Here is a 122151-nt window from a genome sequence, read left to right as displayed (position 1 = left end):
GAAGGACAGCTCTATAATAGAGGCTGAAGGACAGCTTGGATGATGACAGAGAAAACATAGCCTACTTCCCCAAGCCTTCCTGTCCAAGAGGCTCATAAACACTTCTAAGGCAAAACGGAAACTGATAATGGTTGATACTAAATGAGCTGGGAAGACTGGACCAGAGGGGCCGGCATGTGGGGTGGTCAGATGACTAACAGGTTCCAGGAGAAGGTAGGCGATTGGAGTGGCTTAGAGATACCCTTTGGGCAGAGGAGAGAGGTATTGCTGCTGGGGCTAAGTCCACTCCCCAACCCCCAGTAAGCAGAGGGTATCAGAGGGCAGAAGGTGTGTATAAACTGGAAGATCTGGCCCAAGAACAGGCTGCCAGAGGAGTCTGGGGGAATTTGAGTGGTTCCTTTCTTCCTGGAAAGAGAAAAAAAACCTTTAAAATAGTAAACCTATTGAGTACATGAAATCTACTGTTTCGTTGGAAATAGTAGTTGGTACCCTACCCATGTGCATTTTCACCAGACCCACTGCTGTTGGGCTAAACATGTGCGCCACCTGTGTGACTGTGATCCGTAGTTGTAAACATCTCTGAGAATTGGCCCCATTGTGTTTATGTCTGCCTGTGGTTGGTGATGTGGCAGTCTGTACAAGATTTGACTGCCTGCTGGGTAGTGACTCCTAGGGCTGGCTTGGAGTTGAGCACCTGTCAGTGCTCTGGGACCTCCTCTTCTCTGCCACAGTCTCTATATTTCTCTGGCTTTTCAGGGTCTCTGCTTTTGGCTTTTTCACCCACCATCACTGTTGGCAGCTATTTCCTGGTTACCTGCTGCCTGTGGGTTTGGTTGCCATGGTAACCTCCAGTGGTGTAGTTGGACAGGCTTGAATGAAGGCAGTCGGGAGGGTAAGGGTAGAAGAGGCAGGATTCAGGGCCCTGGTATTCTCTTTTGCTCTAAGGCACTCTTCTTTGGCCAGCTCACCTGGGCATTCATGAAGGCCCTTGGGACACCACTTGCAACAGAAGGGCATCCCAGAAGGGGCAGAGATGGATCCTTACTCTTGGACCAGATGCTAGGGAAGGGAGCCACATAGGGCCTGGACAATTTTATTTTAGGCTGGTCTGTGGAAACAGGTAAGGAATAGCTATGGGGTTCGTGATTTCTGTGGCTTTCATTCCCTCCATGTCCAAAGATGCCCTTTGAATGTCATGTTTGCTCGATGGATGGATGGCCAAGCTATCAAGCAATTGATAGCAAACCAGCCTACTCCTGGCAGAGGCTGATGGAGGTTCCTTAGAGTGACTGGGAGAACCTAGGAGAACCTACCCACACCCAGCTCTGTCATCAGCCCTGGAGTAGCCTTTATCTTTTTTTTTTTTTTTTAAGATTTTTATTTATTTATTAGATACAGGGGGAGAGAGAGAGAGAGGCAGAGGGAGAGGCAGTCTCCATGCAGGGAGCCTGACGTGGGACTCGATCCTGGGTCTCCAGGATCTAGGATCACACCCTGGGCCGAAGGCAGCGCCAAACCAGTGAGCCACCGGGGCTGCCCTATCTTTTTTTTTTTTTTTAAGATTTTATTTATTCACCCATGAGAGAGACACAGAGAGAGAGAGAGAGGCAGAGACACAGGCAGAGAGAGGGAGAAGCAGGCTCCACGCAGGGAGCCCAATATGGGACTTGATCCCGGGTCTCCAGGATCACACCCTGGGCTGCATGCGGCGCTAAACTGCTGAGCCACTGGGGCTTCCCACCTTCGTCTATTTTATTTTGTGATTGAGGTCAGAGTCCTAACTGTACAGGCACCTGTCCCCCTTTAAAACATATAAAATCTGAAGAATGAGCAAACTAGGGAGTGGAGTTGTGAATTTGCCTTTCCAAAGGGTCGGTTTGTAGGATTATTTGAAGCAGGTATGGTGGTGCAGTGGGAGTGACATGCAGGTGTTCTGAGTATGGGCTGACTCCTGGAACACTTGGAAGGGTCGATCTACTGAAGAGCAGAGGAGAGTTGACAAACCCTGCCCTGTTAGCCTCTTACTGCCCATCTTAGTGAAGTGTTCATAGGCTGAGATAAAAAAATGCAGCTTTATTTTTTTAAAGTTTTATTTATTCGGGGATCCCTGGGTGGCTCAGCAGAGAGGCAGAGACACAGGCAGAGGGAGAAGCAAGCTCCCTGTGGGGAGCCCAATGTGGGAGTCAATCCCAGGACCTCAGGATCATGACCTGAGCCAAAGGCAGATGCTTAACCACTGAGCCATCCAGGTGTCCAGAAACACAGCGTTAAAGAAAAGGACTCAATCCTGAGACAGGGGTCAGGAGAGCAGTTTCACTGACTCTGCTTCCTGTGTGGAAGCATTCATTTGTTCATTCAGTAAACCTTCCCCAAGAATGTGTAGTAAGGACCCAGCAGGAATCAAGGGACACTGTCCTTCCTCTCACAAAGTAAATTGTGCATGACACCTCCCAGAGGTCAAGGCACTTGTCCAGGGAGACACTGCTGTTTGAAATCACAGTGTCTGGCCTAGAGCATGGATGGTTTCTGTACCAGTGGGGTTTGGTTGTTCCTGTTTCCAGAAACTAAGCTCCCAGCAGCACTGAACTCCTGGGTGTGTGCCAAACCAATATGAGAGGTCTTAGTGCTGATTTTAATTAATAGTGGGTAATTACCAGGTGGAGCTTAACCGTCCCAAATGCCTTGGAGGTTCCCGAGCCTACAGCTCGCCACTTCTGTCTGGGCCCAGCAAGGAGAGGTCGGGTTCTGTCCTGTGCCCACTGGGCCTTTCACCAGCACTCTGACTCAGGACAATCGCCTTTTTCTATTCCCTTCTGATCTGGTCTAGGTGAAGGGAACAACTTGGGAAATGGTCTAGCCTCTCCAGTTCACCTATGCCCACTCCCTAGGGGTAAAGGATAACAGTGCCTTGTGGTCTGCTCACCTCCACCAAACAGTGGGCCCAGGGTGGAGTGTGGGAAGAGAAGAGGTGTGCAGAATCCTGGTGGGAGTGCTCAAAAGCAGGAACAGACTCACAGGTGGTTTCTGCTCTGGGCCTTATACCAGTTTCTCAGGGTACATGTTTGGCCCAGTGACTCTTCCAGGCTTCTTTCTCCGCCTGTGGCTCCCAAATTGCTACATCATTGAAACTCCTACTATCGACCAGGCCTAACCCGTTTGACATATCACAGGCCCCCTGCCAGACTTCTGAGGGTCCTATTGTTCTGCCACCATTCCACCCCGTGACCCCCTGCTCTTGCTGTCCTCTATGGTCAGATGGCTTTCCTCAAGATTTTCCTGTAGTAGCGTCCTGTCCAGGCCTCGGAGTCAGCCTGAATGTCACCCCCTTAAGTGGGCCCTCTCGCTCTCCACCGCAGCCAGAACCGCACTGAGGTTGCAATGTGTGTGCCAGGCGTCCGGCTATCTGGCTCTAGGCTGTGTCCCTGGAGCCTACCCAGTGCTGGCAAACAGGTGGCTCTTAGCGAGTACTGAAATCGGAACAAGTGAAAGGTTTTTGGGACTAGGTGGGAAGCTCTGACGACTCCCTTTAGCGGGGAAAGCACTCACTCCACGACTCGACCCGGGACTGCACGGGGCCTGCGGGCGGCCCGGTGGCGCACGCGCACTGGGGGCCGGCGGTCGGCGGGAGCGCGCACGCCCGCGGTCGCGTGCGTCACAACCCGGGCTCCTGCCCCGCCCGTGCCCGCCTGCCCGCTGGTCGGTCTCCGCGGCGGCGGCGGCGGCGGCGGCGGCGGCGGCGGCGGCTGCCCGGTGACAGCGGCGGCGGCACCAGGCCGGCCGTAGTAGCTTAGGGTCGTGCGGCCCGGAAACGCACACCCGGCGGAAGGGCGGCGCGGCACGAGGAAGGCCAGAGCCGGGTCGCGCGGGAGGAGACCTCGCGGGCGCCGCGCGAGAGGCCGGCGTGAGGGAGCGCGGAGGCAGTGGCCGCCGGCGGCCGGGACCCGCCTGTCCTCGCGGCTGTCGCCGGCATGAGCCACATCCAGATCCCGCCGGGGCTCACGGAGCTGCTGCAGGGCTACACGGTCGAGGTGCTGCGGCAGCAGCCGCCCGACCTGGTCGACTTCGCGGTGGACTACTTCACCCGCCTGCGCGAGGCCCGCCTGCAAGCCTCCAGCCCGCCCGCCGCCCCTCCTTCCGGCTCCCGGGGGCTGGAGCCCAGCCCTGGCCTGGTCGCCGACGCCAAGGCGGACAGCGAGTCGGAGGACGACGAGGACCTGGATGGTAGGCGGCGGGCTGGGTCGACGTTCGCGGTGGGGGGCGGCGGGGGCGGTGCAGGGGTCTCCAGGGGTCTCCAGGGGTCTGGAGGGGCTGCGGGGGCCGACCACACGGGGCCGGGACCTTGGAGCTCTCTGGCGGAGTTCGCCGGGGTTCCCCGAGCCGCAGGCGTGAGCCCCGCGTGCGCCGCTTGCCAGCCGAGCCAGGCGGTCCTCGGAGCCCTGGAGCGCACCGAGGCAGTTGTCAGATTGAGCCCGGGAGAAAACGTGCGCGCCTTCGGCCCGCGTGGTGGCGCGGAGCCCACGTCGGCCTCGCTTCTGCTGGGGACCCTTCGCTCGGTTCGGTTCCGAAGACAAGGACGCGCACATCCACCGACTCGTCTTTAATAACCAGGACGGTAACTTTGTTTGGGAATCGTTCATTCCGTGGGAAGTTGTGGCGAAAACTTTAAGCATAGGCAAAAGTAGAGAGAGAGAAGGTGAACTGAACCCCTCCCTATGCCATCATCCGCATTCAACAGTTGATCCGGCACACATGTTTCATCTCTCCTTTTTTAAATCCTTTGCCTTGCTGAAGTATTTTAAGGCAGATGCCGATCAGTCATTTCACCTCTGCATAACTGGATTTCTTAAAATATTCTTAATATTTCTTAGAATTTCTTAAAACATATATATTTCAGCTTCGCTAAAGCGATTGGATCAAATTTGGTGAGGGTAAACAGTATCTTGTTTGACCCGTAGTTTATCCTGTTTAGGGTGCAGGGAGAAAGACAAGTTAACACTTTCTACATCAGATTTAAGCAAGGTTGTCAAAAACCAATTCCATTTTCCTTGGTTGCTTCAACATAGGCTTTGTCAATTTAACAATAGAATTATCCTACGTTTGAACCTCCGAAATTTAACGAAGAAAACAGAGACGTAGTTAGAGGCTTAGTGTTATTAGAGTATGCTGGGAAAAAAAACAGAGTAGTTCTGAGTTGAATCCACATTCAGGTCACACCAGCAAGGAGTTAATTATTGGTCATTGCTCTTGGAATTTGTAAGCTTCAGCGTTGTGGACACCTTCCCATAGTTTATTTACTATTAAGCGTAGAAATGGTTCTTCAGTGTTTCTTTGACTTTTTACACGTTAAATTACGAGATTTCGCCTTAAGCCTAGAACCAAATCGTTATTTCCCAAATCTCTTCCACAGATTTAATTTCTGGCCTAAGCCAATTGATTAAACCTATTTGATTTCAGATACACTTATCTTTAAAATGGGGACAGTGACAATGATCTCCCAGGGATAAATGCCTTTAAAAGTTTTATTTCGGGAGGGACTCCTACATTCGTTTCGCTGTCATAGCTATAAATCGCAAAGCTGTAACCTGCTTTGTAAAATTTTTATGTACACAGATTAGTATTTTAGAAATTAGTTCCAGATGAGTAAAATGGAGCTTACAGGTTTTGTGTTGTGTCCGCGTTCTTTGTCATCTTTAGTATCTTTTTCAAAATTGAGTTGATTTAAATCTTTGTAACCCTGTGCTTTATTTTATTGGCATGTAAATATTTGTTGTTTATATCTCTAATGTGGCTGTGCTACGTATAATTATAGAAATCAACACAAGGTGAACTTCTATTTGCAGATAATAGACTAAAAATACATTGCACACAGTGAGATACCACTTCACACCCATGAGGATGCCTATTAGCGAGAAACAAATTGCAAGTGTTGGTGAGAATGTAGAGAACTGGGAGCCTTTGTTCATTGCTGGTGGGAATGTAAAATGGTCTGGCTGCTGTGGAAAAACAGTTTGGTGGTTCCTCAAAAAGTTAAACATAGAATTACCATATGATCAAACAATTTCACTGCTATGTGTATATCCCAAAGAATTGAAAGCAGAGAGTCAAACATAGAGTTACATGCAGGTGTTCATTGCAGCATTATTCATAATAGCCAAAAGGTAGAAACAACCCGTATCCCGCTAGCAGATAATGGTTAAATTGTGGCATATACATTCTATGAAATAATTCATCCTTTAAAAGAAATGAAATTTTAATACATGCTACAACATGGATGAGCCACAAACACATTATGCTAGTGCAATATGCCAGACACCAAAACACAAATATTCTCTGATTCTGCTTATATGAGGTATCCAGAATAGGTAAATTCATAGAGATGGAAAGTAGGATAGAGGTTAACTGGAGTTGGTGATGAGATGTTACTGTTTAATGGGTATAGAGTTTCTGTTTGGGATGATAAAAAAGTTCTGAAATTGAATAGGAGGGATGGTTGCACAACACTGTGGATGTACTTAATACCATGAGTTGTACACTTAAATGGTTAAAGTGGCAGGTTTTTTGTTAAGTATATTTTATCACAATTTTTAAAAAGACCAGAAAAGAAATACATTACATATCCGGTGATTAGGAACATTAGGGTAATAAGCCCACAGTACCTAAAATAAGAACTAGCATATGTAGAGTTGGATCTGTGTATAGCAAAGGAGATTTTCTTCAGTATGGCTAACCATCGGTTCAGTTTATAAAGTTGTATGCTATTTGAAACACAAAAAAGTTATTAGCTGTCATTGGTTTGTTCTAATAACAGTGTTTTGATGTCAGACAGCACACCAACTATGAAATATTGTAATGAGTATTTAACTCTTGGGAAAGCCTGAAGACTTCAGACTTACTAATAAGTTACTATAACGGCATCTTCATGAGAACAATAAATTGACATCCAGACTGATTTACTCTGTACTTAACCATAAAACACTTACACTTGTGGGTCTCCCGGTGTGTATATTTACTTGGTTTTATATATATATATATATATATATATATATATATATATATACACCCACACATATGTGTATATATATTCAAGTACTATGTTATCCATTTAGAGTATATAATTCAGTGGTTTTATTCACAAATATGTGCAGCCATCACCACAGTTTTAGAACAATCAATTTTCATCACTCCAAAAAGACTTCATACACTAGCCATCAATGCCAACACCTCCACTCCCCTCTAATGTGTTTTCTGTCTATGGATTTGCCTATTGTGGACATTTCATATAAACAGAATCATAGAGTATATGGTCTTTTGCTCCTGGCTTCTTTTGGTTAGCGTGTTTTCAAAGTTCATCAATATTATAGCATATATTATTAATATGTTTCTTCTTTTTATTGCTGAATACTATTCTGTTGTATGGATATACCAGATTTTGTTTATCCAGTCATTAGTTGATGGGCATTTAGGTTGTTTTTACTTTTTAGCTATTATGAGTAATGTTGCTATGAATATTCATGTATACAAGTTTTCATGTGGACATGTTTTCATTTCTCTTTGGTATATATACCCGGGAGTAGAATTGTTTGGCCATGTGGTTAACCTTAACCTCTGTGTTTAACCTTTTGAAGAATTGCCAGATTGTTTTCCAAAAGTGGCTACACCATTTCACATTCTAACCAACAGTGTGTTAAGGGTTCTAGGGGCACCTAGCTGGCTCAGTTAGTTAAGCATCTGACTCTTTTTTTTTTTTTTTTTTTAAGGATTTTATTTATTTATTTATTCATGAGAGACACAGAGAGAGGGGCAGAAACATAGGCAGAGGGAGAAGCAGACTCTGCGAGGAACCTGATGCAGGACTTGATCCCAGGACTCTGGGACCATGACCTGACTCGAAGGTAGACACTCAACTGCTGAGCCACCCAGGTGTCCCTGGTGGATTCTTTAGGACTTTTCCCTAGCATTTTTTACTGCACAGTGTATACCTCTTAACACAGGAGTTGGTGCAAACAACACTAGCAGAACTTTTTTGAAACTACTTAATAATAATATTCCTGAAGATTTTTAATAAATATCTCTGCATATCTGGATCTCTTAGCAGGATTTGGACACTGTTTGAACCACCCTCTCCTGAAGTTCCTCTCCCTCTTGGTATTTGTGTCTTCATTCCCCTGGCTCTCCATCCACTACTTGGCCTCTTCTCTGCCCTTTAAATGATAGTTCATGATCTCCAGAATTTAGTTTGTTACCATTTCTGCTTCAGTGAGCAACTCTCTTCCTGAGCATTTTTACTGCCTTGAACGAGGACTTTCATAATCAAAATTATAGCTTCAGTATTCTCTGCTGATACACATGCCTGTTCATGCTCATTTTGCTAGCTGGTCATCTCTCATTCATCTCTCAAATTCCTATGCCTAAAATGGATGTAATTAATTTTTTGTTTCACTGCTGTTTCCTCTAATTTTTTAAGCAATAAACCTAGGAATCAGTCTTTCTCTGTCTCGCTCTCTCATTTTATTCTCTGGGCTCTCTTATCTTGTCCTTCCCCACTGTCCCTGTCTTGGGATTGACTTTTATTGCTTCTCAGCCATATGCAGCTGAGCATCTATAGGCCTCCCACTTATATCTCCTCCACCCCATCCATTCTCTACACAATCATCAGAATCACCTTTCTGCCACCACCCCCTTTTTTAAATTGTGGCAAAATATACATAATGTAAAATTTACCATTTTAACCTTATTTTTAAAAAGATTTTATTTTTAAGTAATTTATTATTATTATTTTTATTATTTTTTTAAGTAATTTCTATACACAGTGAGGGGCTCAGACTTTATAACCCTGAGATGCATGCTCCACCAACTGAGCCAGCCAGGTGTCCCCCATTTTAACCATTTCAAGTATACAATTTACTGGCTTTTTTTTTTTTTTTTTTTAAGATTTTATTTATTCATTCATGAGAAACACAGGGAAAGAGAGAAGCAGAGACACAGCCAGAGGGAGGAGGATGTGTCATCCTCCTCCCTCTATACAGGGAGCCCTATGCGGGACTCAATCCCCGGTCTCCAGGATCACACCCTGGGCCAAAGGCGGTGCTAAACCCCTGAGCCACCTGGGCTGCCCCTTCAGTGGCATTTATAACCACTTTGTTTTCTTTCTTTTTAAAATTAAATCTAATTTTTTATTTAAATTCATATTGGCACCTGAGTGGTTCAGCGGTTGGGCATCTGCCTTTGGCTCAGGGCATGGTCATGGTCCCGGGATCAAATCCCACATTGGGCTCCTTGTGAGGTCCCTGCTTCTCCCTCTGCCTGTGTTTCTGCCTCTGTGTATCTCTCATGAATAAATAAAATCTTAAAGATAAATTCATTTGCCAGCACATCATTAGTTTCAGATATAGTTTTCAATAATTCATCAATTGTGTATAACACCCAGTGCTCATCATATCATGTGCCCTTCTGAATGCCAATCACCCAGTTATCCCATCCCCCCATCTTTTTTTCTTTTTTAAAGTAAGCTCTAGGCCCAACATGGGGCTTGAACTCACAACCACAAGATCAAGAGTCAATATGAATTTTGTGATCAGTTTTTTCATTTCTGTAAGAAAGCCTGTTTTCTTAATTTTATCATCAGAGTATTTGTGAACCTATACAACTAATTTGTATACAAACTACAACTAATTTTTGTGTGTTGATCTTATGCCCTGCAACCTGTGGATTATTTAAAGTAATCTGAATAGTTTTATTTGTTCCTTTTCAATCTGATTGCTTTTTATTTATCTTTCTTGCATAATTGCTGTGACTAGGACTTTCAGTACTATGCTGAATAGAGGTGACTCAAGTGGGCATCCTTGGGGCACCTGGATGGCTCACTTGGTTAAATGTCTACTTGCGGCTCAGGTATTAATCCTGGGGTCCTGGGATGGAGCCTCATGTCTGGCTCCCTGCTCAGCAGGAAATCTGCTTCTCCCTTTCCCTCTCCCCTCACTTATGCGTGCATACTTGCCTGTGCCCACTCTCCTTCTCTCTCTCACAAATTAATAAAATCTTCAAAAAGAATAAAGTGTGTATCCTTGTCTTCTTCCTGATCTGGGGGGAAAGTTTTCAGTCATTTATTGTTGAGTAAGATGTTATTTGTGGGTTTTTTAAAAAATGCTCTTTACTATGTTGAGGAAATTCCCTTTTAAGAAATATTTTAAAAATTTTTATTTATTTGAGAGAGCAAGAGAGAGCAAGTGAGCACAAGCAGGGTGGAAAGAGGTAGAAGGAGAAGCAGATACTCCCCACTGAGTGGGGAGCCGGACATGAAGCTCCATCCTAGGACCCTGAGATCCTGAGCTGAAGGCACAGACTTAACCGATTGAGCCATCCACGTGCCCTGAGGAAATTCCCTTTAATTCCTGGTTGTTGAGTGATCTTATCATGAAAGGGTGTTGGATTTTGTCAGATGCTTTTTGTGCATCAATTCAAATGATCATGTGACTTTTTCCCTTCATTCTTTTATTTATTTTTTTTATTTTTTATTTTTTTTAATTTTATTTATTTATGATAGTCATACAGAGAGAAAAAGAGAGAGACAGAGACACAGGCAGAGAGAGAAGCAGGCTCCATGCGCCGGGAGCCTGATGTGGGATTCGATCCTGGGTCTCCAGGATCGCGCCCTGGGCCAAAGGCAGGCGCCAAACCGCTGCGCCACCCAGGGATCCCTCCTTCATTCTTTTAATGTGGCATATTATACCAATTGATTTTTGCATGTTGAACCACTCTTGCATTCTCCTGATAAATCCCACTCAGTCATGGTGTAAGGTATAATCCTTTTAATATGTTGCTGGATATGGTTTGCTGGTATTTTGTTGTCATGAATTTTTGCTGCATTTTGTAAATCAAGTGAGTGTATATGTGTGTATATATATATTTATTTATAAAAGTTTTATATATTTATTCATGAGAGACACACAGAGGAAGAGACATAGGCAGAGGCAGAAGCAGAAGCAGGCTCCCTGTGAGGAGCCTGATGTGGGACTTGATCCCAGGATTCCGGGATCACACCCTGAGCCAAAGGCAGATGCTCAACCACTGAGCCACCCAGGTGCCCCTCAAGTGAATATATTATACTCATTTTCCTTTTGGGTTGTTTCCAGATGTTTGCTTGTATGAACTTTTTTATGTATGTGGGCTTTTAAAAAAACAATTGATTATTTTTGATTTTCTTCTTAAGATTTTATTTTTTTATTTGAGAGAGAAAGAGAGCAAGTGAGAGAGCACAAGTAGTGAGAGCTGCAGAGGGAGAGAGGGAAGTAGGCTCCTTGATGAGCAGGGTACCGGACCTAGAACCCGGGGATCATGATGTGAGTGGAAGGCAGACACTTAGCTGATTGATCCACCCAGGCACCCCAACAATTGATAACATATGAAAGTAGTTAATTTAGGGACACCTGGGTGGCTCAGCGGTTGGGTGGCTGCCTTTGTCTCAGGTCATGATCCTGGGATCTGGGATCGAGTGCTGCATCCAGTTCCTGCAAAGAGCCTGCTTCTTCCTCTGCCTATGTCTCTGCCTCCCTCTGTGTGTGTCTCTCATGAATAAATAAATAAATCTTTTTTTAAAAAAGTCGTTAAAAAAAAAAGTCGTTAATTGAAGTATCTCCAAGTGGTGACTTCAACCTCGATTCCTGGCTCAATGCTGATAGAAGTAATTTGTTCAGCAATCTCAGAACTGAGCAAGTCAGTGAGTTGCTTGTGAATTTTGTCTGAAAAAGATCCCAAGTCTTAGTACCTTCACCAAAAGGAGTTTGTTTGTTTTTGGGGGGATGGGTAGGGGTAGAGGCAGAGGGAAAGAGAAAATTTTAAGCAAGCTCTACACCCATTGTGGAGCCCAGCATGGGGCTTGATCTCACAACCCTGAGGTCATGACCTGAGTCCAAGTCAAGACTTGGACATAACCGACTGAGCCACCCAGGCACCTCAAGGGGTTTTCTAGGTAGTGGTTCTCAGAGTCTTGTTAGGCACCTGAACTAGTCCTTCCATTTTGAGATTCTCTTCCTTTACTTTTATGTTAAGGCCAGTTAGGGTAATTCTAGTTTGGTGAATTGCCACCTCTGGCTCCAGGCATGATTTTCTGTTATATTTAAGAGCCATGGATGCAGTTCAACTCCCTGACAGAATTTGTTCCTCGGAGAGAGCCAGTAGCAGTGAGTCAAGAGTGGGAGCTGGCACCCCAAGCTCCACTGCAGCTGTGACTATGTCTTCCTCAAAGAGTACACAAGGCTTTTTTAAAAATTTAGCTTATTCTCTTGGAATATATTTTTAGAAATAAAATTACTAGGTCAAAATGTACTTTTTTTGTTATTTAATAATATGACTATATAGTCATATACTTTTCAGAAGAATTGTGCTAATCAGTATACACAGTCACCAGCAACATATGTGAATACCAAATTTGTACATTTGAAAGCACAAGGTATTAAAATTCTTTAAAAAGTTCTAGTTTTGGGGGTACCCCCGGTGGCACAGCGGTTTAGTGCCGCCTGCAGCCCGGAGTCTGATCCTGGAGACCCAGGATCGAGTCCCGCGTCAGGCTCCCTGCATGGAGCCTGCTTCTCCCTCTGCCTGTGTCTCTGCCTCTCAGTCTCTCTCTCTCTCTGAATAAATAAATTAAAAAAAAAAAAAACTTATTAAAAAAATAAAAAGTACTAGTTTTTGGAAATTTTCTCAATGTTTTAATTTCAATTTTATTCATTTTAGGAAGGTTGAACCTTTATCTAATGTCTGCTCACATTCAATGTAAGGTTGTATACATGAGATACTTATTTTGGTTGAGTTGATAAGAATTATTGACTCCTTGCCTTTGAAAGGTGCAGGAGAGAGGAAAGCCAGAGTTTACTCCTCACACTCCACCTGGGGTGATCTTGGTATTATACCTGGAATACTAGTTGGATAATGCTGTTAATAAATATACTAGGTAAAGTAAAGCTGTCATTCCTCTGCTCACAGCACTTTTTTTTTTTTTAAAGAGGTTATTTATTTATTCATGAGGGACACAGAGAGCAGAGACACAGGCAGAGGGAGAGGCAGGCTCCCCACAGAGAGCCCTATGTGGGACTTGATCACAGGACCCTAGGATCACACTCTGAGCCGAAGGCAGATGCTCAACCACTGAGCCACCTAGGCGTCCCTCACATAACTTTTTTTTTTTTTTAAGACTTTATTTATTAATTTGAGAGAGAGAGATCATGAGCAGAGGGAGAGAGAGAAACAGACTACCTGCTGAGCAGAGAGCCCAATGTGGGGCTCGATCCCAGGATCCTGGGATCGTGACCTGAACTGAAGGCAGCTGTTTAACTAAGCCACCCAGGCACCCCTGCTCAGAGCACTTCTAACACTACCTGGAGTTAGTGCAGACCACACTGGTTAAGAGCTCAGTCCCACAAGATGCCCCCCCCTACTTCAAAGGCTAATCCCAAATCCCTGGCCTCCTATACTTCCAACTGACCATCTGTAAATTGGAGGTTTCTATACCTGCCTCCTGGAGTTTGATAATTTGCTAGGATGGCTCACACAACTGAGGAAAGTGCTTTACTTACTGTTCTTATTTTATTATAAAGGATACAACTCAGGAACGACCAATGGAAGAGATGCATAGGGCAAGATAAGTTGAAAGGGCACAGAGCTTCTGTGCTCTCTCTGAGTGTACCACTCTCCCAGCACCTCAGTGTGTTCAACCTGGAAGCTCTGAACCCATTTATGTAGAGTTTTTCTGGAACTTCTGTTATGTAGACACAACTGATTAAATCATTGGTCATTGGTAAAGAGCTCAATTCCCAGCTCTTTTCCCCTCCAGGGAACTTTCAAAGGGCTGAAAGTTCCAATTACCTGATTAGTTTCTCTGGTAACCAGCCCCCCATCTCTATTAGCATAAGCTTAGGTATGGTCAAAAGGGGCTTATTATGAATAACAAGACAGTCCTTACAAGAAACTTCAAGGGTTTGGGCAGCCGGGGTGGCTCAGCGGTTTAGTGCCTGCCTTCAGCCCAGGGCGTGATCCTGGAGACCCAGGATCGAGTGCCATGTCATGGAGCCTGCTTCTCCCTCTGCCTGTGTCTCTGCCTTCTCTCTCTGTGTCTCTAGTGAATAAATAAATTAAGTTTTGGGAAAAAAAAGAAATTTCAAGGGTTTTACGAACTCTGTGCCAGGAACCAGGGCCAAGGACCAAACATATATTTCTTATTATATCACAATATCACACTAAGAAATTTTAAAACCAGCCTTTCTTCCTCCCCTTCCTCTCTTCTTCCCCTTCCTCTCCTCCTGTCCCCTCCCCTTCCTTTGCCTACTCTTCCTTCCCCTCCCCTTCCCTTTTTTTAAAAAAAATTAAATTTTTAAATTTTATTAAGGGGATGACAGAGTTGGATCTATTGCATGAATTTGATAGGTTTGCAGGATGGCCAGGTAGAAATAGCCGTGATAATGACAGGCCTGGATCTGGGAGTCAGATCAAGGCTGGAAGGAAGATGTGGTATGGGAGTGGATGAGGCTATCCAGGTTGAAGAGAATAAGGCTATGGGCATGATCCTGGGGACCAATGACATTCTGGGTTTAAAAAGTATGGGTAAATGCCAAGATTTAAGACTTAGGGTGGGGATGAGAGTAATCTCTGACTCTTTTTTGCTCCCTCACTCTTTACATTCATCCTTTAGCAAGTTCTCTCTATGAAATATTGCCTCCAATTATTTACCTCCACTATTCTGGCTTTGATTCCATGTGTTTGATCAGACTGTTTAGTTTTTTCTTTCTCTTTTTGTAATTGAGATACAACACATAAAATTTACCTTTTTAAAGTGTACAATTCAGTGGTTTATAGTACATTCACAAAGTTGTGCCGTCATCACCACTGTATAATTCCAAAACATTTTCAATACCCCAAAAAGAACCCCTGTACCCACTTTATTTATTTATTTATTTATTTATTTATTTATTTATTTATTTTAAATTTTTATTTACTTATGATAGTCACACACACAGAGAGAGAGAGAGGCAGAGACACAGGCAGAGGGAGAAGCAGGCTCCATGCACCGGGAGCCTGACGTGGGATTTGATCCTGGGTCTCCAGGATCGCGCCCTGGGCCAAAGGCAGGCGCCAAACTGCTGCGCCACCCAGGGATCCCCCTGTACCCATTAAAAAAAAATTTTTTTTAAATTTATTCGAGAGAGAGAGAGAGAGAGGCAGAGACACAGACAGAAGGAGAAGCAGGCTCTGTGCAGAGAACCTGACGTGGGACTTGATCCCAGGACTCAAGGATCACGCCCTGGGCCAAAGGCAGGCGCTAAACCGCTGAGCCACCCAGGGATCCCCGCCCTTTTTTTTTTTAAATTATTTTTTTCCTGTACCCATTTTTGTCACACCTCATCCCTCCCTCCCTCTCTGGCAACCAGCAATCTATTTTCTGTATATGGAGTTTCTTATTCTGGACATTTCATATACACAGAATCACATGTGTTCTTTTGCTCCTGGTTTCTTTTACTTAGCATGATGTTTTCAAGGTTTATCCATATTGTACTATCAGTGCTTCATTCCCTTTTATGGCCAAGTGCTGTTCTATTATAGGAATATATTTGCTTCTGTTTATTCATCAAATTATTTATTTTGAGTTGCTTTAACTTTTTGACTGTGACAAATAATGCTACTGTGAACATTTGTGTTAAAATCTGTGTTAAAAAATTTGTGTTAAAATTTCACATTAACTTATTTCCTTCTCCAGTTTTATTGAGATTCCTTTGATATATAACATTGTATTACTTTAAAGTATACAATGTAATGATTTGATACGTGAGGTATTTTTTTAAAAGATTATTTATTTATTCATAGACACACACACACACACACACACACAGAGGCAGAGACACAGGCAGAGAGAGAAGCAGGCACCATGCAGGGAGCATGACGTGGGACTAGGTCCAGGGTCTCCAGGATCACCTCCTAGGTTGCAGGTGGTGCTAAACCGTTGTGCCACCAGGGCTGCCCAATACATGATGTATTGTGAAATGATTACCACAGTAAGTTTAGTTTACATCTATCAATCATCTCATAGTTAAAAGTTTTTTTACTTATGATGAGAACTTTTGAGATTTACTCTTTTAGCAACTTTCAGATATATAGTATTGTAAACTGTTGTTACCATAATGTACATTACATACCCAAATTACATCACATAAAATTCTTAAAATCTTAAAAAAAAAAAAAAAAAAAGCAAGTGAATGAAATCCACATATCTTCCATGGTCTACACAATCCTACAGGATTTGGATCCTATCTTTCTGCCTTCTCTCTCTAGCCCTTCCCCTCCTCACTTGCTAAGCTTATTTCTACACTAACCTTACTGTCTCCCCAAGTATTTGATGATTGCTGCTGGCCCTTCTGAATCTTTCTCCCCTGGCTTTGACCAGCTGGCTCCTCTTCTTTTAGGACTCAGCTTCAGAGAAGATTATCAGATTGTTCTGCTTAAGGTGGGTCTCTCTGTTGAGGTTCTATGGCACCCTGGGTGGTTACTTAGAGCTCTGGTATGATCTGGAATTCTCATTTGCCTTTTGTTGTTTTTCTTTCAGTAGTATAGATGCTCCTTGAGGATGGGAAGCTTTCTGTCTTCTTTGTCTCTAGTCCTTAGCTTACACCTGGCCCATCGTGGATACTTAAGCTCTTGTTGAGTAAATGAGTGAGTGTGTGATGGGGAGCTGATTTTGGAGATTGATACAGAGTACGTGTGAGAGGGAGCACAGAGATGGGAGCTACAGAAGGGACTGGTCAGTCCGTGGTGTTGGAAGCAGTGAAGAGGTTGGCAGTGCCAAAGCTGGCGTTGAAGTGGTTGCATTCAGCTATAATTCTCAGGATGTTGTGTGCTGGTCTCAGCCTGGCATGGTGGTTAGACTGGCCCTATGCTTCTTTATTGCAATTGCAGGATACCCTTCAGCAATAACCATCAAGAAACTTTGAAAGAATAAAGGTTTAAGAAAAAAAAAAAAGAATAAAGGTTTATTATTTATAGGACCTGGAAATTACATAGCACACATGGAACTACAGAAAGAGAATGTTGTATAGGGTTGGGGGAGAGTGCGCAGCTCAAGCCAGGGAACAAGAGAACACAAAGACACAGGCCTGGGGTTCTACTTTTATTGGAGTTGAAGGTGGAGGCCTAGGGTGTGGGGAGGCTCGCTCTATAGGTGAATTTAAAATATAAGAGGGCAATTTAAAACATGGAAAGAGAAAAAAATAAGCAGCCCAAATAATCATTTATCAAAAATCAACCAAGATCTCTAAAACAAAGGAGCCTCAGTGAGGGGAGGCAGCCTGGCTCTTTATCTAATCAAGTGACTAGCAATGTGTTTATTCAAGATAGCCCTCTTTAAAGTAGATGCCTTTTTGAAATGAATGCCTCCGTAATCACTTGCATTACAAAAAAGAAAAAAAAAACTGCTTAGACACCATTTACACTGGATACAGGCCCCAGTGGGATTGTGGTGAAGGAGGTCAGGAGGCAGTAGGGTAGGAAAAGTGTGTGTGAGGGAGGGTGGCTGTATAGGATATGAATAAGGAATGGGGACTACATTTTGAAGAAGAGAGGACCTAGTGATAGATTGAAGGAGAGGTGGGTGTGAGGAAGAGTTTTTGTTAAGATACAGTCACCCTTAGCATGGGCCCATGAGGGAGGAAGAGAAACCAGAGGAGAGGTAGCAGCTAATGCAGCAAGGCCCTAAGGCTGGGTGGGTTAGAACAGGGAAAAAGTGGGGATACCTCATATTCAGAGAGTGGAAAGGAGTGTTATTTGCCTTCCCTGTTATTTAATTTAAAGGATAATTTAAGGTTTCACTTCAAGGCCTTGTCTTTTATGAGTTGAATCTCAGAGGTAAATGTTTAAGCTAAGGGAAAATAACCCTCTTTGAAGTGGGTTATTGATTCTTCTAGCTTATCTGTCTGTTGGCTACTTTGAATGCCATGGATCCATGAGAAAGAAACAAATGCATTTGTTTAAAGGTTTTTATAACACAGACCTTTTTGGGGAAGGGTTCTTTTTAAAAAAATTAACTTCTTAGGGTGCCTGGTGACTTGGTTGGGCATCTGCCTGTGGCTTGGGTAATAATCTGGGGTCCTGATAAAGCCTCCCATTGGGCTTCCTGCTCAGTAGGAAGTCTGCTTCTCCCTCTTCCCCTCTCCCCAGCTTGTGCTTTCTTTCTCTCTCTCAAATAAATAAATAAAATCTTTAAAAAACTCAACTTCTTTTTATAAAATCTTTTATCTAGAAATTAATGAAAAGGCAGCTTATTGGAACCTCTTGCAAGTCTCAAAACTTCCCTATCTGATAAGAGATGATGAGCTATTTCTGGATGACTGTTTGTTCTAATTTTCCATTTGTTTCTCTTATAAACTTACTGCTGAAAAAAAATGAAAGAAAACAAGAGGTCACTATTATGATGAAAATATTTGGGAAGCAATTATGATAATGAGGGAATCACTAACTTTTACATTTCTAGAAATAGCCAGGGGGCGCCTGGGTGGTGTATTGGATTAAGCATCCAACTCTTGGTTTCAGCTCAGGTCATGATCTCAGGGTCATGAGATGGAGCCTGGCATCAGCTCCACACTCAGTGTGAGTCTGCTTGAGATTCTCTCTCCCTGTCCCCCTGCCTCTCCTGTCCTGCTGTCTCTCTCTAAAATAATAAATAAATAAATAAATAGAAAGAAAGAAAGAAAGAAAGAAAGAAAGAAAGAAAGAAAGAAAGAAAGAAAGAAAAGAAAGAAAGAAGAAAAAAGGAAGGAAGGGAAGAAGGAAGGAAGGAAGGAAAAAGAAAAGAAAAAAAAGAAAAGAAAAGAAGATGAAAGAAAAGAAAAGGAAAAGAAAAGAAAGAAAAGAGCCAGATACTCAAAATCAACAATTAAGTGATTGAATTATCCTTGGATTAGTTTTTTTAGTGGGGATAACTTGAGAGTGCTGAAGATTGCCTGATTTTTTTCCAGCTTTGCTTCTGATACTTACTATTAAAATATTTTCAATTTTATTTTATTTTTTAAAGATTTTTATTTATTTATTCATGATAGACACACAGAGAGAGAGGCAGAGACACAGGCAGAGGAAGAAGCAGGCTCCATGCCAGGAGCCCAACGCGGGACTCGACTCCGGGACTCCAGGATCGCTCCTTGGGCCAAAGGCAGGCACTAAACCGCTGAGCCACCCAGGGATCCCCTCATTTTTCCTATTAAATGTAAAATTTAGTTTATGATTCTTTGGAGTTAAAAAAGTGGGAGTGAGACACTTGGGTAGCTCAGTCAGTTGAGCGTCTGCCTTTGGCTCAGGTCATGATCCTAGGGTCCTGGAGTTGAGCCCTATGTCTGGCTCCCAGCTCAGTGGGGAGTGCCCCCCCCCACCCGGCTCATGCTCTCACTTTTTCTCAAATAAATAAATAAAATCTTTAAAAATAAAAAAGCAGGAGTGTTTGGAACCTGGTAACTAAAACTTTTAGCTTGTATAATTTATTTTCCATTTGAGATTCTGCTTAAATGAATTTAAGATCTAAAAATAGATGGCTTGAGTTTTTCTCAGTCCCAAGCCCTGATACCTGCCTGGAAATTTGTCAGCAGCAGTTTTAGGATGTGATGCCCCACAAGATACTGTGTGTGAAGACAGTGACTGATGATATTGAAATTTGGATAAAGATTTTTTTGGCTAAACCAGTGGCTGGAGAATTACTGTTCAGTTTTCAATGTTATAGTTAAGTACTTTTGTTTTCTGAGACATCCAATATTTTTTTTAATTTTTATTTATTTATGTATTATAGTCACAGAGAGAGAGAGAGAGAGGCAGAGACACAGACAGAGGGAGAAGCAGGCTCCATGCACCGGGAGCCCGATGTGGGATTCGATGCCAGGTCTCCAGGATCGCGCCCTGGGCCAAAGGCAGGCGCTAAACCGCTGCGCCACCCAGGGATCCCGACATCCAATATTTTTAAAGAAAAGTAAAATTATGTTTAGAGGAGGATTTGTTTCATACATTAAATAGACATACTTTTGCCATGTTCTTTTTTTTTTAAGATTTTATTTATTTATTCAGGAAAGACACACACACACACACACACACACACACACGAGAGAGAGGTAGAGACACAGGCAGAGGAAGAAGCAGGCTCCATGCAGGGAGCCCAACGTGGGACTCGATCCTGGGTCTCCGGGATCACGCCCTGAGCTGAAGGCGGCACTAAACCCTCTGAGCCACCCAGGCTGCCCGTTTTTGCCATGTTCTTGATGGCTCTTTTGGAAAAGATTATTGAGATTTTTTTGTTTGGTGACTCCATGATTATTAAGAAGGAGATGATTTGTCTTGCCATTACCTGGCCAATTCTCAAATAATGGATCTTTCAACTGCCAAAAGAGTAGCTCCATCTGTTTAGTGATGTTAAGGGGTTTTTTCCCTAGCGATCACTAGATAGCCCTTGGAGTATAGTTAAATTTAATGCATAAAAAGTTATTATTTTTTTATTTTAGAGGAAGAGAGAGCTTGAGTGAGAGGGAGGGGCAGAGGGAGAGGAACAAAGAGAGAATCTTAAGCAGCCTCCATGCCCAGTGTGGAGCCTGACCAACGATCCAATCTTACAGCCCTGAGATCATAACCTGAGCCAAAATCAAGAGGTGGATGGTTAACCATCTGAGCCACCCAGGCTCCTCAATGCATAATTTTTTTTTTTAAATAGTGTGTAGTCTAGTAGACGAGTGATATCTGAAATGCTAGTAAGTGAGAATAGGATTTAGTGCTCCTAAAATGAGTGAACATCAGTGGTCTTAGATGCATTTTTTTATGTTTGTCTTTAGTTTTGTAAGTTGGTTATGGAATTTTTGTTTGTTTGTTTTTTGGAATTTTGTTTTTGTTGCATAATAATGTGTCTGGCCTTTGTGCCTTCCACAATTCTTACAATTTCCCAAGCAATAGGGGTGTCTTTCTTATTCATGAGTCCTTTGAATCACACCTGAGTTAATGTTAATGAGATAATTCAGAATGGTCCCTGGTCACCAGAAAGACCAACTATATAATTAGAGGATTGGGATTTTGAGCCAGTCTGACTTCTGGGGAAACGTGGAGCTGAAATGGAAAACTCTGTTTAGGACCCTTCCAGACCTTAGCCTTTGTGTTTTGTGTCCTGTATTATAAAATTGTAAGTATCATGTTTCCAGGGGTTCTGTGAGTTGTTCTAGCAAATCAAACCTGAGGAGTTGTGGGAACCTCTGAATCTATAGCCAGTTGGTCAGAAATGTGGATGGCCTGGGGACTCGCAAAGTATAGCTGGCATCTGAAGTAAAGACAGTCATGTTTGACTGTGGACTATGATGCTATTTGGGTGGTTAGCATCAAAGTTATAGTGAATTTCACCAGTTGGTGTCAGGATGGTTTTATATTCCTATTATAATTCTACTTAAATTGGTGGCCAGATGTGAGTGGGTGAGAGTATATACATCAGAAAAGGGACTTCGCTGTTAGTCTTTTCCAGTCTGGATAACAGGAAATAATTCATTCAATCCATTTATATTTAGTGTCTCTGTGTGCCAAAGTCTGTGCTAGACAAAACGTGGTAGGAAAGTATCTCTACTCCATAGGAGATTTTAGGGTGATGTCCTAGATACATGTGGAATTTTTGTGTGCTATGATAGAGAAGGAGTGCTCAGCCCCTGCAATGGAGCTGTCTTTTTTGCATCTTGGATGATAGGACTGGGTTAGAGATGGATCTGCTTTAGTCAGGGGGTACTTTAGGAGCAGAGAGATGTCACATGTACTAGTGTACATGGGGGCAGGTGTTGTGGGTGGCAATGGTTATTTCAGAATAAGTGACTGTGTTTAGTGGCTGGATGTATGTGTTAGGGCAGTGTTTTATAAACATTGTGTAAGTGAACCATCTGTATCAAAATCACCCTGCCCACTGGTTCCCCTCTCTTCACACAGAAATGCTGGTTTTCTCTTTTAGTTTTTTTTTTTTTTTTTATGTTGGTAAGTGTTAATTATTGACAGTAGTAAGAATACTGTAATAAACCCATCTACTCATCACCCAACTTCATGGTATTGATACCATGGCAACCAGCTCTGATTTATAGTGTTTGCCAGTTTCCTTTGGGAATATTCACCCATGTGTTTACCTTGCTAATTTCAAGCTACCAACACAATTTCATTGAACAGGAAGTTGGGTTCTTAGAATCAGTTCTGATCCGGTGCAAGCTTGTGTCAGCTCATGATTCATTTGCACTCAGACCACCTTCCCCCAGATTATTAAGTAAAATTCTAAAAAAATATATATAAAATAAATAAAATTCTGGAGATAATTTTACCATAAACATTTAAGCTTATATTTGTGAGGACTAGTTTAAAAAATATATCTACAAAACTTTTATTACATCTAAAATAATGAAAAATAATTCCATAGTATTAAATATTCAATCTGTCTTCAAACTTCACACATCTCCAAATGAGGTCCATAGGTTACATTTGGCTGTTTTAAAAGATTTTATTTATTTATTCATGAGAAACATAGAGACAGAGAGGGAGAAACACACGCAGAGGGAGAAGCAGGCTCCATGCAGGGAGCCCAACGTGGGACTCGGATCCCGGATTTCCAGGATCATGCCCTGGGCCGAAGGTGGTGCTAAATCGCTGAGCCACCCAGGCTGCCCTGTTTTATCTCTTAAGTGTATTTAAACTATAAGATTTCTCTCTCTCTCTACTCCCCCATTCTTTCTCTTTTCCTTTTGAAGTTAATTTGTACAAGAAAGTTTATTTTGTAGATTTTTTTTCACAGCCTGAAGTTTGCATTTCCATGATGTTTGCTTCAGAGTTTCTCTCATTTTTTCTCTAAATTCATGATTAGCACTACAGCAGTGGTTACTAAAATGAGGTTCCAGGATCATCAACATCGGCCTCAGCTGGAAAACTTGTTAGAAACAGATTCTTAAAAAAAGAAAAAAAAGAAAAAAAAAAAAAGAAACACATTCTTAGTCTTGCTCCGGGCCTATTGAAACAGAAACTCTGAGGTTGGGGCCCTGCAGTCTGTATTTTTAAAAAATAATTTATTTAATATAGAGAGAGAACACAGAGGGGAAGTGGGGCAGAGGAGAGGGAGAAGCGGACTCCGCTGAGCAGGGAGCCCAACTGGGAGCTCGATCCTAGGACCCTGGGATCATGACCTGAGCTGAAGGCAGATGCTTAACCAACTGAGCCACCAGGCACCCCTGCAATCTGTATTTTAACCAGTCCTCCTGATGATTCTGATGGACCCTGAAGTTTGAGAACCTTTGCTGTGTGGGCTTGATAAGATTCAGGTTTGTCCCTCACTTGCTATCCCCACCACCTCCACCAACTATTTCATAACTTTTGATGTATCTTCCATTAGAAGGCACATAGAACTAACTGGTCTCTGATTTATGATGTTGATGATCATGTTGATTGTTGTCAGCATATATTCATTAGTTCACCAAGGTTTCACAGGGCATTAATTCTGTCATTCTTTCTTCATTACATACTGAAATGCTTCTGTAAATAAAAACTTCCTCTTTTTAACTCTTAGGTTACCCTGCAGAATAGTTTGTTCAGGAAGGATAGGGTAAATGCTTGAGTCTTTCCTTTCATTTACTTGTTTTCAGAATAATAAGTTGATTTTCTAGTATCCTCCAAAGATGACCAATTAAGTCTTTAAAAAGATACCTTTTTTTAAGGTATACTTTTTTAAAAATTATCTTTAAAAAGATACTTTAAAAAGATAAAATTAAGGATTTAATTGTATTTGTTGATTTAGTCCATTGCCATTTGTTCTTATTTGATTCTCATATTATTCCATCTTTTTTTTTTAAGATTTTATTTATTTATTCATGAGAGATACAGAGAGAGAGAGAGGCAGAGAGATAGGCAGAGGGAGAAGCAGGCTCCATGCAGGGAACCCGATGTGGGACTCGATCCCATGACTCCAGGACCATGACCTGAACTAAAGGCAGATGCTCAACCACTGAGCCACCCAGGCACACCACCCCCCCCTTTTTTTTTATTCAGACACACACACACACAGAGAGAGGCAGAGACACAGGCAGAGGGAGAAGTAGGCTCCATGCAAGAAGCCTGATGTGGGACTCGATCCCAGGTCTCCAGGATCACACCCCGGGCTGCAGGTGGCGCTAAACCGCTGCGCCACTAGGGCTGCCCTTATTATTCCATCTTTGTGTAATGGGAACCTCTTTAAGATTCCCTAATTTGTTTTGATTTGGTCTTAGTAGTATCTTTTTTTTTTTTTTAAGATTTTATTTATTTATTCATGATAGTCACAGAGAGAGAGAGAGAGGCAGAGACACAGGCAGAGGCAGGCTCCATGCAGGGAGCCCGCCGTGGGATTCGATCCCGGGTCTCCAGGATCGCACCCTGGGCCAAAGGCAGGCGCTAAACTGCTGCACCACCCAGGGATCCCGGTCTTAGTAGTATCTTATAGCATTCTTGATTTTTAGTAGATTTTCCAGTATTGTTACATGTTTAGCTCCAAACCAGGAATCAGCATTTCTTCAAGGAGCCCTGCTTCCCTTTAGCCAAAAATGGTGGAGACCATAATCTGGATGGTAGGGGTGCTCATTGCTACTGGGGTTAGTCATATTTCCAACTCAAATTGAGGACTGTACTGCTTTTATTTAACCTAATGTATGTCCTTTCTCTAATGCCAGAAAATTGCTATTGTTCAATAACATAATTACTCATTTTCTTTATCTCATAATGCGTGTAACAATCTCAGAATCATGAGACTAGCAGTATGATGTTTGAAAACTGTTTAAGATTTTCTTAAGTTATTATCTTTAGGATAATACCTCACTAGGATTTCCAGTTAAAGTCTCTTGGAACAGTTATTTTATATGGTTCTCCTCTCAATTCAATATACAATAATTTGAATTATGTTTGGGGGATTATTTTTTTAAATTACTTTTATAACTATATAAGATATTTACACAGTTCAAAGTTAAATCTCCAAAATAAGGTAAATTAGGAGAAGTCTGGCTTCTATCCTTAAAGCCTCCACTTGATTCCCTCCCTCCCTTGTAGCAATGGTTTTCAGCTTTGAGAGCTTTTTTTTTTTAAGATTTTATTTATTTATTTGTGAGAGAGCGAGAGCCAGAAAGATCACAGAAGGAGAGGAAGAGGGAGAAGAAGAGGAGGAAGAAGCAGATTATGGAACAGGGAGCCCAGCACAGGACTTGATCCTAGGACTTCAGGATCATGACCAGAGCCAAAGTCAGACGCTTAACCAACTGAGCCGTCCAGGTACCCCAGCCTTGGGAGCTTAAAAAAACAAAAACAAAAACAAAAACCGATGCTCAGATTCCATATCCAAGCAATTAATGAATAATTTGGGGGGGGGGGAGTTAAAGGAGAATGAGACCCAAGTATCAGTAATTTTTACAAGATTCCAGGTGATTCTCATGGATAGCTAAAGTTAAGAACAACTGATGTTCAATTTTTTTGATAATATATTGTTGCATTAAAATGTATGTGCACACATGTACAGATAGAATACATCTGTTTTGGTTCCTCCCTTTATCCCTCCGACCATCCTTCCTTCTTCCCTCTTTCATTTCTCTTTTCCTTTCCTTTATTTTGCTTTCCTTTCCTTTTTTTTCCCTTTCCTTGAGTATAGTTGTAACAATGTATAGTATAGTATGTAACAATGTTACATTCATTTCAGATGTAACAATGATTCCACAAGTTTACATATTATGCTATGCTCACAAGTGTAGCTCCCATTTGTCCCCATACAGTGCTATTACAGTATCATTGACTATATTCCCTATGGTATGCCTTTTATTCCCATGACTTACATTCCATAACTGGAAGCCTCTATCTCTCACTTCCCTTCACTTATTTTGCCCATCTCTTCACTCCTCTCGCCTCTGGAAACCATCAGTTTGTTCTCTGTATCTATAGGTCTGGTTTTGCTTTTTGGTGTTTTTTTATTCATTTGTTTTTTTAAATTTCACATTGAATTCATATGGTATTTGTCTTTTTCAGTCTGACTTATTTTGCTTAGCATAGTATTGTCTAGGTCCATCCATATTGGCACATGACGCAATCTCATCCTTCTTATGTCTGCATAATATTCCAATGTATAGATTTATACACCCCCCCCACACACATTTTCATTATCCATTCATCTATTAATGGACACTGAGGTTGCTTTATTTTTTTTTTAATTTTTATTTATTTATGTATGATAGTCACAGAGAGAGAGAGAGAGAGGCAGAGACACAGGCAGAGGGAGAAGCAGGCTCCATGCACCGGGAGCCTGATGTGGAATTCGATCCCGGGTCTCCAGGATCGCGCCCTGGGCCAAAGGCAAGCGCCAAACCACTGCGCCACCCGGGGACCCAGTGTGGGATTTGATTCCGGGTCTCCAGGATCGCACCCTGGGCCAAAGGCAGGCGCTAAACTGCTGCGCCACCCAGGGATCCCATGAGGTTGCTTTTATATCTTAGCAATTGTAAAATAATGCTGCTGTAAACATAGCACTACATATATCTTTTTTTTTGAATTAGTGTTTTCCTTTTGGTAAACACGGTAGTGGACTTATTGGATCATATGGTATTTTTATTGAATTTTTTGAGGAACCTCCATACTGTTTTCTTTTCTTTTTTTTCTTAAACATGGGGAAATATACTGCAGTCTTCACTGAACAACATGACCTGGAGAGAAGTTGTGACATACTGTGCAGTGTAAGAAGTGTCTGGGTTATCTTGCCACCTGCTAAAGCTGGAGGATGCCAGTGTTATAGATGTTATAGGATTTTATTTTTTTTTTAATTTATTTATTTATGATAGTCACAGAGAGAGAGAGAGAGAGAGGCAGAGAGAGAAGCAGGCTCCATGCACCGGGAGCCCGATGTGGGATTCGATCCCGGGTCTCCAGGATCGCGCCCTGGGCCAAAGACAGGCGCCAAACCGCCGCGCCACCCAGGGATCCCCTGTTATAGGATTTTAAAAAAGAAAAGTGACAGTTGAGTAATTTTCTAAAATATGTTTTTTAAGTATAAAGGAATTCTAAACACATTTATATAATTCTAAAAATTAAGAATGGTAGGGCATCATGAACACATGTGTGACTTGGCATCTGCATCTGACATTGCATGATTCATATTTACTAACTAGCATGATATGTTATTTCCATTGATTACTTATCTGTGACATGTGTCTTTTTTTTTTTTAAGATTTTATTTATTCACGAGAGAGACACACACACACACACAGAGAGAGAGAGAGAGAGAGAGAGGCAGAGACACAGGCAGAGGGAGAAGCAGGTTCCATGCAGGGAGTGCCTGATGTGGGACTCAATTCTGGGTCTCCAGGATCACACCCTGGGCTGAGCCACTCGGGCTGCCCTGTGACATATGTTTTATGTTCTTATTATAATTTGTAAAATTTTGTTAGTAAGAAAATAAAAATGGCTTAACTTTTTAATCAGTTTTTTAATTTGACCATAAAGTTTATTTTATTTTTTTGCATCAATTACTAAGGCCATTTTTTTCTTCTCTGTTTCAGTCCAAGCACTCAGTAGATATTGTGAGTGCCAGCTCATGTTCTATCCGTTTAAAACAGTTCTTTGGCCACACAAGTTTGGGAAATGCTGCTGTTGATACATTAATAAGCCTTACAAATAGGAGGGACACCATCATGTTTGTACTCTAGGCAAGCAATGTGAAGAACTGGTCTGAAGCAGGGCCAGAGTGAATACCAAGAGACCTCCTTATAATCCATTATAATGATACAAGTCAGTAGTGAGAAGGGCCTGAACTGAGCCTAGTGAAATAGTGTTATGGGTTAGTAGGAATGTTATCAAAAAGGAATGTTTTCCTTTAATTGATTCATCAGCTATAAGATTTGTTTTTCTGTTTTTAGGGTCCAGAAAATAGGTGTTTTGATTGATTGATTGATTGATTTTTAAAGATCTTTATTTATTCATGAGACAGAAGAGAGAGAGAGGCAGAGACATAGGCAGAGGGAGAAGCAGGCTCCCTAGCCCGATGCGGGACTCGATCCTGGGACCCTGGGATCACTACCTGAACCAAAGGCAGATGCTCAACCACTGAGCCACCCTGCCCAAAATAGGTGTTTTAAATATACTCATACATCCATATATGATCAATCGCTTGATGACTTACTCATGTTAATTAAACTCACTGGAAACTGACTTACAAGAATCAGGCAGACCTAGGTTTATATCCTTGCTCTGTCAAGAATTTTCATTCTTAAAAGAGGAATTCTTTTAATTCCACCCTTTTTCAAGGGTGGTGAATATTAAAGACAATGTTGCTATGTACCTATCATAGTAACTGGTGTGATAACTCTAATTGGTTGGGCAGTCTCTTCTATTGATCCTTGAACCCCTATCCTTGAAAATCAGAGAACTTGCCCGTATAAAATCTTTAGAAAGTTGGATTATCAATAACAACTTTGATTGGAAAACATGGAATTATTATCAGCAATATAGCAATAGCTAAAGAGGATTAGGGAAGTAAGCGAAGTTGTTTTTCTAGTTCTTGAAAAGCCTGATGCAAAGTTGGTTTTTAGCCTACAGCAGAGGATGATTCATTGGGGCCTGGATGGTTTGTGTTTCCAGAGTTGGTTTTTGCCCCTGGGTTGGCAGTGCTCTGTGCCACCCCTGACTTGACCCCCCTGCTTCTTCTGACCTTGTCACAGTTATGTCCCATACTCAGGAACCTGGCAAGTGTTTGTGAGGCATGGTTTACATCAGACTAACCATCCACCCTTGACCCACTGTTACAGTCTCTGTGTTTATGAGTTTATGGGTAGTAATTAAAACTGTCTGGTGGAAAAAAGAAAGAAAAGAAAGAAAAGAAAAGCAAAAAGAAAAGAAAGAAAGAAAGAAGAAAAAGAAGAAAGAAAGAAAGAAAGAAAGAAAGAAAGAAAGAAAGAAAGAAGAAAGAAAAAACTGTCTGGTGGGAGAGGATGGTGACATTGCCCCCGAGGTAGGGAGCCTGGAGGAGCAGATCTGATGGTGATTGGTTTCATTCTGGACCAGTTGAGTTTTAGGTACAGTCCCTGATGCTGGAATTCCAACTGTCATTTAGCTAACACTGGGAGTATGGCTCTAGAGAGGGCAAAGGTCATGAGTCAAGCTCATTTTTTATGTTTCTTCTCCTTTGGATATACCTTCCCTTCTTCCTGGAATGCTGTCTTTCCCCCTTGTATGTCTGCTGAGCTACTGCTTGTCTTTTATCAGCCAATTGAAGGGTTTCCTTTTCTACATACCAGCAACCCTATAAGGTGGGTACTATTATTGTCCCAATTTTTTAGATGAGGAAATTGAGGCACAGGGGTTAAATAACTCATCCAAGGTCACACTGCTAGTAAGTGACTTAACACTGGAATTTGAACCCAAATGGCATGGCTTAGACTCTTGTGCTCATAATCACTTCATCTTAATGCTTTTCAATTACTCAGTAAATCACTTATTATGTGAATCAAGTGTCTACAGTGCTCATCTCTATATGTGGGATTCAAGGAGACAGGTTTTTCCTTTTAGTACAGTATTTCCAATGAGACAGAAAGCAATTTCAGAGTGTTCTCTTTTCTCTGTTCCTGTTACCATTGTTACCATTGTCTTGGTTTAATCCCTCATCTCTTCTCAGGACTATTATTGTAGGACCGTTACTGGTCTTCCCACTGTGTTCTATTCTTTTGTGTTTTTCTGTGGCTATTATTAGAATCATCTTTTAAGATGCATGTATGACCTTGCCACTCCTTTGCAGAAGACCCTTCTATGGCTCCCTACTGCCTATAGCATTCCCTAATCCAGTCAAAAGAAGGAACAATTTTTCTGTCCTTTTCTTAGCTTGGCTTGGGTCATTTTAGAACAAGTCATTGCGCTGGGGCAGTGGAAACACTACATTTTGCTCAGCTTGGATCCTCTACCATGTCCTGTGACCTAGTTGGAAGTGATGGTGATGGGCAGGGTTGGAGAGTAAAGGCCCACAAGGACTTCAAGTTTGAGAGAGGCCACTCCTAAATGATAACTCCAGATATCTAGATGGAAAGAGGAAGGGGTACTGAGTGATGCAAAGGGGATGGAGGTGGGCTAGCAGCTAAATCCTGTTGTAGCCTTCAGCTTCCCTCTGCATTCTGGCTTTAGTTGGACGGATGCTCATTTTGCTGGGCACTGGGATACAGAAGAGAGGAAGAGCATTCATGACTGCAGTAGCTTATCAGGTGGAGGCAGTGAGCAGGCAGTGTGATGTGATGATCCCTCCACAGGAGCAAGCAGAGTAATTCTAGTATACAGTATATTGCTGTGGTTCCATAATTAAACAGTGGTGGAATTTTTCCCAAAAAGTACAAAACAGGCATTGTATTTAATCACAGCTCTGTTTTTCCTGTGATTTACATAAATCACATCCTGGCTTAACCACTCCCTAGCTTTGTGACTGTCTATTTGAGGGCAATTCTCTTAGGTTCCTCGGTTACAAAATGGGATAGCAGTAGAGTTGTTGAGACAATTACATTCAATGGTGCATTTGAAATTCTTGGTTCAGTACTTGCATATAGTGGAACTAAAAAATTGTAACTAAAAAAAAAAGGTTTGAATGGGATATACACAGTGAAGTAGCAGCTGTGAAAAAATGTGAAACTGAGCTCGTCTTTTAAAGATCTACAATTTTGAAAAAATACAAAATTAAACTGTGATATCCCTAGAATTTTACAGTCATAGTACCTTTAAATATAGGGTCACTGAGTCCTCCTTCAGGTCATTTGTGGTAAATAATACTATTCTGAGTTAATTTATGAGAATACCAAGGCCTTAGGGAGGTTAAATTCTAAAGTTAGAATGCAAATCTGTCTTTGACTTCAAATCTATTACTACTCTTGGGGCGCCTGGGTTGCTCAGTTGGTTGAGCGACCAACTCTTGATTTCAGCTCAGGTCATGATCTCCAGCTAGGGGAACAAGCCCCCAGCCAGGCTCCACAATCAGCAGAGAGTTTGCTTGATATCCTTTCCCTCTCTCTTTGCTCCCCCTACTCTTGAGTGCCCCCCCCCTCAGATAGATCTTTAAAACATCTTGTGATTCTTATGTTTTCCCCATTCTGCAAAGCCTTGTCAAATATTAAGAATAAATGATTTATGGGGCACCTAGGTGGCTCCGTTGGTTAAATATCTGACTCTTGGATGATCTGTAGTTTGGGAGATGGAGCCTTGGATAGTCTCTGTCCCCTCTGCCCCTTCCTCCCACATATGCTCTAAAATGAATGAATGAATAAATAAATAAGTAAATGATTTGCATTGTAAAATGACAGATTGAAGGCTGGTGGTACAGCTTTTCTCATTTGAAAATATGGCAGATATTCCTTATGTAAAGAATTTGATAGGCTTAGTTGATTGATTTCCAGTTTTCTCAACAGACTAGGCTGATTTCTGACAGTTAGAATGCCTTGGGTGTGGCAAATGTGGAAATGAATGTGGGCATAGGATCCCTGGGTGGCGCAGCGGTTTAGCGCCTGCCTTTGGCCCAGGGCGCGATCCTGGAGACCTGGGATCGAATCCCACGTTGGGCTCCCGGTGCATGGAGCCTGCTTCTCCCTCTGCCTGTGTCTCTGCCTCTCTCTCTCTCTCTCTCTCTCTCTCTCTCTCTCTGTGTGACTATCATAAATAAATAAAAAAATATTAAAAAAAAATGAATGTAGACATATAAAGGAAGATAAAGAAGTCTGACCTGCTGCTTCACACCTTTGCATTAGGGCAGAGGGCAGCCAAGATAGAGTCTATATTACGTGGTACCTCTTGGATGCAATGTGTGTTAATGTTTATAGAATAATTAGTGCCTTTGAAAATGGAAAATAACTGACTCTTCTAAATTGCAACATTTATGTACTTGGAGGATTAAGAATCTTCCAGTTTCTTAGTAGCACAGTATCTCTAAATGCCGGTGCTTTCAAAAGAAACAAAAATCTGAAATGGAATATATACATTTACTCTTTCATGAAAATATGCCAACTCTTCTGAATATCAAAAGGCTTTAGAACTGGAGAATTGAAACCACCTATTTTCTTCATATCCTAAAAGACATGTTGAAATTCATGATTAAATATTTACAAAGCACAAAGCTTGAAATTAGAAAATAAAAGTGGACTAGCTGTTTGCTGTTAGATGGAAGCTTTGAATTTGTGGAGAGCTGTTCTGATTTAAAGGCTTCATAAGCTTTGAACTACTCTGAATCTGTGACATGTTATCAATTTGTAGCAATGATTCTTTACTCTGGTGCACATCAAACTTATCTCATAGAACTTTATGGAAATACAAATGGAACAAGGCATTGGAGAATGTGTGTGTGTGTGTGTGTGTGTGTGTGTGTGGTTTTTAAAAAAATATTTATTTAATTTATTTATTCATGAGAGAGAGAGAGAGAGAGAGGCAGAGACATGCAGGGAGCCTAATGCGGGACTTGATCCTGGGATCCTGGGATCACGCCCTGAGCCAAAGGCAGACGTCCAACCGCTGAGTCACCCAGGTGTCCCAAAGATTATTTTAATATCAACAAAAAGGCCAAACTTAGTTCAAGATTCAAAATATATCTTTCTTTTTTTCCCCAAAAAATATGTCTATCTTAAAAGAAACTGGAAACCGTAAATCTGTTCACTCTTTGAGTGAATGGAAAGGATTATAAAGTCAGTTGAATATCATTTACTATTAACATTCTTTATAACTTCCCTCTTTTGTCTTATCTAGCTTTACTTAGAATCTTTAACATGGCTTATAGCAGCTACCTAAGTCACATAAAACTTTCTGGAAATTGCAGTATTTTGTCAATCCTGAGGAAGAATTGAGGCTCTGTTGCCCAAAATCTCTATAATCAAGTGGACTTTTGTCTTCTATATCCAGAAGCTGGAAGAGGTACTTCTTAATGCCTTCTAATCAGAATCCCACCCTGTCTTTTGTTTCTTGTCTTTAGTTCTTTTTATTTTTTTTTAAGATTTTATTTATTCATGAGAGGCAGACAGAGAGAGAGAGAGAGAGAGAGGCAGAGACGCTGGCAGAGGAAGAAGCAGACTCCCCACAAGGAGCCCAATGTGGGACTCGATCCCAGACCTGAGGATCACGCCCTGAGCTGAAGGCAGACGCTCAGTCCCTGAGCCACCCAGGCATCCCTTGTCTTTAGTTCTTTCTTAATATGTACAGAGTGTTATATCTAGTTTGATTACTGTGACTAACACAAGATTAGACAAGTTTCTGCTGTCTTTAAAAATCAGTTGTGTTTATAAGTTCTCAGAGTTTAAAAAATCTGAGCACAGGGATCCCTGGGTGGCTCGGCAGTTTAGCGCCTGCCTTCAGCCCAGAGCGTGATCCTGGAGTCCTGTGATTGAGTCCCACATCAGGTTACCTGCATGGAGCCTGCTTCTCCCTCTGCCTGTGTCTTCATCTCTCTCTCTCTCTCTCTGTCTCTCATGAATAAATAAATAAAATCTTTTAAAAAATCTGAGCACATATCTGAGCTACATTTTTAAAAGTTTAAGTAGAACATAAGCCGTCACATAAAGTAGTTAAAGCTTTTCTGCTCACAGTTGTCTGTAATGCTAAATAAAAAAGGGATGATGAATTATTTTCTTCCTATTAATATATTTCAGAATTTACTGAGTCTGTACCTTATTATATTACAGGGTATGTTTGTTTATTGTTTGTCACCACAGTTAGATTATAAACTCCACTGAGGACAGGTGATTTGTTTTGTTCTCCACATTCATCCCAGAGCCTAGCACATAGTAGGCACTCAATAAATATTTATTGAATGGAAAAGAGTGATGTTTTATCCTGTTTTTCTCTTTACTCTGTTTAATTTCCTCTCCACATTCCTTATACTTAATATTGATATGAATCCGGAAAAAAAAATATTGATATGAATCATGGCTAAAAGCTTTCAATGGGTTTTTAAAATGAGTTTTATTGATATATAATACATATACCATGGAATTCATCCATTTTAAGCACACAATTATTTTTAGTAAATTACAGAGTTGTACATCCATCACTACAATTTTAGAACTTTTTATTTTCCTAGGAAGATTGCTTGTGCCCATTTGCAGTTGCTTCCCTTTTCCACCTCAGTCCCAGGCAGTCACTAATCTGCTTCTATCCTTCTGGTTTTACTGTTTTTTGGGTATTTAATTTAAATAGAATCATAGAGGGATGCCTGGGTGGCTCAGTGGTTGAGTGTCTGCCTTCGGCTCAGGGCATGATCCCCGGGTTTGGGATCAAGTCCCACATCAGGCTCCCTGCAGGGAGCCTGCTTATCCCTCTGCCTATGTCTCTGCCTCTCTCTCTTTGTCTCTTTAAAAATAAAATAAAATAAATAGAATCATATAATATGTGGTCTTTTGAGCCTGGCTTCTTAGCATAATTTTTAAAAATTGAGGTGAAATTCATATAACATGCAGTAACTGTTTTAAAGTGTACACTTCAGTGGCATTTAGCATTTAGTGCATTCACAGTGTTATGCAACCACCACGCCTCTGGTTTCAAAATTGTTTCAATGTCCCAGAAGAACACCCTGTACCTAGTAATCACTCTTCGTGTTCCCCTTCTCCCATTCCTTGGCAACCATCAGTCTACTTTCTTTCTCTATGGATATTTGGATTTACCTTTTCTGAATAATTCATATCCAGAATATGAATCATACAGTATTTGAGCTTTTGTGTCTGGTTTCTTTCATTTAACATGTTTTCAGGGTTCATCCAAGTTGTACTGTGTGTTAGTACTTCATTTATTTTTATGGCTGAATAATATTCCATTGCATAGATAGACTGCAATTTATCTGTTCTTCTGTTGATGGACTTTTGGGCTGTTTCCACCTTTTGGTGGTTATGAATAGTAAATGCTGCATGAATATTGATAAACAAATATCTGTTTGAGTACCTGTTTTCAGTTCTTTTGAGTATATACCTAAGAGTGGAATTGCTGGGTCATTTGACAATTCCATGTATACCTTTCTGAAGAACCAGTTTGCCACAGTGACCATACCAATTCACATTTGCATCAGGAATTTTCAAGGGTTTCTGTTTTTCTGCAACCTTGCCAACATTCACTTACCATTTTTTGTTTTGTTTTTATTTTTTTTTAATTTTTATTTATTTATGATAGAGAGAGAGAGAGAGAGAGAGGCAGAGACACAGGCAGAGGGAGAAGCAGGCTCCATGCACCGGGAGCCCGATGTGGGATTCGATCCCGGGTCTCCAGAATCGCGCCCTGGGCCAAAGGCAGGCGCTAAACCGCTGCGCCACCCAGGGATCCCTATTTACCATTTTTTGGATTAAAGCCATCTTGGTGGATGTGAACCCTCATCATTGTGGTTTGATTGGCACTCCATTAATGACCAATGATGTTGAACATCTTTTCATGTGCTTGTTGGCTGTTGGTGAAAAAAGTCTATTCAAGTCCTTGGCCCATTAAAAAAATATTGTTGGGGCGCCTCAGTGGCATAGGCAGTTAAGTATCCAACTCTTGGTTTCAGGCTCAGGTCATGATCATGGGGTCATGGGATCAAGCCAGGTGAGGCTCTGCACTCAGCACAGAATCTGCTTGGGATTCTCTTTCCGTCTCTCTGTGTTCCTCCTGCTTGGGCTATATCTCATTCATAAATAAACAAATAAACAAACAAACTTTAAAAAATTTATTGTTGAAATATATAGTTGACGTATAGTTTGTAGTTATATGATGTTATAGTGATCTGGCAATTCTATACATTATGCAGTGCTTGCTGTATTAAGTGTAATTGCCATCTGTCACCATACAAGGCTATTGCAATGTACTGTGCTGTACTTTCCCCCTCGTAACTTGTTTTTATAACTAGAAGTTTGTACCTTTTAATTCCCTTCACCTATTTCAGTCATCTCCCCACCCTCCTCTCTTCTGGAAGCCACCAGTTTGTTCTATGAGTCTGTTCCTGTTTTTTTTTTTTTTATTTTTTTTTAAAATTTTTATTTATTTATGATAGTCACAGAGAGAGAGAGAGAGGCAGAGACACAGGCAGAGGGAGAAGCAGGCTCCATGCACCGGGAGCCCGATGTGGGATTCGATCCCGGGTCTCCAGGATCGCGCCCTGGGCCAAAGGCAGGCGCCAAACCGCTGCGCCACCCAGGGATCCCCTGTTCCTGTTTTTGTTATTGTTTGCTTATTCATTTTAATTGGGTTGTTTATCTTTTGTTGTTGAGTCATGAAAATTCCATATATTTTATGGATATTAAAACCTTATTAGATATATGATTATCTAATATTTTATCCCATTCTATATGTTGTCTTTTCACTCTCTTAATAATGTCTTTTGATGCACAAAGCTTTGGTGTGAAATCTGAGAATCCAAATTGTCAAGTCCAAGATCATGAATATTTATTCCCATTTTTTTCTTTTTCTTTTTTTTTTAAATTTTTTTATTTATTTATGATAGAGAGAGAGAGAGAGAGAGAGAGGCAGAGACATAGGCAGAGAGAGAAGCAGGCTCCACACAGGGAGCCCGATGCGGGACTCGATCCTGGGACTCCAGGATCACGCCCTGGGCTGAAGGCAGGCACTAAACCACTGAGCCACCCAGAGATCCCCAGTTTTAGCTCTTATATTCAGGTCATTGATCTATTTTGAGTTAATTTTTGTATGTGGATTCTTTGCATGTGGATATCCTGTTTTCTTAGCACTATTTGAAGAGAGACTGTTCTTCCCATTGAATGTTTTTAACTCTTGTTGAAAATCAGTTGGCCATAGATGTTTTATTTCTCAATTCAATTCCATTGGTCTATATGTCTCTCTTCATGCTTGTCCTACACTGTTTTAAATACTGCAGCTTTGGGATCCCTGGGTGGCGCAGCGGTTTAGCGCCTGCCTTTGGCCCAGGGCGCGATCCTGGGGACCCGGGATCGAATCCCACATCGGGCTCCCGGTGCATGGAGCCTGCTTCTCCCTCTGCCTGTGTCTCTGCCTCTCTCTCTGTGACTATCATAAATAAATAAAAAATAAAAATTTAAAAAAATAACCAGAGCTTCCCACCCTTGATATCTTAGCACCCTCCATATCTGATAGGATTCCTCATCCTTCATCATTTAAAAAAAAAAAAAAAAAAGAAAAAAAAATAAATAAATACTGCAGCTTTGTAGGAAGTTTTGAAATTGGGAAGTCTCCGTCTTACTTTGTTTTTCATTCTTTTATAAAATAGATTTATTTATTTTGAGGGGGAAGGGAAGAGGGAGAAGGGGAGAGAGAACCTTTAAGTAGACTCCTTGCTTAGTGCAGAGTCCATGTGGGGCTTGAACCCACAGCCCACAAGATTATGACCTGAGCTGAAGCTGAGAGTTGGTGCTCAACCAACTGAGTCACCCAGGTGCTGCTCCTGTTTTTCTTTCTCAATATTGTTTTGGCGGTTTGGAGCTTATGTAATTCCATGTGAATTTGAGAATCAGCTTTTCCATTTCTACAGAAGAGGCCATTGGAATTTTGATAGAGATTGTGTTTCCACTTTATTATTATTTTTTTAAGATTTTATTTATTCATGAGAGACACACAAACACACACAGAGAGAGAGAGAGAGGCAGAGACACAGGCAGAGGGAGAAGCAGGCTCCATGCAGGGAGCCTATTACGATCCTGGGTCTCCAGGATCAGGCCCTGGGCTGAAGGTGGTGCTAAACCGCTGAGCCACCCAGGCTGCTTTCTAAGTCCCTTTAGAGAGTATTCCATTTTAACAATATTAAGTCTTCTAACCCATGAACATGACCTGTCTTCCATTTGGTTAGATTTACCTTAATTTTTTTTGTTTCTATATTGTATATTTCTATAATGTTGGAATTGCTTAAATCTATTTCTTTTGTTGGTAGAAAAATCAATAAGGATAATTTAAACGCATTTTAAAACCCAATGTAATTAATATATATTATATATTACTAATATGTTATATTAGTTTCAGGTGTATTTCTTTCAGTGCTACTTTGTAGTTTTCAGTGCACATACATCTTTGACTTCTGTCAAGTTTATTGTTAGGTATTTTATTCTTTTTGGTGCCATTTAAATGGAATTGTTTTCTTTCTTTCTTCTTCTAATTTTTTTTTAAAGTAAACTCTGTGCCCAACATAGGGCTTGAACTCAGAACCCCAAGATTGAGAGTTGCATGCTCTACCTGCTGAGCCAGCCAGGTGCCGCAGAATTGTTTTATTTTGTTTTCTTTTTTTTAAAGTAGTCTTCATGCCCAGCATGGAGCCCAGTGCCAGGTCAAACTCACTACCCTGAGATCAAGAGTCAGAGACTTAACTGACTAAGACAGCTAGGCACCCCCTTTACTATCTTAATTTTTAATATCCCTTTGGTTTGTTCATTACTGTTGTATAGAAACACAACTGATGGGATCCCTGGGTGGCGCAGCGGTTTGGCGCCTGCCTTTGGCCCAGGGCGCGATCCTGGAGACCCGGGATCGAATCCCACATCAGGCTCCCGGTGCATGGAGCCTGCTTCTCCCTCCGCCTGTGTCTCTGCCCCTCTCTCTCTCTCTCTGTGACTATCATAAATAAATAAAAAATTAAAAAAAAAAAAAAAGAAACACAACTGATTTCTTTTTAAGATTTTATTTATTTTAAAATTTAATTTAGAGAATATGCATAAGCAGGGTGGGGGCAGGGAGGAGCAGAGGGAGAGGATCTCAAGCAGACTTCCCATTGAGTGGGGGGGTTGGAACACACACACAGGGCTCCATCCCATTGCCCTGAGATCATGACCTGAGGCAATATGAAGAGTTGGGCGCTTAACCAACTGAGCGAGCCTGGTGCTCCTTTTTGTCAATCTTATACCTGGCAATTTTGCTGAATTCATTTGTTAATAAGGAGTTTTTAAATGGATTCTCTAGGGGGCACCTGGATGCCTCAGGCAGTTAAGTGTCTGACTGGATTTTGGCTGGATCAGGTCATGCATGATCTCAGGGTGCTGGGATTGAGTCCCAAGTTGGGCTCCATGCTCAATGGGGAGTCTGTTTGAGATTCTTTCTCTCCCTCTGCCCCACCCCCCACTTGAGGATGCTCTCTCTATCCCTAAAATAAATAAGTCTTTAAAAAAAATAAATGGATTCTTTGAGATTTCTGTATATAGAATCACATCATCTGCAATAGACACATTGTTAAATAGCAGTGGTGAAAGTAGGCACTTTTGTATTGTTCTGAATCTTAGAAGAAAAGTTTTCAGTTTTGCACCATCAGGTATGATGTTAGCTGTGGATTTTTATAAATACTCCTTTTCATGCTAATGAAGCTTCTTTGATTCCTATTTTTCTGACTCTTTTTTTTTATCATGGAAGATTGCTGAATTTTATTAAATGCTTTTTCTGCATCTATGAAGATCATGTGGTTTTTTTCTTCTATTAATGTGATACTGATAGTCTTCTGATGAATTACCCTAGCACTCCTGTGCTAAATGCTGCTTGGTCATGGTGTATGATCTTTTTCTTTTTCTTTTTTTTTTTTTTTTTAATGATTTATTTATTTGAGAGAGAGAGAACATGAGAGGGGTAAGGGGCAGAGGGAGAGTGAGAGAGACAGAATCTCAAGTAGATTCCTTGCTGAATGTAAGCCTGATGTGGGACTTGATTTCATGACCCTGAGATCACAACTTGAGCCAAAACCAAGAGTTGGCTGCTTACCTCTCTGCTTACCCAGGTGCTCCCATATTTTTATATATTTTTATTTTTAAGATTTTATCTATTAGATAGAGGACAAGTGAGGTGCGAGGAGAGGGAGAAGCAGGTTCTCCACTGAGCAGGGATCCCAATGTGGGGCTATATCATGACCTGGTCCTGGAATCATGACCTGAGCTGAAGGCAGACACTTTAACCAACTGAGCCACCCAGGTGCCCAGTTCTGATTCTTTTTTTTTTTTTTTTTTTTTTTAGATTTTTATTTATTTATTCATGAGAGACACAGAGAGAGAGAGAGAGAGAGAGAGAGGCAGAGACACAGGCAGAGGGAGAAGTAGGCTCCCTGAAGGGAGCCTGATGTGGGACTTGATCCCAGAACTCCAGGACCACACCATGAGCCAAAGGCAGATTCTCAACCACTGAGCCACCCAGGGGTCCCCCAGTTCTAATTCTTAATACTGTTTTCACTGTTTACTAACAAAGAGCTGGTGGTTCATAGTTCTGTTTTGTTTCATACTTTACATTAAAATAATATGTTTCTTCTAGCAGTAATATGTTTTACTTTTAAATTTAGAAATTGGGATCCCTGGGTGGCGCAGCGGTTTGGCGCCTGCCTTTGGCCCAGGGCACGATCCTGGAGACCCGGGATCGAATCCCACGTCCGGCTCCTGGTGCATGGAGCCTGCTTCTCCCTCTGCCTGTCTGCCTCTCTCTCTCTCTCTCTCTCTGTGACTATCATAAAATTTAAAAAAAAAATTAGAAATTATACAAAATCATAAAGAAAATGTAAATTGCCCCTGATTCTACCACCCAAAGAAAACCCCATTAATATTTTGGTGGTTTTCCTTTTTATTTAAGCTCAGGTAAAAATGTGCATATAAAAACTGGCATTGTATAGCATATTCAGGCAGTTTTTGCTCTGGTTAACTTATAATGAGCACTTTTTCCTTGTCATTAAATGATCTCCAAAAACAATTTTTTTCAACTAACATCTTCTTTTATTAAGTTAAAAGTTTTTGGGTTGTTTAAATTTTGTTAGTTAACATACAGTGCAATATTGGTTTCTGGAGTAGAATTCAGTGATTCTGAAGGGATTAAGTGATTCATCCCTTACATACAATACCCAGTGCTCATCACAACAAGTGCCCTCTTTAATGCCCATTACCTATCTGGCAAATCCACCACCCACCTCCCTCCATCAACCCTCAGTTCTCTGTCATTAAGAGTTACTTATAGTAGAGGGGCGCCTGGGTGGCTCAGTTGGTTAAGCGTCTGCTTTTGGCTCAGGTCATGATCCCAGGATCGTGGAGTCGAGTCCTGAGACGGTCTACCTGTTCAGCGGGGTCTGCTGCTCCCTCTGCCCCTCCCCACTGCTCCTGCTTGCTCACTTGCTTTCTCTCTCTCTCTATGCCTCTCTCTTAAATAAATAAAATCCTTTTTTTTTTTTATATTTATTTATTTATTTATTCAGAGAGAGCGAAAGAGAGGCAGAGACACAGGCAGAGAGAGAAGCAGGCTCCATGCAGGGAGCCCGACATGGGACTCGATCCTGGGTCTCCAGGATCACACCCCGGGCTGCAGGCGGCGCTAAACCGCTGTGCCACTGGGGCTGCCCAAATAAATAAAATCTTAAAAAAAAAAAAAAGTCACTATGGCAAGGCGCCTGGGTGGCTCAGTCAGTTAAGTGTTCAACTCTTGGGCAGCCTGGTGGCTCAGTGGTTTAATGCCACCTTCAGCCCAGGGTGTGATCCTGGAGACCTGGGATTGAGTCCCATGTCGGGATCCCGAAATGGAGCCTGCTTCTCTCTCTACCTGTCTGTCTCTCTCTCTCTCTCTCTCTCATGAATAAATAAAATCTTTTTTTTTTTTTTTTTTAAGTATCCCACTCTTGGTTTTGGCTTAGGTCATGATCTACAGGTTGGGAGATGGAGCCCCTTGTTGGGCTCTGCACTTAACAAGGAGTCTGCTTCCCCTGTCCCTTTCCTTCTACCCCTCCTTCTGTTGAAGTGCTCTTTCTCTTTCTTAAATAAATAAGTCTTTAAAAAATTATTTATGGCTTGTTTCCTTCTCTCCTTTTTTCCCCCCTCTTCCCATATGTTCATCTCTTTTCTTTCTTAAATTCCACATGAGTGAGATCATTTGTCTTTTTCTGATTTATATAACTTAGCATAATACACTCTAGCTCCATCCAGGTTGTTGCAAGTGGCAAGATTTCATTATTTTTGATGGCTGATAATATTCCATTGTGTATATATACCACATTTTTAAAAAAGATTTTATTGGGATCCCTGGGTGGCGCAGCGGTTTGGTGCCTGCCTTTGGCCCAGGGCGCGATCCTGGAGACTCGGGATCGAGTCCCACATCGGGCTCCCGGTGCATGGAGCCTGCTTCTCCCTCTGCCTGTGTCTCTGCCTCTCTCTCTCTCTCACTGTGTGCCTATCATTAAAAAAAAAAAAAAAAAAAAAATTTATTTATTTGAGAGCGAGCATGAGCTGGGGTGGAGGGTGGAGAGAAAGAAGCAAGGCTCCCCTCTAAGCAGGGAGCCCAATGCGGAGCTCGATCCCAGAACCCTGAGATCATCTGAGCCAAAGGCAAATGCCCAACTGAGCCACCCAGGCACCTCTATACTATATCTTATCCATTCATCAGTGGATGGACATTTCGGCTCCCTCCATAGTTTGCTATTGTTGATAATGCTGCTATAAACATCTGGTTCCACACACCCCTTTGAATCTATATTTTTGTATCCTTTAGGTAAATACCTAGTACAATTCTTGGGTTGTAGGGTAGTTGTTGTTGTTGTTGTTGTTGTTGTTGTTGTTGTTTTTAACTTTATTTGAGAGAACACAAGCTGGGCTAGGGGAAAAGGGCAGAGGCAGAGGGAGAAGCAGGCTCCCTGCTTAGGGGGGAGCCCAACACGGGGCTCAATTCCAGGACCTCAGGATCATGACCTGAGCTGAAAGCAGATGCTTTACTGACTGACCCACCCAGGTGCCCTAGGGTAGTTCTATTTTTAACTTTTTGAGGAACCTCAAAACTTCTCCAGAGTGGCTGCACCAGTTTGCATTCCCACTAACAGTGCAAGAGGGTTCCTCTTTCTCTGCTCCCTCACCAACACCTGCTGCTTCTTGTATTGTTAATTTTAGCCATTCTGACAGGTGTGAGGTAGTATCTCATTGTGATTCTGATTTGCGTTTCCCTGATGATGGGTGATGTTGAACGTCTTTTTGTGTGTCTGTTAGCCATAGGGATATCTTCTTTGGAAAAGTGTCTATTCATGTTTCCTGCCCATTTCTTAACTGAATTATTTATTTTTTGGGTGTTAAGTTTGTTATTTGTAGATTTTGGATACTAACCTTTATATTAGTATATTCAGACATGTTGTTTGCAGATATATTTTCTCATTCCATAGGTTGCCTTTTAGTTTTGTCAACTGTTTCCTTCTCTGTGCAGAAGCTTTTTATCTTGATGAAGTCCCAATAATTCATTTTTGCTTTTGTTTCCCTTGCCTCTGGTGACATATCTAATAAGAAGTTGCTGTGGCTGAGGTCAAAGAGGTCTGTATTCTCCTTTAGGATTTTGATGATATCCTGTTTCATATTTAGGTCTTTCATCCATTTTGAATTTATTTTTATGTATGGTATAAGAAAGTTTCCCAGTTTCATTCTTCTGCATGTAGCTGTCCAGTTTTCCCAATACCATTTGTTGAAGACTGTCTTTTTTCCATTGGATATTCTTTCCTGCCTTGTCAAAGATTAGTTAACCATACAGTTGTGGGTCTATAATTTTTTTTAAAGATTTCATTTCTAAGTAATTTCTACATCCAGTGCCAGCTTGAACTCACAACCTGGAGATCAAGAGTCACATGCTCCACTGACTGAGCCAGCCAGGTGCCCCTCCCAAAAACATGATTTTTGAAGGCTTTGTAATCAGTCATGGATCTGCTTAACCATTTTCTTGGAAATAAACATATTTTTTAATTTTCCAGATATCCATGTTTTCATTCAGAACTCATTTTTTAACTTCTTTTGAAATAATTTCAGACTTCTAGAAAAGTTGCAGATAGAACAGAGAATTCTCATATCCACATTCTCAAATGTTAACATTTTGCCACATTTGCTTTGTCATATTCTTTTTCTGTGTTATGCACACATGGGTTTTTTCCCCCCTGAATTCTAATAGTAGGGCTGGAACTCGCATGAGGAGAATGAGGCATTTGCCTTGGGCACAAAATTTGGGTACCAAAAAACTCAGGAATCAAGATAGATATTTTAAAGCAATATTGAAATAAAAGTTCATATAAAATAATATATGATTGATATAAACATTTAAAAGACAGTTATTGCAGGCATGATGCCCTTTTATTACCTTTTTTTTTTTCCTTAAGATTTATTTATTTATTTTAGAGAGATACAGAGGGAAAGGGCATGAACGGGAGGGGCAGAGAGAAGGTCTGACGTGGGGCTCGATCTCACCACCCTAAGATCACGACCTGAGCCAAAACCGAGTAGACACTTAACCGACTGAGCCACCCAGGTGCCCCGATGCCCCTATATTTCAAAATATTTAAGTGTGTTTCTTTTAAAAATGGAGAGATGGGGGAAGCCCAGGTAGCTCAGCAGTTTAGCGCCGCCTTCAGTCCAGGGCATGATCCTGGAGACCTGGGATCGAGTCCCACGTTGGGCTCCCTGCATGGAGCCTGCTTCTCCCTCTGTCTGTATCTCTGTCTCTGTCTCTGTCTCTCTCTCTCTGTCTCTCATGAGTAAATAAATAAAATCTTTAAAAAATAAGTAAATAAATAAAAAGGGAGAGATGATATTCTCTTACATAACCACAATATAATCATCAAAATATAGGAAATAACTTTGATATAATACTAGTACCTAAAAAAAAAAAATTCTAGGACCTAATAAAAAAAATACTAGTACCTAATATCTAATCTACAGATGTTCAGTTTTTATCAGCTGTCCTAGTAGTGTTCTTTATAATGTAGGAACTTTTTTCTGACTCAGAGTCTTATCCAGGATCAAATGTTGCATTAGTTATCAGGTCTCCTTAATCTCCTTTGAAATGAACAATATAAATCCTTCATGACTTCGACACTTCTGAAGAGTGCTGATCATGTATTTTATAAAATATCCTTTGACTTGAGTTTGTCTCATTTCTTCTTGATTAAATCCAGGTTATAAATTTTTAGTAAGTGCCATGTCTTTTTCAGTGCATTACATTAGAAGACACAAGGTATCTTTTTTGTCCTATTACTGGTAGTGTCAGCTTTAATCACTTGATTAAGAATGTGTCTGGCTAGGTTACTCTATGGTGAAGTTACGATTATTTTCTAATTAGTTGGTATCTTTTCAGGAGATACTTTGAGTCTGTAAAGATACTGTTTCTCCTTGTACTTTTTAGTTTTAGTATCTATTGATGATTCTTGCCTTAAACAGTTATTTACTATGATGCTTGCCAAATGGTAATTTAAAAAATTTTGCATCACTCCTTTCTCATTTACTGGTCAGGATTTTACTGTAAGAAAAAAATTTCCTGTCTTATGTATGTCTTTATTATATTATTAATACATATCAGTTTGTATTCATTCTTCTATAAGTTATAATTCAGTACTATCATTTTTTTAAAAGATTCTATTTATTTGTTTGTTTGTTTATTTATTTGAGAGAGAGTGCAGGAAAGAACATGATCTAGGGGAGAGGCAAATGGAGAGAGAGAGGCATACTCCCCACTGAGCAGGGAGCCCAATGCAGGGCTTGATCCCAGGACCCTGAGATCATGACCTGAGACAAAGGCAGACGCTTAACAGACTGAGCCACCCAGGTGCCCCAATCTAGTATTATCATTATTTATCTTGTTAAGCACAGAGTTTTGTTTTATTTTGTTTTTTCTTGCTCAGGTCACAGTTTAATATGCTTCCAGAGAACTGGGCCTCTGCTCCCCACACATTCAGAGATCCAGGCTCCTTACTCCCCTAGAGTAGCCCTTTCAACTGAAAGTTGGGAAATAATTAAGCCCTAATGCTTTAAGACATCTATTGCATGCAACAAGTTAATTTCTCTGTGATTCTGGAGTGGTACTAATTATATGCCATCCTTGGGACAACTGAGGAATTAGTCATTCGTATCTTTGTTTATTAAGGGCTTAATTCTCTCAGGAAACTCTGGTTGAAAAGGGCTTCTCTAAAGAAAAAAAAGAAAAGGGCTTCTCTGGAGACTCAGTCTTCTGCTGACTCTGCAACTGGTTGAATGAGGAGGGAAGAGAACATAGAGGATCCCATTGAAGGATTTTGAGGGGTCAAGCTGGAGTTGGCAACATCAATCACCAGTGTTCCATTAGTCAGAATGGTTCAATATTGTCCCTAACTATCAGAGAGGCTATACAACAGTCTAGCTGTGTTGTCCAGTAGGAAAGGAAAATATAATTTAGTGAGCTCAGAGCAATCTCTGATACGTTTCCTTTATTCTACTTCCTTCCTTTGCTTTGCTTTTCTTTCTCTCACTTATTCCTGATGCCACATGTCTATTTCTTGTTTGTTTCTCCCACTAGAATATAAATTATATTGATTAAGGAATTTGTTTTTATTTATCTATCTCCTGATACAGTATCTAGCACAAAATAGGTAAAATCTTGAATTAATTACCTCAAAAACTACTATATAATATTTCAACATTAGAGTGTTCTTGCCATCTTTAATCTGACAAGACAGAAGGAAAGGACATCTTGAGAAGGCTCATTAACAATAGCAGAGGCAATGAAGTATTTACTGCTTCTTTGTTGATGTGAGAAAGGTTGCCATGCATTCTGGAACAGTGCTTTTTTAGCCTTCAGGTTGTAATTTATGACTGAGTATTGAAATTGGGACACCTGTGTGGCTCAATGGTTGAGTCTGCCATTGGCTCAGGGTGTGATCCTGGAGTCCCTGGCTTGAGTCCCACATCAGCTTCCCTGCATGGAGTCTGCTTCTTTTCCCTCTGCCTCTCTCTCTATGTCTCTCATGAATGAATAAATAAAATCTTTTTTAAAAAAATAAAGATTTTATTCATGAGAGACACAGAGCGAGAGAGGCAGAGACACAGGCAGAGGGAGAAGCAGTCGTTCCCCCCAACCCACCCCACCCCCAGCAAAGACCCCAATGCAGGACTCAATCCCGGATCCCGGGATGGACACCTGAGCCATCCAAGCATCCCACTTTCAAATTTTTTTTTAAAATTTTATTTAAAAAAATAATAAATAATAAATTTATTTATGTATGTATGTATTTGAGAGAGAGAGAGAAAGAACACGAGTTGGGGGGAGGGGCCTTGGGAGAAGCAGACTCCCCGCTGAGCAGGGAGCCTGATGTTGGGATTCCATCTCAGGACCCCGAGATCACGACCAGAGCAGAAGGCAGTCACTTACTGACTGAGCCACATAGGTACTCCTGGTGGTATTTTTTTTAAGTTGAGGCGAGGGGAAGCATTGAGAGTGGACATGAATTTCAAGAGCAGATTCAATTAAGTCTTGGTGCCCAGTTGCATGTGTGTGGGGATGGAGGAAGGGTGTAGAGGGAGGAAGTACAGATAGGTTTCAATGGTGATGATGACGGGGAGACCAGATTTGGCTTCGGCCATTCAAGTACAAACCTCCAGAGGCAATAAAGAAATAGAAGTTTGGAACTTAGGAACAATGTAGGAGTATAGAAATGGATCTGAGATGTGTGTTGTAGTAGTAGTAGCAGCAGCAGCAGTAGTAGTAGTAGTAGTAGTAGTAGTAGTAATAGTAGTAGTGGGAAATTGAGATTGCTATAAAAGTTGTGCAGAGAAGATGGCCCAAGAAGGAAGCCTGGGGCTTTTCAACAAGAAGGGCTGCAGTGAGAGTACCAGTGAAACCAGAAAGGTAAGAGGAGAAATGAACAACGTTTTGGCCAAGCCACTGGAAAGGGGCTAGTCAACTATGTCAGGTGTATAGGAGGTCAGATAGAATGAGGAAGGGGCAGAGGGTGATGATGGTGACCTGCCAGCCTCTTGGTGAGTGAATAATGTGGCCCACCTGCATCAATTTTAAGTTCCACTCAGGAAAAAGCTTTATTACCTTTGTATGGATCTACATTCTGTACCAAACTGTCTGGGTCATTAAGATGATTTATTTCTGTATTTGCTAACCTTAGAGCTTAGAAACATATGTTTATTTTGTATCTTTTATGAAGTTAAAGTCTCATTATGAAAAAAAGTTACCATCTTTTTCATGTTACCTAATTTTTTTAAAAGATTTTATTTGTTCATGAGAGAGAGAGAGAAAGAGGCAGAGATACAAACACAGGCAGAGGGAGAAGCAGGCTCCATGCAGGAAGCCCATTGTGAGACTCGATCCCGAGTCTGCAGGATCACGCCCTGGGCTGAAGGTGGCATTAAACCGCTGAGCCACCCAGGCTGCCCATGTTATCTAATTTCTATAGGTGGTCAGCATTGATACTTTTTAGACCTCTCCTCACCCCACTAGATGGGAAAGGCAAATCAATTTCAGATTAGAGAATTTATCTGAATTGGATGTGTTGTTTTGATTTAGAAATTTCTGAAGAATGTACAGTTTTCATAGGCCACACAATGAAGAAAATAAAGATAACCCAACTTTTCCTGTTTTAGACTATGCTGCCTTTGGGGTTGGCTTCTTTTAGTAGTTTAGATCATTAAATATGTTACAGTTTCACTCCCTAGAAGTAAGATGAAATCAAGCACAAAAGTTAAAAAAAAAAAAGTTATAAACCAATACTTTTTGAAAAGCTGATCCCATGTAAATATTTTCTTTTAAATGAAAAAGAAATGAAACTTCTCCTTGTTGATACAATTTCTCAAAAAAAAAAAAAAAGGTTAAATAGATAATGTCTGTAAAAAGAGCACATCTACAGCCTTATCTGACTCAATTTTTGGTGCCACTAGTCTCAGAATTTTTTTATTCTCCATATTGGTGATATCCAGGCCAAAATTTTGGATGTCCTTTTCCCTCATTTCATTTTTTTTATTTAGTCGGCAATTAGGTTTAGTATCAACCCAAGTGGATTTTTAGTGTTGAGGAAGGATATTTGTTGATATTATATAGAAATTCCACTTAAAAAGGACTATTTAATTAGGCAGAAGAAATTGAAGAAGATTAATGAAAGAACTATATGGTGCTTTTTCTGCTTTCACATAATCTTCAACTGATCAATATTATATGACAAAGAACCTTTTATCTAATTAGACCTTCATTAGATTTTTTTAAATTTCCAAGGCTGTTTCCTAAACTGTTTATCTTAATTACAAGTATTTTGGTACGGTGTGAGAGTGGGAGATATAATGCAGACATAGATCACTATCATACAAAGATTGGTAATGTAGAATCAGATCTGATTCTGTTGGGCTTCAGGTTTACAGATATGTCTTAAAGGCTGTCTTTGCAGTTTTGCTCTGGAGTTTTAAATAGCATGTACATTAATACTAGTGATTGAGGAATGGAAAGAAATGTTAGCAGAACTGATTAACAATTGAACAACTACTGTTTTTTATTATGGTGAGTTATGTTTACTTGTTAGGTGGTGAGTTTTGTTACATCTTCTCATCCTACTGGGTATGTGAAAAAGGCAAATGTCCAGGAAAAGTCTTTACCTAACAGGTGGTAATGATTATGCCTATGCAGATGTCTTCACTGATAGATAAACAAAAATTGTAAGTTATTCTATATGATTAAAGACACTTTCTACTTGTTAACAGATTATCTTTTTTAAAAAAATATTTTATTTATTCATGAGAGACATGAAGAGGCAGAGACACAGGCAGGGGGAGAAGCAGGCTCCATGCAGGGAGCCCTTGATCCTGGGACCCCAGGATCACGCTCTGGGCCAAAGGCAGGTGCTAAACCGCTGAGCCACCCAGGGATCCCCAACAGATGATCGTTTTTTCAAAAGATCTAAGACCAGCAAGAGAACAATGATTGTGAAGTCCAGACTGGTTTTTACTGATTGTGGACTTGAGAATTGTTTTCAACATCAGGACTCAGGCAGAGATGATTTTTTAAAGATGATAGTGATAGCTCTTGAAAAATAAGGATTTTTGGTAGTAATAAAACAATTTACATTAGTCATTAGGAATCAAATCAAAGGGCAGCCCCGGTGGCCCAGCAGTTTGGCGCCGCCTGCAGCCTGGGGTGTGATTCTGGAGACTCAGGATCGAGTCCCACGTCGGGCTCCCTGCATGGAGCCTGCTTCTCCCTCTGCCTGTGTCTCTGCCCCTCTCTCTCTGTGCCTATGAATAAATAAATAAAATCTTTAAAAAAAAAAAAAAGGAATCAAATCAAAGCCATGGGCAGCCCGGGTGACTCAGCGGTTTAGCGCTGCCTTCAGCCTAGGGCATGATCCTGGAGGCCTAGATCAAGTCCCACATCAGGCTCCCTGCATGGAGCCTGCTTCTCCCTCTGCCTGTGTCTCTGCCTCTCTCTCTGCATCTCTCTGTGTCTCTCATGAATAAATAAATAAAATCTTAAAAAAAAAAAAAGGAATCAAATAAAGGTTGTGATAAGCTCCCCCTTGTTAGTCTAATCAGGTGCCTCCGTGGCTTAGTCAGTTAAGTGTCCAGCTCTGGGTTTCAGCTCAGGTCATGATCTGAGGTTTGTGGGATCAAGCCTCATGTTGGGCCCTGGCTCAGCACAGAGTCTGCTTGTCCTCTCCCTGCTCGTGTGCACGCTCTCTCTCTTTCAAAAATAAATAAAATCTTAAAAAGAAGATATAATAACAAGTGTTGGTTAGGGTGTGGAAAAATTGGAACCCTCATGAACTACTGATGGGAATGTAAAATGGTGCAGCAGCTTTGGAAAGCAGTCTGGCAGTTTCTCAAAAGGTTAAACATAGAGTTACCATATGACCCAGCAGTTCTACTGTTACATATATACCTAAGAAAAATGAAAACAAATATCCACATAAAACATTCATAGCAGCTATTATTCCTAATAGCCCCAAAGTGAAAAGAAAACCAAATGTCTGTCACCTGATGAATGAATAAACAAACTGTGTATATCCATGCAATGGAATATTTTTTTGTCAACAAAAAAATGAAGTACTGATACATGCTACATATTGCATTCTGTTTATTTGAAATGTCCAGAATAGGCAAATCTATGGAAACAGAAAATAAATTAGAGGTTGTCTAGGGCTAAAGGCATTAGGGAAAATGGGGAGTGAATGCTGATGGGTTTGAGATTTCTATTTCAAGTGGTGAAAATACTCTAAAATTGATTGTAGTGATAGAGGCATAATTCTGTGAATATACTAAAAGCCATTGATTGAATTGAATACTTTTTTTAAGATTTTATTTATTTATTTGAGAGAGAGAGAGCACAAGCAGAGGGGGAGAGGGAGAAACAGACTTCCTGCTGAGCAGGTAGCCCAACGTGGGGCTTAATCTCAGGACCCTGAGATCATGACCTGAGCTGAAGGCAGACACTCAACCCACTGAGCCACCCAGGTGCCCCTGGAATTCCTTTTTTAAAAAAACTAATTTAAATATTTGCTTATTTAAGAGAGAAAGAGAGCAGGGGGAAGGGTGGAGGGAGAGGGAGACAAGCAGACTCCCGGCTGAGCAGGGAGCCAACACAAGGCTCGACCCCAGGATCATGACTTGAGCTGAAATCAAGAGTCAGATGTTTAACCAACTACACCACCCAGGCCCCCAACCTAAACAAATTTTAAAAATACACATATAGGGGTGCCTGAGTGGTGCAGTCATTTAAGCCTCCAACTCTTGATTGATTGATTGATTGATTGACTGATTGATTTATGAGAGAAACAGAGAGGCAAAGACATAGGCAGAGGGAGAAGCAGGGTCCTTGTGGGGAGCCTGATGTGGGACTTGAACCCAGGACCCTGGGGATCATGGGATCGTGACCTGAGTCACTGACTAACCCAGGTGCTGCTGACTCTTGATTTCAATTCAGGTCATGTTTTCAGGGTCCTGGGATCAAGCCCCATGTCAGGCTCAGTGTGGAGTCTGCTTAAGACTCTTTCCCTCTCACTCTGCCTGTCCCCCACCACCCCCCGCTCTATCTCTATCAAATAAACAAATAAAATCTTTAAAAAATTTTAAGAGTGGGATCCCTGGGTGGCGCAGCGGTTTGGCGCCTGCCTTTGGCCCAGGGCGCGATCCTGGAGACCCGGGATCGAATCCCACGTCGGGCTCCCGGTGCATGGAGCCTGCTTCTCCCTCTGCCTGTGTCTCTGCCTCTCTCTCTATCTCACTGTGACTATCGTAAATAAATAAAAATTAAAAAAAAAAAAAAAGATGTAAAAAAAAATTTTAAGAGCTAAAAAAATACATGTACAAATAAACTATACAACATAAGTTTTATGTGAATTGAGCATGTAAATATACATATACTTTAATGAAATCACAGAAATTAAAAAATTGGGGAAAAAAGACTATGGATGCATGTAGTTTACTTTGAATTGGTTATATAAAAATATGATTTGACAACAATAAAAATGAAATTTGTTTGTTTTATTTTTTAAAGATTTTTATTTATTTATTAATGAGAAACACAGAGAGGCAGAGGGAGAAGCAGACTCCATGCAGGGAGCCCGACGCGGGACTCGATCCCAGGACTTCAGGATCATGCCCTGGGCCAAAGGCAGATGCTCAACCCCTGAGCCACCCAGGCGTCCTGAAATTTGTTTTTTTAAAGATTTTATTTATTTATTTGAGAGAAAGAGGGAGAACACAAACATGGAGGAGGGGCAGAAGACAAGGTAGAAGCAGATCCTCTGCTGAGCAGGGAGCCCAATGTGGGGCTCCATCCCAGGACCCTGGGATCATGACCTGAGCCTAAGGCAGACGCTTAACCGGCTGAGCCACCCAGGTGCCCTAAAAATGAAATTAACAAAAAATGAAAGTTTGGGGCACCTGGGTGTCTCAGTTGGTTAAGCATCTAACTCCAGCTCAGGTCACGATCTCAGGATCCTATGATTCAGCCCTTTGTGGGGCTCCTTGCTCAGCAGAGAGTCTGCTTGTATCTCTCCCTCTCATTCTGCCCCTCCCCCTGCTTGTGTGCTCTCTCTCAAATAAGTAAAATCTTTTTTAAAAATGAAAGTTTATCATGTTTAACTTGAGGCCCTACATTTAGATTGATTTTTAAAATATTCACTAGAGAAGCGCCTTTGATTGTCCAGTTCTTTATCTCATCTCAGCTCAGGTCTTGATCTCAGGGTCGTAAGTTCAGGCCCCACCCCACCCCGCCCTGTGCTGGGTATGGAGCCTACTGAAAAAGTAAATAAATAGGGGTGCCTGAGTGGCTCAGTTAGTTAAGCCTCCAAATCTTGATTTTGGTTCAGGTCATGATCTCAGGGTCCTGAGATAGGGCTGCATGTCAGGCTCCCATTCCCCCTCTGTCCCTCTCCCTGCTCACGCACAAGTGTGCTTTCTCTTTGTCTCTCTCTCTCTCTTTCTCTCTCAAATAAATTAAATAAATAAATAAATAAATAAATAAATATATTCATTAGAAAAATGTCAACTCTGTTGAAAAGTTGGAAGAACCAGTAAACTCCAGTTAATATTTTGCCATGCTTCACTTCTTTTCTCTCTCTTCCTGTTTATATACACATGCACATGCACACATACATTGTAGTGTCAATTTCTGCTTTACATATATTTAATTTTTCTTAATTGTAGATAGATACACATAACATAAAATTTACCATTTTAAAGTTGTAGTTTATTGCCATTGAGTACATTCATAACAATCACCACTGCCTATCTCTGGACATCTTTGCATATTGCAAAACTGAAACTCTGTACCCATTAAACAATATCTCCTCCTCCCTTCCCCCAACCCCTAGCAACCACTGTTTTGCTCTCTATTTCTATGAATTTGACTATTCTAGGTACCTAATATAAGTGGAATCACTTATGTAGCTGACCTCATTTAGCATAATGTTTTCAATTCATTCATCTAAACTTGTAACAAGTTTCACAATTTCCTTCATTTTAAAAACTGAATAATATCCCACTGTATGTATACCATGTTTTTTTTATTAGTGGGTACTTGGGTTCTTCTACCTTTTGGCTATATATGTGGGTATACTGTAATATCTCTTTGAGATCCTGCTTTCAGTTCTTTTGGGACATATACCTAGAAGTGGAATTGCTGGATATGATAATTCATTTTTATTTTTTTTTATTTTTTATTTTTTTTGATAATTCATTTTTAATCTTTTGAGGAGCTGCCATACTATTTTACACAGCAGCTGCATGATTTTATATTTTGACCAACAGTGCAAAAGGATTCCATTCCTTCATATCCTTACCAACCTTTATTATATATTCTTGTTTTTTAATCTTTTTTTTTTTAAGATTTTATTTATTTGTTTGAGAGAGAGAGAGAGCAGGAGAGAGCATAAGCTGGGGAGAGGGGCAGAGGGAGAAGGAGAAGCAGACTGAGCAGAGAGACCCATAAAGGCCCCTATTCCAGGACCCTGAGTTGACCTGAACTGAAGGGAGACATTTAACCAACTGAGCCACCCAGGCACCCCGGATTACTTTTATTTATTTTTTTCTTTCCTAATTGTTCTGCCAAAATTTTCAGTAATATATTCAGTAGAAGCGGCAAAACAGACATTTTGCCTTGTTTCTGATCTTAAGGAGAAAGCTTACAATCTTTTACCATTGAGTTGGTGTTAGCTGTGGGTTTTTCATATGTGCCTTTTTCATGCTGACAAAATTCCCTTATAATTCCCATTTTATCATGAAAGAATGTGTTGTCAAATGCTTTTTGTGCATCAGTGAGATGATGATGTAGTCCCCCCCAACTTTGTTCTATTAATGTGGTGTATATTGCTTGATACTCTTATTTTGAACCACCCTGGGATTCCTGGGATAAATCCCACTTGGTCATGGTGTATAATCACTTTAATATGTTGCCGGGTTTGGGGGCATCTGGGTGGTTCAGTCATTTAAGCATCTGCCTTCAGCTTAGGTCATAATCTCAGGGTCCTGGGATTGAGTTCTGCATCGGGCTCCCTGCTCAGTGGGAGTCTGCTTATCCCTCTCCCTCTGCCCTTCCCTGCATCATGCTCATGCTCTTGCTCTCTCTCAAATAAGTAAAAATAAAATCTTTAGGGATGCCTGGGTGGCTGAGCAGTTGAGCATCTGCCTTCCACTCAGAGCATGATCCCGGAGTCCCAGGATCAAGTCCTGCGTTGGGCTCTTGCATGGAGCCTGCTTCTCCCCTCTGCCTATGTCTCTCCCTCTCTCTCTCTCTCTGTCTCTCTCTGTCATAAATAAATAAATAAAATCTTTTTAAAAAATAAAATCTTTACAATAAGTATATTGCTAGGTTTTGTGTACTAGTATTTTTTGGAGGATTTTTGTGTCTATATTCATAATGAATATTTTCATGTTTCATCTAGGTTATCCAACTTGTTGGAATACTGTTTTTAATAATATTCTCTTATAATCTGTTTTATTTCTGTGTATTCCATTGTAATGTGCCTACTTTAATTTTAGTAATTTGAATTTTCTTTTTTCTGGGCAGCCTGGGTGGCTCAGCGGTTTAGTGCTGCTTTTGGCCCATGGCCTGGTCCAGGAGACCCAGGATCGAGTCCCGCATCGGGCTCCCTGCATGGAGACTGCTTCTCTCTCTGCCTCTCTCTCTCTCTCTCTGTGTGTCTCTCATGAATAAATAAATAAAATCTTTAAAAAAAAAAAAAAAAGAATTTTTTTTTTAGTCTTTTTTTTAGTCTTTTTTTCTTAGTCTAGGTAACAGTTTACTGATTTTGTTGATCTTTCCAAAGAATCAACTTTTAGTTTCACTGATCTTTTTTTTTTAGTCTAGGTAACAGTTTACTGATTTTGTTGATCTTTTCAAGGAATCAACTTTTAGTTTCACTGATCTTTTTTTTCAGTGCTCTATTTTGTACTTTCTCTCCCCTCTGAATTTCTTTATTTTTGCTGCTTCAGGATTTAGTTTGCCCTTTTTCCCCTACTTCCTTAAGGTGTGTAATTAACTTATTAATTTGAGGCTTTTCTTCTTTTTAAACATAGGCATTTGTAAGCTGTAAATGTCCCTCTTAGCACTACTTTCAGTACATCCCATAAGTTTTGGCATATTGTGTTTTTGTTTTCATTCATCTCAAGCTATTTTCTCATTTTCCTTTTGATTTGCGTCTATACATTTAAATCATTATTATTGTAGTAAATTGTTGGTAGTGATGTTTTATAGTGATTTTTCAAGCACTTTTAGATTTTATGTACCCAGACAGGGTGCTTTGCATCATAGTTTTTAAAATTTCAATGTGTTACTCTTTTCCTAGAAGTTCCAAATTTTTTTCAAGTTTCCCTGTTTTATTTTGCTTTGGTTGTATCTTATTCCTTTATTTATACTTTAGATTTCTGTTTTTTATGTCTTTGTTTTAAGCATTCTATTCTTCTGATGCCTGGGTGGCTCAGCAGTTGAGTGTCTGCCTTTGGCTCAGGGCGTGATCCCAGAGTCCCACATTGGGCTCTCCGTGGGGAGCCTGCTTCTCCCTCTGCCTATGTCTCTGCCTCTCTCTGTGTCTCTTATGAATAAATAAATAAAATCTTTAAAAAAAATTCTGTTCTCATTTTATAATAGTTCTATAATCTTGGTATCTAACCCTTTGTTTGAAATATCCTCTGATTGTACCCATGCTAAATTGTTTCATTGTATGTTTTATAATTTTAGGTTGTATACTAATGTTTAGTGGGATTTTAATTATGGAAATCCCATGAGGCCTCTGTTGTGGGTTTAATTTGGTACACATTTCATCTGTCTGCCTGAGTGACAGGAACATGTGTTTTAAGTGATCAGAGGAAACCCTCCGCACACCCCTCAAGCTAGAATGCAAACTTCATGAAACTAGGAGTCTTTGTTTTATTTACTGGTGTATAACAAATTGTCTACTACAGTGCATACCATGCACTAGGTACCCTATCTATATCTGTTGAACTGAATTTATCATCTTTGTTTGCTGGTGGGTAGATTAATTTTGACAGATCCACAGTTTTATTGAGGAAGTAGTAAGAGGGACTGTTGTAGGTACTTCCTATCAATAATGGCTGGGGTTTTTCTTTTGTATTCTTGCCTATTTGTTCCTAACATTTTACCCCATACTATCCAAAAAGATAATTCTAGTCCTCTTATGGTGAATGAGCATTTGTCTCCTTCCTGGGTCTATTTTTGTTTCAGAGGCCTCACATTAGTTGAATTTGGCTCTCTGGGCCATCTTCAATTTGTTTTTCACTAATCAAGTTTCTTTTTATAGAAGGTGAGAAGGCATGTTTTACATTATGTTTTTAAATAAAAATAATCAAATCAAGCTCTGAAGGTTAACAAAAACAACCTTGGAGTGTCTCGTTGGTTCAGTCAGTGGAGCATGTGACTCTTGATCTTGGGGTCATGAGCTTGAAACCCACATTGGGTGGAGTTTACTTAAAAAATAAGTAAAATAAAAAATAAATAAATAATATCTTTTAAAAAAACATTGTATTCAAATGACATAGTTGTAGTGAGAATTTAGATAACATTAAACATAACAAATGACAGGTGAAAAGTAGAAGAGATTAGCAAAGATAAAACTTATGTGGTTTTTTTAACCTAAAACAAGTGGTACATTTTTCTGATTAATATCAGATACCAATAACTGTGGGCATATTGAGGAAGAATATAACTTAATGGTTAATTTCTTTTTCATTTTAGTGTAATACTTAGTTATTTTTTTTAAGATTTTATTTATTCATGAGAGACAGAGAGAGAGAGAGAGGCAGAGACACAGGCAGAGGGAGAAGCAGGTTCCATGTAGGGACCCTGACATGGGACTTGATCCCAGCTCTCCAGGATCACACCCTGGGCTGAAGGCAGCGCTAAACTACTGAGCCACCCGGGCTGCCCATTCAGTTATTTTAAAATGAAATTTAGATGTTGTCCAGCAGATCTTGGGATTATTTTTTAAGAATATTAAAGAAGAAAATTATTTAATATCATAACAGTACCAATAAATTTAGAGTTCTTATTCATTTGATATGACACAAGTTAGATGGAACATGGATGTAAACAGAAATGGAATTGCCACCCTGAGTACATTGAAGTTATAAAGAGCTTGTTTTCAAAGACGTAAGTTCTTCCTTTATTGCCTTTTGTGATCATGTTCAACAGTGGTTCAACCTGTGGTTGATTACAGAAGAGTATGAATTGACCTAACATTTGGTAATAAGGTGCTTTTAGTTCTATTGTTAAAAATTAGGTCATGTGACATGATGACAAACTAAATGTTCCTTCTTTGTTTTGCAGTTCCAATTCCTAGCAGATTTGATCGGCGAGTATCAGGTATGTATTCTCTTTCATAGCATATTGCTAAAATGCTGTTCTAAGATGGGATTATTTTAAATAAAAATAAACTGACCTTTTTAAATAAAAAGGTGATTTAGCATTATATATAGAACATTATAAAAATTATCTGTAATTCCTTCATTCTGTTTCATTTTGATTTCTGAGACTACATGTACATATTTGTCTCATTTATGCCATTAATATTTTTCCATGTTCATATGTATGACTTCTAAAAACTACTTTTTTTCCTTCAGTGCTTCCATACACTATGCCGTGCTCATCACAGCAAGTGTACTCCTTAATCCTTGTCACCTATTTAGCCCATCCCCCCCACCTCCCCTTCAGTAATCATCACTATGTTCTCTATAATTAAGAGTCTGTTTGTTGGTTTGCCTCTCTCTCCCTTTTTCCCCACTTTGTTCGTTTGTTTTGTTTCTTAAATTCCACATATGAGTGAAATCGTGTGGTATTTGTCTTTCTCTGACTGACTTATTTTGCTTAGCATTATACTCTTCTAGCTCCATGCATGTCATTGCAACTGTTAAGATTTCATTCTTTTTATGGCTGAGTAATATTCCATTTTATACATGCACCTGTGCTCACACACTCACACATTTCTTTATTCATCAGTCGATGGACACTTGGGCTATTTCCATGATTTGGCTATTGTAGATAATACTGTTATAAATATTAGAGTGTACATCTCCTTTTGTATTAGTACTCTTGTATTCTTTGGGTAAATACCTAGTAGTGTGATTGCTGGATGATAGGGTCATTCTATTTTTAGCTTTTTGAGAAACCTCCATAGTGTTTTCCAGAATGTTGTACCAGTTTGCATTCCCACTAACAGTGCAAAAGGTTTCCCCTTTCTCCACATCCTTGCCAACACCTGTTGTTTCTTATGTTGTTGATTTTAGCCATTCTGACAGGTATGAGGTGGTATCTCATTATAGTTTTGATTTGCATTTCCTTGGTGATAAGTAATGTTGAGCACCTTTTCATGTGTCTGTTAGCCATCTAAATGTCTTCTTTGAAAAATGTCTGTTTTTAAAAATACATATTATTTCTGGTATTCTAAATTTGCTGTATTCATTTCTTGCATACACTGTTGAGCCACTAAAATTATTTCCTCAATTATAGTGTTGGGTAGCATTCTCTGGTCAGAAACTGATCATTGCCTGGGTTTTTTCTGTGTATTGCTTTCTAGAGGCAGTCTACATAATAGGCTGCATGCAAAGAGAAAGACACCCTACAAAGGCTTCTCTTTCACCACCATCTCACTAACATAGATGGTGCCTACTACTTTATTTTTTTAATAATAAATTTATTTTTTACTGGTGTTCAATTTGCCAACATACAGAATAACACCCAGTGCTCATCCCGTCAAGTGCCCCCCTCAGTGCCTGCCAACCAGTCACCCACACCCCCCACCCTCCTCCCCTTCCACCACCCCTAGTTCGTTTCCCAGAGTTAGGAGTCTTCCATGTTCTGTCTCCCTTTCAGATATTTCTTACCCATTTCTTCTCCCTTCCCCTCTATTCCCTTTCACTATTATTTATATTCCCCAAATGAATGAGACCATATAATGTTTGTCCTTCTCCGATTGACTTATTTCACTCAGCATAATACCCTCCAGTTCCATCCACTTCGAAGCAAATGGTGGGTATTTGTCATTTCTAATGGCTGAGTAATATTCCATTGTATACATAAACCACATCTTTATCCATTCATCTTTCGATGGACACCGAGGCTCCTTCCACAGTTTGACTATTGTGGACATTGCTGCTATAAACATCGGGGTACAGGTGTCCCAGCGTTTCATTGCATCTGTATCTTTGGGGTAAATCCCCAGCAGTGCAATTTGCTGGGTCGTAGGGCAGATCTATTTTTAACTCTTTGAGGAACCTCCACACAGTTTTCCAGAGTGGCTGCACCAGTTCACATTCCCACCAACAGTGCAAGAGGATTCCCTTTTTTCCACATCCTCTCCAACATTTGTGGTTTCCTGCCTTGCTAATTTTCCCCATTCTCACTGGTGTGAGGTGGTATCTCATTGTGGTTTTGATTTGTATTTCCTACTTTAATTTAGATATAAAATAGTACTTTAGGGCAGCCCCGGTGGACTCAGCGGTTTGGCGCCACCTTCAGTCCAGGGCATGATCCTGGAGACCTGGGATCAAGTCCCAAGTCTGGCTCCCCGCGTGGAGCCTGCTTCTCCCTCTGCCTGTGTCTCTGCCTCTCTCTCTGTGTCTCTCATGAATAAATAAAATCTTAAAAAAAATAAAATAAAATAGTACTTCAGATTGTTCTATTTGGCACTCCTTTGATTATTAACAAAAATGAATGTTTTCCAAATATGAGAAATCAATTTTTATTTTTTTATACAGTACTAGTTTGGTGATATTTTTCTCTTTGATCTATTATGATCCAGATTAGTTTTTTATAAGTTTAAGTAAATTTCTATCATGATTTTTGAACTTTTGAAATTAAAAAAAAATATTTTATTTCTTTAGAGAGAGAGAAAACATGAGTGAGGGAGAGACAGAGGGAAAGGGCGAAGGGAAAGAATGCTGAGGAGACTCTGCACTGAGTGCGGAGCCAAATGCAGGGCTTGATCTCAACCACCCTGAGATCATGACCTGAGCTGAAACCAAGAGCCAGATGGTTAACTAATTGAGCCACCCAGGTGCCCAACCTTTTGAAATTTTTAATGCAAAATTTTCCTGCTTGGTATGCTACTTGTTTTAATTTTGCTGTTTTTTTATTTACTCAAAAATTTTAGTACGTGACTGATTCCATGAACACTGCCTGCCTGGCACATAGCAAACACTAAGTATTTATTGAATATATATAGAATATATATATATATCTTCATTTTTAAAAAATAATTCCTCTTTTTTTTTCCCCATGCTATAGAATCTTTAAGTGTAAAGACTTTCAATCACATCACCTAGGGACCATTTTACACACTGTTTTGTTTGATTGCCAGTCTCTTGTCTCTTTCCTTAGCAATAGTGAGGCAGATACCCTTTGTGCGGGGAAGAGAAATCCATGGTTTGCTGCCTTTGCCAATAACAAAAATGTTGGAGAGTTGGGTGGTGAAGCTGTTGCCATTGGCATCTTTCACGTGAACTACATCAAAAGAACCAGGGTGTCTCTCTCCTTTGGTGATCACACCAATTCTTCCCAGGTTGGTGCCTCCATTCACCATACACAGATTATCAGTATCAAACTTGATTAAATCAGTAATCTTTCCAGTCTCTCCAAATCAATCTGAATGGTGTCATTCACCTTGATGAGGGGATCAGGATAGCGGATGGTGCGAGCATCATGAGTCACCAGATGAGGGATTCCTTTTGTTCCCACAAAGATCTTTCTCACTTCGTGCAACTTATACTTGGCCTCCCCAGGTGTAATCCGATGAACAGCAAAACGACCCTTGGTGTCATAGATTAGAGGAAATTCTCCCCAGTCTTGTCAATGCTGATGACATCCATAAAACCAGCAGGGTAGGTGATATCAGTTCAGACTTGCCATCAATCTTAATAAAACGCTGCATACAGATCTTCTTCACTGCATCTCCTGTTAGGGCATACTTAAGTCTGTTCCTTAGGAAAATGATGAGAGGAAGACATTCTCTCAACTTATGGGGGCCAGTAGATGGGCGAGGGGCAAACACACTGGTCAGTTTATCCAGCATCCAGTGCTTTGGAGCTGCTACATGCTTCAGATGCTTCTTGGGACCACAAGCGATGGCTGCACTAGGCACAAAAAGAGCTAAATAATTGCTCTTAAGCTGAGAAGGTTCCCCCCCCCCCCTTTTATAGACCTAATAAATATATTTTCTGGAAGTTTCCTTATAATTAAAATGTTTGACTTTTGGATACATCCAGAGTTTATTTGATTATATAGTGGGGATGTTAATGTGTTTCAAACCTGCTGTGTGTGAGGTGTATGTATCACATCATTCTTTGATATCCCCTCATTCTGGGAATCCTTGATTTTAAATTGTCATGTAAACTAATATGTAGTGAGACTAGGAATCCCTTTTCTATCCCTCTGTCCTTCTCTTTGAGAAAATCTGCTCATTTGTGTTTCAGAAAGCCTTTAGTAAGGTTGTACACCAAAGTCTGTTGAAAGGAGATTGAAAAAACTATGTTCTTATGTGTAGTGAGACATTATGGAGAAGAAATTAAGTATGGATTAAGGTTGGTATGAGATCCATGAGCTATTACCTTCCATTTTGTTCATTCTTGGCCTTCTTTTCTTTTCTTTTCTTTTCTTTTCTTTTCTTTTCTTTTCTTTTCTTTTCTTTTCTTTTCTTTCATTCATCAGAGAGAGGCAGAGACATAGGCAGAGGGAGAAGCTTTTCACAGTGAGCCCAATGTGGGACTCGATCCTCAGACCCAGGATCACACCCTGAGCTGAAGGCAGGCAGTCAACCCCTGAGCTACCCAGACATCCCTACTTTCTTTTCCCCAAATGATTAGTAATGTCTCTTGACATCTGTAGGACAGATCTGGGAGATGGAGAGTACAGTGATCTCTCATCCAGAGGTCCTGAATGGTGTTCATGAATTGCTGCTTGAGCTGTCAGTGTTCAGGCCTGAACTCTGTGGAGAACTCAAACAATAATCCCTCCTCCTTAGATTTTGCAATCCTTTTTTTTTTTTTTTTAAGATTTTATTTATTTATTCATGAGAGAGAGAGAGACAGAGACATAGAGACATAGGCAGAGGGAGAAGCAGGCTCCATGCAGGAAGCCCGATGTGGGACTCGATTCGGGAACTCTGGGATCATGCCCTAAGCCAAAGGCAAATGTTCAACTGCTGAGCCACCCAGGCATCCCAGATTTTGCAATCTTCTTGAAGGTTTAAAACTTCTCGGGATCCCTGGGTGGCGCAGCGGTTTGGCGCCTGCCTTTGGCCCAGGGCGCGATCCTGGAGACCCGGGATCGAATCCCACATCGGGCTCCCAGTGCATGGAGCCTGCTTCTCCCTCTGCCTGTGTCTCTGCCTCTCTCTCTCTCTCTGTGTGACTATCATAAATAAAAAAAAAAAAAATTTTTTTAAAATAAATAAAACTTCTCAATATTATTCAAATGCTAAGTTAAAAGATTCTTAAAAGAATCCAAAATGAGGGGGATCCCTGGGTGACTCAGCGGTTTAGCGCCTGCCTTTGGCCCAGGGCGTGATCCTGGAGTCCCGGGATCGAGTCCCATGTCGGGCTCCCTGCATGGAGCCTGCTTCTCTCTCTGCCTGTGTCTCTGCCCCCCCCCCCTCTCTCTCTTGCTCTCTCTCTCTCTGTCTATGTCTATCATGAATAAATAAATAAATAAATCTTAAAAAGAAAAAAAGAATCCAAAATGATTATGCAGGAGAGAAAATAGCCTGTAGGAATAGCTAATGTTCTTTTCATCCAGGCTATGTGTTAGGTGCACAATTTTAAGGTCTATGTAAATACCTTCCTTGTGTCATTGAACATAATCCTCACATTAACACATTAACAGTGAGATACATGCCATGATTATCCTCACTGTACAGATGCAGAAACTGAGGACAAGGCAGAGGTTGAGTCGCTTGAACAGTCGAGGTGATAATGTACCCAAAGGTATCAGGAGTCCTAAATTCTACCCTTCTTATCTCTCAGGACCCTTTCTTATACCCTCTGGACCTTTTGGTCAGTTTTCATATAAATCCCCTAAATTGTCAGCCTGTTACCTCTGAATGTAGCTTTCATCTTCTGGATCTAGCTGAAGCTTGGCTTGCCCTGCAGGCTTCTCAAATTGTGATTCTTTTCTTCCTTCTTTCTTGTAATACAGACAGGAGGTGGGTAAATGGTAAATATTTCTATACTCCTTAGTGCTTCCAGACCATTGTCTCTCCCTCCTCCCTACAACCCTCACCTTCAAACTTCACGTTATTATATTCTCTCAGCCGCTTCCCCTCCTGGTTTTAGTTCTCTAATAATGCATAGGCTGTTTTCTTCTTATTTCCATATAGATGATTTTCTCAGTGTCTTGCCCTTCCATTCATTGACCTCTTGTCTTTTTTTTTTTTTTTTTTTTTTTTTTTTTTTTTTTTATTTATGATAGTCACAGAGAGAGAGAGAGAGGCAGAGACACAGGCGGAGGGAGAAGCAGGCTCCATGCACCGGGAGCCTGATGTGGGATTCAATCCCGGGTCTCCAGGATCGCGCCCTGGGCCAAAGGCAGGCGCCAAACCGCTGCGCCACCCAGGGATCCCCGACCTCTTGTCTTTCACCCAACTTCAGCCACTCACCCCTCTGGTCATTCTCTGGAATGACAAGCATTAGAACTCTTTTTTAGAGGGGGAGTGCAGAGAGAGAGAGAGAGAGAGAATCTTAAGCTGATGCTGGGCTGGATCTCACTACCATGAGATCAAGACCTGGGCTGAAATCAAGAGTCAGATGCTTAACAGACTGAGCCACTGGTACCCCAGGCATTACAACTTTTCATACTCAGTGATCCCAGTCTCCCACCACCTGCTGTCACCTGGGCTCTTTTGCTATCCTGCTCCAACCCTGACAACTTGATCTTTCTTTCCACTGTTCCTCCCTTCGTCTTTTACTAACCTTAAATTATTCTTCAGTCAATGATTATAACCACTCTGTGGCACATACCTTCAATTTACTGTTTCCTTTTTACTTGCTTGGCTAAACCACATTCTATTTAAGCCCACCTGTCCACTTACTCTGCATCTGCCCCACAGCAGTATTTGATGGAAGGAAAATACACAGCCCTGTTGACTGATCTTACTTTCAGTACATGATCATTCAATACTAGTAGGCTCTGGATGCCTGCAATCATACTGTGTCTCCATACTTCTTTCATTCTTCTGTTCTCCCAGATAAGCCTTTCATACCTTCTTTATTCCAAAACCTGAACCTCATCCTGAATCCTCATTCCTGGCAGATGATTTTGTTCTTAACTAAGGAAATAGAAGCTATGAAAGATAGTTTCCATAGACTCCCATCACCACATCTATTCTTCCTTACCTGCCTGTGAGTCCAGTGTCCACCTGTACACTAGACCTCTTCCCTTTATCCTCCTAGCAGTTACTTCCTCTTTATCCTGCATGATCTTTTTTTTTATTAAGATTTTATCTATTTATTCATGAGAGACACACACAGAGAGAAGCAGAGACACAGGAAGGGGGAGAAGCAGGCTCCATGCAGGGAGCCCAATGTGGGACTTGATCCCGGGTCCCCAGGATCAGGCCCTGGGCTGAAGTCAGCACTAAACCGCTGAGCCACCCGGGCTGCCCCTATCTTTCATGATCTTTATCCTTCACCTGGATTATTCTTCTTAGTGGAGAAACACAGTATTGATTTCCACTTCTTATAAAAATAAAACTTTTTTTTTTTTTTTTAATTTATGATAGTCACAGAGAGAGAGAGAGAGAGGCAGAGACACAGGCGGAGGAAGAAGCAGGCTCCATGCACCGGGAGCCTGATGTGGGATTCGATCCGGGGTCTCCAGGATCGCGCCCTGGGCCAAAGGCAGGCGCCAAACCGCTGCGCCACCCAGGGATCCCAAAATAAAACTTTTTAAAAACACTCTTCCCTCTCCAGCCACCACCCTTTTTTCCCCTCCATATCTTTATAGCAAATTCCTTGAAGGAGCAATCAATATTTGTTGTATCTAGTTTCTCTTCTATTCTCCCTTGAGTCCAATTTAATCAGACTTTTGCTCCTGTATCTCATCATAACTATCTTTGTAGATTGCTTACATCCTTTAGACCTTTATTTGCAAGACACCTTCTCAGTTAGGTCTTCAGTAAGACCCAACACACAGCACACACACACACACACACACACACACGCACACACACACCCTATCTCCCTCACTTATTTTCTCATTACTGTCTCTCTCACTCTCTCCTTCTTATTTGTCCTATTTATTATCTAGTCCTTGTGCTAGAGTATAAGCTCCAATCAGGCAGAGAAGTTTTGTGTTTTGTTCCTTGATGCATATAGTTAACATTTAGAACAATGTCAGTAAATATGAATGGATGAATAGAAGAAAGGAGCAAAAGGAGGGGGTTAGAAATCAGAAGGAGAAATTACTGTGGGCAGGAAAAAATTAAGAGACACATCTTTGAGGGAGGAAGCAGAAATTGCACTGGAATTTGTAAGACGTGGTTACTGTTTGACTAGTACCAAGGATGCATTCTGTGGGAAAGAATGTCTTAAGACTCAAAGGGAGATGAACTGGATCTGGCTGCTCTGGCTATAAGTAAGGAGATAAAATAAGATTGGAAAGAGAAGTAGGGAATAGGGCTCCTTATGTAATCCAAGAATTTCAGCAATGACTAGCTATGTGAGGACATGTGCTATGTCAGAAACTGCAGGAGAGGTCAGCCCGGGTGGCTCAGCGGTTTAGCACTGCCATTGGCTCAAGACGTGATCCTGGAGACCCGGGATCAAGTCCCACATCGGGCTCCCTTCATGTAGCCTGCTTCTTCCTCTGCCTGTGTCTCTGCCTCTCTCTCCCTCTGTCTCTCCTGAATAAATAAAATCTTAAAAAAGAAAAAAAAAAAGAAACTGCAGGAGACTTCAACAACTCACTGTGTCTGACTGAATAATAATCTGGAATGTAAAGCAGTGTAAGAGAGCTAGCAATTGTTGAGTATCTCCTGTGAGCCCAGCCCTGTGTTTTATTTTTTTTAAGATTTATTTATTTATTTGGGGGGGATGGGCAGAGAGAGAGGGACTCTAGCATACTCCTTGATGAGTGTGGAGCCCAGTATGGGGCTTGAACTCAGGACCCTGAGATCATGACCTGAGCCAAAATCAAAAGTCAGATGTTTAACTGACCAAGCCACCCATGTGCCCTGCAGCCCTGTGTTTTAAATGTCTCCTCCTACTGCCCACTTTTTACATGATTTTCATATTGTTATTGCTTCTCACCACTGAAGAAACAGACCAGGGATCTGGAATATAGGGAAATAGTGAATGAGTGAGTGGTGGGTGGATTGAAGCTCAGACCCTGGTGCATGTAGTAGCTTCAGAGATGAGCTCTTCCCTTCTTTGATGCTGGGTCTCCATTGAAAAGCAATAGAATTGAAAAGCTCTGCCTGTCTACGGACATACCATCCTGAACGCGCCCGATCTTGTCTGAAAAGCTGTGCCTTCCAAGTTTAAGTTCTAACAGAACAGTCCTTCTATGTCATGTGATAAATTCATCAAATGAAGAGAGTTTGTAAATTCTTTAAAGGCAGCTTTCTTGAAATAGTCCTAAAGTAGTATTAACTGGCTTTGAGTTTGAAATGTTAGTCTGATTCTGTTAATTAAAAAACTTCATCCCCAGAAAAATCCTTTCATTTATTAAATGTATATTGAAGCTTCAAAGCATTTTAATCAGAAATTTGTATGTTGGCATCATGCCATATTTAGGCAGGGATTACCTGATCTGGTGATGACTGTGACCAGTCAGTAGAGTCTGCTGTGCATCTGGTGCCGTAGTTGTCACTCCTCTCTGCATGATAGGTGCTCTTCCTTCATGAGGCATCCCTGTCTTTTAAGGCTTACATGCTTACAATAGACTGAAATATTAATTTTTGTCTAGATAGCCTTTCACAGTATTCAGTATTTTTTCCACCAATAGCTATCTTCAGGTAAAATATTACCAAACATTACTGAAAATAATTTAGAAACCCAGTGTTACATACTGAATTTTGTCCCTTGTGAATTCCTATGTGACGCCCAATATGACTGTATTTGGAGAAAGGGCCTTAAAAAAAAAAAAAAGAGGCAATTAAGGTTAAATGAGGTTATAAGAGTGGAGCCCTAATCCAATAGGACTGGTGTCCTTATAAGAAGAAGAAGAGACACCAGGGAGTGCACCATAGAAACAGAAGGCCATATGAGGACACAGCAAGAGGGCAGCCACTCGTGAGCCAAGGGAAGAGGCCCCAGGAGAAATAAAACGTGCCAGTACCTTGATCTTGAATTTCCATTCTCTAGAACTGTGAGAGAATAGATTTCTGTTCTTTAAGCCATTCTGCCTGGTATTTATTATGGCAGCCCAAGCTGAGTAATACACACAGGCTGAATCAACTCTACACGGGAGCTAGCAGGAGAGCATAGTGCCTCAGGATGTGACCAGGATCTGTGCTCACTTCTTTGTAAATATGAAAGGGTTTTCTCTCACCAGCACACTTTAATGATTCACATTTCTGGGAGCACCTGGCTGGCTCAGTTGATAGAGTGTGCAACTCTTGATCTCAGGATTGTGAGTTTGAGCCGCACATTAGGTGTAGAAATTACTTAAAAATAAAATCTTTAAAAAGATTATCCACATTTCTGGATGACAGAAGCATCAATTAAAATTTGGAAGAAGAGGGCAGCCCGGGTGGCTCAGCGGTTTAGCGCCGCCTTCAGCCCAGGGCCTGATCCTGAAGACCCAGGATCGAGTCCCACGTCAGGCTCCCTGCATGGAGCCTGCTTCTCCCTCTGCCTGTGTCTCTGTCCCTCTCTCTCTCTCTGTATGTCTCTCATGAATGAATAAAATCTTTAAAATAAATAAAAATAAAATTTGGAAGAAGAAATTGTGCTGGATAGGTTCTTGTCACTTTGTACAGTTTCGTGTTGCCAACCAGTGACATCTGCTGGAAGACAGTGGGAAAACAAATTCCCTGGAACCAGGGATTGTGCTACTCTTTCAGTCTTCGTTTTCAGTAGGTGTTACACATCTCATGACATTCAGTATCGTTCTTGAGGCTTCATAGGGGATCACACAGACTCTGGGGCAACAACCACATAAACATTTAAAAATGGACTTTTAGGGGCAGCCCTGGTGGCTCAGTGGTTTAACGCCGCCTTAGGGCCGGGGTGTGATCCTGGAGACCTGGGATCAAGTCCCACATTGGGCTTGCATGGAGCCTGCTTCTCCCTCTGCTTGTGTCTCTGCCTCTCTCTTTCTCTCTCTGTGTGCCTCTCATGAATAAATACATAGAATCTTTTTTAAAAATTGACTTTTATACAGAAGATGAAAGAAGTGGTTTGGGATCAAGACCAGGAAGAAGTAGAGAGATTGGGTAGAAACAGAGGGAACAGGCAAAGAGAGGTGAGTCTGGAGTTCAAAAGAAAAGGGAAAAAATTCAAAACCAAGTTTTGGAAAATAAAGACAATGTTTTTCCACAAAAAGAATTAATAATTTTACTAGAAATAACTATTTTTGGTTAAATCACAGTGCTGTACCTTAGGACTTGAAGACTGTAACATTTATTGCCTGAGTTAGGTTAATGTCTAAAAATATAAAAACGAGGGGCACCTGGATGGCTTAGTTGGTGAAGCATCTGACTCTTCATTTTGACAGAGGTCCTGATCTCAGGGTGGTGAGATTGAACCCCGAGCCAGGCTCTGTGCTCAGCCAGGCTCTGTGCTCTTAAGCATGGAGTCTGCTTGAGATTCTCCCCCACCCTCCCCCACCTGCTCAGGCATGCATGCATTTGTGCACTTGTGCTCTCTCTCTCTCTCAAAATAAATAAATAAAATCTTTTTTAAAAAAAGACCTTTGAGAAGACATACACATGGCCAACAAGCACATGAGAAAATGCTCCACATCCTTTGCTATCAGGGAAATACAAAGCAAAACCACAATGAGATACCACCTCTCACCAGTGAGAATGGGGAAAATTAACAAGACAGGAAACAACTCTCCAAATGTTGGAGGGGATGTGGAGAAGAGGGAACCCTCTTGCACTGTTGGTGGGAATGTGAACTGGTGCAGCCACTCTGGAAAACAGTGTTGAGGTTCCTCAGAAAGTTAAAAATAGAGCTACCCTATGACCCAGCAATTGCATTACTGGGTATTTACCCCAAAGATACAGATGTAGTAAAACGCCGGAACACCTGCACCCGAATGTTTATAGCAGCAATGTCCACAATAGCCAACTAGTGGAAGGAGCAATGATGTCCTTCGACAGATGAATGGATAAAGAACATGTGGTATATATATACAATGGAATATTACTCAGCCATCAGAAAGGACAAATACCCACCATTTGCTTCAACGTGGATGGAACTGGAGGGTATTATGCTGAGCAAAGTAAGTCATCAGAGGAGGACATCACATGGTTTCACTCAGACGGGGAATATAAGAAATAGTGAAAGGGATTATAAGGGAAAGGAGGGGAACTGAGTGGGGAAAAAATGGAGAGGGAGACAAAGCATGAGAGACTCCTAACTCTGGAAAAGGAACAAAGGGTTATGGAAAGGGAGGTGGGCAGGGGTGTTGGGGTAACTGGGGGATGGGCACTGAGAAGGGCACTTGATGGGATGAGCACTGGGTGTTATACTATATGTTGGCAAATTGAACTTCAATAAAAGCAAATAAATAAAATAAAATAAAAATGTTAAAAAACTGTCAGCAATTCTACACATCAGTAATAAGATAACTGAAGGGGATCCCTGGGTGGCGCAGTGGTTTGGCGCCTGCCTTTGGCCCAGGGCGTGATCCTGGAGACCCGGGATCGAGTCCCACATCAGGCTCCCGGTGCATGGAGCCTGCTTCTCCCTCTGCCTAAGTCTCTGCCTCTCTCTCTCTCTCTCTCTCTGTGTGACTATCATAAATAAATAACAATTAAAAAATATATATATATAACTGAAAAAAACCTTTGAGTCTTTTTTTAAAAAATAAAACCATAAAAACAAACTAAGTCACTGAAGTACTTTCCTTCAAAATCAGAGGAAAAGCAAGCCTGGAAATAGGCTAGCCCAAGACTATGTCATTATCAATAAAATCCTGTCAGTCTCATCATCGCAGACTTATTATTTTAAACTTTTTAAATGAAAATGTTCATACATATGCAAAAGTAGAGAAAGTATAATAATAGTCATGTACCCATCTGTCTCCAAAGTGAGGGTTTTTTTTTTTAAGATTTTATTTATTCATTCATGAGAGAGGCAGAGACACAGGCAGAGGGAGAAGCAGTCCCCAAGCAGGGAGCCTGATGTGGGACTCCATCCCAGTGCCCCAAGATCACGCCCTGAGCCAAAGGCAGACGCTAAACTGCTGAGCCACCCAGGCATCCCTAAAGTGAGGGTTTTTAAATGAATTTTTCTAAGAAGATATTTTGAGGTCCTGGACCAAGAAGTAGCAATTGAAGTACACTGAATAAAGCTCAGATAAGAGAATATTTTTTTCTTTTTTTACATTTTTATTTATTCATGAGAGAGACACACACAGAGAGAGAGAGGCAGAGACACAGGCAGAGGGAGAAGCAGGCTCCATGCAGGCAGCCCGATGCAGGACTTGATCCTGGGATTCCAGGATCACACCCTGGGCCAAAGGCAGGCACTAAACTGCTGAGCCACCCAGGGATCCCCAATATGAGAATATTTCTGAAGGAGAATTTGATGTATTCATTGGGTAAGAGGTCAATGAAAGAAGTAATGGTGAGTTACAAATTTCTGGTTTAGAAAACTGGGCTGCTAACGACAATATTAATCAAGAGCACAGAGAGCCAAGAGGCTTGTAATTTAATAGTGTGTCTGCAATGCAGCTTCTTCAAATCTACCAAAATAACCTATGAAGGTGCAAAAAAGTGGCAGCAATATGTCTAGGAACTCAGGAAGGTATGTGTCTTAATCTTTAGGACAGATCTGAGATAAATGTAGCTGACCTCATCTTGTGGAATCAGGAATGGCTTGGAGAAAGTTAGTGAGTCATTATCTACATCCTATTGTCACTTCCCTGGCTCAGCTACCCGAAGCATGTACCAGTCAGGGACTAAGCAGACCCTCCTGCAGAACATTACCTCGTGCTGTTTTATACTAGAATAGTATATGTCCTTTTACGCCCTTCTCCCTATTTTTTCTCTGGATAAGGATACTGGATCCCTGTTGGACAGGCAGAGTATTGATGGTTATTACAGTACAGGAGGTGTGACCCACACTAGAGTACCGTAGGGTAGGCAGGGAAGGGACTCCTCTCTGCCTGATACACCATTTCTAGGTGTTCCATGCATTCAGAGAATCAGTAGGAAAGGGAAGCTGGGATGCAACTAGACCAAGGCTGCAGTGAGTAAATGTGTCTAATAAGCCAGGAGTTAAATTGAAAGCAGTATGTATCCCTAGTTGTTAGCTATAATACAAATGCATTGAGTGTAGGGTCACGAACCATTTGGATTCCTTGCCTGCTAACTTCCTGGTTATCCTTCTCTGTTTCCCTTTGGAAAAATAAACAGGTAAAAAAAAAACTTTTATGTATATATTCATATTTATATATATATATTTTTTTTTTCCCCTCATCTTAGTGTTCCTTCTTTCTCATAGAAATCCTTTACGGAAGGGAGAACATACTACATATATCTTTCATTTTGCCTTTTTCCCTAGAAATCCCTTTTAGCCCTTGGAGAGCTTCCTCATTTTTTTCTTGTAGTGTATTATTCAAATAGTTATATCATATTTTTTATAGTTCTATAATTTCTGATATTTTTCTATTACAATATTCAGTGAATATTTTCTGAATCTTTGAATTACAAGGGAGACAAGTCCTGCAGCCAACCAGTGCAACAAACACAGGTTACCTACAAGGAAAATCCAGTTGATTTTAGATTTGTATAATATTGTATTCAGAAGAAAGACTGACACATAGTATTCATTTTGTTTAAAATTCATTCTTATTGGGGTGCCTCGGTGGCTCAGCAGTTGAGTGTCTGCCTTTGGCTCAGGTAGTGATCCCAGGGTCCTGGGATCGAGTCCTGAATCGGGCTTCCTGCAAGGAGCCTGCTTCTCCCTCTGCTTGTGTCTCTGCCTCTCTGTCTCTCATGAATAAATAAATAAAATCTGTAAAAAAAAATAAATAAATAAATAAATAAATCGTTCTTATTTTTAAATCATTTATGTACAGAATGATGTTGAACAATTTTAATTGATTCTTTTCATAATTACTCCATATCCGTATCCATATTCATATCCATGTGTTTATATTGCATATGTTGTACTCTGATTTTCTACCCATGCTTAAAAATTCAGCAGAGAGGGCAGCCCAGGTGGCTTAGTGGTTTAGCACCGCCTCCAGCCCAGGGCATGATCCTGGAGACCAGGGATCGAGTCCCACGTCGGGCTCCCTGCATGGAGCCTGCTTCTCCCTCTGCCTGTGTCTTTGCCTCTCTCTCTCTCTGTCTCTCATGAATAAATAAATAAAATCTTTAAAAAAAAATTCAGCAGAGATAGTACCTCTTTCCTTGTCCTTGCCACTATCATGGGATTTTCTCTATGATATATTTTATCAACTCTCTCCTATTTGAGACTACCGATCCCTAGAAAGCTGGCCTTTTAGTACCTAATAGAATTCCTGACATGAGTCACTTAATATATTTGTTAATTGCTGAAAGGGCTTTAAAATCATTACAGCTTTAGAAACCAGTGAATAACAGGAAACTACGTTCACTTCCTATTTTTCCAGTAAAAGCACACATCTGTTTTATTCACTTTTCTCTTTATGTTTTTTCTCTCCAAATTTAGTCTGTGCTGAGACCTATAACCCTGATGAGGAAGAGGAAGATACTGATCCAAGGGTAAGAACTGCTGCAAAGGCAGCACTTACTGCCTTATTTTATTCTGTACTTAACTCCCCTCCTCCTCTACATCATGCTGATAATTTAAATGAATACAAATTAAAATTTCAACAAGGTGCTATATTTTTTATCACCAGTTTGACAGATATTAAGAAGAATGAAAGGACTGGTTGAGGTTATGGTAAGAAGGGGTGCCTACCTGTAACTGTCAAAGCCTTAAATATAGTCAAGCCAACTGAATCATTCTGAAAGAGAATTCATCCTTGACAAATAGCTGGATCCTTCCTGAGGATGTACAGAGATCATTGCAGTGTTGTAGTAGTTAAAAATGGGAACAATGCCTCAAAATAGGGGATTACCAGGGGCTAAGTTATGGTACATTCAAATCAAGAGAATCGGCAGCCATTGGAAATGATGGTACAGGACCAGATTTAACAGCAAGGGATCCAAGTGGTTCTTGACCCTACACTCAATAAATAACTTTAAAAAATATATTAATCTGAGGTGTCTGGTTGGCTTAGTCGGAAGAGCATTCAACACTTAACCTCGGGGTTGTGAGTTCAAGTCCCACTTTTGGTATAGAGATTACTTTAAAAAGTAAATAAACTTTAAAATACATACACACACACACACATACATACATACATATATATGTTTGTCTGTCTAGTGTTTATTAGTACAAATAATTATTCTGGAAGAATATATCCCAGATGGTAACAGTGGTTGTGGCAGGACTGTGGTTCACTTTGGTCCTTAAAAACTCAGATTTTTAAACTTTTGTACAATTACCAAATTATTTTTATTTTCCTTATTATTATTTTTCTTTTTTGGTAAAGATTTTATTTATTTATTCATGAGAGACAGAGAGAGAGGAGAGAGAGAGAGAGAGAAGGAGGCAGAGGGAGAAGCAGGCTCCATGCAGGGAGCCCGACGTGGGACTTGATCCCGGGTCTCCAGGATCACGCCCTGGGCTGAAGGCAGGTGCCATACCGCTGAGACACCCAGATGCCCCCAAATTATTTTTATAAAAGCATATCTGAATCACCACTTTTAAAAGGCTGATACTAAAAAAAAAAAAATAAAAAAATAAAAATAAATAAAATAAAAGGCTGATACTATAAAAGAAGCTTCAATGATCTTTTAAGTATGCCTTAAAACGAGCAGTCCATGAAAGATTTCTCAAGTATTCTAATAATAAAATGGTACCATTGTGTGAATCTAATAGATATGTAAATTTAAAAAATTCATTCTGGATATTGTAAAATTCTTGATGACTTTTTTTTTTTCTTGATGACATTTAAAAGTTAAAGCAGGTTTTTTTAGTGGGGGCACCTGGGTGGCTCAGTCAGTTAAGCATCTGACTCTTGATTTCAGCTCAGGTCATGATCTCAGCATCATGAGATCAAACCCCATGTTGGGCTCTGTGTAAGTGGGGAGTCGGCTGCAGGCTCTCTCCCTTGCCCTCTGCCCCCCTGACCAACACGATATGGCACTGGAATAATCACAGTGGTTTCCTGGCTTCCACTCTTCACTCAAGGCTGTTCTTCACTCGATAGTCAGTGTGAACCTTTAAAAACATTAGATCTTTTTCATTCCTCAGTCAGAACCTTCAAATTGCCCCCATGTGGCTAGGGAAAAGTTGTAGTTCTGCATTGTAATGCCCTCTGTGATTTGAGCATTTCCCTCACCTAAGCCCTCAACTTGGTCTCTTCCTGATCTTTCACCCTTGCTCCGAATGAGTTACACCCATCTCCCAGTTGTTTCTCAGACATGCTTTTCACCTACCACAAGGCCTTGTTTTCACTTGCTGTTCTCTCTGCTTGAGGTGCTCTTCCCATAGAGATGTCCACATGACTCACTCCCTCAGATCATCCTCACTTCCTTGAGATCTTTACATAAATATCACCGTCTCAGTGAGGCCTCATCCCCTCACTCCACACATACTTTTTTTTATCACCTTTCCCCACCTTTTTTTTCTCCTGTCCTTGTCACTCTCTTACATATTTTACAGATTTACTGGATGAGAGCAGGTGTTTTTATTTGTGTATTCCCTGTGTCCCTAAAGGTGGAACAGTGCCTGGCACCTAGTAGATGCTTAATATCTGTTGAATGAACAAATCTTTTTTTTTTTTTTTTAAACCCACTTTATTTTTTTTTTAATTTTTTTATTTATTTATGATAGTCACAGAGAGAGAGAGAGGCAGAGACACAGGCGGAGGGAGAAGCAGGCTCCATGCACCAGGAGCCTGACATGGGATTCGATCCCGGGTCTCCAGGATCGCGCCCTGGGCCAAAGGCAGGCGCCAAACCGCTGCGCCACCCAAGGATCCCGACTGAATGACCAAATCTATAGCCCTCTGCTTTACAGACAAGGAGGCTCCCAGGGGATAGCTGACTTGCTGCCAGTCACACAGTCAGTGAGTGCCCAAGGGTGGATGCTCTGCCCCCATTACCTTGCCCCTCCATAGGACACTGCTTAGTATTTGTATAGAATTAAAATTACAGCAAACAAAATCTTAGTTTTCCCTACTTTTTAGGAAAAAGAAAATTACTGATCTGTGAATAAAGTCAAATTGTTAAATGGAATAAAAATATTTCCCTGGTTTCATTTGGATTAACAGGTGATTCATCCTAAAACTGATCAACAGAGATGCAGACTTCAGGAGGCTTGCAAAGATATTCTCCTTTTCAAAAATCTTGATCAGGTAACATTGTTGTTTGTTTTTTTGTGAATATTTTTGTCTTTTAGTTTTTCTATATTTGTCATTTAAACAGTTTTTGTTATCTTAGCCTCAGCCAAATGAGGCATAAAACTTTAGATTCATCTTACTTACAAATGTTTGCAGTGTGTTGCCTATCATAACTTATAATGAGCTTTTCAGATGACTTCCAGTATTTCTCTGAATTGCTTTGGTACTTCCTCCAAGAAAATACCATTTGAGGACCATGCAGTTTGGTCATGTTAAAAGGAGATAAACAGGTTTGCATGACTCTGGCTTAGTTTAGAGGGTCTGAATTTATGCTACAGAGTAATTTCTCCAAAGATGCTAGTATGGAATTCTCTTCTCTGGTAGCAGTTAACCACTGGAAGTGCATGACTTCTCAGGCCTTCGATGTGAGGCACCTCTTGTGATTACTTCTCAGCAGAGACCTCAGGTGTGGGGAGGAGTGGATGTCTGTAGGACTCTGGTATAGAATCTCTTCTGGGAATGTCTTCCCTCCCTTGGTGAAGATAGAGAGTAGGGGCTACCTCAGGAGGTTGAAGAATCTTCAAACTTCATTACTCCTCTACTTTGAGAGCCACACACTGAAGCTACATAAATGGCTTGAGGTACTGGGCCTACCAGAGAATCCTAGAATGTGCAGAGACACGAAGGATGGAATTAGAATTCTACTACTACCCAGCTCCTGCAAATAAATCTTCGGATGACATCCTCACAACCATCCCTGGTATCTAAAATAGTCTGTGTGGTTTTAAGAATAGCCAGAACTTTAGTCAGTTTTATTAGTCTCAGGCTGAATAAAAAAAAAAGACCATGACCTCAAGGAAAGGCTGATTGTGAGAAATACTGGTCTGTGTCACCTATTTTCCCTAGAAGATCCATCTGTATCAATGGAAAGAAGACTTGCTGCTTTACCTACTGAACAAAACCCCTTGTAAATTTTATATCATCAGATATTCTAAGGGAAATTGCTATGCCAATCTAATATTCACAGTTTTCTTAGTATTGAAGAAAACCATTTTACCATTTCATTTATAACTAAAATTTCATATTATATTTTTCTAACATTTTTGTCATGAAAATATTCAAATACAATAAAGTTGAGAGACTTCTATGGAACACATACTTATCCACTGCTTTGATTCTATGAGTAACATTTTATTATGCTTGCTATCTTATATACCACCTACCCATCTTTCAGCAAAGAGGTCAGTAAACTTTTTCTTAAAGAACTAGGTAGTAAGTATGTCTGTTATAACTATCAGCTCTGTTATTGTAGCAGGGAAGCAGCCACAGACCATACATAAATGGAAACGTATGGCTGGGATCCCTGGGTGGCGCAGCAGTTTGGCGCCTGCCTTTGGCCCAGGGCGCGATCCTGGAGACCCGGGATCAAATCCCACATCGGGCTCCTGGTGCATGGAGCCTGCTTCTCCCTCTGCCTGTGTCTCTGCCTCTCTCTCTCTCTCTGTGACTATCATAAATAAATAAAAATTTAAAAAATTAAAAAAAACAAAACAAAAAACGTATGGCTGTGTTCCAGTAAAACATTATTTACAGAAACAGGCAGCTGTTTGCTGGCTCCTCCATTAACCCATCTTACTCTTTTGGGTTCGTTTCAGAGTAAGTTGTAGAATTATACTTTCCTTTATTTTTTAATTTTTTTTAAGATATTATTTACTTATTCATGAGACATAGAGAGAGAGAGAGAGAGAGAGAGAGAGAGGGGCAGAGACACAGGCAGAGGGAGAAGCAGGCTTCATGCAGGGAGCCTGATGTGGGACTCGATGCCGGGACCCCAGGATCACGCCCTGAGCCAAAGGCAGGCGCTAAACCCCTGAGCCACCCAGGGATCCTCTATACTTTTCTTTAAATACTTTGGCATGTGTATCATGGAACTAAATTTCAATATTTGCATAGTCTTTTTTTTTTTTTTAAGATTTTATTTCTTTATTCATGAGGGACACACAGAGAGAGGCAGAGGGAGAAGTAGGCTCCTCACAGGGAGCCCAATGTGGGACTCGATCCCAGACCTCAGGATCATGCCCTTAGCCGAAGGTGGACGCTCAACCACTGAGCCACCCAAGGGTCCCACTTATAGTCTTTTGATATAAAGTTTACATGCAATGAAGTGCATAAGTTTTAAGTGCGTTCGTTGAGGTTTGACAAATGTATACATTTGGATGACCCAAATTCCCTAACAAATCATTTAACATTTGTTAAACACCCCGCAAAAATGCCCTCATGCCCCCTTGTGATCAATTCTGGCCCTATCTCCTCTCAGAGGCAACTACGATTTTGATTTATTCTACAATAAATTAATTTTGCCTCTCCTCAGATTTCATATAAATGGAATCGTACAGTGTGCACTCTTGTGTGAGACTTCTTTCACACAGCAGTTTTTGAAGCTCATCCCTGTTGCATTTATCAGTAGTTCATTTCTTTTCCTTTTTCACTTTTTATTTTGAATTAGTTTTAGACTGACAAAAAAAGCTGCAAAAATAGTACAGAATTCCCATATACTCTTCATCCAGCTTCCCCTGGTATAAACTTTTTTTTTTTTTTTTTAAGATTTTATTTATTTATTCATGAGAGACACAGGCAGAGGGAGAAGCAGGCTCCATGCAGAGAGCCCGATGTGGGACTCCATCCCGGGACTCCAGGATCACACCCTGGGCTGACGGCAGGAGCTAAACCTCTGAGCCACCCAGGGATCTCCTACATCTTTACATAACCATAGGACAATTAACGAAACCAGGAAATTAACACTGTTACAATACTATTGGCTAAACTACAACTCTTATTGAGATTTCACCAGTTTTCTCACTTATGGTTTTATTTTTCTGGTTAAGGATCCAGTTCAGAATCCCACTTTGTAATTTAGTTCTTATTTCTCTTTAGTCTGTCATAGTTTTCAGTCCTTTCTGGTCTTTCATGATCTTGACACTTTGAAGAGTACTGGTTCGTTATTTTATAGAACACACCTCAATTGGATTTGTCTGATGTTTCCTTATGACTATGGAATATGGATATACATTCTTGGCCTGACTCCCAAAGAAATTATATTGTCTTTTTCTCAGAGCATCATTTCAAGGGGTCCATAATGTCAGCATGCCTTATTGCTGGTGATGTTAGTTCATTCCTCTTTTGTTGCTGAGCAATATGCCATTATATGAAAATACCAGTTTGCTAATTCTTTTTTTTTCCCCTGTTGATGGATACCTGGTCTATTTCTTGTTTTTAGCTCTTAGGAATAATGCTGTGGACATTTTGTACATGTTTTTTGTGAACTACCCCCGCACACACACACCCATTTCTCCTCAGTAAAATAACTGAGGGCAAAATTGCTAAGTCATAGGGAGGTATATGTTAAATTTTACAAAAATCTGCCAGGTCTTTTTAAAAGTGGTTTACCATTTGCATTCAACAATACACGAGCTTCCCAGTTGCTCCATATCCTTACCAATATTTAGTATTGCCCATCTTCTCAAATTTTAGCCATTCTGGTGAGTGTATTTGTTTCAGTTTGTAAAGATTTATTTACACCTACTTTGGATATAAAGCATACTTTAAAAAAGAAATAAAAATATATAAATAAAATAAAAATTTATTATCCAAATCTCTGGTTTTAAATTTTCAAATTTACAGGAAAATAAAAAGAATAGTATCATGAACACTCGTGTACCTTTACCTAGACTGACCGGTTGTTAACATTTTGCCACATTTATTTTCTTTCATGTGTGTATGTACGCACACATAAGTACGTGTAAACTGCTTTTTTCTTTTGTCCGGAGCCATTTATAAATATGTTTAAGACATCTTGACTCTTGGCCCCTAAATACCTTAAGATATATTTTCTAAGAACAAAGATACTCTCCTACATTAGCACAATACCATTATTAACATTGATGCAGTAATGTTATCTCACATCCATTCCATATTCAGATTTCCCCAGTAAAGTTCTCTATAGCTTTTTTGTTTTGTTTTTCAGTCCTGAATCACGTGTTGCTTTTAGTTGTCATGGTATCATTTTAGTCATCTCCAGCCTAGAATCCTCCCCTTACACCTTATTCTGTATCTTATGATACTGATGTTTTTGAAGAGTCCAGGCCAGAGAAGAGTTACTTAGAACAAGAAGCTGCCAATGGACAACCCACAGGCCAGTTATAGCTAGGTACAGGTATATGTGTTTGGTCTGTATTGTACTTGAAAATTTGAGTTGGTACCTGTATTTAAACATGAGAATTCTGGCAACATTGGGCTCACATTCCATGTGAATGTGGAATGCATGTGAACATCACTTCCCTTATAGTATTTGTCGGCTTGTATTCAACACACATGAAACTGTGGAAATAAAGAGATGCTTTTAGTGATACTCAGTTATTTTTAGGTAGCACAGTCTTACTGACAGGCACTGAATCACATGGAATTATGCAACAATAAAATTTTTCCTTGCCACGTCTTCAGTCCACATTCCTCCAAGGAGAGTCTTTCTTTGAGCTGAAGCTGATATTCATTAGTGCCCCCTGACAGCCAGTGATCTCCCTTCCTGACAGAGGAATGCTGGCCCTAGACTGAGACCACTGTTTTGTTAGAATTTAATAGCATTGTTTTGTTTTCACTATACTTATCAATACAGTTACCTTCTGATTATAGCAGGTAACAATAAGTAAGTCATTATATGTGTTGTATATAGATGTTTGAATAGATCTCAACTTCTGAGTACCTGTTGTGTGATACTTTCCTTAGATTTTTCTCTTTTAGTCATAAAAATCAATGAGCTAGAAACTAGTAAACGCTTTTTAAAATATGTGTTAACTGAGGCTCAGAGAGGTTAAGTACTGTGCGTGACTAGTCAGAGCAGTTGTGCTACTCTGTAAGGTAACTTCTAAGTCTATCCCAGCCCTTTAGATGTGATGATCCTAAAAAAAAAAAAAAAAAGATTTGATGATCCTGTTAAGATCAACACCCATAGGAAGATGGCATTGCATGGTTTACAGATGGTATAGTGGAGCCATCAGGCGCCTGACAGTCATGTGGGTGCAACTGGGAGAATGGGCACCATAACTGAGATACCTAGTTTTGCAAAAATTATGGAATGTTTTTTCAAAATAGTACTGCCTCAAAAATACTTGGCAACTGTGCTGTGTACATGGAGGTACAAAGCTGAACGGTCAGGGGAAAACATTTGTTTCAGACAGCTTTTAGGATATTGCTTGAATATGGGGAACAATCCTATATGTGTACTTCCACCTTGTAGTTGCAAACTGAGATAAGCAGTCATTTTTTACACAGCCAGTGTAAAAGCCGCCTTTTCTCTTTGTGTGTATACCTTGCAGGAACAACTTTCTCAAGTCCTTGATGCCATGTTTGAAAGAACAGTCAAAGTTGATGAGCATGTCATTGACCAAGGAGACGATGGAGACAACTTTTATGTCATTGAACGGTAGGAAATGAAACTTTGCAGATGTGTGGCTACACTTAATAAGATTCATGATTAAAGGCATGTACTTCACCCAATGCTTTGTTCAGCCCAGGAAGGACTTAGGATCAAGTGTACAGGCTTCCCTCTCTGCCCACTGCCTGCCCCCTGTATCCACTGCTGTTCTGAGTCCTCAGTACAACCCATGTTTGGGTTGCTATTATCAACACTAAAAAGTCTCCTTTACAATTAGACAAGATGGGGACACCTGGGTGGCTCAGTGGTTAAGTGTCTGCCTTTGGCTTGGGGCACGATCCGGAGTTCTGGGATCAAGTCCCAAGTCAGGCTTCCTGCATGGAGCCTGCTTCTCCCTCTGCCTGTGTTTCTGCCTCTCTCTGTGTGTCTCTCATGAATAAATAAATAAGATCTTTAAAAAATAAAAATAAGAAAGATTAAAAAAACAATTAGACAAGATGTGCTTCATAAACATGTTATTTGGGCAGCCCTGGTGGCTCAGTGGTTTAGCGCCACCTGCGGCCCGGGGCGTGATCCTGGAGACCCTGGATCGAGTCCCGTGTCGGGCTCCCTGACTGGAGCCTGCTTCTCCCTCTGCCTATGTCTCTGCCTCTCTCTCTCTCTCTCTCGCTGTGTCTCTCATGAATAAATAAATAAAATCTTTAAAAAAATAATAAAAAAATAAACATGTTATTTGCCAGTGTTCAAGTGAATTGATTTCATAAAGAAGCCATTTTGCTATACTGTCATCTGGATCTTTCAGGCCCAGTCTAATTTACCAATGAATACACTGCCTCAACTTCCATGTCGCTGGCCCCTTCTGGCTCTGTTCCTGGTATAAGCCATGTCGGGAGACATGAAATACGTGGGTTTGACCTGTTGGCCTTAGTGTATTGTGAGCTCTTCAATTGTTAATTTCATCTTGAGGGTTCCTTCTGACCCCCTCCCAGACATGAAAAGAACCACCTTCACCAAATAATCTCCTATAGAATGTCTAGAAATGGTAACACTGGGTAAAAGTGTCTCTTTAAGGAATTTGTTAAATGTTGTTAATTATCTTGCAAAAATATTGATATATTTATTTAAGTTTGCCTCAGTGATGTATTGGGAGTGCCTGTTTCTCTAAATGTTTGTCAGTTCTAAATATTATTCTTTAGCAATCATTACCAGTTAACAGGTAGAATATTGCACCTTTTGGTTTCTTTATTTTAATCAGTTCTATATCCTAGTTTTCAACAAACTACAAAAGACTCATATAGTTATATCAATCCCTTCAGGAAAAGCATTTGACAAAATTCATCACCTTTTCAATGTAAAAACTCTCAGCAAACTAGGAATAGATGTGGTTTTTCACCAGTCCAGTTAAAGGAATTTTTTAAAAACTTTTGGCCAGCATCATAGTTAAGGGTGAAACATTGACTGTTTTCCCCTTAAGATCAAGAACAAGGCAGGGATATCTGCTCTCACCACTTCTATTTAGTATTGTATTGTAGATCCTAGCCAATGCAATGAGGCAATGAAAAAAAGAAAAAAAGGGAGGAAGGGAGGGCATAAAGATTAGAAAAGAAAAAGTGAAACTGTCTTTGTTTGCTGATAACATTAAACATTATCTTCCCTAGAAAATCCCAAGCTACAAAAAAGCACCTAGAACTGATAAGTGAGTTTAGCAAGGTCACAGAATACAAAGTCAAAATGCAAAAATCTATTGTATTTTTGTATACTAGCAAAAATATGTTGGAAGTTGCCTGCTTTATATCATTTGTACCTTCTATTTATGCACTACCTGTCAGGTCTTAAATTTAGAAGTAAAAAATGAAATTTATTGGAATTAATAAATGAGATTTTTTCTTGTATTTCCAGGGGAACCTATGATATTTTAGTAACAAAAGATAATCAAACTCGCTCTGTTGGTCAGTATGACAACCGTGGCAGTTTTGGAGAACTTGCTCTGATGTACAACACCCCAAGAGCTGCTACCATTGTCGCCACTTCAGAAGGCTCCCTTTGGGGACTGGTGAGTTAGAGAAATGATAATCCTTGCGTGGCGTAGTATTAATTCCCCTTACTTCTGAATTTGCTGTCCTTAAGCTATGGTTCACACTATATTTTGTAGCCAATTCTCTGAAATACATTATGAAAGGATTTGTGCCAACGTGCTTTTCCATTTCTCTAAAATAATTTTTCAACAAACCATTTACTCCAAATTGCAAGGAAAAGACTGGGTTTTTTTTTTTGTTTTGTTTTGTTTTTTGTTTTTTTTTTAAGACTGGGTTTTATAACCTTATAGTCATGTCAGTTCTTATTATGCTTTCTGTTTATGTTTTTATCAGACAGGTAGAGAGAAAGGGGATAATTTTCCATGCAAGAGGCAGCCTAGAAAAATAATTGTCATAGAGAGCTTTGCCAACAGTGCTTGTCATCTCTAGCTGTCCCAGGACTAACTTTTCTCTATGGCCACCCATCCACTTGTTCATGTGCATTGGTCCATGCCAATATCCAATAGGTGTGGATGACTAGAAAGGCTGATGGCCATATTCTGGGAAAGAGAACTTTCCTAGAATGTCTATGGCACACCACTGCTGTGATCCCTATCCTCTATTACCCATGGTCCATCTTGCTTCCTTTCAGTATCAAGTCTTCAGAATCTATAACTCTCTTCCTTCTTAAACAAAATAATTATCCTTTTGTACAGATTCCAAATTTCACTTTTTAAGATATTGACATCTGTGATAATGTGTTTCCATTTACTTTACAAGCAGAATTAATTGTATACCATAGCATTATCAACATAGTTCCTCAAATGAAATCACATTTTAAAGACAGAGCACTTCCTGTGATATACAAGAAAAGACCTGTCTTTTGGTAGAGTGTGTCTTGAGAGATGAGACATGTAATGGCTTAAGAATAAATCACACACAATGGGATCCCTGGGTGGCGCAGCGGTTTGGCGCCTGCCTTTGGCCCGGGGCGCGATCCTGGAGACCCAGGATCGAATCCCACATCAGGCTCCCGGTGCATGGAGCCTGCTTCTTCCTCTGCCTGCGTCTCTGCCTCTCTCTCTCTCTGTGACTATCATAAATAAATAAAAGTTTAAAAAAAAAAAAAAACACAGGGAAAAAAAAGAATAAATCACACACTTGGGGACCTAGTGATTGAAAAACTCAAGGATGGGGCACCTAGGTAGCTCAGTTGGTTGAGCATCCAACCCTTGATTTTGGCTCAGGTCATGACCTCAAGCCTTTCTTGGAGCCTGTTTAAGATTCTCTCTCTCCTCTCCCCCTACCATTCCCCACCCTGCTGACATGCTTATTTGCTTGCTTGCTCTTTCTCTCTCTTTTTAAAAAAAGAAAAAAGAAAAAACTCAAGGATAGATCATAGATCAATAAGTAATGGGGAAAATAAACTCAGTTTTAAAATGTATTGATGCTAAGGCTGGCGCTCAGTTAGTAGAGCATGCTACCTATTCTTGATCTCAAAGTTGTGAGTTTGAGCCCCACCTTGGGCATGGAACCAACTTAAAAAAAAATGTACTTATGACAACTACTGGTACAGGTCAAAATGGAATAGCTCCATTCCTCACTAGTTTTATCTCTTAAATCTAAAAAAATTCAGGAGCACTTTCGGTGGCTCAGTTTGAGTGTCTACTTTCAGCTCGGATCATGGTCTCAGGGTCTTGGGATGGAGCCACACATTGGGCTCCTTGCTCAGCAGGGAGTCTTCTCCCTTGGCCTCTGCCCCTCCCCTGCTTGTGTACTTTCTCTCTCTCTCCAGTACATAAATAAAATCTTAAAGAAACAAAAACAAAAAGCTAAAACAGTCCAGATATCATACAACAAACTTAGAAAGATGGGAAGGATAGGGATAAGGTGGAATGGCTAGGGATCTTGGGATTTAAAGACGGACAAGACAGTGAATTTCCTGGGTTTTCTTTTTTGCTTCCCATATATATACCAGATGGCATTCTGGAAAAGCCTACAACCTAGATCCACCAACAAGTACATACAAAAACAACCCCAAGAAAAGCCTGACCCCTTTAGCTAAAGGACCAGGAAAAGGGCAGCCTAACAGAACACCTACCACTCTATTCTAGCCAAATACCAAAGGAAAAATTGCTTCTACTTTCCAGTGTCACTGTCACCCAGTAGCAAAGAGGCAAAATGAGGAGATACATAGTGTTATTAGTTGGGATTCCACTTTCCCTGCCAGGGTTGTGTCAGTGGAATCCAGAGGGGAGCTGAACATTCACTCCCACATGTACATGCACACTATACCTAAATTGTGCCTGCAAAAGAAAAAGATTAAATTGGATACATAATTTCACAACATAATACCCCAAATGTCTGAGGGACAATAGAAAATCATTTTTTTAAAGATTTGTTTATTTATTTATTTATTTATTTATTTGTTTATTTATTTATTTATTTATTTATGATAGAGAGAGAGAGAAAGAGGCAGAGACACAGGAGGAGGGAGAAGCAGGCTCCATGCCGGGAGCCTGATGTGGGACTCGATCCCGGGACTCCAGGATCGCGCCCTGGGCCAAAGGCAGGCGCTAAACCGCTGAGCCACCCAGGGATCCCCATAGAAAATCATTTGTTATACAAAGAACAGCGAAATTCTCAACCTGAGTGAGAAAAGGCAATCAACAGATGCCAATACCAAAATGACACAACTATTGCAACTAACTGAGAAGGGCTTAAAACAATCATCAGGACAGCCCGAGTGGCTCAGGAGTTTAGCGCCACCTTCAGCCCAGGGCATGATCCTGGAGACCTGGGATCGAGTCCCACGTCAGGCTTCCTGCATGGAACCTGCTTCTCCCTCTGCCTGTGTCTCTGTCTCTCTCATATAAATAAAATCTTTAAAAAAAAAAAAAAAAGCATCATGGGGCACCTGGTTGGCTCAGTTAGTTAAGCATCTGCCTTCAGCTCAGATCATCATCCCGGGGTCCTGGGATCAAGCCCCACATGGGGCTCTCTGATCAGCAGGGAGCCTGCTTCTTCCTCCCCCTCTGTGCTCTCTCTCCCTCTTTTGTTCTCTCTCAAATAAATAAAATCTTAAAAAATAATAAAGCAGTCATTATATAGCCAATTATATAAGCCACAATTGCAATTATGGACACACTTGAAAAAAATGAAGAAAAAATAGGGCAGCCCCGGTCGCTTAGCGGTTTAGTTCAGCCCAGGGTGTGATCTTGGAGACCTGGGATCGAGTCCCACGTCAAGCTCCCAGCATGGAGCCTGCTTCTCTCTCTCTCTCTAATAAATAAATAATCTTTAAAAAAGAAAAAAAAAAAGAAAAAATAGAAGGTCTCAGAGAAATAGAAGACAGAAAGAAGATCCAAATGGGAACTGGAAAATATAATAACCAAAATAATTACTGTCTGATGTGGATCTCAGTGTATGTAGAGAAAATACTTGGGACACCTGGGTGGCTCAGCGATTAAGCACCTGCCTTCGGCCCAGGGTGTGATCCCAGTCCTGGGATCGAGTCCTACGTTGGGCTCCCTGCATGGAGCCTGCTTCTCCCTCTGCCTGTGTCTCTGCCTCTCTCTCTGTGTATCCCATGAATAAATAAATAAAATCTTAAAAAAAAAAAAAAAGAAAATACTTAAGATAGTTATAGTCTAAAAGGAAGAGGTAAAGGGGCCCAAATGGAAGTAAAGCTTCTACACTTTATTCCAACTAATAAAATGTTGACATCAGTAGATCGTGATTAAGTTACATATATATAAATATAATACCTAGAGCAACTGCTAAAATAATCTGTACAAAGAGATGTATTCAAAAGCTTTAATCAGGTAACCCATAGGTATACAGGAAAATGAAACAGAAGAACAAAACAAAGGGGAACAGCAGAAAACAGTAAAATGGTGGACTTAAACCTTAATATATAAATAGTTACTGTAAATATAATATGATTATACCAACTAAATGACAGAGACAAATCACATGGATTTTTTAAGATGACCAACTCTATTCTATCTGCACCAAACTCTCTCAAACATGATATAGATTGATGGGGATCCCTGGGTGTCTCAGTGGTTTGGCGCCTGCCTTCGGCCCAGGGCGTGATCTTGGAGTCCCAGGATCGAGTCCCACATCAGGCTCCCTGTGTGGAGCCTGCTTCTCCTTCTGCCTGTGTCTCTGCCTCTCTCTCTGTGTGTGTCTCTAATAAATAAATAAATAAAATCTTAAAAAAAAATACATAGTATAGATTGAAAGTAAAAAGATAGAGTTATATATATACCATGCAACCATTAACCGGAAGAAAGCAGGAGTAATTATATTAGTATCAGATAAAGTAGACCTCAAAGCAAGGAAAGTTACCAGGGACAAAGAGGAACATAACATAATAATGAAAGGGTTAATGTACCAAGAAGACATAGCAGCCCTAAATATGTATACATCAAACAACAGAGCTTCAAAATATGCGAAGCAGGGATCCCTGGGTGGCTCAGCTGTTGAGTGCCTGCCTTAACCCCAGGGCATGATCCTGGAGTCCCAGTTGGGCTCCCTGCATGGAGCCTGCTTCTCCTTCTGCCTGTGTCTCTGTCTCTGTCTCTGTCTCTGTCTGTCTCTCTCTCTCTGTGTCTATCATGAATAAGTAAAATCTTTAAAATATATATATGTGAAGCAAAAACTAATAGAACTGAAAGAAGAGACAAATCCACAGTTATAGTTGCAGACTTTAACACTTCTCTCTCAACAGTTGATGGAACAATTAGAAAATCAGGAAGGATATTGAAGAACTTAACCACACCATTAGCCAAAAAGATCTAATTGAAATTTATAGAACACTGGGTACAACAATAGTAGAGTACTCATTCTTTTTAAGCCTGTGGAATATTCACCAAGATAGACTATATCCTGGGATATAAAATAAAACCTAGCAAATTTAAAAGAATTTAAACCAGAGAATGTATTCTGTAACCTCAATGGAATAAATCCAGAAATCAGTAACAGAGAAGTAACAGGAAAATCTCCACAAACACTTGGAAATTAAATAACACATTCCTAAAGAATTCCTAAGTCAAAGAGAAAGTCACAATAGAATTTTTTTTAATTGAACTATAAAGCTACCTGTCTCATGGTTGGGTATGAGAATTCAACAGATGGACATAAAAGAAGCAACTCTCTTGATGTCTGGCAAAAGGTAGGGGCTACAGAATGGCAACACCTGCTCTCCATAGTTGTGGTGCTGCGTATGACCATTCTCTCCTGAGATCCCTGCCTTGTCTTTCTACTTCCTAGCCTTATCCTTTTCAGCCTTTTCTTCCTTTCCCTGCTGTTTTAAGCATCCTATCAAGATGCCCTTCTGGTCTCTGCTTTTCTTCTGCTTTGTTCATGTACTTTATAGCCCAAACCCTCTCAAAAGCTTTAGTATCACCTCTTCAAAAGTGACTCCCTGATGGTCCTCTACATCCTGATTTCTTGTAGCTCCCAAGGCTTCAGAAATGCCTTCTGAGGCTAAAGCAGGGAGGACTTGTTGTAATCACTTAAGTTTCTCACAGTGAATTCTACATTCCTTCTCTTAGTGGGGGCAGTTGCCACCATGACCACTATACTTAGCCTCTGCTCTTGTTCTCTCTTGTGAAAGTGAAAGTCAATAGAAACTTTCTTAGGAAATGCTTGCAATCACTGGAAAAAGTAGTATTCCTTTTCTTTTCTGAACTTTAGGCTGTAAGCTTGACGCTGAACACTTGCTGCCTGAAGAATCCACTCTTTCACAGTGGGAGTTTTCTCCTCACAGCTCTGTTGGAAGCTCCCTGAAAGCTTTTTCATGCCCTCCACACTCACAGGAGTTGGCCTTGCATAGCATGAGAGTTCTGGGAAGGGTGGAAGTACGCATAGAAAATGTTGGAACATGAATAAATAAGTCACTTTGAGAGATATCAGTTGTTTTCTCTTCAGCTAGAAATAGTTTGCTATTGCAATTGTAGCAATCTTTGTGACGTTATAGATGGATTAAAAAAATTTTAACAATGCCTACTCAGAAAGAAGAGAACTTTATAATTCCCATTTTCTCACTTTTGATTGTCCTCTTTCTGTAGCACTCGTGCCTAGATTGGCCCAGAAAACATGTGGAAATTGAATTCTAAAGATAATGAAATAATATTCCAAAGTATAACAGTAACATTTTAAATGATACATCCCTAACCTTGGACTTAAAAAAGTAGTGGCAAATCATGCAGCCCATTAGAGCAATCAGAGATTGAATGGCTCTTTTCAAGCAGACAGATGGAGAAGAAATGGAGCAGAATCTTGCTATATGCTAAAAAACAAACATGATTTGTACAGCAGTTTAGAGGGAGAGTTGGAGTCTGTCATAGCTCATACTAGGAATATAGGGTGTAGTAGGTGACTTCTCTCTCTCTCTCTTTTTTTTTTTACTTCTCTTTTAAGGCAGATAAAACATGGTATGGGATAGGGGCTGGGAATTCTATAGCTTATGGAATATGAGCTGTAAAATCCATTAGGACATCTCAATTCAGTTGTCTTCTATGTGATTTCTCTACCCCACTACCAACCCATCATAGAGCATACTAAAATAGCAGACTTACAGTTAAACATCATGTCCTTACCTTGTTATGTATCATTCTGCCAGCCTTAAGGATTTCATTATGTTGCTTTCAAAGGAAAAGCAAAAAAACAAAAGACACCTTCCTCTCCCAGCCTGAGGTGGACAAAAGGTACAATTAACTTAGGTACAAAAAACCTAAAACTAAGCAATTAATATTCTCCTGGCTGTGTGTCCCTCCTCACACATATGTACACATATCTGAGAGGAGCTTGACTGTAGTTCTGGTTAGCTGTCTTCTGATCAGAATCCATAACTTGCTGGAGTCAAGGGACCTTTCACATTCCTGCCTCCCCTCTCTTTCCATTAATTATTAAAATTTTATGTATAGTTATATAATTATCTATAAACATGATTTATATATATAATACTTATATTATGAATATTTATATATGTATTTGTTTTTTAAATAGACTCCACACCCAGTGTGGAGCTCAGTGTGGGGTTTGAATTCCTGATCCTGGGAACAAGACCTAAGCTAAGATCAAGAGTTGGATGCTTCATCACCTGAGCCACCTAGATGCTCCACCAAAATTTATATATTTGCAACAAAAATACCCTTGATCACTCCAGCCTACTGTGATCTCTCTCTTTACCTCCTCAGAATTCTTGTGGCACTTACTCTTGTCTTTATTGTTCACCTGGCACATTAGATATGCTGTCTTGAACTGTAGATTTTTTATTCCCATATACTTTGTGTTGTCTCCCCATTGAGATTGTAAAGTCCTTCAGGGCAAGAGCCCTGAAGTGGTTGTTACATCTCCTTTTTTTTGAATGTGCACCTTTTCACATTGCACAGTGACTGTGAACTGGGAAGTGTTTGATTGGGATTTGTATTTTGTGTTCTATTTATGACCCATAGGTGGCACTCATTGAGTACTAGATAGCAAGCAATTGCACGTGGACCATCTGTCTGACACAGGCTACAAGTCTTTCTCTTCCAGTGATGACTCAGATTAAAATGTCATTAAACACTCAGTTGGCCCAGTACATTCCGTAGTCCTCTAATATTTGCTGTCATCCAGTTAGTTAAACCATAGATGTTCTCTCACAGAGGCATTTACCAGAATTTTCATGTTCTTTCTTGTAGGACCGTGTGACTTTTAGAAGAATCATAGTGAAAAACAATGCAAAAAAGAGAAGGATGTTTGAATCATTTATTGAATCTGTGCCCCTCCTTAAATCACTAGAGGTAAAGTGTATTTGAATAAGAGTCTGTTTTTGGAGCTTTAAGATTTAAAACTAATATAACCTATTAAATTTTCAAATTGGATGATTCTAATCAATTGTTTGGATATTATTTGTGACTTTCATTCGAGATCTTTTCCTTATAGTTTATGGGTATGTCTATTGTTTCAGATGTCAGAACGAATGAAGATTGTGGATGTAATAGGAGAGAAGGTCTATAAGGATGGAGAGCGCATAATCACACAGGTAAGTGGGGCCTTGTGCAGCTCCTTTCCTGAGGGTTACCTCTTGAAGAACTAGAGCATCCCTTGTCCACACACTTTGGGAGCTCGTGTTGCCAGCTAGTTGGGCACACTTCCTGCAGAGTCCTCTGAAACCCATTGATGTTCATCTCATGGACACATGCACATCTCTTGCCTCCATTCACCTTTTGCTGGATTCTGATGTTTGTTCTTTTGGTCCTCATTCTCTTTTGACCCTTGTGTAAGCTTCATTCATTAGTGTTAAAGCCTAGAGAAGGTCCAAGGGTTGTGCCCTTTACCTTTTACATTTCACACAAAAGTGGCCTCTTAGCTAATCTAAAATAAGCCAGAGTCTTCAGTCTTCAGTGATTGACCAGATTTATAAGTTGTCTTCAATGTTTCCTTTGTGCCTTTCTCTCATGTTATTTTTGGGTGCTTGAGGATCACCAAACAGTAGCCTGGGTCATTGTGATGAGTATTGTGTAATAATTTTCCTTGTCTACTCTGTTTGTGTCTTTAATTATATGTTAAGACTTCTAGGTGTAAACTCTGCCTGTGGTTCTGGCGAGAACACTGGGAAGATATCTGGTTGGTCTGGGTGGGGTAATGTTCCCATCATGAACCCAGGGCTGGGGCTAGGAGGAAAAAAGACTCAGATTGGTCAAACCTAAGTCCTGAGCCCACCTCTGGGGCCAGTGGATGGAGTTGGCCCAACCAGCACTGCAAGGACTAATCAGGCTTATTATCACAGAAGGAGAGAGAGAAACTCCCAGAGAAAAAGGACTAACAAAAAACAAAAAACCCTGTGCCTTCTCTAAATGCCTTTGTTTTCTAAGTACCCCTACTGTTAATAATTCCTTCAATTAGAAATTGGTTTGATTCTCTAGATATTAAGATACACAGGTAAGGCTAGATATAAGTACTATAACGAAGGAACATATGAATGACAATGAGAATGTAGGAAAGGGAGTACTTGGGCAGCCTGGGCGGTTCAGTGGTTTAGCGCCACCCTCAGCCCAGGGTGTGATCCTGGAGACCTGGAATCCAGTCCCACGTTGGACTCCCTGCATAGGAGCCTGCTTCTCCCTCTGCCTGTGTTTCTGCCTCTCTCTCTCTCTCTCTCTCACTCTCACTCTGTGTGTGTGTGTGTGTGTGTGTGTGTGTGTGTGTGTCTCATGAATAAATAAAATCTTTAAAAAAAAAAAGGAAAGGGGGTACTTCATATGGTTCTGTGGGGGGAATAAATACCGTTTGGGCTGGGCTTAGAAGTACAGCTTCAGCAGTTGAGGTCAGGGAGAGGTCTTTTGGGGCAAAATAACAATATGAGCAAGGGCCTGTCGGTGTGAGCTGTGTTCCTGAGCAACTGTCCTGGTCTGTTAAGAATGTAGGCCTGAGTTGCAGGAATGGGACATGTTGGGGCACCTGGGTGGCTCAGTGGTTGAGCATCTGCCTTTGGCTCAGGTTGTGGTCTTGGGGTCCTGGAATCAAGTCCTGCATCATATTCCACACAGGAAGTCTGCTTCTCCCTCTGCCTATGATGTCTCTGCCTCTCTCTGTGTGTCTCCCATGAATAAATAAATAAAATCTTTAAGAAAAAAAAAAGGGACATTTTGGTCAAATTTCTTCTGAATCTGAGGTGCTTTCATTTACTCCCAAAGGACCTCTTCTTCATCCAGAAAGCTCTAGGCCTTCAGGAGGTATGTCAAGAGGTATAAGCTGCAGTGTTTTCTGTTGTGTCTGTCCTCTTGAAGACAGGAGTGCTAGGTGACTGTGCTTAGTGGACATGAATTAAGATGACCTCAGCTTATTTATAGACCACTTTTGGCAGTGTCTCTAGCTAGACGAGGGATCTCTAAGTGAGGTCCCAGATATAGCAGCATCAATGTCATCTGGGAATTTGAGAGGAATTGTTAGAAATGCAAATCCTTGGGAATCAGAAACTGTATTTTATGTTCTGTTTGTTTTGGTCAGCTTTGTTACAGTATATTGTACATACAAAAAAATCACCTGGACACCTGGGTAGCTCAGTGGTTGAACATCTGCCTTTGGCTCAGGGCATGATCCTGGGGTCCTAGAATCAAGTCCCTGCATTGGGCTCCCCATAGGGAGCCTGCTTCTCCTTCTGCCTGTGTCTCTGTCTCTTTCTGTGTGTCTCTCATGAATAAATAAATCTTAAAAATAATAACAATAAAATAAAATCACCAAGTGTATAATTCTGGAGTTTTTTTGTGTTTTTTTTTGTTTGTTTGTTTTTGTTTTTGTTTTTGTTTTTTTATGATAGTCACAGAGAGAGAGAGAGAGAGAGAGAGAGGCAGAGACACAGGCAGAGGGAGAAGCAGGCTCCATGCACTGGGAGCCCAATGTGGGATTCGATCCCGGGTCTCCAGGATCGCGCCCTGGGCCAAAGGCAGGCGCCAAACCGCTGCGCCACCCAGGGGTCCCTAATTCTGGAGTTTTATAGCCATCCGTACAATCATAGAATCATAGTATAGGATATTTGCATCACCCCAAGGAACTCCCTCATTTAGATTTTTAGTCAATCCACTGCTCCCACCTCCTTATTCCTGGAAACTACTTACTTGCTTTTTTAACACTATAGAAATTACTTTTCTAGAATTTTATATAAATGAAGTCTTATAACATGTAGTCTTTTGTGTCTGACTTCTTTCTCTTCGCATGTTTCGGAGATTTTTTTCATGTTGTATGTGTCAGCAGATAGTTCCTTTTTATTACTGAGTAGTATTTTCACTGTATGACGTACCATAATTTGTCTTTCCATTCACCAATTGAAAGACATTTGAGGTCTTTCCAGCTTGGGGCAATTATGAATAAAGCTGCAATGAACATTCTTTTTTTTTTTTCCCTTTTTAAGATTATTTATTTATTTATTCGTGAGAGACACACAGAGAGAGAGAGGCAGAGACACAGGCAGAGGGAGAAGCAGGCTCCACGCAGGGAGCCCAATGCCTGACTCGATCCCCAAACTGGGATCTTGCCCTGAGCCAAAGGCAGACGCTCAACCATCGAGCCACCCAGGCATCCCGGTATCAGCAGTCTTTTTAATTTTAGCCATTCTAGTGGGTATAAAGTGGTAATTCATTTTGGTTTTAATTTGCATTTCCTAATGTCTAATGATGTTGAGCGTCTTTTCTTGTGACTGCTTGCCATCCATAGGTTTTCTTTGATGAAGTTTCTGTAAATCTTTTGCCCTATTTACAATTAGGCAATTTGCTTCTTCTTATTGAGTTGTAAGAGTTCTTTATGTGTTCTGAATGCAAATCATTTATTAGGCAAATGATTGGCAAATATTTCTCCCAATCTATGTCTGTGGCTATGGCTTGTCTCTTCATTTTCTTTTCTTTTTCTTTTTTTTTTTTCTTCTTTTCTTTTTCTAAATTATTTTTTGTCTCCAAACTTTTATTTAAATCCTAGATGGTTAACATACAGTGTAATATTGGTTTTAGGAGTAGAACTTAGTGATTCATCATTTATGTGTAATACCCAGTGCTCTCATCATAACAACTGCCCTCCTTAATCCCTATCATCTATCTAGCCTATCCTCCACCCACCTCCCTTATCTCTTCATTTTCTTAATGATAGTTTTTAAAAAAGCAAAAGTTTTTAATTTTGAAGAGTCTAGTTTGTAATTTCTTTTCTCTTGTGATTCATTCTTGTGCCCTATTTAAAAAATTTTTGCATAGTCAATAAGATTTTCTCTTTTATTTATCTCTCGGCTAGCGCCATTCAATAAATATCATGTAAAACACATATGTAATTTAAAAATTTTTAGCAGCCAAATTTTTTAAAAGGTGAACTTAATTCTAATAATGTGATATATTTAACCTAATATCTTTAAATAATACCTCTTCAACATTTAAGTGATATAAAAATTCAATGATGAAATATTTTACATTCTTTTTTTTATTCTGTCTTCAAAATGTATATTTTATATTTTACAGCACACCTAAATCTATAGAAGTTTTTGGTTTTTTTAAAGATTTTATTTATTTATTCATGAGAGACACAGAGAGAGGCAGAGACACAGGCAGAGGGAGAAGCAAGCTCCCCTGCAAGGAGCCCAATGTGTGACTTGGTCTCAGATCCCAGGATCACACCCTGAGCCAAAGGCAGATGCTCAACCACCGAGCTACTCAGGCATCCCTGTGATCCATTTTGAGTTGATTTTTATATATGGTAAAGTTTTTTTTACAGGATTTTGCGTATGGACGTCCATTTGTTGAAAAGATTATCCTATCCCATTGCCTTGACAGTAGTATTGAAAAATATTTGGGTGTATGTTTTTGGGTCTATTTCTAGTCTCTGTTTTGTTCTATTGATCTGTATGTTTATCTCTGCCAATAGTGCACTGTTTTGATTATAAAAGCTTTTTATACTAAGTCTTAAAATCAGATAGTTAAGCCTTCCAAATTTTTTATTCTCTTTTTTAAAGATTTTATTTATTTATTCATGAGAGAGAGGCAGAGACATAGGCAGAGGGAGAAGCAGGCTCCATGCAGGAAGCCCGATGTGGGACTCGATTCCGGGACTACAGGATCACACCCTGAGCCAAAGGCAGATGCTCAACCGCTGAGCCACCCAGGCTTCTCCCCAATTTTTTATTCTTTTTTTTTTTTAAGATTTTATTTATTTATTCATGAGAGACAGAGAGAGAGAGAGAGAGAGAGAGGCAGAGACACAGGCAGAGGGAGAAGCAGGCTCCATGCAGGGATCCCAACGTGGGACTCGATTCCTGGGTCTCCAGAATCATAACCTGGGCTAAAGGCGGCGCCAAACCGCTGGGCCATCAGGGCTGCCCTTTTTATTCTTTTTTATAATTATTTTAGCTATTCTGTGCTCTTTACATTTCTATTTATATTTTAGAACTAACATAACAATTTCTACCAAAAAAGCCTGCTGAGATTTTTTTTTTATTGGGAATATGTTGAATCTATAAATCAATATGGGGAGAAATTGACACTGTAACAATAATGAGTGTTTTATGTCAGTCTCAGGCCATCAGTAGTGATAGTATCAGCTAGGAATATCTGAGGCACTCACCTACTTCTAGCAAATCCTCTCAGACATTTCACCAGAGCCAGTGTTATGGCTGGACCAGCCCTTGTGGTTCTTATTTTGAACAAGACTTACCTCAGCAAACAACTATAAGGGAACTTTGAAAAAAGTTTTTTACTTACAGATCCTGGAGGGTACATGGTACATCCAGGGCCACACAGTGAGGTCACAGGGTGGGCTGGGGGACTTGAAATTGGTCTGAGGGTGGGGTGCCAGGGTTTGGCAGGTTCCCTCTTTATTGGCGAATTTAAAACATAAGAGCAGGAATTACGGTGTCACTCAAGTGGTCATTTTTCTCCATTTCCCAGGACTTTCTAAAAGGGAAACTTTAGGTGAGAGCAGACTAGCTCTTCATCTAGTTATATAGCTGGCAATATGTTTATTCAAGATGGGTGTCTTTGAAATGGTTGCCTCAATAATCAAAAGGTTGATGTCAATCACTTACATTACAATCAAAAAAGCTTATTGTCAGTGAGATACCACTTTACACCAGTGCGAATAGCTAAAATTAACAAGACAGGAAACAACAAATGTTGGTGAGGATGTAGAGAAAGGGGAATCCTCTTACACTGTTGGTGGGAATGCAAGCTGTACAAACACTCTGGAAAACAGTCTCAAGAAGTTTAAATAGAGCTACCCTACAACCCAGCAATTGCACCTACTGGGTCAAAGATATAGTGAAACAACAGGACACCTGCACTCCAGGGTTCATAGCAGCAATGTTAACAATAGCCAGAATATGGGAGGAGCCAAGATGTCCTTAGACAGATGAATGGATAAAGAAGAGTGTATACACACACACACAATGGAATATTACTCAGCCATCAGAAAGGATGAATGCCTACCATTTACATAAACATTGATAGAACTGGAGGGTATTATGTTAAGTGAAATAAGTTAATCGGAGAAAGACAGTTATCATATGGTTTCACTCATATATGGAATGTAATAGTGCAAGGGACCATAAGGGAAGAAAGGGAAACTGAATGGGGAAAAATTAAAGGAAGACACAACATGAGAGACTTCTTTTTTTTTTTTTTTAACATGAGAGACTTCTAAATCTGGGAAACAAACTGAGGGTTGCTGGAGGGGAAATGGGTGGGGGGCTGGGGTGACTGGGTAATGATGGGCATTAAGGAGGGCATGTGAAGTGATGAGTACTGGATGTTATACTATCTGTTGCCAAATTGAATTTAAATTAAAAAAAAAATCTTACTGGGGTGCCTGGGTGACTCACTTTGTTAAATATCTGCCTTCAGCTCAGGTCATGATCCCAGGGTCCTGGGATCAAGCCCCACGTGGGGCTCCCTGCTCAGCGGGGAGCCTGCTTCTCCCTCTCCCTCTGCCTGCCACTACCCTGCTTGTGCTCTTCTTCTCTCTGTTAAGTAAATAAATAAAATCTTAAAAAGAAAAAAAAAGCTTATTGTCAGATACTTAAATGCTACAGTGAGTTGGTTCATGAACGTAGTATGCCTTTATATGTTTTAATTTTTCTCTCCTATTTTATACTTTTCAAGTCTTACACATCTGTTCATTTTATACCTGGATATTTCATAGTTTTAACTTTATTCTAAGTGGTTTTCCTTTTTTCAGTTTTTAATTATGTATTGCTAGTACATAATTGTATTTTTATATACAATTGAATTTCCATATTGATCCTGTGGTATTTACAACCTTGCTAACCTCACAATTTTAACAGCTTTTTTGTAGCTTCCTTGGGATTTTCTGTATAGATGATTATTTTATCTATGAACAAAGACGGTTCTACTTCTATATGCCTTCTTTGTAATTTTTAGTTAATTAATTTGCCTCATTGCATTGGCTGGGACCTCCAGTATAATATTGAATAGAAATGCTGAGAACAGACATCTTTGTCTTATTAACTGATCTTAGGAGGAAAGCATTTAATTGTTCACCATTAAGTATAATGTAATTGTAAGCTTCTTTATAAATGTCCTTAATTGGGTTAGAGAACATCCCTTCTGTTCCTAGTTTTCTGTTTTTATCATGAAAAGATGTTGAATTTTGTCAGATACTTTTGCTGTTTTGTTTTTATTGATGTGTTCATATGGATATTCTTTTTTAGTTAACAAATATGAATTATGTTGTTTGACTCTTTTTTAACATTGAATTTTGAATATTAAACCAACCTTGCATCCTGGAGTGAGCCCTACTTGGTCATGATATATATATTAGCCTTTTTATTTATTACTAGATTTAATTTGCTAAAACTTTGGTTTTTTTAATTTGAAGATCTGATTGACTTTATTAAGTAATTCATGAATTAGGTAGCATCCTATCTAGCATGTAGTGGGTAACTCCCTTGTTAAGGACTTTTGCGTTTGTTCATGAAGGGATTGGTCTGTAGTTTTTTCTCCTTGTGATGTCTTTGTCTGGTTTTGTTATCAACAACTCCAGACGATTTTAATGTTTGCTAAAGTTTGAAAACCACTGCTATAGCCTATTCTAAGGCTTGGTAATGCCCTTGCTTTAAGAATACTTGGTGGAGGGATGCCTGGGACGTTTAGTGGTTGAGTCTCTGCCTTCGGCTCAGGGTGTGATTCCAGAGTTCCCAGATCAAGTCCCACATTTGGCTCCCTGCAGGGAGCCTGCTTCTCCCTCTGCCTGTGTCTCTTTCTCTCTCTCTCTGTCTCCTTGAATAAATAAATAAATAAACTTTCTCTTAAAAAAAAAAAAAAGAGCCAACTCTCACCTTTTATTAATCCCATTAAACAATTTCTGTTTCTGTCTTTATCTCGTTTCCTTTCATCTCCTTCGTTTTTGTTATGTTCTCTCTTGAGTTGGTTGCTTAGCCCTTTACTTTCTAGCCTTTCTTCTTTTTCGATTATGAGCATTTTAAAACTAGAAGTTTCCCTACATCCCTGAAGATCAGTGATGATCGTCAGCATTTAGAGATTGCTGCCTCCCTCTTGACAGTAGTGCTTGGGCTGCTGTGACTCTTTAGCACCATATTCCTTCCTGCAGCCCAGCTGTTCTTTACATGTGATTGTGCATGAGAGTGGGTGCCCTACTTAATGCACACGTCCAACTGGGGCCCAAATACAGCAGAAAGAACGGAAGCCACTGCTTATTGCAGGGTATGGTGGGATGCTAGTATGCATCTCAGCCTGTCTCTAGGTATTGTCTAGACCATGTGTACCATCAGGGGGAACCCCTGGCAAGCTGCCCCCTTCAGAGTTGCTCTTATTACATCCTTACAAATTTTTATTCTTTATTTTACAAATAGAATTTTTATTTTAAAGCCAAAGAATATGACATTTTAATGTTATGCTTGTGTACTTTGTAATGTTTTAATAATTTTTGCGTTTATCCTAATTGATGGGATATTTTACCTGTTCTCTGAATATGTGAACAGAATGTATACCTCATAAAAAGTATGTTTCATGTATTCAGCATTAAGTACCATTTCATTAAGCCAACAAGGCGCCATGTCCTGAATTAGAGTTTCAGTCATTCTTATGGTGGGATATGGATCTTTATCATCATTTGTGAACAAGAGACATTTATTTAATATAAAGCCCAGTGAATTTCATCATATGGATGATAACCTAGTCAGTACCTGCTGTAGACATTCAGAAACTATTTATAGAAACACCTGATATGTTCACAAAAATTTTAAATATTTTTTATGGCTTTTTTACTCCAGAATATAGAATGGAATATTCTTTCTGTGAGATGTATCTTAGTGGACTTGACAATTTGAAAAGCAAGGCACTCTTCCATTGAGCTCCTGGGTAGATACCTCATTCTACTCTTTCCCCCCCTGTAAACTGACAGGCATCCTACAAAATCTGAACAACCAGCTTTGCATGCACTATCCATCACGGGACCTGAGGGGGATGGGAAATACTTGTCCTGGCCCATCTCTGTCTCAGCCTAACCAGGCTGTTTCATGAGGCTGAAAATGCCACACAGTATGTCCCCTCAGATACCACAAAAATAGATTATTTTCTTTTTCTTCTTTTTTAGTTTTTAAAAAGATTTAATGTATTTATTTGAGAGAAAGAGCGAGCCTGATGGGGACAAGATGAATAGAGGAGAGGGAGAAGCAGACTGTCTTCTGAGCAGGGAGCTCAGTGCGGGGCTCAGTCTCAGGACCTAGAAATCATGACCTGAGCCAAAGGCAGATACTTAACCAACTGAGCCCCCCAAATTAGACTATTTTCAACTGATACTATCATCGTTCATAGATTTATTTATTTATTTATTTATTTATTTTAAAAGATTTTATTATTTATTCACAAGAGACACACAGAGAGAGAGAGGCAGAGACACAGGCAGAGGGAGAAGCAGGCTCCATGCAGGGAGCCCGATGTGGGACTCGATCCTGGGACTCCAGGATCACGCCCTGGTCCAAAGGCAGGTGCTGCTGAGGCACCCGGGGATCCCCCCGTTCATGGTTTTATTTAAAATTTTTCTTCTTAAATTGTTTGTGAACTATGATAATCCTTTCTGGTGATATATTAGCAAGTTAGTAAAATTAAAGGGATTAGAGATGATCCTCTTGATTCCACCAGCTATGTCCCCTACCTCCTATGACAAAGTTATCTTCTGAGCTCCTGAGGAAACTCATCTGTAAAATGCAATGGCAGTAGTACTGAGTTTATCTTCTTGGGAGATTGTGTGAACCAATATACATGCAGCTCACACCAGAGTGCCTGCTGGGAGTGAGCACACAGCATCGTTAGCAGGTTCTGTTTTATTTGAGCTCCTCTGTTCATCAAACTCATTCTCTTCACACTCATTCTTTTCACCCTGTAGACATGCCTGAGTCTCTCTTGTCCTCAAAATATACACGTTTCTCCACTCACTCTGTTTTCACTCCAGCTACTAGCTTCTCATTCCTTTCACAGGCAGGCATATTCAAAGTGTGGGTCTCACAATGTGAACTAGCAGAAGCCAGACACAAAAGGCAATGTATGATTCCATTTATATGAAGTTAAGGTACAGCCTTACTTTCCTTAACAGGAGTTAAGGAAAACTGCAAGGACAGAAGTCAGATACAATTATAGGTGAAGTAGTGGTGGTTTTAACTGAAAAACACTCCATAGGGTGGAGGCCAGAAAGATTTTCTGTTGTGGTTTGTTTGTTTGTTTGTTTGTTTGTTTTAAAGATTTTATTTATCCATTCATGAGAGAGACAGAGACACAGGCAGAGGAAGAAGCAGGCTCCACGCAGGGAGCCCGACATGGGACCCAATCCCAGGTCTCCAGGATCATGCCCTGGGCCAAAGGCGGCACTAAACCGCTGAGCCACTAGGGCCACCCAGATTTTCTGTTTTGATCTAGGGGGTGGTCACACAGGTGCATACATGTGTGAAAATTTATTAGGCTGCAGCTGTGAAAAATGAGCCCTCACTCTTTTTGAGTGAACAAAAAGAGTTCACTCAACCTTCACCACCTGTCACTTTTGTGGCTCATCCCTACCATTCACATTCTTGGTCACCAGAATGTTTCCACACATTTGAATCATTATTACTCTTGACCTCCCAGCAACACTGAACACTGGTAATCACATCTTTATGAAACTCCCTTCTTGGACCTAGAAACTACTCTTCTTCCTGGTGACTGTGCCTCTGGTTCCCCTTTAGCTTCCTTCAGCAACCTCTGTCAGAAAGCTCTTTGTGTAACTCTAGAATCTCATGCTGATTTGGCTCTGCTGGGTACAGGGTACATACCCAGCACAGCAGCATAGAAACCCACAGGCACCCCTTTATAAAGCTGTGGCTTTTACTGACATGGAGCAGTGATTATTACATAGTGAACTGGGACTAGACTAACTGAGGAATGGCAGCCTCAGCTGGAAGGTGTCCACTTGGAGTTCTCTGTGGTAGTTGGAAGACGTTGAAGTCTTAACAAAAATTCAGAAGTGTAGATTCTTCTGAAGACATAAGACCCACATAGAATGAGGACACATGATTAGTATTGAATTATCCAGTATAGATGGTTATTGCTCCAGATATTAAGAGAAAGGTGTCAGAGACTGAAGTGAGCTTGTGAAAGCCTTTTCTCCTGTGTCTGCTTGCTTAACTCTTGCCTCATTCCAGCCTTTGCTCAAATCTCACCCTCTTGATGAAACTCTGCTGTATACTGTAGCCATCTCCTCCCCCCAGTACTCCAGATCCTACCTTCCTCTACTTTCTCTCCATAGTAGTACTTAATTGCCTTCTAACACAATAGTATCATTTGCTGATTCATCATGTTAATTGTTTGCAGTTTGTTTGCCCTATCAGCCTGTAATTTCCACAAGGGTAGGGATATTTGTTTTGTCCACTTACATCTCACATGCCTAGAACAGTGCTTTGGCACATACTAAGTTCATAAATACCCATTGAATTACCTGAATGACTGGTTCAGCCAAGTGGTTTAAAATCCAAGCAAGGAAAAGAAAAGCCTGAAGCTCATAAGGGTGACATCAACCCATATCATAGTACCTCCCTCACCAAGGCAGAGCTTTCTCCAGATCCACACTGTCCTCTGGAGGGCTGCATTTGGTCGTGCCAGGAGTCACCTTGATATTGTCTGTAGCAGTCTTGGCTGCTGCTCCCCCCAGTCACAGATTCCTGAGCAGCAACAATAGTAATGCTTTGTATAATTGGCAACCCAAGTATTATCCATGGGGAAAAATGTGAATATTCCATGTCAGGAAGTGAGAGATGTGTGTTATAGTTGGATTGACATCCCCAGGGACCAGGATCCTTTCATTTTGTACTGAATTTGTTAGCCATTGGTTAATTTGTAGAGTTAGAAAATAAATACAAATCAGAGCTCGGGCAATGAGATAATGATCTATTTCTATGTCTTTTACCAATACGTATGTATGTATAGCTCTGACAACCTTCTCTCCCTTCCCAGGGTGAAAAGGCTGATAGCTTCTACATTATAGAGTCTGGGGAGGTGAGCATCCTGATCAGAAGCAAGGTGAGTCTGCATGTGATGGTACAAGTTAGGCCAGGTGCATGCACAGGAAGTAGCTGCTTGCTTTCAATAATGTGAAATGTGTCTAGTGTAACAAAACCATCATTGTTCTATGGAACTGGCAAAGGCCCATGTTTAAGTATCTCCAGTGGTAGGGATTTATTATATTTCTCCTTATTCCTATAGCCTTTGCCTCTGTGACATAATTAATGATATGAGAAATATTGGCCTACAAATCAATAAGACAAAGATAAACACAGCTTAGTAAAAAGTGGGGTAATTACATGATAAAGGTGTACACATGGGTGTTGAATATGAAAAAAATCTTCCTTCCTATAGTACTGGTGGGGAGGTCTGTCGGACCAGTATTACTATGCCATTTCATGGATAGGGAGGCCTAGAAAACTGATGACCTGTAGGTGGGAGGAGTGATTCTTATCATAAATCCATTGTCACCAGATTTCCCTATTCCAAATTTTTTAAGAATGTAGAATTTACTAAAATGGTTAAATATAATACTAACCTAATACGAAACCTTTCACAGAATATCTTTAGTAAAAGTTAAATATGGAGAAAGAAAAACATTACCACCTGTAAGATGGCTTGATTCCTGATGAAAAATAGATCTGCTGTTTCACATGAAACAATAGGTTGAAACGTCTCTGTTCTTTTACTTGTTTTTGGACTAGTGATATATGCTTGCACATTTCTCAAGTACTCATTGACACCTCCTGATCACAGCATAGTGTTGGATATGTGGGACCAGCAGCACTGTGGCCCTGGGGAATGAGGGAACTTGTCAGGAATGTAGTCCTGGGCTCTGCCCCAGACCTACTAATCAGAATCTACATTGTAACAAAACCCCAAGGGAGCTGGTGTTCCTGTGACAGTGTGGTAACTGCTACTCTAAAGAAGGGACTAGATGGGCACAAACACATCTGCAGCCCCAGAGAATGGTGCAGAAATTGGAAGGAGTGTTGGCTCTGATGGAGCAAATCAACTTCAGAGCAGACAGGTTGGGGCAAAAGTGTGGAAGGAGGATTAACCGCCTATAACCTAAAGAGCCTCTTAGAGATTAAGACTAATTCTTACTAATAAACTCTAAATAATTTTTTACTTAAATTATTGCTTAACAGATGGATTTGTTAAAAAAAAGTAAATTAGATATTAAATATAATATGCTACATTATTTTCACTAATTTGAAATTACAAATTCCAACCTGCTTGATTTCTTAATACAGAGTTAAATCACTAAATATCCAGGTTGAAAATTATCAAAAAATGTTTTTAATTACGCACCTCTTCTAAAAAAAATGTATATGTTGGGGGGGACCACTAACTTAAGATACACACTGTACCTAAAAGAAAATTTGTCACTGTATTGTTTGAGAAAGGCAGTCTCAAATCAAAAAGAAGTAAACCCAGGATTGTGCCTTAACCTAAGAGAAACACTGACATCATTTAGCAGGAATTAGCTTTTCCCTTGTGCCTTAGAAGTTAGCATCTACCAAAAGAAGAGCATTCACATATATATTAAATATGTGTAAATGTATATTAAAATACATATGTATTTTATGTTAATATATAATGTATGTTATAATAATTGGATATATATTTTCTTTGGAAGATATATCTAAATCTCCCAAAGAAAATGGTCTGTTCCCTACCTAACTTAATCATTACCTGAAAGGTGTTGGGACTTGGATGAAGCCCCAGGTAAAAGCCAACTCCTCTAATTAAATCAGACCACTAAGATGAATTAGCCCATGCAGTTTACATGGTACAGTTAGTGTCTCCACAAAGTGAATTTCTTAATAATTGTGTTAAGTGTCCTGAGAAGGGAATGCAAGTGTGTGTGACTTGACATGCCCAGCTGTGATTCTAGAATCAGCCTAGGTCATGTTTTCCACCTGCTCTAGACTAAAGCAAACAAGGATGGTGGGAACCAGGAGGTTGAGATTGCCCGTTGCCATAAAGGGCAGTACTTTGGAGAGCTTGCACTGGTCACCAACAAACCCAGAGCTGCTTCAGCTTATGCAGTGGGAGATGTCAAATGCTTAGGTAAGAAAAACAAATTCTTTATGCATTTATACTTTTTTTTTCTAACACACAGTACTTTTTTTTTTTCCCCATCAGTAAGCCTTGACTCATTTCACCAGTTCTCACACACCTCTAGGCTTGAACAGCCTGTGGGGCCAACTAGAAATGGGTGAATATATCCTTTGAGCAAACATTTCTGAGCACTGAGTATAGCCTGTGAGAAGAGCAGTAACAGAGGCAGAGAAGTCCAGGACTCTGTGGGGATCCAGTGAATAGGTGCTGCTCAGCTCTGCAAAGTCATAAACAGATGACACAGCCAGCTATACTCACATAGAAACATCTGTCTTTTTTCCAAGTGCCCAGGATCCCACAGTCTCATTCCCCAAGGTGAATGGGTATATTTAAGAAAAGGTTTGCATGAGGGAAATGACTGAATTACTGGTGTAGAGAATTCATTCTGTCTCGTGCCTTTTTTTTAACAACACAGTTATGGATGTACAAGCATTTGAGAGGCTTCTGGGGCCCTGCATGGACATCATGAAGAGGAACATCTCCCACTACGAGGAACAGCTAGTGAAGATGTTTGGCTCCAGCATGGATCTGATTGATCCTGGGCAGTAGGTGTGCCACACCCCAGAGCCTTCTCAGTGTGACACCAAAACCTTCCGGTCAGCCACAGAACACACACAGAAGACAGACACGACAGAACTGTTCCTGCTCTTGCCACCGCCGCTGCTACTGCTACGGCCGTGGGCATTTAGAAAACTTGAAAGTCAGCACTAAAAGATGGGCAGAGGTTCAACCCACACCTCCTCCACTTTGCTTCTGAAAGCCCATTATTAGACCACTTGTAATGATTATTCCAACCCAGTTGTCAAATCTTTGGTTCAAAATGGCATGTCTCTCCAACAATTTAAGTGCCTGATACAAAGTCCAAAGTGTAATCATCTTCCTTTCCTCTCTGGCTGCTACTGTTGCTGTTGGAAGTCACCACAGGTCTGCACAAACCTGTGTATAACTGTAGACACCCACCCCTGACTTTTCTCAAGGGAGGAAATATTGTAGCCCTTGATCTTCTCCTTCGTTTGTCCTTTGAGAAAATCCACATTTGTTCACAATTGTAGCCTTTGGTTTTACAGTAGATGGCGGCAGGTAGGCTGGAGGTCTGTGGTCCTGTGGCATTGTCCTGTCCGCTGCCAGCTGCACCTGTGACAGCTGTCTCCAAACTCACAGTGATGCTTAGCAAAAGGCTTTGCCTAGGACCCAGCTGGTCAGCACCCCAGCACACACTGATTGGTCATGAGGACCCTGGTTAGAGCAGAAAATTTGGGTTCAGCACATTCTACAGGTAGCAGAGCGCCAGGGAAGGTTTTCTGGGTTGGGGGTTTTGGTTTGTGTTGTTTAGTTTTAGGTTTTGTTTCGTTTTACTTAATCTCTGTGCAGTTTGCATGAATGAATTACTGTCCATTTCTAAGGAGCCAGGGTCTGAAGGTGCCATCACTTTATCTGACCCAAATACTTCCCTGGACAACTCCTGCCATCTCGTTTCCAGTTGCCCCTACCAGCTGATAATGGCAGTGTGCCAGGCAAGAGGTTGTACTAAGAAGAGAACCCTTTCCTTTTACTCCAGTGTTGTTACATAGCTTTGCTGTTGAACTATCAATTTTTAAACTCTTTAAAGAAGATGCAGCTATTTTTTTGGAAATTAAAAAAAAATTTATTTCTGTATTTTGGGAATTCCCATTGGACCTGTTCATGTATGTCAGTTTGTCAACTGACTCAGGCATTCATCCTGAAGATCAGCTCTTTGTTTTTAAAAATCAGAATCATTCACAATGTCATAGAATTACTGCAAAGACCTTTCTGATTAAGGTGTTGTGATATTTGGGGTTCTAACTATTAGCCCCAAAGGAAAGTAACCTAGCTTGTATTTTAAAACTTTTTAACCTTTTAATAATATCAGGTAGAAATTCTGATGAATTATCCTAATTAACTAGATATATTTCAGAATGAATTTTTGCTTCAGAATGACTTAGAATCAGATACTACAAGAGATCCTAAGAGCAGTGTGAAGTTTGCATAGAGATGAATTTGAATATTGTAGCCAAGTTTATATTCAATCAAGAGGCCCTTTCCAATATGATTTACTTCTTAAACTTATGTGATTCAATAAATCCCTAAGAGATTACATGCTGAGGTTTGAGTCATTCCTGTTGTAGGATAATGATGGAGCCCACATGGTCCCTTCCGTTGTCCACAGAAGCCAGGCTTTCTGCTTTTAGCATAGACAGTGTGGTGGAGAGATTTCCAGAGTGGTGACCCAACCACAACCTTGGTCAAGTCTCCCTTTTTCTTGTGTTCTGTGAAGCGAAAGCAAAAGGACTCTTTTCAGACTGCCCTAGCTAGGTAGCCTGCATTGCAACTCTCAGAATCGTGAAAGGTTATAACTAATACCCCAAAACAGGCAGCTAGCGCTGGGAAAGCCCATGTGGCTTTTTCCCATGATTTTCCAAGGTTGTTCTTCTCTAAGGTGTTGCTTTATTAGCATCAAATAAATTAAGAAAGCAGATCTTGTAATTTAGCAGATAAGAATCACACCGTTTCTTCCAGAAGCAGCAGGTACATTGAGCTTTAGGAGTGTCACAGAGGCCTAACCTCAGACTATGTGTGGACTCTGTTTAAACACTGAGCAGATGCCCCCTTTGTACCTCCGTGCCAGCATTAGTCAGGGCTGGCTGTGAGCTTAGTGCCAGAGTCACTCCTGCAGGCTGCTAGGCATGGGCCTTCTCATCCTGCCTTCTTACACATCCCAGTTCAGTCTTCCCCTTCACAGAAGCCTCTGATGCCCCCAACTCACTGATGGTTACTGTTTTACAGAGTAGAATTCATCTAGATTTGAGTCCTCCTGCTCTAACAACAGACTGACATATGGATCATGAGTCCAGATCCTCACTGCATTCGGGGTCCCTTGGGGGTCCGGCTTGAGGAAGGAAGACTTTAAAGGGACCAGTGTGAGTGAAATAGGACACAGCCATTAGCAAGGTGCCAGAAGTCTGCCAGAGTTTCAGTTCTTTTTGCAGCATGAGGACTCAAAGGTAGCAGGCCCAGTTTGACCGAGGACTCTAGTGTCCACATTATACCAGGCAAGCCCTGCACCAATTGGTTGGGCTTCAAGGGGAAGAGCGTGTTTGGACAGGGATCCCTTTGTTAATTGTTTTATATTGTTCTCTTCCATGGGTTAGAGCTTCATGGCTTCTTCATGGCCTCTTTCCTGGCTCTGCTATTGATTTGGGATGGTAGAGAATATTCCTGAGAGCCTCGAGGTTCAACCTACAGTATTTTCCTTCCTTCTAGCCCCAGTTTATCACACCCACTCTCTTCTTTTGGTTGTAGTCTCTGAAGGAAGGTTTCATGTGCCCTGTCCTCTTAGTAGATAGTCTAACATAGAATTGCTATAGATTCTCAGAAGTCAGAGTGCAGCTTTTCTTTGAGCAGTTTAATGAATGAATTCAGCAGCAAAGTGGCAAGAAATGGTTCTCCAGCCAGGAGAAGTCATGTTTCATCCTCTTAATGCCCAGATTCTATGCTCACAATGGTAGTCAATGAGAGGTGCCACTGGTGCCCAGCAACACTCTGGGCACACAGCATCTCCATGTGAAGTCGCAGTGTAGAAACAATCTTCTCTCATTTACACAAAGTGAAAGAGCATTTTTGCACAGAGAAAAAGGAAAAAGACCCATGAATGTCATCTTTTATCTTTTGTTTTCAGTTGGCTGATGTTTGGAATTTTTGTTCTTGACATACACTTGTAAACCAGTCTTGCCAAGATAAAAGTTGTTTTGGTTTTTCACTACAATTACCTCTTGTTCCTCCTGTCTTGACTGCTGACGTTCCTCAATTATTCTAATGTCTATTTTATGGGAAGCAGCCTTCCCTATGGGTTTCCTTTTACATACTGCAGGGCTATCTTTATACTTAAAAAAAAAAAAAAAAAAAAGAAAGAAAAGAAAAGAAAAGAAAAGGAGAAAACTATCACTAACCTCATGGGGGATTTGCAGAAAACCATTTAGCCCACCTTAAGCAAAAGGTAGATTTCCTCATTGTTTTCATAAGCTCATTGTAATAAAAGAAATCTAATTCAGCATTATTGTGCTACCTCAAAGGTAAAATGTTTTAAGGTATTTTTTTGGTCCTGAGTTCACATAGTGTTTGAAATGTCTTTCAATTGGAATTGTTTTTTAAATCATTGGGGAGAATCTTATTTTAAACATTTTACACTTGTATTTTAATCTCAGAAGAATAAGTGATTAGAAAGTGATCAATTCTTGTTCTGTAGTATTGAACATATAATTAAATCATTGTTTGCCATAAACAAGGTCGGGTTTTTTAAAAGGAAACTCTAGGGCTTGGCTTTGCTCTTGGTTAATAAAGGCTGACAAATCATGTCTGACTTTCTGGTGCGGCCTTGTGTTGTTTGTCCTCTCATTTTAGGGTTCCAGGCCATCATAGAACTCATCTGGCAGATACATGGTTGGGACTGGGATATGAGCTCTTGAAAATTAAAGAGGAGGCCTGGCCTATGTATCAGGGTTCTCTAATAAGAACGAATAAGGAGTGTGAGTGTGTGTGTGTGTGTGTAAAGAAATTTATTATAAAGAATTGGTTTATGCAAGTATGGAGGTGGGCAGGTCTCATTATCCGCAGGATGAGTTGGCAAACTGTAGACCAAGGAGAGCTGATGATTTCATTTCAGTCTGAGTCTGAAGGGTTGAGAACCATGAGAGCTGATAGTGGTCCTTTCAGAGGGTAGCAGACTGGAAACCCAGGAAGAGCCAATGCTCCAGTTTGAAGCAGTCAGGCAGGAAAATTCTCTTGAGAAAGAGTTCCTTTGTTCTTTCTGGGCCTTCAACTGATTAGATGAGGCCCACCCACGTTGGGGAGGGCAATATGCGTTATTTACTCAATCTACTGATTTAAGCGTTGATGTCATCTGAAAACACCCTTACAGAAACTCCCAGAACAGTGGTTGACCAAATATCTGGGCACTACGTGGCCCAGTCAAGTTGATGCATAAAATTAACTATCATAGGGGCACCTGGGTAACTCAATCACTCAGGCCTGTGACTCTTGATCCCAGCCTAGGTCTTGATCTCAGGGTCGTGAGTTCAAGCCCCATGTTGGGCTCCACACTGGGTGTAAAGCCTACTTGAAAATAAAAAAATTAGGGGATTCCTGAGTGGCTCAGCAGTTTAGCACCTGCCTTCGGCCCAGGGCATGACCCTGGAGACCCGGGATTGAGTCCCACATCGGGTTCCTGCATGGGGCCTGCTTCTCCCTCTGCCTGTGTCTCTGCCTCTCTGTCTCTCTGTCTCTCTCTCTCTCTGGGTCTCTCATGAATAAATAAATAAATAATTAATTAAAATAAAAATAATAAAAAAAATTCAGCGGTGCCTGGGTGGTTCAGTCAGTTAAGCATCTGACTCTTGATTTTGGCTCAGGTCGTGATCTCAGGGTCATATGATTCAGTCCCACACTGGGCTCCATGCTGGCTGTGGAGCCTGCTTAGGATTTTCTCTCCCTCTCCCTCTGCCCCTTCCACATACACCCTGTATGCATATACCCTGTCTCTAAAATAAATAAATAAAATCTTTAAAAATAAATGAACTTAATTTTTTTTTTTTTTTTTTTTTTTTTTTTTTTTTTTTAGTTTTTAACAATTCTGAAAAGTTAACTATCACATCATGGTATTTGAGTTGTTGGGGATGTCATGGAAAGGCATCGAATATATCCCTTGTCAGGAAAGATAAACTCACCAATGAAGCCCAGCAAAAAACATTTCTTGTCTGACAATATTACTTATACCATTTCCTTCTCAGTAACATGGCTATAACGAGAACTAGCAATGATTCTGTGATAACCCAGTATACCTACAATTTCTTTCCAACTGACCAAAAGAAGCTGTTCTACAACAAAATCATGTTCCAGTTTGATCTTGCCTTGACCTGACAGTACAAAAGGGTCAAGTGGCAGGTAAACATATGAAATATCCCCATGGAGCTCAAGAAGCTGGGAGTTGAGCTGTCCAAAAGCCAAATTGGCCTTGTTTCAAGGCTTCAAAAATGAAATATGGCTTGCCTTTTGTGTTTTTAGTGGTGGTATTGTTATGAACAGTTAAGAAGTGCCAGGACAACAAGAAGATCATATTGTCCACAGTCTCAGCCTTGAAGAGGTCCTCACATGAGGGTTTTGCTTTCTTGTATGTTCGAACATAAGCTCTAAATTTGCCCTGTCAAAGGTACCTGAATAAATCTTCAGTGATAGTGCATCCATTTTGTAACAACAATTAAAACAGTTTACTTACACTGTGATTAAGGAATCTGTGTTTGTTTCACAAGGCATCAAGTATGAATTTGGCTTCCTTTACCCATCCTCTCTGTAGACAAATGCCCCGTCAGATCATGGCTCAGATACTGTTACCTGATTATTTGGGGATATGCAGATAGAATGCAGGGTGTTCACCAAGAACATACTGAATAATCACTTGTGAATTTATGTTGTTATCTTTTATTTTTATAAATCTTTTTTTTTTAATTTTTGCTATTTTATTTATTTATGATAGTCACAGAGAGAGAGAGAGAGGCAGAGACATAGGCAGAGGGAGAAGCAGGCTCCCCTTAGGGAGTCCAATGTGGGACTCCATCCCTGAACTCCAGGCTCATGCCCTGAGCCGAAAGCAGAGCTTAACCCCTGAGCCATCCAGGCATCCCTCACTTGTGAATTTAGAGGAGTATTATCTAGGTTCTGAATTAGAATGTCAGAAATTAGGTCTGACTCCACTTATTCATTCATTGAGCAAATTTTGATGACCTGCCGTGGACTTTCTGACACTGTGTTTAAACCCCAGGAGGGGCTTGGCGGAGGCCGGATTCCCGGGACTGATCAGAATTCAAGGTGCCAGCATCTTCTGCCCACACTTGTGCCTGCTGTCCCTGACCTAGTCATGCCTCGGGGCCAAAAGAGTAAGCTCCGTGCCCGTAAGAAACGCTGCCAGGCCCGTGTTGAGAGCCAGGGCCTTGGGCATACTCAGGCCACTACAGGAGAGGTCAATAAGTCCCCCTCTTCTGTTTCTGGGGATGCTCCCTCGAGCTCCCCTGCTGCTGGCGCTTCCCAGAAGCCTCAGGGATCCCAAGCCACTAGCTCTTCTGCTGCATGTGGTTCACGCCGCAGATCTAATGCAGGTGCCAAGAGCCGGGTTGACGGAGGTAAACATTCCTCCCAGGCCTCAACTTCCCCTGAGAGCTTCTAACCAGGAAGGTGGGAATATTGATGCAGTTCATGCTAGAAAGGTATGCAATGAAGGCACCCATTATAAGGGCAGAGATGCTGAAGATCATCAACAAAAAGTACAAGGAAGATTTCCCTGATATCTTCGGGAAAGCCTCTGAGCACCTGGAGCTGGTCTTTGGCCTAGAATTAAAAGAAATCAAGCCCGGTGGTCACTCCTATAACCTTGTGAGCAGCCTAGACATCACCAGTGATGGCGATGTGAGCAATGGCTGGGGTCCTCCTAAGAATGGTCTTCTTATGCCTCTTCTGAGTGTGATCTTCCTGAGTGGCAACCGAGCCTCTGAAGAGGATATCTGGGAATTCATGAATATCTTAGGCGTCTATGAAGGAAGGAAGCACGTAGTCTTTGGGGAGCCCAGGAAGCTCATCACCCAAGATTTGGTGCAGGAAAAGTACCTGGAATACCGCCAGGTGTCCGGTAGTGATCCTCCACGCTACGAGTTCCTGTGGGGCCCGAGAGCCCATGCCGAGACCAGCAAGATGAGAGTCCTAGAGTTTTTGGCGAAGGTCCATGATACCGTCCCCAGTGCCTTCCCATTCCATTATGAAGAGGCTCTGCGAGATGAGGAAGAGCAAGCCCAGGTCAGAGCCACGGCTAAGGCTGCCTTTGCTACCAAGGCCAGTGCACGTTCCAGGGCCACATCCAGCCGCTCCACTCCTCCCTAGAGAGGGCTGAGGCAGATTCTTCCCTCTGTGTTTGATGAGGGCTGCTAACCTTTAAAGTAGTGAGAGCCTAAGGTGGGGTTGGCAAGATCATAATATGTATCTTCTTTTTATTTTTCCTATTGTCCCTGGTAGCTTACAAATGTTCCTTTCATTAGAATGTTTATTTAGATTCAGAATATAAGTTTATAAATGACATAGATCACACATTGCAGTTTAGCAGGTTTAAGAGTAAGAGTTTTGGTATTGCATAATATAGCTTGAAAATTTTTGCATCTCCTTTGGGTTCCAGAACAAGATAATATGGTGTTGGAGTGGGGTTATTCTTGGAAATATGCAAGACCCAGCAAAAATACAGCTGTGGTTTAAAATAGAAACAAAGTAAAATGTAGTTAAATCTTGGATTATCTTATTCATTTTGTCGTTCTTTTTGTAAAATTCAAGGATATATATCTGAATGTCCTTATTCATGAATGCAGATAAAATTAAATAGTAATAAATTAAAAAAAAAAAAAAAAACCCAGGAGGGATGCCTGGGTGGCTCAGCAGTTGAGCGGCTGCCTTCAGCCCCAGGGCGTGATCCTGGAGTCCCGGATCTAGTCCAAAGTCGGGCTCCCTGGGATCCCTGGGTGGCGCAGCGGTTTGGCGCCTGCCTTTGGCCCAGGGCGCGATCCTGGAGACCCGGGATCGAATCCCACATCGGGCTCCCGGTGCATGGAGCCTGCTTCTCTGCCTCTCTGCCTGTGTCTCTGCCTCTCTCTCTCTCTCTCTCTGTGACTATCATAAATAAATAAATAAATAAAATAAAAAAAAAATACATCTCAAAGTCGGGCTCCCTGCATGGAGCCTGCTTCTCCCTCTGCCTGTGTCTCTGCCTCTCTCTCTGTCTGTTATGAATAAATAAATAAAATCTTAAAAAAAATAAATAAACCCCAGGAATTGGGTGTCTGGGTGGCTTAGTTAAGTGTCTGCCTTCACTCAGGTCATGATCCCAGGGTTCCAGGACCCAGTCCCGCATTGGGCTCCCTGCTCAGTGGGGAGTCTGCTCCTCCCTCTTCCTCTACCCCTACCTCCTACTCATGCTCTCTTTCTCTCACACTCTCAAATAAATCAATAAAATCTTTAAATAAATAAACCCCAAATAAATAAATAAATAAAAATCTTTTTTTTTTTTTTTTTTTTTTTGTAAAAATCTTTTAATAAATAAATAAATCTTTAAATAAATAAATCTTTAAATAAATCTTTAAATTCTCAAGAATGATAGGTCTGGGCAGCCCAGGTGGCTCAGCGGTTTAGCGCTGCCTTCAGCCCAGGGCATGATCCTGGAGTCCCGGGATCAAGTTCCACGTGAGGCTTCCTGCATGGAGCCTGCTTCTCCCTCCGCCTGTGTTTCTGTGTGTCTCTCATGAATAAATAAATAAAATCTTAAAAAAAAAAAAAGAATAATAGGTCTGCCAGGGCATCCTGGACCTTTCTTCCATTGATGATGGAGCTTATCCTCCATGTTTCTGGACTCATAGACAGCAGCCCCGGTTTCTTATTTCATGGATGATTATGCTCCCAATGCCTTATCGTTGCCCTTGGTCATGCTGCTCTTCTTTAAGGGCTGCTGCTGCCTCTTCATATAAAGTGAGTGGTTTGGACACACAGCATGCATTGTCCCTCACTGCTCTAGCCTGCATCACATAATTCTGGTTACACAGCATCTGAGACACCATTAAAGGAGAAAGACTAGATGTGAGATTTGGAGGAGACTCCCTCCAAATAAGGACTTCGCAGAAATTGTCACCTTCATCCTACCCTTCTAAACATCATGATGAAACTTGGCCAGAGATGACTTTTGGGCCTAGGTTGCATTTTGTGATGTCATAAGCTAAAAATCAAACTTTTCTGAAAGAGTGTCTCTTCTGTATGACATTTCTACCCCTTTCTCTGGCTTTTTCCCAAACAAAAGCCTTGATCCTATGAGCACTTCTTTCTCTTCTATAAAACCAGTTAACTGGCTTGTCTTTAAGCCCAGCCCATTTGCAGACTAGAGAGCAGGAGGCTGTCCAGGATGGAATGTGAAGCCCAAGGAGCCACCCCAGACACTAGGAAAGCCAGCAGGACCTGACCCCACTAATCATTCCATCCTGACAGGCAGAAGAATGGGCATTGGGCAGTCAGCTCTTGGGGAACACAGTTGAAATAGTACTAGCCAAATCTCCATGGCCTTCTTGGCCATCGGCCCACCACTTCCTCCCTCTGCAGAATTGTATTGAGCTAAGGGTCAAAAGTCACTGTGTGTGCTGCTGAAAGCCAGGATCCAGCAATCTCCTTCCTGACCAGGTCCTCCAGCCCCCAGAATGAGGAGGCAGAGGTGTGCAGTTGTTTTTTTCTACTAAACTGGTAAAAAGGAAGAGCTAAAGTCTAGACCCACCAGATAAGCAAACCAGCACTTTCCAGCATAACATCCAAGCATAGTTAAACTGGACATTTCCATTTTGAAAATGAAAGGCCTAGGCATGAAGGCTTACCTGCAGCACACTCTCCCATGCATGCCGCAAGCCCAGCCTGGGTAGCTGGAGGAGTAGGAGACCCAAAGCTGAGCCTTGGATCTGCAGGACAGGGCAGAGACCTTTGGGGCAAGCAAGCTGGAATAGCACAGGAGCCACGTTGGATTCTTGGCATCCTATCCTAGAGCCCCATGCCCAGAATAAGAAACGAGGCCTCACACAGGCTCCTATGACCCCAGACAAGGGACTGTTCCCCCTGACAGCTGCAGCCCTGGCAGCTCTGGAAGCCAGAGTGCTTTCCTAGCCAGGACAGAGCTGGGCAACAGAAAGCATGGGACCCTCAGGTGCCCACTTCAGGGCTCTGCCCCATCTCAGAACTCAAGATGGTTCCATGGGACTGGCAGCTCTGGGCTGAGGCTGGTGAGGCGAGAATGAGTTGGAGACCCTCCAGTACTTTGGCTTGCTCCTCTGTAAAGAAGGAAACAGGCTTATGGGAGGGCATCCACTCTGCTGCCCATTGCTTTGCCCACATGTGTTGGCCCAGTGGAATTCCAGGCTGGCCCTTCACCTGCAGGGGGCGGGCGGCCAAGGCCCAACCACAGAAGGAGGCTGGGGTGAGTGGCTGCTAGGGTCTCTCCCGTTGTGCTCACTTTAAGCTGGGCATCTCTGGCTCACAGCAAAAGCAGACCCCAATCTCTGACAGAAAACTGGCCTCACAACTGAAAACCTATGTGAGTTATTCTCATACCTGATAAATGGATAAAGCTAGTTTTATATTCCAGGAGGCTAGCTTTGCACCTGGAAATTGGTGTGGGGCTAGGTTTGCAAAATGCAGGCAAAGGTACACGAAGAGTGGGGCTTGTTGAGACCAGGCAGGCTTCCAGTACAATGGGAATTTCTCAGTGTCCTGGGCTCTGATTGTGGTGTGTGTCCAGGGCAATGTGCTGAGAGCTGCCTCCACCCTGGCCCTGAGGGATCCTTTTCTTGGTGTTTTTCCTGACTTTTGTTCTGTAAAAGCAACAACAACAAAAGTCAGGAATGACTTTGCAGCCAGCCCCTCCCCATGTGGCCCACTTCCCAGAGCTATGGATACAGGGGAGGGGGTAGAGTTGTGGGGGACCAGAGTCCTGCCTGTGCCTTGGGAACATCATGTTCTGGACTGGACTGAGAACTGCGCATCCAATCCTTAGGATCCATAGGCCCCAGGGGGTGGAGTTGAGCAATAATGGCCAGCTTAATTTAAGAAACAGGCAGGGAAGAGGTTTCTGATAGCTAACTGTCCCCAGGGCAGGACTACCATTGCACTCCCTTCTGACCCTACCCCTGGCCCTGACCCTGGCAAAGAGGAGCCCTTCCTTCCTTGATCCTAAGCCAAGGCTTCGTGGGAGGAACCAAGTGATTCCCCAACTGGGATCTTTAGCACAGAAAGGCTGCATCCACCTCCTGGTCCAACTCTCACTCCCTCCGCTTTTGGACAACCTCTTTCACCCTGGCTGATCCCTGGCTACTTATATCCCTGAGGAGAGGTCCCTGCTCAGCACCTACCGCCACCCTTCATCTCCAGGCCCCTTGCAATACTCACTGCCTGGCCCTTGTCCCATCCTCTACTCTTTTGTGCCTCTGTCCCCCTCAGCCATGGGCTCACCTCATTATTAGAGAAAACAGAGACATGGGCTAGAAGCCCTAGGCTCCTCCTCTGCTCCCCATGTCCCCCTTTAGATCCTGCCCCACTTCTCCTTCCATGGCAAGAACCTTGAGACTTCCCTACAGTCACCTCCTCACCTCATTTTCTGGCTACAGCTCACCACCACCTCGGTCCTTGGAGCCAGCTGAAGTCACCATGGTGGATTCCTCTCTCCCGCTTCAGGACCACCTTCTCAGGAACATCTAGTTCTCCTGGTTTTCTTCTCAGCTCTGTCAGCTTTAGCCCAGACTACAGTTAAATGTTGGGGTGTCCCAGGACTCCACTCCACTCCACTCCCACCCTGGGAGATTGTCAGAAGCAGTGTGGCCTTGGGTTCCCACCACGCCACTCACTCTAGATTTATACCTCCATCTGGGACAGTGTGCTGAGCTGAGTGTCCAGTGGTCTGGGTTGGGATTCCTCTCCCATCTCATCACTCCACCCACTGGGCACCTTCTACAAGTTTGCTTTGGTTTTTTTTATTATTATTATTATTATTTTTAATTTAAGATTTTATTTATTTATTCATGAGAGACACAGAGAGAGAGGCAGAGACACAGGCAGAGGGAGAAGCAGGCTCCATGCAGGGAGCCCGACGTGGGACTCGATCCTGGGTCTCCAGGATCACGCCCTGGCCTGAAGGCAGCACTAAACCGCTGAGCCACCAGACCTGCCCTAAAATTTTTTTTGAAGTGTGGACTATAACATATATAGGAAGGTGCCTAAAACAAAGACATTCTGCTTAATGATTTCTCACAGGCCAAACACTCAAAACAGAGCCCAGGTGAAGGATATCATTGGTGATCTATAGTGGCTGCCTCTGTGGCTCTCCAGTCATTCTTCCCGGCTCTGTCCCGAGTTCTAAGGTAAGGTGGTCATTACCTTAATTTTCTTGATCCTTACCACCTAAACATGCCTCTCTGAAAAACTACTTTCTTGGGGCACCTGCCTGGCTCAGTTGGTGGAGCATGTGACTTTTGATCTCCATGTCAGGAGTTGAAGCCCCAGGTGTAGAGCTTACTTAAAAACAACAACAACAATAAATAGATAGATACACTTTCTTCATACAGCGATATAATAAACACCTATAATTAAAGTCATAAGGGAGAACCTATCCTAACTGCTGGGTTTTAGCACAGTCTTTATCTTTTCCTCTTTTGTTTACCCCCTGCCTCTCCCTTATCACCATCACTCTCTGGAAACCCATGTTTACAAGATACATATTCCCTGAGGCGCCTGTGTGGCTCAGTAGGTTAAGTGTCCGATTCTTGGTTTCAGCCAGGTCATGTCCCAGGGTCTTGGGATCAAGCCCCTGGTCGGGCTCTGTACTCAGCAGGGAGTCTGCTTGAGATTCTCTCCCTCTCCTTCCCCCTCTGCTCTCTCTCAAATAAATAAATTAAGTATATTTGCCTCCTCAAAAACTTAATACCCTGCTGTTGATTAGAAACCTTACTAATAATGTAGACAGTCAATTAACATGTTTTGTATGTTATATGTATTATATACTGTATTCTTACCAAAAGTAGGAAAGAAAATAAGAGAAAATATACTGTACTGTATTTATGGGAAAATATGCAAATAAGTGGAGTTCAAATCTGTGAGTGTCAAGTGTATATTTACGCAGAATGGTTTGTCTTTATTGCATACATGAGATCATTTTGTACACACTTTTCTGCATCTTTCCTTTCTCACTCATCTCAACTTCTTGCAAGTTCTCAACTTATTCTAGTTCCTCCTTTTTTTTAAGATTTTATTTATTTATTCATTATATATATATATATATATATATATATATATAGAGAGAGAGAGAGAGAGAGAGAGAGAGAGAGAAAGAGAGAGAGAGGCAGAGACACAAGCAGAGGGAGAAGCGGGCTCCATGCAGGGAGCCTGACGTGGAACTTCATTGAACCCGGGTCTCCAGGATCACGCCCTGGGCTGAAGGCAGCGCTAAACCGCTGAGCCACCTGGGCTGCCTAGTTCCTTCTTTTTGATAGTGACATGAAACCTGTCCCCAAACTCTATGATACTCCTCCCACAAAAGGTGGAGTCTAATTTCCCTCTTCTTGAACCTACATCCTGGTTTTAGCGACTTTGCTTTTAAAGAATTGAATGAGACAGAAATGACAGTGTGACTTCTGAGTCTAGGTTAGAAAGGCAATACAGCTTCCACCTGCCTTCCTCACTCTTGGGTCAGTCATCCTTGGAACCTAGCCACCGTGTTGTGAGGAAGCCCAGGCACACGGAGGCCAATGTGGGTGTTCCAGCCTCAGCTCAAGCCTGAGCTGATAGCCACCATCAAACATGCTTCAAGTGAGGGATCTTCTGATGATTTCAGCCCCAGCTTTCAAGCTGCCCAGACTGGGATGTAGCAAAGAACAGTCGCCACTGAATCTTGCTTAAATGACAGGTTTGTGAGCAAAATAAATGTTTTTAGCCACTATTAGGTAGTTTTTTTACACAGCATAGTAGCCAGAACAGTGTAGAGGTACCAAAATGTCTCTAATCATGATCTTATGGATAGGCCATCACTTTGCATTTTTTTCCCACTACACATAATGTAGGAATAAATGTCCCTGACCATACAGCTTACATCTCAATTGTTTTATTTCTTTTTAGGATTTTATTTATTTATTCATGAGAGACACAGAGAGAGGAATAGACACAGACAGAGGGGTTAGCAGGCTCCCTGTAAGAGTCTGATGTAAGACTCAATCCCAGGACCCCAGGATCACGACCTGAGCCAAAGGCAGTTGTTCAACCACTGAGCCACCCAGGTGCCCTTATTAGTGCTTTTATTTCTGTAAGTGAGAATCCAAAAAGTTTAGGATTATAGAGCCCAAAAGTGTATGCATTTTTATTCTACTGGAGTTTGCCAAATTGCTTTCCAAAAAGGCTGTAACCAGTCACCTTTGTCAAGAACGTTTGGATGAATCCTTTTCCTTACATACTGGAAAGAAGAGTTGGTGCAACCCTTTTTAATTTTTGCTAGTCTACTAAATATAAAGTGACAACTCATTTTTCTTTTTTAAAAAATTAATAGTGTTTTTTAAAAGAGTGACTTTAGGTTCATAGCAAAAATGAGGGAAAGTACAGAGAGTTCCCATATCCCCCCTCCCTGGCCCAAGACACAGCTTCCCTCCCCATCAGCATCCCATATCAGTGTGGTATATTTGTTACAATCAATGAACCAATGTTGACCCATTAGCAACCAAAGTCCAGAGTTTACATAGAGTTCATTCTTTTTGTTGTACATTCTATGGGTTTTGACAAATGTATAATGAAATGTATCCACCATTATAGTATTATACAGAAGGGTTTCACTGCACTAAAAAATCCCGTGTTCCACCTATTCATCTCTCTCTTTCCTTCAAATCCCTGGCAACCACTGATCTTTTTATTCTCTCCATAGTTTTGTCATTGTTACATTTTTACTCTGACTCACATTCCTTGCCTTCTGATGAATGGGACCATTTTTTTCATGTTTTGAGGTTCTGTTGGTTGCCTCACAGTCCTTTATCTCCTTCGTCTTTGCTAATAAATCCAGATTTTATCCAGTGGCAAGTGTCCAGTCTCAAGTGATGAATGAATCCTGACCCCATTCCCTGACCTCTCAGACTCCTAGCGTGATTTCCTATAGGAAATTTCCCACCAAGTACAATTCCTATACCTTTCATAATAAATTATTCCTAAGTATTTTATAGTTCTTTTATTGTTAATTGAATGTTTTTCTCAACTTTATTGATTTCTAGGGGCTTATTATTATTATTATTTTTTATTTATGATAGTCACACACAGAGAGAGAGAGAGACAGGCAGAGACACAGGCAGAGGGAGAAGCAGGCTCCATGCACTGGAAGCCCGACGTGGGATTCGATTCCGCGTCTCCAGGATCGTGCCCTGGGCCAAAGGCAGGCGCTAAACCGCTGCGCCACCCAGGGATCCCTCTAGGGGCTTATTTATAGTAAGTTTAAAAAAATTTTTTTTTTTAAGTATGCTCCATGCCCAGTGCAGAGCCTGATGAGGAGCTCGATCTCATAACCCTGAGATCACGACCTGAACTGAAATTAAGAGTCAGATGCTTGGGCAGCCGGGGTGGCTCAGTGGTTTAGTGCCGCCTTCAGTCCCGGGATGTGATCCTGGAGACCAGGGATCCA

The 122151-nt window shown here is 41.0% G+C and overlaps 1 protein-coding gene and 2 pseudogenes across 1 annotated transcript; 2 read left to right on the top strand and 1 right to left on the bottom strand.

Annotated features, from left to right (window-relative positions):
• Positions 1-3654: 3654 nt before the first annotated feature.
• PRKAR2A (protein kinase cAMP-dependent type II regulatory subunit alpha) lies at positions 3655-110259 on the top strand. Its single transcript, XM_041761620.1, has 11 exons — positions 3655-4221; positions 58003-58038; positions 73536-73588; positions 76210-76293; positions 81651-81757; positions 83609-83762; positions 91419-91520; positions 91688-91762; positions 103707-103772; positions 105689-105830; positions 106297-110259. The coding sequence occupies exons 1-11, from the start codon at positions 3969-3971 to the stop codon at positions 106428-106430; spliced, it is 1206 nt and encodes a 401-aa protein (XP_041617554.1). The 5' UTR covers positions 3655-3968; the 3' UTR covers positions 106431-110259.
• On the bottom strand, positions 60409-67545 carry LOC121494511 (annotated as a pseudogene).
• Positions 110260-112809: 2550 nt separating the features above from the next.
• On the top strand, positions 112810-113932 carry LOC121495805 (annotated as a pseudogene).
• The last annotated feature ends 8219 nt before the right edge of the window (positions 113933-122151 follow it).

This window comes from Vulpes lagopus, chromosome 7 (assembly GCF_018345385.1).
Source record: "Vulpes lagopus strain Blue_001 chromosome 7, ASM1834538v1, whole genome shotgun sequence".
Lineage (NCBI taxonomy): Eukaryota > Metazoa > Chordata > Mammalia > Carnivora > Canidae > Vulpes > Vulpes lagopus.
The sequence above is the reverse complement of the archived record's forward strand: the minus strand, read 5'-3'. Positions and strand labels throughout refer to the sequence as shown.

Bases quoted from the DNA above. Each gene is read 5' to 3' on its own strand.
- PRKAR2A (XM_041761620.1), top strand. From the start codon at position 3,969: ATGAGCCACATCCAGATCCCGCCGGGGCTCACGGAGCTGCTGCAGGGC. The intron at 76,294-81,650 runs GTAACATTGTTG...TATACCTTGCAG, and splicing joins TTTTCAAAAATCTTGATCAG to GAACAACTTTCTCAAGTCCT. The intron at 91,763-103,706 runs GTAAGTGGGGCC...CTCCCTTCCCAG, and splicing joins GAGAGCGCATAATCACACAG to GGTGAAAAGGCTGATAGCTT.